This window comes from Anastrepha ludens, chromosome 2 (assembly GCF_028408465.1).
Source record: "Anastrepha ludens isolate Willacy chromosome 2, idAnaLude1.1, whole genome shotgun sequence".
NCBI classification, from domain to species: Eukaryota; Metazoa; Arthropoda; class Insecta; order Diptera; family Tephritidae; genus Anastrepha; species Anastrepha ludens.
In genome coordinates, this window is record NC_071498.1 from 135,386,698 (window position 1) to 135,501,372 (window position 114,675).

The 114,675-nt window shown below is 36.3% G+C and overlaps 2 protein-coding genes and 1 long non-coding RNA gene across 4 annotated transcripts; 1 reads left to right on the forward strand and 2 right to left on the reverse strand.

Moving 5' to 3' along the window:
* Positions 1–4,103: 4,103 nt before the first annotated feature.
* Positions 4,104–29,069, reverse strand: LOC128855391 (sideroflexin-1-3). 2 transcript variants are annotated; one of them, XM_054090252.1, is made up of 8 exons: positions 28,851–29,069; positions 20,648–21,042; positions 11,163–11,280; positions 10,758–10,833; positions 8,274–8,359; positions 5,099–5,226; positions 4,836–4,993; positions 4,104–4,758 (listed from the first exon to the last, which is right to left on the reverse strand). In XM_054090252.1, the coding sequence occupies exons 2-8, from the start codon at positions 20,988–20,990 to the stop codon at positions 4,672–4,674; spliced, it is 996 nt and encodes a 331-aa protein (XP_053946227.1). In that variant the 5' UTR covers positions 20,991–21,042; positions 28,851–29,069; the 3' UTR covers positions 4,104–4,671. The 2 variants fall into 2 exon arrangements, with proteins under 2 accessions (XP_053946227.1, XP_053946228.1); XM_054090253.1 differs by lacking the exon at positions 28,851–29,069 and adding an exon at positions 28,227–28,448.
* Positions 27,950–29,053, forward strand: LOC128855392 (uncharacterized). Its single transcript, XR_008453715.1, has 2 exons — positions 27,950–28,030; positions 28,117–29,053. It is a non-coding gene; the product is annotated as an uncharacterized LOC128855392 (long non-coding RNA).
* A 22,295-nt stretch (positions 29,070–51,364) lies between the features above and the next one.
* On the reverse strand, positions 51,365–87,894 carry LOC128855393 (probable sodium/potassium/calcium exchanger CG1090). Its single transcript, XM_054090254.1, has 7 exons — positions 86,793–87,894; positions 62,838–63,083; positions 62,521–62,761; positions 62,165–62,454; positions 58,580–59,588; positions 52,952–53,140; positions 51,365–52,862 (listed from the first exon to the last, which is right to left on the reverse strand). The coding sequence occupies exons 1-7, from the start codon at positions 86,793–86,795 to the stop codon at positions 52,852–52,854; spliced, it is 1,989 nt and encodes a 662-aa protein (XP_053946229.1). The 5' UTR covers positions 86,796–87,894; the 3' UTR covers positions 51,365–52,851.
* Between the last annotated feature and the right edge of the window lie 26,781 nt (positions 87,895–114,675).

Consider the following 114,675-nt stretch of genomic DNA (forward strand, 5'->3'; position numbering starts at 1 on the left):
AGCTATAATAATAGTTTTTATTGAGAAAGCTCTGAATTTCAACGTTAATTTTTAGACTTTTTGGGAAATTTTGCTGGATATGCATCCCCACCATGACGAAAAATTTGTCATATTTACTGTCGTTATAGTATTCCGTCTTTCTAGAGCTCTTAATGCTTGCCTCCACACTCAATTGGGCCCTTCGTTGTGATATATGTAGCTTGATTTTAGTCCCATCGCAGAATATGACATCATACCAGTAGCTATCTGGTTGAGCTAGGCATGCTCTAGCGAAATATGACCACTTTTCAATACGTTGTGCAGAAAGCGAAGGCTTTTTTCGAGCAACTCGTTAATATAATTGTGCCTTTGCTAAACTTGACGGACTTTTGCATGAGAAACTTCGACCCCCACACTCATTTCTAAGTTCTCTAGCAAGATTTCTTGTCGAAATCTGCAGGTTTTCGGCTACTTTTCTCAACAAAATACGTTCGTCGCGGTCAGATATTTTCCGTGGTCTTCCACTTGCTGATTTTGGCTCCAGCCTATTTTAATTTTTTGCACGATTATTATGTATGTTGTAGTTTGTCGTGGTAAATAAAACGTTTCTGATACCAATTGCACACTTTTTCTACTTTATTTTTTTAATGGACCGACTGAATCACCTCAAACGATGCCCATTTTCCTCGTTCTCCCGACAGTCGGTTCTGCATTACCGTAATGACCCGTATTTACTATACATCCGGCCAAGGACTGTCACTCCAGCAGCACTCCCAGGACATGTATGGGGAATGCTTTTGCTGCAACAGCAACAACAACATACCCGTTTTCCAGGCATTTCAGCATTCTTTATAATCAACGTAAAAACACTTTTTGGACAGTTGAGAGAAGAATTTGTTTTGTTTCTGTATTTTTGTTCTGGCTTGCTTTGATGAATTCAAAAAGTTTACCATTACGATGTAAAGGTAACTGTGAGTGTAAGTTAATGAAATAATTTGGAAAGGTTCTCCAATTTCAAAGAGAAGCATGGTTTTACCGCCTTTTTCCGAAAATAAGACATCCTCCGAAAATAAGCCCCAATTAAAATAATGTGACAAAAAGAATTCGTTAAAAAAGAGGTTGTCTGTAAAGTCGGTTTACTGATGATAGTTTAACGTGATAACGTCATAAGAAAATACTGATTGAATGGTTGCATTTTTCAAAAGAAAATTTTAATTTTATTTGTTTGATAGATATTTTGTATGGATATAGAGAATTAGGTAACATTAACATAACATAATATACTTTAACATAACATAACACAACATAATGTAACATAACATAACATAACATAACATAACATAATATATCATAACATAACATAACATGCTGTTCAAGCAAGGTAACGACGCATTTTTTGGTGCGTGCAGCCGGCTACATAGAATTATTAGACGTTATCACGTCAAAAAATAATAATAACATTAAAACAACAGGTATTATTAACAAACTTGGTTTTATTTTAAATTCTTCAAGTAAATCAAATTAATAATAACACAGGCCAACAACCGAAAAACTTTTTCGTTAATTTTAACTAATTACTTTGTAATTTGGTGTCCTGATTACGAAAAAAATTATTAAAAAGTTATATCACCCATCAATTTTTCACATTTTACAATTAAGTAAAAATAAAGTTTATGTACCAAAATGTATCGGATGTATTTCACAGTCCTGCGAGGTACAGTTTCTAAAACGGCTATGGGTGTTTCTTGAAGGTTTTTTTATGCTGAAAACGATATGACCTTGAAAATGCTCCAGCATGTCAGGATTTTTGGCAATTTGAGGTTAAATAGTAAAAAAATGCAGATTTTGGCAATTTTTTTAATTTTTTTTTTGAGCAAGGTAAAGTTTTTTTTTAATTTTCCACAACGGCATCGCAAAGCACTAGTCTTCAGCTTTAAAATAACTTTTTTTATATTAATCGTAAAAATATTTTTAAAAAAGGACCTTAAAGCTAAAGAGTAGTACTTTGCGATGCCGTTGTGGAAAATTAAAAAAAAACTTTGCCTTGCTCAAAAAAAAATGTAAAAACTGGCCAAAATCTGCATCTTTTGACTATTTAACCTCAAATTGCCAAAAATCCTGACGTGCTGGAGCATTTTTGAAGGTCATATTCGTTTTCAGCATAAAAAAACCTTCAAGAAACACCTATAGCCGTTTTAGAAACTGTAAAAAAGTGAGATTTTGCAGGCCTGTGTAATCAATAAGAAGGCATATGCAAATCCAAATACGTGAATTTATATATGTACATATGCGCATATACATACATATATACGCTCACTTAAGTAGGAGAGAGCAAGGTGTCGAACGTTGCCGTTCGTTTGCTTTGTTTGCTTTGTCGTTCGTTCCGCGCTTTCGCTTGCAGTTCATTCAAGGTAACGGCAATGAGCAAGGTAACGACAAATGAGCAAGGTAACACTAATTAGCAAGGTAACGACACATTTTTTCGTGCGTGCAGCCGGCTAAATCGAATTATAAGACGTTATCACGTCAAAATGAGTACACAACAAAGGATAGCTTCCGTCGAGTACAAAACGGGAATCATGGAAGACTCCAGGGATGTAAATCATGCAGTATTCCGTAAAGAGAAGATGCTGGATCTACTGGTGGACCAAGGAAATGAGAAAAAACGCAGAGTTACATCTGGGAACGGATTGCAGGCAGCAGAGCAATGGCTTTGTGCGCAGAGCTGATATTCAAAAATTTGCCCTTGAAATAGCAATTGAATTTGATATATCCACAAAAGAATGTAAAGCATCGTCATACTGGTTGGACAACTTCCTTAAACGATATAAATTGTCTCTAACATAGATTAACAACATTGCTTAAGCTGGAAGGCAATGCAATTGTTAAGCGTGCACTTGCGTTTAAACTTTTTGTTGATGGCATCGCCTTTTTGAAATACCAACTCATCAACATGATTGCTATGGATGAGAACGCGGTATTCCTAGGCCAAGGAGCTCAATAGTTCACCACAAGGCTTCTTCTTCAATTAACGTTCCTTCTACCGGTTACGATAGTGCGCGTGCTACTTCTATTTTGGCGATTCGTCTAGATGCCAAGAAAGTATCGCCATTTTTAATCACTAAAGGTTAAAAAGACCAGATTCAACGCGTTTCAGGAGTTTACGTTATTGAAAGTGAAACAGCCTGATGCACACAAGCAGTTATAAGAAAGTGGGTTGATTTTATGCTGCCACCACTGTTTAGGGGCCAGAATAGGCTAGTTTGAGGTTCAGCCAGTACTCACACCGCTAAAGACATGAACAACTTTCTTGCTGAGAGGAAGATTGATCAAATAATGATTTCGGCAAGACTGACTGGTTACCTCCAGACACTAGACATTGCAATAAACAAGCCATTCAAGGATCATTTGCGGATGGAAATCAAAGAATATATTGAAAACAGAATGGTGAGAAATCATCGAGGTAATTTTGTAAAATCAGGTTTGCAAGAAGTTGTGAATTGGATAAAAAATGCATGGGACAAAATAACTGATAGTTATGTTTCCAATGCACTACGAACAGGTTACTTAGACAAGAAGTATTCATTTAACGATAGCTATATCGCAAGACATGAGAGATTCGGACCAATGATTCAACAGGAAATGGATTTGGAAGAAAATCAGAATATAATTCAGAATTTTATTTATGGCGATGTTCCAGAAGAAGATGACATGGCTGTAATTGAATAAATTTAAATTTCTATATTCTGTGTGAAATAAATATAATTTTTTTTTTCTCCCGAAAATAAGCCCTAGCGCGTATTTTGGACCAAAAAAGAAAGTAAGACAGTGTCTTATTTTCGGAAAAAGACGGTTGCTAAAGAATTGTAAGTGACTTGAATATTTAAGTAGGTTAAAACATTTTCTTGACCAACTGTAAACTCATGACTAAATTAATTTATCTCATCTTTTCTGAAGATTGTGATATACACACGTCCGTGTATACATACATACATATGTCTATATCTGTCCCGATTACATCAGGCTGCCACAAAAATCAAATCGGTCATGCGAACAAGGAAATACTTAGAAATTCGTAGTGATAATCATAATCGAAATAAAAAATACTAAATATTACTCAATGGTTGAAGTTACATTAATTCAAAAATAGTCTTTATTTTGTTTGTAATAATTAACATATCTACGCTACACTTTTCTGCTCCTTTTAATAAGTAATTTTCATACAAACATTTGTAAAAATGAAGTAAACACTTTAAAGTAATATTAAGTAAATTATCATTAAGCAAGAGCAATACAGCGAATGTAATTTCTAAAATGAGGTATTTCTTTACAATTTTCAGAAGCCCTGCTTTGGGAAAGATATGCAATGTCAATGATGCGCTATCAAAATTATGGAGAGTATCCAATTTGACTGCTAATAGAAATACATATTTGTGTATTACTAAATTAATATAAGTATTTGAAAACGTATAGACATCCATAACTGTTTATATGCAGATTTACATATAGTACATTTGCTTGTATGTACGAGTATTCCTTGGAGGAAACTAAATTCCATACTTTTTTTTAAATATTATATTCTAACAAAATTCCCCCACTATCAGAGCTTACAACAAACTAATTGGAATATATTATTGTCCTTTCGAAATGCAAAATCAGTTAAAAAAGTTTCGAAAAAGCTAAGCTCTTTGCTTACAAGCCCTTGTTAAACCATACTTCGGTAAGCTCGGGATTATGTTTTTTGATCTTTTCTTGTACGTCCTCTTCCAATCTGTCCACCTGTAAGCACATAAGTAGATTGCGAAATTTAGTGTAAGCGAATATAATTTCATATTTAGAGTGGTATTTAAACATACCCCAATCGAAGCGCGCTGGCTAAAGAATGCGCATCCCAACGGAGTTGCAAAAATTAAAACAAAACCACAGAAGAGGGTTTGAATGGGTGCACTAGCCTTTGGAAAGCGCTTGAGGAAGCCACGTTTTTCCAATGTTTGAATCAATAGAGGGGTTAGAACTGTTGAAAGTATAAGTAAGAAAAATATACAAAAGAGAATTAATAAAAATATTGGAGATATGTGCATATAAGTATGTATGTATGTATGTATCGGATTACACCTACACATTCCAGGTGTGGCCATGGCAATGCGACTAGCCACAACAGCCGTGATGCCAACAGCAGCCGCTTTCTTCGAAACGCCCAATTCGTCGTTCTTTTCATTCAGCAAGGTAACACCATTCTTCAATTCTCTAAAAAATCCAACAATACATAATTTTAATCAATCAAATTTTTTATTAATTTTTGTTTTTAAAGAAATTGTGTGTCTTTTGCTCGAAATCCTCCCAAGACGAATCTATTAGAGGTGGTGTTGGTAAATCAGCTGAGTTGTCCATGTGGCTGTCAGCTCGGAATGTAACAAGGCGAATTCATTATTTGTTTTCTAGTTTCTCAATACTTTGCTTTGACAATCAAACGTACAGAATTGTGTTGTTGGTTTAGTGCCACCACCTTTAATGAATGCGCCTTGAATCCTCCGCTAAAGAGCGTAAATCTGAAAATATTTCTAAATTCCACTGTTTTTGAAAAAAAAAATCATTTACCTACTTTTAAATAAAAAAAAAGTTATTAAAAAAATATATAAGAAATATACAAGTATTTGACAATAAAAAAAACTAGGTGTAAAAATTTCATAAAGTATTTTATTCACTAAACCCTGTGATCAGAAAGTACTCGGAATGTTTAAATAAAACCAAACAGAATTAAATTACAGGGAAATTTATTTTATCTCCTTCAAAATATGACCCGTCTGAAGCAACACACATGTGGCAACGTTTAATCCAGTCCTCCATGCACCACTGGTAGGCCGACGAAGGGATGGCTTTCAGCTCCTTCGTCGCATTATCTTTGATCTCCTCTATCGACTGGAATCTCCTTCCACGAAGTGGTAACTTCAACTTGGGAAACAAAAAGAAGTCGCACGGGGCCATATCAGGTGAATACGGTGCTTGCACGTTGGTATTTATTGGTGTTTGGTCAAATAATCCAGCACAATTTGGGATCGGTGCGATGGCGCGTTATCATCATTCAAAATCCAATAATTGTTTGCCCACATTTCCGGCCGTTTGTGACGTACAACATCTCTCCAACGCTTCAAAACGGATAAATAATATTCTTTATGGACTGTCTGGCTCGATGGAAAGTACTCATGGTATGGACCGATTCCCACATGTGCGGTTCAATTAAATGAAACATTCCCGGTACTTTTTGATCACAGGGTAATTCACTTTATTTTTCAATATAATATTACACTATGTAACAAAAAATTTTCTTAGACTTTTTGTTTTTTCTGTTGTAGGGAGAACTTGCAAGTACAGCTTTCAGACAACATCAAGTCCATTATACTGCACAGGGGGGTTGCATTTTTAATTTTCTTTAAATCTACCCAACCTCCGAAGAAATCTGAGTAGATCTTGTGGTGATGACTGGTAACATCAGTTTTGCCCATCTGCAGCGTCTCTCAGCCTGCTTAGCTCGTTTGTGGGTTGAAGTAACCCATTTGCTAACCGTGGCTTTGATGGCAGAACAGGCTCCGGGTCAAAGAAGTTGGCTTAGGCAAAAATAAAAAAAAAAGCTCTAACAGTGCAATAGTAAACATTTCATAAAGAAATTTACTCACTATAATTAACTATATTACATAGTGTGATAAAAAAAATACTCGGAATATACATTTTATCAACCTTAGTCAAGTAGAAAAAACGTCATACTCCGAATTTCGAATCGATCCTCTAAATCTGGACTCATGGTCGAAAAACCAAAGTTTCATATGCTGAAACATTTATATATAATTGGCTCTTACACCCTTTATTGTGTATTTGACCGAGTTCCTCGTCCTACTTGTGGTGTGCGTCTTGATGTTATTCAACAAATGGAGGGACCTACAGTTTTGAGCCGATCCCAAATGGCAGAGATTGTTTATGAGGAGAAATACATGGCAGAAATACACTCGCAAATTTGCCATTGCCTGCCGAGGGGCCATCGCTATTACACAAAAATTTTCTTTTATTCGGTAATGCACTTCTGCATGGTAATTACACACCAACCCATTCGGCTACGGCAACCACCGATTGAAGCATGTAAATACTTTCTCCTAAATTTATATTTATTTATTCGATGAAAAAGTTTAGTACTCCATTCAAAAGAAGATATTTAGCTGCTTTCAATGATATATTAGCCGTATTCGATTCGCCATGCGTTACATTGTGTGCACTGAAGCTGCCAAAACTGGAATTTGTTTAAAAGCACTTAATGAGTATTAGTAATGAAACTTGCTTAATTGTGAATGGATTGCGCTATCAAGAGATGATTAACAATTTTTTATGGCCGGAATTGTATGGTATTGATCTGGACAACGTTTATTTTCAACCAGACGGCGCTACGTGCCACACAAGCAACGAAACCATTGATCTTTTACGGGAAAAGTTTCCGGGCCGTGTTTTATCTCGAAGAGGTGATCACAATTGGCCACCAAGATCTTGTGATTTAACACCTTGTGAATTTTTTTCATTGGGGCCACGTTAAAGAGAAGGTCTACGCCAACAGCCCAGGGTCGATTAAAGACCTCAAAGATGGAATTCGTGAGGCTACTATTTTGATTGGCAGCGTAATTCACAAGATTATACATATGTGAATAGACTGCTTTATATTCTGTTGACAGTTAGTTATAACTTTTCACTATAAGTGTGACATAACGGACTAAAATGTACCGCAAACATGTTCGCCATAAAATTCTGTTTCTTAATACCCCAAAGATCAAAATTCAACTTAAACGCCAGATATAAGTCAAAACGGAAAATGTTTTGCAGGATTAATTTCGATAGAGACAAAAAACAAAAAAAAGTAAAAAAAAATATATATATATAAAAAAAATATTAAAAAAATGAAAATAAAATAAAAAAAGACCTTCAATAAGCGGCTCTGCTGAATTTTTGCCACATCATAAGAAATGTCCTTCAGTAAATTAGTAAAACATATCTATTGCTATAATATTTACTTCTTTACCTATAAGTTCTATTTTAATTTAGAGTACGATAGTATAAGAACTTTTTAAAACAGTGTAAACATTTGACTTGAAGCAGAGCTGTCGCCAAGTTATGTAAGCGCTTCCCAAAGAATAGGAAATCCATTTTACAGCTATGATTTTATGGACAAAATACTTCAAATTAACCCTCCCTAGTGTACATACATATAATATGTTTATTAAAAATAATAATAATAAAATTTAGAAATCAAAACTTACTGTAGTCTCATCATTGGAACATTGATGCAATTTGCTGCGGATACCGCCGCCAATGGCACTAGGCGTCCAATAAGTGGGTTCAAGTTCTTGAATATAAGAGAACGGATGCAGCATAAATTTTGCGTACGGAGAGAGGAAAAGAGTAAAAATAATAATTTTTGTATAAAAATTACTTTGGCATAATTCACACATGTAAAGTAAAAATTCATATTAGATATATAGGTTGATCAGTTTAGAGGTATATTTTCCAATAGGGTTGGTATGACAGATCACGCGTGACTACTGTCAAATTAAATATATAATTTTTTTCAGTATTCATTGAAATTTCATAATGAAGAGACTTACGTTTCAACAACGTTTACAAATCGGCCAATTGTATTACGAAAATCGACGTTCTATGAAAAGTGTTCATCGCGCGCTTAAGCCAACTTATGGTGTTCAGTGATGAGGCTCATTTTTGGCTTAATTGATACATCAATAAGCAAAATTTCCGTATTTGGGCTGATGAGCAACCCAAAGTTATTCAAGAACAGCCATTCGATTTATTGAAAACAACCGTTTGGTGAGGCTTATCAAAGACGAGGCTGGCGCCAATGTAACAGTGAAGGGAGAACGCTATCGTGCCATGATAAACGACTTTTTTATGCCGGATACCGGAAATTGAAGCCCGTGATCTCCACAACATTTCCAGTTAGTTCCCGAGGGACGGCCCTACTTGCTACACAGCCCGTGAAACAACGAATTTACTGCGTAATCGTTTCAGTGAGTAATTTATCTCTCGTCTCGAACCAGTGGATTGGAAACCAAGATCGTGTGATATCACACCTTTGGACATTTATTTGTGGGGGTATGTAAAGGCGGCCGCGGTTGGTGCGTGACTACCATTCGGAATTCACTGAGAGAACGTAGGTTCGAATCTCGGTGAAAGACGAAAATGAAGAAAAAGTTTTTTCTAATAGCGGTCACTCCTCGGCAGGCAATGGCAAACCTCCGAGTATATTTCTGCCATGTAAAAGCTCCTCATAAAAAATATCTGCCGTTCGGAGTAGGCTTGAAACTGCAGGTCCCTCCATTTGTGGAAGACACTCACCAGAAATAGGCGGACGAGTTCGGCCAAACACCCAAAAAGGGTGTACGCGCCAAGTATTTATATAAAGTCTGAATGAATTGAGGATAAAGTAGCTTCGATTGCGGTATTGGAAGCCTAAAAAGTTTACTAAAGTTATTGACGAGTTACCAACCGAGTCCTCCAGCGAGTCATTCAAAATTGGTTTTTACGGATGGCCGAATTATGGAGCAGCTGCGGCCAGCGTTTGAAAGGGATTATCTTAAAAAACAAAAAATGTCATGAATGATTCTACACCCAAAATAATAAAGATTGCCCAATCAATTTGAATTATCGTTGTTTTATTTCAATTTAAAATCCGATACCTCTAAATTGATCACCCTTTACAGAAGTGGTCAATTTGGTATTGTTATTTATAAATACCAGTACATTAGCTAACGGTACTTCCTGTGTAGTATTTTGTGGTAGAAGATCTAACCAGATTTCAAGAGTGTGGTTAAAAAATAAATAATTGGCGCGTACACTTCTGTTAGGTGTTTAGCCGAGCTCCTCCTCCTATTTGTGGTGTGCGTCTTGATGTTGTTCCACCAATGGAGGGACCTACAGTTTCAAGCCGACTCCGAACGGCAGATATTTTTATGAGGAGCTTTTTCATGGCAGAAATACACTCGGAGGTTTGCCATTGCCTGCCGAGGAGCGAACGCTATTAGAAAAATGTTTTTTTTATTAATTTTGCTTTCACCGAGATTCGAACCAACGACCTCTCTGTGAATTCCGAATGGTAATCACGCACCAACCCATTCGGCTACGGCGGCCGAGTGTGGTTACGATACCAAAATCTATGCTGAGAAGCTGAGAGTAATCGCAGAGAAAGTGGGTATTATCATATTTGATATTCCTTTAACATCCCTGGGATGTCAATTTCCTTATTAATTTAAGTGACGGTTCCTTCGTGCGATGATTCTTTGAGAGATTCTTTTTAATTCAAAAATATACTCTGCCTTTTTCTACAGAGATGTTTCATACCCACTTGGCTAGGCCGGTTACTCTTGTACCACTCACTAAAAGTCATAAACCAATCAGGAATATGCTGGGCATTCCGTTCAGACTGAGTTGGAACTTCCATCTCAACAAAACTCTGAGTACCCATGCGTGTAATGCGGGTCTGTGGAAGATTTTATTGTCGGATATGGGTTTGGGACTGATAGTTACTTGACAATATGCCTCCATATGATGCCGGATTCTAAAATAAAGTTTATCTATGAAAGACCTTTGATCTAAAATTTACTACTGGTTTTTGTATGGCAAAGAGAGGGGCTATAATGGTTCTGAAAAAGAGAGGAAATCACTAGTTCGGTAGCAGGGACCATCCTGTAGGGTTGCTTTCGACCATCGTCACTGTTTGCTTCTCTACTCACCTTCACTAGCCTGTTGAGGGAGAGCGCTGTGGTCAAAGCGCCACCAGTGGCCAACACATATGAAGTAATTAATTGCCTGCAAGAAAAACGCTACAATTCGTAAGTTCTCATCGTACATGTGTGAATATGTGCGTATGTATGTAGATATTTATGTATAATTCACTATGCTTACAAACAAATTCTCAAATATGCATAAGACTTCGGTATGATATATTATAAATAAATACATATTCATACTCGTCCATACATATTGTACATACATACATACATACATACGTATGAATGTGCGTAAAAAATGTGCCATAGAGTCGCGAGGTAAACAGATAAAAAGCGAAAATGAAATTAAGCTTTAAGAAATGGAATGATTTTTTTTTTTTTTTTTTAATCAAGTTCGTTGGTACTTACTCTTTGGATATGGGTGTTTTCCCAGAGCGATTTGTATAGTTCACAATAGCGTTGAATGTTTGATTGACCCATTGCCAGAAGACGACGGCTGGCGTGGTTTTGTAGAACGATAACATGCCTAAGAGAAAAGAATGAAACAAGCAAAATGGAAAATTAAACAAATAAGAAAACGAAAATTAAAATAACAACAATCGAATAGATATTAAAATACCACTCGAAAATTAAACAGGTAGTATAATTTTATCATGCACTATTTGCTTTTAGCATTAACTTATAGTGGCTTTAAATTTGCTGAAATTTCCCATGTACTGTGAAAAAATGTAATATGAATGAAATTTTCATAACAACAATTTTATTTTTCAACAGGAATGTGTAAAAAAGCCAGGGGCGATTTTGGACTGCGTTTTTATACCGTTAAATTCTTGACTATACTTGTGATTTAGCTTCCATGAATAACGAAAGTGAACGTCAGCTGGCGCATCCGTGGTGGGTGTGATTGTGGGAGGGTACGAAACGTGTCGAAAAAAATTTCTACCAACTCATTTTATACCGGCTGAAATTTTTTTCATGTAATGTTGACATTTAGTAGAATAAAAAAAAGTCAGCTGCGCGGTAGAGGGGGGAAAACACGTCAGCTGAACAGGTGAACTTGTAAAAAAAATTGGAAAGTAAAACTGCTTTATGCCGATTGAAATTTTTTTACATAATTTTGGACACACATGAAAATATAATAATGATGGTCAGCTGTGTTTATAGCGGTGGGAAGACCGTCAACCGAAGCAAGAATGTATTATTGCGTTCAGCTGTCGTATTTTCCCCTTTTCGGGGCAGCTGACTATTTTTTTTATTCTACTAAATGTCAACAATACAAAAAAAAATATTTCAGCCGGTATTAAATGAGTTGTTAAAAATCTTTTTTCGACACGTTTCGCAACATCCCATCCCACGCACGTACCCACAGCTACTGGACCAGTTGACGGTTGGTTTCGTCATCCATTGCATAGCGCCTGCCTTCAGTATTAAAATCAATCGGCATGAAATGATGAGGTCAAAATTATCCCTGGCTCTCGGACTATAAATCAGCTTCAAACATTATTAGTGAAGAAAATTATAAATCATATAACACATGGGCTAAAAAGTCCCAGGCCTAACACATCGATGGCACCAGTTTTATTTTTTTTTTTTATTTCAGTACTAACTGAAAGTACTAACCTTAAAAAGACAGCGGTTAAAATGTCATGATATTCTACTCATTAATTCGTGAGTTATTGTGCTAAAAGTGACGCTACTTTCAGTATTCTCAAAACAATGGATGAAAAAGAATTTCGTGTTTTAATTTTGCACTGCTTCTTGATGGGGAAAATGCCAAAATACCATTCAAGCGAAGCAATGGCTTGAAAAGTGTTATAGGGACTCCGCTCCATGACAAACATCAATAAAACGATGGTTTGCTGACTTCAAACGTGAGAGACGCCGACGATGCACACCGCTGTGGAGACGCCGTCCAAATGCGGCGGTAACACCAGAAAACATAAAAAAATCCACAAAATCGTTTTTAATAAACGAATGAAGAGGTCATCGCTGAAACTGAGGTCTACTATATTTTGAGGCAATAGATAAATGGTTCTACAAGGTGAAGTCAAAAATAAACAGGACTGGTGTCATAAAAATGCTTTTGATGGCACCATCTTTTTAATGGGTTAGTGCGTTGGAAGTTACATCCCTGGGTGACTTCCAGTGAAAGCTTGGTGACATTCGGTTCAGTGGAAGCGAAGTTACTGCGTTTAAAGTGTCAGTATGTTTGTGTCATCGGTACAAAAATGAGTTTCAAACAAAGAGCTAATATCAAATTTTGTTTTAAAATCGGTAAAACCTTTACCGAAACATTTGAATTGATGAAAAAAGTTTATGGATGATTGTCTATCTCGTGCCAGAGTTCATGAGTGGTTTATACGTTTCAGAGATGGTTGTGAGGACATAAATGACAATGAGCATACGGGCCGCCCAAAATCAGTAATAACCGAAAACTCCATCGAAATTCTTTGTAAATTTATCAAAAATGAACCGAAATTATCGTTGAAAATCATGGAATCGGAGTTGAATATCTCCAAAACATCGATTTATCGCATTTTAACTGATCATTTGGGCTTACGAAAGGTCTGTGCACGAGGACCAAAAATTGCTCAGAACTCAACATTTGAAAGACTTCATTAAAGAGGCGAGAAAAGACGAGAACTTCCTTTACAACATTGTAACTGGTGATGCAACGTGGTATTTCCAACATGAACCTGAAACTAAACGTCGAAGTGCCGAATGGAAGACCGCAGACGAGCCACCAAAAAATCGCGTTTGGAGAAATCAAAAATCAAGTCGATGCTCATTTCCTTTAACGATTCCTAGGGAATTGTACACAAGGAATTGTCTTGGCGTTTTGAAGCGTGAAGGAGGAAGTTAGCGCTTATTGCATGATAATGCACCATCTCATCGACTCATTCTTGTGATTGATTTTTTGACTAGAAATCGCATTTTAACCATCAATCAATTACCGTATTCACCTGATATGGCTACTTGTGACTTCTGCATATTCGGCAAATTGCATTTGGCCATGAAAGGAAAACGTTTTGCGTTCGTAGAGGCCATACAAAAGGCTTGTACCGACATCCTGAAGAACATACCGAATTCCGGTCAATGACCTGAAACACTCTTTCGAAAAGCTTTAAGATCGCGAAAAACAGTGTATCGAGGCCAGAGGGACTATTTTGAATAAATAAACTCGAAGTTATCAGAAAAAAGCTCCTGTCGTTTCTTTTTTAGCTCAGTCTTGTTTGTTTTTTACTTCACCTTGTACAAAAATGGTATAGAAATGTTGGAGCGGCGCTGGAATGACTGATTTGTTCTTCATGGAAATTACGTTGATGAATAAAGCTAATTGCGAACAAAAAAAAAGGTATCATATTTTCTTTGTTAGGCCCGGGTCTTTTCAGCCCATGCGTTAATAATGTTATGAAGCAACTGTTATCTGTTATGTTGTTATACAATTTTAGTAGTGAGGAAGAGCGTTTTTATTATTGTGCCGATTTTAATTTATCTGCCGTCCAAATATATTAATATTGTATGAAAGCTTTAATCGTTAAAAAATGGAGTATTCAATATTAGTTAAATTAAATTATATTAAATATCTAATTTGTGGAAGAGTTGAATTTGTGTTTTTTTTTGCATGTGAAATAAGCGGTTTTTTCGCAGGTCTACATTTTTGTAATGCTCCGAATAAGGGTGTGATATTTTTTTCGAGAAAAGAAGAAAAATAAAACAAATATGGGTTAATTTTCACTATAGCTGAGTGGATTTCCGCGTGCCTATTATTGAGTTGATCCTGTGTCTGATGACTGTTATGGACTTGAAACATCGCATGTTTGAAAGAAAGCAGCTGCCCCTCGGCAAGCAATGGCAAACCTTCGAGTGTATTTCTGCAATGAAAAAGCTGCTCATAAAATCAACTATGCACATACAGTTGTGCTTATATGTTTATCATATAGAAGTGAACCATGAAGTGTCCCGAGGAATACGTTCGTATATTTGCAACCTATTATATACTCTTACATATTTAAATTGACTTAATTGTAGCAAATTAAGGCAGCGGTTCAGTGGTTTCAAGAGAATGAATCGAACGAAAATTTTCTCGTACTTTTTTGAAGCTTGAAATGTATCTAAATTAAATTGAATGCATATAATATAATATGTAAGTGTGTACATATCCCTTAATTGTTAGTTTTTTTATGCTTCCATTGAGTTAATGTATTTTTTGTGCCATATATTTATCAGTATACAACTGAATTAAATGCGCACCTTAATCATATGGAAGAATCAAAATTCGATTTACGTCGCGACGTTTCTCAGAACCAACCTAGGCGTAAATCGAGATATTATTGTATATTGCATGGGAATTCATTATCTCTTTATTGTATATGAACTATGCATATCGGTAATGTACTGGTAGAGGATTTTCAATATATGATTGACCGATTCTTTTATGCGAATTTCACTCATAGATGGCTTCCGTTGATTTTTTAGATTTGCAGACGTAATTCAAATGTAAAACACATTTTATTATTCGATATTTGGCAATTCAGCTGTCAATCAGTAAAAAAAAGTTTTTTGATCCGTTGCCTAGTTTTCGTTTGGCGTTCGTTGGAAAATGGAAAATCGAAAGGAACATTTTCGTCATATTTTTGCTTTTTTATTTCCGCAAAGGGAAAACCGCATCGCAAGCTCATACAAAGTTATGTGCTGTTTATGGTGACGAAGCCTTAAAAGAACGGCAGTGTCTAAATTGGTTTGCCAAATTTCGTTTCACTCACAGATGAAAAACGCTCTGATCGTCCAATTGAAGTTGATGACGCCCTAATCAAAGTCATAATTGATTTGGATCGTCACAGTACAACACGCGAGATTGCAGAGAAGCTTCATGTATCACATACAAGCATTGAAAATCACTTAAAACAACTTGGCTATGTTCAAAAACTCGATACATGGGTTCCTCACGAACTGAAAGAAACGCATTTAAGGCAACGCATTAACAGCTGTGAACTGCTAAAGAAACGTAATGAAAATAATCCATTTTTAAAACGACTGATAACTGGCGCTGAAAAATGGGTTGTTTACAACAATATCAAGCGGAAAAGATCGTGGTGCAGGTCAGGTGAAAACTCAAAAGCTGATATTCATCAAAAGAAGTTGTTGTTATAAGTTTGGTGGGATTGCAAAGAAATTGTCTACTTTGAACTCTTACCACCCAACCGAACGATCAATTCTGATGTCTACATTGAACAACTAATGAAATTAAACAGTGCAGTTGAGGAAAAGCGGCCCGAATTGGCAAATCGAAAAAGTATTGTATTCCACCATGACAATGCAAGGCCACACACATCTTTGGCCACTCGGCAAAATTTATTGGAGCTTGGTGGGGATGTTTTGCCCCATCCCCCATATAGTCCTGACCTGGCATCTTCTGGTTATTTTTTGTTTCGACCTTTACAAAACTCCTTGAATGGTAAAAATTGCAATAATGATGATGATGTCAAATCGTACCTGATTCAGTTTTTTCCTAATAAAAACCAGAAGTTTTACGAACGTGGGATTATGATGCTGCCTGAAAGTTGGCAAATGTTCATTGATCAAAATGGGCAATTCATTACAGAATAAAGTTATTTAGTTCCATGAAAAAATTGTCTTTGATTTAAAAAAAAAAATCCGCTATTACTTAGTTGCCAACACTTACTTTCGTGTGCCAAATAGTGATTGAGGATATGCTTATTTGTTATATTCGCCATACAACTGATAAAATTAATATCTTATTTGAGTTATGGTGGAATTGAAATCAAGTCGATTCTGAAAATTTTTAGGTAAATACAATTTAGTGTGGTATTATTTAAAAGTGGTTCAGGTAAAAATTGCCCTATTTTAACCAAGCTCAAGTTCGAACTAACGACAGCACAACTGGTGCTTCCTAGGATATCGCTGCTTAAAAAATCTTCAGATCCCAAATGCATAAAAAGTAAATAATTAATTTCCCGGCAGAATATGGGTATTAACATCGTTGGAGAAATAAAGTGTAGAGGCATTAAATGACAGCATCTGGATGACCAACTATCTTGTAGTCTTGCAAGCAACTTTTCCATTAAAATGGTATTGAATCTAAATATAAAAAGGTGGCCGACGCGATTGCAACAATTATAGCGTATAAAATCGTCACGAACGTTCTACACCATCTTGAATGAATAATTATGCCGAACAAATATCAGGTGAGTACCAATGTGGTTTTAGGAGTGGTCCGCCTAAAGTTTTGTGGTTTGCTAAATATTTCAAAAGGCTCATGAGTAAAAATCTGAATGCGTTCGATAGTACTTTGCCCACGTTAATCAAAAATGAACATCAAAATATATACAATAAAACACTGATTCGACCGGTGGCAATGTATGGATGCGAAACGTGGACATTGAAAGCGGATACATTTAAACAATTAAGTATATTGGAAAGAAGTTAACTGGGTCCGGTACGAGCAGAACATGGGCTCTATCGCATCAGGTACAAAAACGAGCTGAAGGAATTAGTACAAAAGGAAAACGTTGTGCGGTTAGGCAAATTGCAGCGCATCCGATGGCTAGGATACGTTTGCAGAATGATAGATGAAAGAATACCTCGCAAAGTTCTAGATGCGCGCATGCTTGGTGGACGGACGCGCCAGCGATGGTTACAGGACGTTGAGGTCGATCTAAGAAGCATGGAAGTGATCAACTATCGTAGTCTGGCTATGGATCAAGATGCTTGAAGAAGAATTGTGGAGGAAGCTAAATGATGATTGTATTGAATTATTTTTGTCAGGTACGTCACATATGGGGAGTAGGTTGTCGGATCGACATCCACGGCGGGCATAAAAAATTAAAATGAAAGAAAAGGCAGATTAATACGACATTCGCCCTTGGTCTGAAAAAAGAAATATCTGTGAAAACAGATTAGGAAACTTGGCCCTCTTGTATATGCATTGAAAAAAACTTCTAATTAGAGTACTGGTTGTGCGGGTTGTTGAATATTTGTTCATAAATCTGTGCGCCAGGATTTCCCCATACGAGTATAGGCCATTCTGTGTAGGTAGGTAGGTGAAATGGTTGAAGTGCCGGTCTGGCACTCCTCAAGTAGCACTAGAGCGTCATTTTGATACTATTATGATATCTCAAATTGGCAGATATCTACAGCCAGCCAGAGCTGTTGATGTAATGGAGGAGATTGATTGGATTTAGGTTGGCGCACTGGCCACCATTCTGTGTGATAAGTGGCAAATATTTTTAAATCTACACTACACGTTAGGTTTAAAGGGCGGCGACGTTCAAGTCCGAGTTACCTAAGAGGTGAAATACTCTCCAGATCACTTTATTAAAACCAACCAGCGCAGTTGATTTAAGTTAATCATGTTGTCGAGGCTGTTGTTGGACAAATCCTGTAGAGAATTGTACTTGAAGGCTTTCAAATTAATTATCCGTTTCCTCTATGAAGCTTTTATTGGATCCATTGTAAGTTACAGCTAGTCTTTAGGTATGAGTGTCAATGTGTTGCTATTAAAAACGCCTTCAATTGGCTGTTCCCCCTTTACAGTGATTAGCATTTCTTGATATGCTGGTACAGCCCCATCCGAAAACTTTGCTTATATGGGTACCAGGTACATTCGTCATTGCAGGAAACTGCTTGACTGATAAGTTGGCTACACCCATGCTATAATATTTTCATGTAGAGGGAGGTTAGAGGTTCCCTTCGATAAGTGGGCTTTGAGTCAGCTCAGCAAGAATTGGGCGAGAAGACTAACATAAAAGATCGCAAGCTGATACAACAACATCGCAAGGTCTTGCTGGCTACGTGTGGATCCGAGGCAGTTGAGGGAGCTTCTAAGGCTAAAAAAGACGCAACTTTCGATAATGGTGGGTGTCTGAACCGAATACTGTCCGATAGGTAACCAAATGGGGGGGGGTGGAGACTCGAACTGTCGAAACAACACGTTTTTGTGTCTAGCGTAAGATGAGTTAGACGACCGGTGAGTACACCACAACAACAACAACAACCATAGAAAGAACAATTATAATGACAATAACAACAACAATCATAACGACGACAAGCATAACAGCAACAACAACAACAAACATAACAACAACTTCATCTCTTCAAATGCCTTTTGCGGTAGTTGACTGGAGAATGATGAGTTAGACTAATTTCAGTATCTACTCTTCAACTTTCGTGCTCTCTCACTTTTGTATTACGCCTGAGAAGCTATAGAGCTTGAATATTGCCATTCGTAATTTCAACTGCCAATATTTCAAATATTTTCTTTACCACCATTCTCTTGTCCCTTCTCCTTTTAATCATTTAATGATACTCTAATGAATGGTTTAGAACCACTGTTCGTGAGAACCGTCTATTCTATTTTATTTGACGTTAACATACCCCTCTACAACATATTTTTTATATAATTTTTGTAAGTTTAAAATATCCAGAAGCTTTGTTGAAAACTATTTATTGATACTTATTGATACCTATTAACCATGTTTCAATTATTAAAGGTTTGCTCACTTGTGACATTAGAATTTTGACACTCCCTTATAAAAGGTCGCATTTAAGAAGGCCGAAGAAAGTGGAAAAATTAAATTCCTTATTGGTAAAAATGGTAGCAAAAATGTTTTTCTTTTTACTTAAATTATAAATGGTACAAACGGAAACTTCAAGGAATGATATTAAAAAGAAGTGTATTAAGTCAAACCTAGATAGATATATTTTGAGAATTAATTTTTAAATTGCTATATTACCAAAGCATTATGGCCCTAGTGAAAGCCTTCCAGAGGAGAAGCGAACTCATCATAAATTTAGTTGACTAACAACAAGCTGTGAACATACTCACGTCTTGCTTTAGTATGCTATGCCCACGTAAGTTTGGAGTTTTGACCCCCAAGTCGCGATTATTCTTACATTCCCAACTACTTGACATACTACCCCGGGTATGAAACATAAAATGATAGAAAATGTTGTTTGTAATAGCGAAGGCTTCTCGACAGGCAATGGCACACCTCCGAGTGTATTTCTGCCATGAAAAAACTCCTCACAAAAAACCATGTGCCACCAGGAGGCTGTGATTAATTACATATTGCTAAATGAGCTCTTGTTGGTAACTTATGTATCTTTAAAAGAACCTAGTAAGTACTTCCCCTTCGAACGCAAATTGTCAAAACGTCCATCTTTCATGTTCATTGCCCCAAAAAGATGCGTTTGGTTATGGACATACCAGCAAGTACACTCTTTTGAAAACAAAATGTGTTTCCTACAAATTTTACTTTTCTTCCACTTTTGCTAAAAATTTCTAGAGTTAGCAACCCAGTGCCTTGCTAAGGGAGCCGATTTGCCACGAAGAAATCAGAAAACTGCTTACTGAGCAAACCTTTTATTATTGAATCATGCCTATTAACATAGGAATTCAAACAGCAGTCGAAACTTGCGATAAAATCTATGAGCACTTATCGTGACTACAGAATATACTCGTACGTTGGTACTCGTATTAATCTCCCTAAAGTATGATACTTATTTATGAGCGAACAAGAATTTCGATGATAACTTTTTAAGTAAGTGCAAATATTGTTACAGCTTGCACGTTGTTATGACATTCCAGTAAACACAAGTGAATTAAATATCAGATAATCAGATATTTAGATAAATAACAAATTGACGTTGGTGCATCCCTATTGAGAGCCCCGCCATTAATTTACTGTTCTTATCTCATTCAAATTGACGTCCAGCCCAAACACTTGATTATTTGTAGACATATTGGCCACTATCAGCTAATTTGCATGTCAATACCTGAAATCATGGCTGATAGCTCGTGTGCAAGTACTAAATTACATAAATTTATCAATGATGATTTAACATAAAAAAGAATACGTAAGTATACTTACATCCTGTAATCAAGGTGTTCATTGGCACTTGTGCCGACATACGACCAATAAGCAGAGACTTCTCTCCAGTATCCGGATGAAAAGCTGAATCGTACAAGTACTTGGCGCGCCATAACTCCTCAACACTCTTGCACTCGGGTACCGGCTTACCGGCGCGATAATTTTGAATAATACGTTTGGCACGCTCCAACTCCCCATTGCTGGCCAAAAGGTTGAGCGGATTGGTGAGAAGGAAGAAGTGCTTGGCCCGATTGAGGTATGTGCTTTGATCATATTTGGGTTGATCGATATCGATGACTGGCAGTTTGGCGACGGCCGCAGTTGCTGTTGCAGTTGATGACATATTTGACGTATTTATTAGTGGCAGTGGCGCTTTCCCAACGATTAGGCTTTAGCTGGAATAAATAACAATTACTTAACACTTTTAATGCACAAAATAAAGCTGAACTAAAAGTTTTCACAAGTCTCAAAATGTTTCACATTATGTTCGCATATGTGTGTGTGTGCGATAGAAAGAGAGAGAGGGAAAGAGAGCTTATATTAAACTTGTACTAACTGTTTAAAGAGTGTTAAAAAGGTATAAAAACGCTCTCCCTGCGTTCAGCTGAAACTACATATGGACACATAAAGGGTGCTCTAAATTCATGTTTTTCTTTCAACATGAAAAAAATAAACAAAAATATTATATTATATAAAAATATATAAATAAATAATATTTTCGATATATTTGTAAGTATCAATTAGCAAGTAATTATATACAATTGTGGGCATAACTCGAATTGATCATACCAAATGAGCACAAAAACGCGCTCTAAAACAATTTGTTGGCCGTGTATGTGACAGTGGTGTGCGACATGTTTCGAGCCGCATTATTTATAAATTTATTATTATCTTAATTGCATTATCTCCGTTATTAATTTTGATAGTTTATACCTCTAAATAATTCTTCTTATAAATGAAACAATGAATTATTCTAAATAAAATAATATAATAAAATAAATAAATATAATAAAACAAATAAATATAATAAAAAAATATATATATAATATAATACATTTCAGACTTTTTAATTAGGTTTATGTTTTAAATATATTCTTAACAATAATACATAATAAGGCAGGATGGGTGGAGGTGTATATTCCGAGCATCTGGAGATCTCTTTCAGTTTTCGGCTTCCCGACTACTGTAGTGTCTTTCAGGCTGAACTGATGCCAATAATGAAAGCCGCGACACTGGTACAGTGTGATGTGATATCTGGAAATGACATCTACATTTTCACTGATAGCCAGGCGGCGATAAAATCCCTCACAAAACAATCGACAACCTCCAAGGTAGCCATGAAATACCGCGCATCTCTTAACGATATGTCTGAGTCATTTCACCTAATGATAAAGGGGGTTTCTGGCCATTGCGACATTGAGGGAAGCTGCAGAGCCGATGAACTAGTGAAAATCGGTGCCAAATTGACTGATAAGTACATATACAATGATATAGGTATACCCATGCAAACATGTAAACTACGTATCCGCGAGGAAATTGTAAGAGTAGCGAACAGCTGTGACCGACTCTAAATACTAAACGCACGGAACTTCTACTAAGAAGAGATAAGCAAAGTCTTAACACACTGATTTTAACGGCCAATTATTTAATGAATTAGAAGATCTAAAAATTAAGGATCTTACGAAAAGTACACATTGGTTTTAGGAGGGATAAGTGGTAGTTTCCCACGCGGACAACCGCTTCAACCTAACGTAACCTAACCTAAACATATTCTTAATAACCTTTTTTTTTTAATATTGATGGTACACTTTTGTCCTAATATATACTAATTATAAGACGGTTTATATTATTGGGTCAACTCTCTAACCAGGGGCCCATCCAACGCTTATAAAACAAAAACAAAAAAAGGAAAACATTCTCATTTTAAAACTTTTGTACCAATTATCAAGAGATCGGATACAAAAATGAGTCCCCAGCCACGGCCCAACAATTTGTATCCACATTTATACATTAGTGAATGTATTTTTTTTTTTTTCATTAAGTTAAGTTTTTTTCATTAGTTCAACACAGATAATTTAGTAAGGCATTTAATAATTTATAAAATTTGATTAAGCTTTTGACTTGAATGCCGCCTCAAAAGTTTTTGAGAAAAAACTATACGCTGATAAATTAATTGATAAGGCCAGACTTCGCCAGTAGGAGACGAAACGTAATAGTTTATAAGCACTGAAATGTGCTATTGTTTATTTAATTTGAGAAAATCCATTATTTTATTTCGTGATAAAAAAAAATTTAAGTAAAAATAGACAGAATGCTGGTATAAAAACATGTAAGGAAGTACTAAATTCCGACCGGACCGAACGTTATGTACTCGCGCACATTTCAGTACAATTTAATTTGAGCTGGCTGATAATTTTTAGAATCAAACAAACTCTCATAGCTTAGACATATGGTGGCGGTAATCGGGATAAACGACTTAATTCGGAATTATCTCAGGAATTGAGTGCAACTAGTGCGTATTGACACCTAGATTTAATACTCATAATTTAAATGGATTGGAGGAATTTTCGATGGCAATATTGCCGAAACCTGACAGTTAATATCCATTGTGAATGAAAAATGAAGAAGCTTTAAGGATAGTTGCACTAACACATTCGATGTTTGATATTTCGGAGCAGTTAGAGGAATCGCAATTTATGATTTTGTTTTTAATAAATGATTATTTCTTAGTCTCAGGGAGCTAATATTCATATTTGGTTGCCTGCGATCCATCTTTTACTGACAAAACTATCCACTAAGTAAATCAGCTGTTCACTAATCCGCGTAACAACCGTCTGTTACACTACAATTTTAATCATAATTCGGCAATGAGAGTTATAGATTGCATCATCAGATCGTCAGTCGGATGCACAGAAGTTTAGTCTTAGCACATAAAAAGTGGGTATAGTCTTGGGTGTGGCAACGCTCATTTTTTTCATCATCTTTATTTTTTTGCGCTTATCATTATTACCCAATTTCTCATTCATGGCAGAGATATCACGATTTTTTTTTCTCTTTTGAAAATTGCCGTTATATGGACGGTGAGAGTTGATATTGGCCTACTTCGCCCAATTTGAACATAAACTTAACTTTTATTAAAGTGTCCAATCAAAGTCCCCCCTTAGTTTCGCAAAAATATACAAAACTTTCTTCAAGTCGGTGTGAATTTTATTCAATCTAAATAATATTTATGTTGGGTTTGAACGAGGTGGGAGTGATAATGTGTACCAAGTTGTTTAAGTTGTGGCAAGTTTACAAGTTTAGGGCGTAGCAAATTTACAAATTGAAAGCTACTGTTATATAGGAGGTGGGCGGGGTTGTCAACCGATTTCGCCAATTTTCAATATAATCCTGCCTAGGATAAAGAGTAAAACCACCTCGATCAAACATTTCCCAGAACAACCGCCAGATGACGCTCTAAGTCCACTGATTTGAGTTGTGATATACACCATAAATTTTTGCCAGAAGGTCAGACAGTTAGTAAAGACTATTTTTTGGCCAATTCGCCAAAAAAAGAAAAGATTTGTGGGAAAACTACTAGTGGATTTTGCACCGCCGCACAGTGCCATCATTATCCGTGAATTTTTGATCAAGAACGAGACCAATGCCAGCAAACAGCCATCAAAAGCTATGAAAAAATGTTTGTGTCCAAGTACCTTCGATGAATTGGCCGTGCATATAGCCATTCGAACAACATTTTGTATTCAATCAATTTCATTAATAGTTTGTGAATAGAGAAATCAAAACAAAACAAAATTAATATACTTTTTGCGAAGTTGAAGAAAACCAGCGGCGTCGAATATGCATATTCATTAAGGTGGAGCGATGGTATATGAAATTTTTTTTATTTGTTGTTTTTTTTTGTGTAATGGCATAGGAACGAAATGCTTTTATACGAGTTAATAAATATCGCAAAATATTACCTTCTTAGGGTAACGTTTTGAGGTGTGCCTAGCCTAAACGAAATTTTGCACAACTATTAATAAACTTATATATCGCAGATTTAAAATTTTATGTTTGTAGCTGGTTTTTAACTGCAGTACTAAAATAAATAAATAAAAATAATGTAAACAATAAATATTAAAAACTGTCAAAGCGAGGAGCTTGCTGAAAGTCATTTGATGTCACTAAGTTACTTTAGAAGGCTATGAAAATGATTCTCCATAAAAATCCATACCAAGAAAGAAGATTGCGCCCATCAGAGAGTGCGTGACGTCACGTTTTTCCGAATTGTGCAGCATTGCCAGCCATTTGCTCTTCGCAATAAATTTAGTGCTTTTTTATACCAAAAAAGCGAAAATTTTGAAGTTACGGGTTTTTTTTTAATTTAAAGCGACCGAAACTTTAAGTTAAAAAAACACTGTATTATTATATTGTACAAAAGAATGTTAAAAAAGGCCACTCTGAGAAGATTTTAGTGCTAATGAAAATTAGTTGGTTCTTATAAAATTTGATATTTTGAAAGTGTGAATTAAATTTTTTGCTTCTTTTAAGGTTGTGCAAGAATATTAAATGCCCCTCTCTCAACTCTTCCTAAGATTAAAAACCTTTTTACACATTTTAAAAGGCGTTTGAATTTACTGAACGCGGATTAAAACCATAGAGGTGTAATTGTTTCTTCCGGCCATTAATCCCAAGTGGGACATAGCGCATCAAGAGGTGTATTCATAGTAAAAATAAGCAACAAAATACCAGAAAATACTGAGGAAACCATAATGACATTTTTACAAAAAGAGTACCTTATCTTGCTACATAACCTCAAATATAGCAAAAAAAAACGTTGTCTTAACAAAAGAGTTTCTTTTAACAAAAACTCACAAGTCAAATTGTACATAACCATAACACATTTATTTAAAAAAAAATTGCACACCTTAAATACAATTTGTCACGCATACAAAGTCTTTTAAGTGATTCAATAAAAATTTGGCCTTTTATTTTCTTTAAATGGCCATTTTAGTGCGTTTTTATAGCCAAAGCTAGGCAACACTGCAGTAGCGAGAGAGTGATTTCACTGCTGAAAGCAGAAGAACACCAACAACACCTGCAATCGCGGGCAATGCCACCAGATGTTAAAAAAAGTAAAGCTTAATAAAACTGAGTGAATTACTTAACTAATTATTAAAAATGTATATTTTACAAAATTATAAACATTACATCTTAATTAGAACAGGCTGGAAAAATGTCATGAAGAAAGAACTAAAACTTCGAGACTAAATAACAGAAAAAAAAATGCTAAATCAAGTCACGAAAATGGTAATCTGGCCATACTGGAGCTAAAATCACGTAACTAGTTGTCAAATGCGCTGAGAGCAAAGTAACGGGACCACGATAGGCGCCATCTCTTTATTCTTTCTGTCATGAATCCTCTGATGAATCCATACACTATTTCAATTGTTCAAGGCTTGTTCACTTGTGACATTAGATTTTTGACACTCCCCTACAAAAGGTTGCATTTAAGAAGATGAAGGAAGTGGAAAAACTTAAATCCTTTTTGGTAAAAAATAATTTTTTGCATAAATGCGAAATTTTGCCAATATGAAGCTATTATTTTACCTAAGCAAAATAGGGTCATAATAAATTCTTTTATGGAAGATATGGATTCACCACACATTTAATTGACTAAAAACAAACTTTGAACATATTTACTCCTTATTTTACTAAACTTTGCCACGTAAGTTAGGAGTTTTGACCTCCAAATCATGCATATTCTTGCATTACTAACTACATTCCTGTTTTGAAAAAACATGCGACCTCTTGTCGTCGGCGCTGGCATTCACATGCTCTGGACATGAAATAAGCTTCTCCAGGGAGCTTCGCATGACGAATAGTTGTACTGTTAAAACTTTTGAATACTACCTCCAATTATTTAGTATCACTCAGGAAGATGGTGCTGTGCTTTGCTAAGCCTCCTTTGGACACTTCATCCATCCATGTGAAGGTGGGCTCATGGGAAATAAGTTCCGTCAATCCCAACTTTCGTATAATGAAGCCTATAATGTTATCGATCGCGTCGGGACTATCCAATTATTCTTCCTGTTGTAACCATTTGCGAAATGCCAGCTCTTTGCAAAACATAAACTCTTTTAAAATCACCACATCATAAGAAATAAAGCTTATATAATTCTTCATTAAAAAATCTCCTCAACTACTCTATCATGCCCTAACTTAAGTGGTATAGTATGACTCCTGGACTTACCGTTACAAACTCTTGAGAGAGTTGTGCTCCTAAGCATGCCATTTTGAAAATTATATGTTTTCTCTACAGATTTTACTTTTCCTCCACTTTTATTCAAAATTTCTAGGGCTAGCAACCCGTGTCGTGCTAAGGGAGCTGATTTCTCAAGAGGGAACGAGGAACCTGCTTACTGAGCAAACCTTTTATTATTGAATCCATACACTAACAACAATCAAAAGCGAGAGCAAGTTTATGTGATCAGCTTAGAGTTAGTTTTTCAAACTAAATACATTTTTTTTTTTTCAGTATTCATTGATATTTTTTATTAATGGCTACGTCAGTAAGCAAAATTGCTGTATTTGGGCTGAAGAGCAACCTGAAGCCCTTCAAGAACAGCCATTAAATCCATTGAAAATAACCATTTGATGCCGCCTATGGGCTGGACGAGTTATCAGCCCATAATTATTTAAAGACGAGGTTGGCGTCAATGTAACAGTGAATGGCGAACGTTATCGCTATCGATTACTACAATATTTGGTTCCAACAAGATGACGGTACTTGCCATACAGCCAGTGAAACAATGGGTTCACTGCGTCATCGTTTCGATGAGTAATATATCTCGTTTACGGATGGTCGAATTACAGCGAATAAATGTTTTAATGTTGAATGTTTCTACACAAAAATAATAAATATTGCTCAATTCATTTGAATTTTTGTTGTTTTATTTCAATTTGAACTCAGATACCTCTAAATCGATCACCCATTATTAAGTATGCACGCATGTATGGACGTACATAATTTTGGGAAGTGAAAATGAAAGGGTTGAATTTAACGTTTTTTTTTTCTAAATTAATGTTGTCGGGCGCACCTCTCAACATATCATGAGGCAAATATTATTTTGCACCCTTATTTCTGGGAGAGAAAGCTTATTCGGCAAGTCTGCCAAAAGCAATTAAAAAAAATTCACTTCACCCTAGTGTATTATACATACATACTAGCTGTACTTTCCATAATGACAATGACCGACCGGCATCATGTTGCTACACCGGTTAAAAATCATTTATAAAACTGTTTTATCGCATCCGTCGTATTCACCACGCGGGTCTTGTTATGACTTTCACTTGCACCGGCCAGTGAGGAATATTCGTTATTATTATTAAATAACAAACGTAAATGAAATAAAGCTATGCATATATTATTAAAATATAATACTCCTAAAACATCCTCTTTCAAATTACATTTCTGATTTTTACAGATTTTAAATTTCTATCGGATAATTCATTTATTGGTTTTACAAGACGGGTGGCGTACTTTTGTATCAGTTATGAAGACGCGTGGTACGGCAAAGGCCCTCACAATACGTACATTTTTCTCTCACAAACGGGTATTTTAATATGGCAAATATTTGGTTAGCTTCACAACTGAGGATTTATATACATATGTATGTATGGTCGTATGTATATACAAATGTATGCAGTTTATGTATTCAGCTGTTTTTGGTATTAGTTAATTTAAGTGGATACACTTTATATCATTTCTTGTTTACATTCCTGTAAATATTCAATTAAGTAACAATTTTTATTGATTTGCAATGACAGCGCAGTTGACCGCAATTTAACTGCCTCTTATCACATTCAACTCCAAACACATGTGCACATACACACTCACTTCAACACGTCAGCTGTATATCGACAAACGCCGAGTGGGCGCGGAGTCCAAATGGTATTACCAAACTCATCCAGTGCAATCAATGGAAAAGCTCGTACAGCAAAAAAAAGCGCATGGAATGTGCCCGTTTGTAAATATGTATGTATATGCATGCATACATACGCGCATATGTATCACTTCTTCCCATCGACCTTTATGCGTTTTTTTTTATTGCTTATCGCTAATGTTCTTACATAATTGCGATTTATTAAAAAATATACACTTTTTATATGTAGATTGACATACTGACAAATAACTCCAAATTGATATGAAGACAATCACCTTCTTAAATAAAAAAACGCTTATGCTGAAAATTTTTTGAGGTACTATTGTTATGCGATTTGTGTCGAATTTTTTATTTGATTTTAATTAATTTTAGCTTCCCACTCCGCGTCTAACTTGCACTGAGTTTTGGTTTTCGGTATGTATTCACTTTATTATAGAAACTAATATTTCAACCGTTTCCGTCGGCAGTGTACGGAAAACTGACAGCTGAGCGATAACCAGTCTAAACGCAACCGCGCCAATTCCATAATTTATTGTTGTTATAAAACAATCCAACAAACACAGCAGATATTCTATGCTGAAAACAACCCGGCGGCTGCGCTAACTTACATTCCTATCTGAGACAGCAGCACAACATTCCAAGTTAAAAGCTATCAGTGGGCGAGAGTGCGCAAACATTGAGTAAGTTGGTGTAGCAAAGAAAGCTTTTGGATGCTCACAAAAACAAAAACGAAAAAATCAAGAAGAGAGGCAATGCTCACAAAATGTATGCCTATACGATTTTGTGCAACCCAGCAGTATAAAGGGGAGATATTGAATGCCTGCCTTAGGTGAGTATGTACCAAGTAGTATGTCTTTTAAAGGATTTTTAATGAAGTTGCAGAATTTTTAACAGTAAACAAAATAAAGACGACTGGAATATATTGAAGTGTTTGCAAATTTTCTAACGGTAGAGGTAATGTGCGTGAAATTTCAATAAGCTCTAGCTAATCCCCAAAGACTGTGATTTTGTATTCTCTGTCAGCTACTGCGGATTATATTGTGTATATGTATGTCTAAAATTCTATCCGTTATATGCAGAGAAGGGCAATTTTTTGTTAAATTATAAGGCAAGACTTTCCTACAAGAGTTTGTTTGGTCATAAAGACGTGCCCTGGAAATATTTTTAAAATCGGATAACGGAAAACACGTGCCTCAAAGGCCTTAAAGTTGTTAAGATGTTTCCCATGTAAAATCTCAGTTCTCTGTATTTTGAGAATTTCTATTATTAATTTAGTTTTTCAAATCTTCCTTTTTATATTGCTTGTTATTTATGTTATGTTATGATAGTCTGAAATAATGCGATGGAAATAACATAAAAGTCGATGGGAAGTAAGTGCAAAAGGACATTCAGGGCAGCACTGGGGCAAGTTTTACATACTCAAGTGATTCCAATGCATGCAGTCCTTTGCACTCTCCCTAATTTAGTCATATTATAGCCCTTCCGAAGAGCTTCCCATCAAACTAGGCATCCATACGTTAAAATTGGCAAAACCACTGCGTTGTACATCCACAGCACGATCTGTGGCTTGAGTCCCCATTTTTTACCGAATATAGATTTGCAGGAGTAGACGACTATACTGGCATTCTTTACCCGATTTTCAATGTGTAGCTTCCAATGGAGCTTGGAGTCAAGTATCACACCAAGACACCTAACTTCCTATGAGGAAGGTGGAGGAAATTCGGATTCGATGTGCTCTCGGGTATTATAATCAATCAATCCTTCAAACACCTTTAGGATAAATGAGGTAAACTTATAGGCCTAAAGTCCTTGAGCGAGCCGTGACCCCTCCTCCCTGCTTTGGGTATGAAAACAACCCTCGTTTTCTTCCAGTTGGCGGGAACGTGATTAAGAGCGAGATTTCTTGCAGGACAGGAACCACCGAGGTACTTGTTTGCTGAAGCATCACAGACAAGATATCGTCAGAACCAGGATATTTAAAAGGAGAAAAACTATTTATTGCCCACGTGATTCTGTCAACTGACAGAATAGATTCCATGGAAACATCGAGTAGCCCTATCTGCCGACTCGTGTCGACAATGTCACGTGGGATAATAGAATTTTCCGGAAAGTGATTATGCACCAGGATAGTCAAGGATTCTTCTGCAGATTCAGTCCATTCCCCGTCCTCTCTTTTTACAAGAGTTCTGCAGGAGTGGTCTCTCGAAAGGATCTTGATTAGCCTGGCAGAATCCCTCACGGATTCAATGAACTCGTAGTACTCCTTCCAGGAGTTGCGTTTCGCATATTTAATGGCTTTTTTGTATTCATTCAAAATTACACGGTAATTTTTTAAGTTTTTAGTATGGTAGCATTCGTTAAAACCTCTCCTAACCTTCTTTTTCAAGAAGCGTCTTGCTCCACCAGGGAGAAAAGTCTTTCTTGTTAAAATATACTGGGTAAGCCACTTCGAAGGCCGTCTGATAAGATCGCTGCAAGTGTTTCATCTGCTTGTCCAGTGGAACTTTTCTGTAAATATGCAAACTTTTTGATACTGGCAAATCTTGGCTCGGAACTGAAGCTTTTTAATCAAACTGATAAATATTTTTAAAAATAAATACACAAATATCCTGTATCGCGCTCTCCTTCAGTTTTAGTCAGTTCACGCTGGTCGCTGTCACTGCAGCATGCGCAAAATCAAATAAATCACCACATTTTTCCAAAGTCTATCCCATGCTTTTTTTATGGGAATGAACGCCTTTTGCAATTTTTTTGTCAATTTCGCCATTCATGATACAGGGACATACATTTAGCAGGAATTCTGGTTTTACTCCATATATTAGATTAGAGTTTTAGGGGTTAGACAAATCCAAGTACTCAGTCATTGTACTACACCCGAATAGATTACAATAGAAAGAGTAGAGAGACGGAATAGATACAATATGGATGGTGAGACGGAAAAATTGGTTTGAGTTCACTCTAACAGTCTCAGTCTGATTCTAAAAACCTTCGGCCAGCTACAGAGAAAGTGCTCTGCAGTGTCCTCATTCTCACGGCAGGATATTGGGTCGCCAAAGATTTCCATGATAGGCACATGCTGGCCACAGGCGTTGTGCCTTGTGATTACACCCACCAGTATCCTCAGGTCCGTCCTATTAAGTTTTAGGAGAAAGCTCGCTAATTTTCTGTTTGGTTCTTTGGAACTTGGCTACTCTGCAGGAGTCCAACTCAGACCAACGTCTTCCATGGGTACACCTCATAAAGTCATCAATCCATAGTTGAATCGATGCAGAATTGACACCTAGAAAGGGTTCAGAGCCTTCATTGGCCAGTTTTGCAGTCAACTCGTTCATTGTAATACCTCAATGCGCAAGCACCCAAATAAAACGAACTTTGTTGTGTTTTCCAACTCTGTTCAGTTTTGTCTTGCATTCACCTACTAATTTCGAAGAACAGGTTGGGTAAAAAGGGCTTTTAGTGCAGCTTGGTTGTCACTACAAATTCCAATACTACTACCCCGTAGCTATCTGTCTTCTAGCGAAGGAGTAATTAGTGTCTTAGTCCTTGATCTCTAAGGTAAGGCACCCGATTGTCCGCTGGCATCGATAACAGTATGCACCGCTCAGGCAACTAGTGGCAAATCTGACAGTGGCTAGTGCTTCCTTCGTTTCCCCAGGCTCCGCTTATCTTGAGCTTGTGCGCCGCCTTCATCGCTTCCTTTCGAATTTTAAGAGCTAGAGGCTGCAAGTTCAAGATGTCATTAGGGTCAACGCCAAATGTACTCATAACACCTGTGATACCCAAGCACACACTTCTCTGTAGTCTGGTTAGGGGTTTAACTATAGTAGCCTTCCACCAGACTACGGAGGCGTATGTAATAATGGATCTAATGAGGGTGATGTACAACCAGTGTACTATCGCCGGTCTTAGACTCCATGTCTTGCCAAAGGTTCTCTTGCACTGCCAGAAGTCTTCTAGTCTTCGAGAGACCTTCTGCTCGACGTGCATCTTCCAGGTCTGGTTACTATCTAGGATTAGATATACTATAGCCTTCTTTTACAACCAGACGGGTACTTGATCGAAGGCTTTGCTTTCCTTTGCGCATATTGTGAAACAGTACGCCCTTAATTTGGGCATTTGACAGTAACTTATCACCCTTAATTGAGCTTTTGCCGTAATTGAGCAAAAATAAAGCCTCTCCATTCTTGCATGCATTTTTTCTTTTTATTATTTCTTTAACTAAATAAAGTATTAAATGGCGACACTTGACTTGATGCTTGCCAATTTCACCTTTTAGTGAATTCGGGATCGAAACTGTTTAAAATTACTCAGTTTTTAGTGTCACCTTTTCAGGCAGATTTTGATCTATTTTAGTATCGTTCTTTAGGTGCATCATAATCTGCATCGGTACACATATTTCTCTTCTTGATTGACGCGATAACCGCTTACGCGTTTTTGGCCGAGACTAACAAAACCAGCCAGTCATTTCTTTTTTGTGGTAACCGGCGCCAGTTAGACACACCACTTGAAGCCAAGTCCTTCTCCACTTAATCTTTCCAATGCAGAGGAGGCCTTCTACTTCCTATGCTACCACCAGCTGGTACCGCATCGAATACTTTCAGAGCCGGAGCGTTTGTATCCATTCAGACGGCATTATTCAGTCAACGAAGCCGCTGGATCTTTATTCGCTGCGCTATGTCTATGTAATCAGGAATCATCCACAACAACTATCAGAATCACGTATTTTCACGGGTAGTCAAGCAGCCATCTTAGCTATAAAGTCACCAACAACCAACTCAAAAATGGTCAGACAATGCAAAGAAGAATTAAATGCATTAGCACGCAGACACATCACTCTCATCTGGGTACCTGGCCATAGGAACATATATGGAAATGAGAAAGCCGATGAGCCGGCAAGACAGGGGTTACCTCTGGTGTATCCGAAGTGATATAAGTGGGCTGCCCCCGAGATCTTTTTGCAACACCAGGAGCAGGGTGTTGACAGACGGACCAACACTGAAATCTGCGAAATAGCGAAGGAAACGTGGCCAGAGTACAACAAGTTGAGAACTGACGAGCTGTTACGAAAACAAAGAACAGACATAGACAGAATAATGTCAATAATAACCGGCCATTGGCCTATCGGAGACCATGCCAGGAAGATGTGATGGCCGTATAACGATAGATATAGAAGTTACAATCAAGAGGATTCCAAGTGCCCAAGTCTAGATGCTTTACGACATAGAATGATGGGGTAATTATCAATGGATAACTTGGTTGAAATTGCAGGAAAGAAAATAGATTATTTGACTAAATACGTACTACTCGACACAGTGCAACAAAGCGAAGTCGCACAGGTAGAGACACAAGAATACGAGCCTATAGCATGAAAACTGGCTACAAATATGGTGGACCCAGACGTGGATGCACAGAATTGGTGCTTTATGGATGCCGTTCTGGGCCCTCCCGAAGTAATATGGAAAGGAGTTCCGGGAAGGGTGTCTCCCAAGAAGGTAAGGAGGGATCGTTTTAGTGGCCACACCACACGACGCAGTAGACGACGGTCGCTGTAAGTGCAAAGGCATTTTGAACCCTACAAAAAGCACTCTTCTTAAAGATCGACTATTTTCATATTAAGTTGCAATAATTTCAATGGTTTTTCTATCAAGTAAAATTATACATCTATCTACTTGACAAATGTCAAAGCTGACATAAAAAAGGTACCGCAAAAATATTACGCAGAAATAATGGATTTCTTTTTTCCCAAACTAAATTATAAGTCCATACAATGCCGTTTGTTCGAATAAAATTGGTCAAATAGTTTCGAAGTTATGGCTGGCATGCTTCTATTAGACAGACTGCATATACTCGTAACCTTTTCATTGCATATCGAGTCTGTTTGAGAATCAAGAAATAAATGTGAAATGCAGCATTTCATGAAGTGTTGCATATTTTAAGGCTCACGGTGAAGTCATTTGAATTTTTCGATTTCTTAAAGGATCAAACAACAAAAGGTAATTTGTATATATTTTTATTTATTATTCATCTTTTAAGCATCAATAATTGATAACTTTATTATTATTATTATTTAAATAAATATTTTTTTTATTTGATTTTTAATTAATTTTATTTATTTTTCGCTTTCATTAAATTAACATAACATCAACAATAAACATTGTACAGTATCGGGTTCATGTCTATATATAATATATTTTTATTACTTGCTTCATCCCACTTACATGTCTTTTTTCATAATTCTTATTTATTATAGGTAAATCAAATGTGTATGTGTGTATGTGTGTATGTAACCATGTTTGTTGCTGTGTATGCATGTAGGCAAGTATTATGTGTATGTACATGCTAGTGCCCTAACACTAATTGTACATATATTGTATATGTATTATGTATGTATTTGTAAGTCGTTTGTATATATAAGTTAACGATTTTATTTGTCTGCATTTATTGAAAAAGCATAGGATTATTTAAAAAGTTGAAATTAGTATATTTTGATTCCATAAAACTGACTAAAAAGATCACATAAATCGATATAATCGCTCAAATTCAAATAATGTATTTTAGCATTTTCCAAATAGCACTCGGGTAAGCCAATTGCGCTCTTGGCCACCATACGTGAATAATTTAATTAAAAATCGGGTTGCCTTAAAAACATGCCAGTGTGACGTCAGGCTCCTTTACAATACAAAACACACAAAAGGAGGAGATTCACATATTTGTGAAAATTCTTTTATTAAGTGGTTTCTTTATTCGCTAAAACTTTGCGATAAAATTTAGTACTACTTATTTTTCTCTTAAAAAAGCTTATATCGAGAGTTGTTTATAAAATATCGAGAGTTGTTTATAAAATATTATTTCTTGTAATGTACTAAAAAATTAATACTAAAAATGAGTACTAAAGTTTAGTATTAAAATTTTGTATTGAAATTTAGTACTAAAATTTAGTATTAAAATTTAGTACTAAACTTTTGTATTCAAATTTAGTACTACAATTTAGTATTAAATATTAGTACTAAAATTTCGTATTGAAATTTAGAACTAAAATTTAGTATTAAAATTTAGTACTAAAATTGTGTTCTTCTTAAAAGTTTAGCAAATTTTGCTGGAAAAAAATTGCCCATCCATCTCATTGAAAAGGTGGGGCGTGAAGTTCAAGATTTTTCGTTGAATAAAATCCCCATTATTTTGACAATACAGCTTCCCTTTTTCATGCGTAGGATCTTCTATTTTGTCGACGAATAAATAACAGCATAAAAAAAAATCAAATAATAACAAAGTTCTGCCAAGGACTTCCGGGAAAGGAGGCCTAGCAATAATATTATTGTATAAATTTCCGACGGAACTTTTTAAGGGATTCTAAAATGAACTCCTTGTATAAAAATATTCTTTCAGCTCATTAGCATAATTAGAATATAGTACAAAAATGTGTCATCAAATTCTGGCATAGCATGACATATCAAGAAAGAGTTTTCCTACCATAATACAAAGTGAAGGTAGTCTCATTACTGCTCTGTTTTGAATATAGATCATATTTTTGACGTTTCTCCAGATGTAAATATTAAGCATAGTTTTACCAGATGGAAATGTTTGAGAAGGGAGATTTTTCATGAATTATAATATTTGGTATTTAATAAAAAATATAAATAAATAATTGGCGCTAAGGTCTTTGGTCGCACTCCTCCTCATATTTTTGGTGTGCGTCTTGACGTTGTTCCACAAATGGCGGGAGCTACAGTTTTAAGCCGACTCTGAACAGCAGATACTTTTCATGCAGAGCTGTTCCAATGCGCTTACTGCCTCAAAAAATTACATATATGGGAACTCTTTTACACAGCTTGCGTAAGTTTACGTGCTGATTTTGCCTCGTAAGTGATCTCGTAAACTTAAAAGGCATGGAATGCAATCTTGGCAAGTATAAATTATTAAAAAACTGATAAACACCAATATATCGCTAGTGCCAACGCGTATTGAATAGGCAGCAGTAGTAGAACAGCTGATCTGATTTTTTTTCTATTTATTTGGTCTCTAAATTGTCAAATTTTGTTTAAATCACTCTTTCTCAATTAAATTACCCAATCTTTATATATGTACAGGGTGCGCCATCTCGAGCTTCGGTATGGAAATACTGAATAACTTCGCTATCCATTGTCAGAAGGACTTGAGAAAAAATAATTTGGAAACGTCAATTCAGTACAATTTTAACGATGAATAACTTTACACCTAAGGAACGCGCGGAAATTGTGACCATGTATTTGGAAAATGGTCGTTGAATTGTGCTTGCTCAACGTGCATACCGTCGAAAATACCGCGGTCGTAAAGTGCCTTCTGATAACACCATACGCAATCTGACTAAAAATTTTGAAGAATCGGGGTCTGTAGCAAATCATCAACGTGTTTCAGTTCGTAAAAGATGCTCCAATGAAATTGTTGAAACTGTCAAGCAGAGTGTTTTGAAAAGCTTTTTGAAGCTAAAGTTCCCTGGCCGGTTGATGTCGAAAGGTGGCGATGTTGAGTGGCCTCCAAGATCGCCGGATTTGACGCCGCCGGATTATTTTTTGTGGGGTTATTTAAAAAGTAGAGTATACGCCAACAAGCCCACTACATTGGAAGCGCTCAGGACCAACATTAGATCTGAAATAGAGGCAATATCACCCGAAATGCTAGCAAAAGTAATGGAAAATTCGAAAAAAGGAGCACAATATTGTGTGGCTCGTAAAGGTGGGCATTTGTTAGATGTTGTGTTTTAAGTGCAGTTGAAACAGATTGTAAAGGACAAAATCAAATAAAAAAACACCAACAATCATTCAATTTTGCTAGTTGCTAAAGTCGAGATGGCGCACACTGTATGTAGTACAAAAGATGGTAAAAGGATAAAAAGATGATGCACGCTTAAATGTCTAGAGTTGAAGTCATAAAAAATTAACTGAAACCCGACACGAAGGTGTTGGGCTCAGAATTAAGTCAATTTGTGTTCCATAAGCTTCGTGTTAAATTTGCATGTATTTGAGTTTTTGCCTTACTTACTGATAACACAAGTTTACAGTCAAAAAAGCACAAGTGCTGGACAAATTAACTCCTATGTAAAATCGGTCGCTAAGTCCGAAAGTCGACTTAATATTTTCTTTCTCTCATGTAGCCGAGCCGTAGCTCATGCCGAGATATCGGCAAATAACCTGCCCTCACCTGACATGGCTCCCTGCTATTTTTTTCTGTTTAATAAAGCCAAAAAAACACTACGAGGAGCACGAAAGAAAATAATGGAAACATCGAAGACGCCACTGATGGATTTATATCGAAAATACATAGAGTTCCATAAAAGTTTTCGGGCCAAAAATCAAAAATTTGTTAAGTTAAATTTGTTAGATTTTTGAGTTGCAGTTTTTCCTAAATTAAGCACATACATATTTGAAATTTATCTGAATACCGACAGCTGGTGCAAACGCTAGCATAAGCGGTGCAGTTAGTGGGGAGTACTTCGAAGGCAATAACATTATTTTTGCGGATTAAATTTGTATTTTGAATTTTCTGAATATATTCCGGGAACTTTTTGATCAAGGTGGTATAGCAATTAGTGGTCTTTGTAGTGGTTTTTGCAATCATTTACACACATAAATATGCATATATGTAAATACGGTGGTAGTCTACTGTTAATAGACAGAATCGTCGATGAATATAAAGTAAGTACAAACACCTTTTCTGAAATACGATTCCTCGACTGCATGGCGCCCAGAATATATCAGACTAACAAGAGTGCATTCAAAAAGTTCATAAACCTATGCCGTCACATATTTATACCTACATATGTAAACAATTAATGCATATACTGCATGTACGTACATATGTCGTATGACAACATTGCAATATGTTTGACTGTTCACTTACTTGAATACTTTTGGTGAGCCCAGTCTAGCAGGTAAAGTGCATATTTTAAATTTTTAAATCAGCTGCAACTATCTTCAATTTTATATAAAATATTTTTATTTAAAGGCAAATGTATGTACGCTTACTTTTTTTATGATATGGCAATGCCTTAACATCATTCAAGGTTTACATCTGTATCAAGGCCAAGTTCGCAGTTATTGGAAGAGTGATGGAAGACTGCTTCCAAAGAATTTACGGCTGCGAACCTGCTCGCGTGGGATATCGAATTCGTAATCGAAAAAATGTGCAGATAAATGTGTTTGAGTGCAATTAGGAAAACAATTTCAACCCAACTACAACTTAACGAATGTGTTATTGTTTGGCTTCTGGTCCGGATATAATTTTGCAACAAGAATGATTGAATACAATAGGCGCCCATTACAAGGTCCCGACGCCACACTTATGCAGTTGCGCGAGAGAAATGTGAAAATGCGAATAAGAATGCAAGAAGAAGAAAAAAATTACACAAACAACGCACAAATGTGACATCATTCTGTCAAATTCGCTGAGAGCAAAGTAGCGGTACCACGATCGGCGCCATCTTATTATTCCCTCCATCGTGAGTTAATAATATCTATTGTGAATGAAAAATAATGAAACTTTAAAGAGAAGAACAAGTATGACTGGTTGCAGTTTGACTAGTTTGCACTCATACATTCGATGCTTGAAATTTCGCAGCAGTTTCAGAAATTGCAATTTAAGATTTTTTTTAAATAAAGAATTAATAATTTTTTAGTATCAGGCCCGTATTTCTAACCTGGAGACCATCTTTTACTGATAAAATTATGCAATAAACAAATCAGCTGTTCACTAATCCGCTTAGCAATCGCCTGTCATACTACAATTTTTATCAGAATCAACTGCGCCGGTAATCCCGATTAACGCCGCCGTCTGTCTAGGCTATTACTCTGTTAGGAGTTATGTTAATATTTCTACAGGCATGTTTTCTAAGCGGAATACGATTAGGTAGTTAGGGGAAATGGTTGAAGTGCTAGTCTGGCACTCAAGTAGCACTGAAGCGCCGTTTTGATTACTTTTTAAAAATTTCACATTCGAGTTTTTGCAAAAAAACAAACCATTTTAGGAGGCTGTATAAAAATGAATGAATGCTGTATAAATTTCTGAAGTTGACGTGCACTTAATATAATTTTTGAAAATTTTAATATTTCTGTAATGTTTCAAAATTAAAAAAAAAAAACACACTAAAAAACTATTTTCTCTTTCTTGTATTATCGCTGTTAGAACTATATAGAAATTACTAATTCAAATTTAAAAATAAATGTACTCGTATATCTAAATTTTAATATCAAGAATTTTTAATTAGGCATTTTTTATGTTTCACTTTGTTTTAATATTTCCACATTTTTATGTGAAGGAGATTCTTTCGTAAGTAGCAGACATTTTTATAAGTGCCTAGGTATGTACATATGTATGTAAATATTTAGATTTAGGATAAAAATAGCAAGTTGACATTTTTGAATTGACAATGGAACAAATTCTTAACACAATAATTAATTTGTTATTTTTGTTTTTTTTTTTAATTTTTTAAATTTTTAATAATTTTTAAATATAAATTGACTAAATTACTATACAATACATACATATGTAGGTGTCGCATCGGTTGCGTACATATGCACATACACTTGTTTGTAAGCAAAACAGATAAATATTAGAATTGACTATTTGTTGAAAATTTATTGTAATTTTGTGTTTACACCTTGTATGTGTGTATGTATGTATGTTTGTGTGTATAGTATATAGTATAACAGTTCATGCGCATTTATGTATGCATGTATATAATATACACATATCAATCTTATATGTATGTAATATTATTTGGATAACAAAAACAACTATTTGTATATATGTATGTATGTATGTATATTTCACATGTACATATGTACATACACACGTATGTACATGTATATGTGCTATGCTAATTACTTTATATAGCTTTGATTACTATTACTTAATACACAAGTTTGTTTGTAGGCATATATGTATGTATATGTGTGTATGTATATCTATGTATGCATGTATGTACGTACGTATGGGTATAGGTATGTATGGATGTAGCTTGTCAAGTTTAAATTTTAATAATTGATTTGATTGTTGAATTGGATTTCGTATATAAGTACACAGTTTGTAGGTTTTGTAGAATACACACACACACACACACACATACGCATACACAATGCATGCATGCAAGTGCATATGCAGCGTGTACATGGTACGTATGCATGTATATGTGTGCATAGGGGAAATTGTAGCAAAAAATTCTTTGCTCTCTTAATATTAACTTTCAACAATAATGCGTTACAATTTCTTCTTTGTTTCTTTAATTTTCTTCATTTTGAATATTAATTTTTTTGTTTTTATAATTTTTTAATGCATTCTTTTTAATACTTATTTTATTTACTTATAAATCGTACAAAAAATAATAAACATAAAATTCGTTGCCTATATAATTAACGAGGATGTCTTCTCATGTATGCATGTACATACATATGTTTGTATGTATGTATGAATTTAATATCCATAAGTAATCGTACATGTACGTATGTATGTATGCTATTTATTTATTTATTTTAATTGATCTATGCATTTACTATGCACTGTGTGCTTTTTCATTACTTCAAAACATATGCAAGCATACATATGTATATTTACTTTAATATATGTGTATGTATGTATATACATATGTATGCACACATACATATGTATAGTATGAATATAAAATCTTGCGTGCCTGTAAATCTATAAACGAAACCATGGGGATTTACGTATGTAATTGTTTTTAGTGGGAAATGCTGTGCTACATCTCCCATTTGCACTATACGCAGTAAAGGAAAAACAATTCGCAGGTAAAATTTATTTATTTAGTAAATATAATATAACAAAAGGAAAATTGTATTGAAAATTGGTGCACAATTGACTTTATTATTATTCATCTGTAGATTTTTTCATCTTCAATTTGCATTTTATACAATTCCATCAAATAAATGAACTACGTCATAATATGACAAACAAGCAAACAAAACGAAACAAATAAAATAAAAACCATTCAAAAAATTTATAATATAAAAATCATATACATAAACATTTTTTTTATTTTTTTTTAAGTTTGGTTGACACATTCTTTTGCATGGATCTATGCATATACATTGATTCACAGTTTATTTACTGCAGGTAATACTTTTTTAGAAAAAAGAAAATGACTCGATGTTTATTAAATTTAATAAACAAAAAAAGTATACGACTTGTAATGCGATATGTATGTATGTATGTACTGATTACCACTGCAGAAAGAACAATAACAAAAACAAAGCTTGCTGAAAAAATATAGAAACAAATAGTTTTCTCAACAAAATTTATTTTATATTTTCTCTGAGAATGCAATAACGGCGAAATGTATCTTTTTCTGATCCTCAGCTAATCTTAAGTCATTCTCAAAAAATTTTTGTAAAGAATAGTTGAAAAAATTTAATTTTTTTAAATTGGGAGAACAGACCTCACTTGAAAAAAGGGAAGACGTTATTTGTCATTATAAAGAGGGAAAAAGCCAACGAAAAACTGCATAAATTATTGCTATTAGTTCCCCAACTGTCCAGCACATTAACAGGATCGAAGATAAGTACAGATCTGCGCCAAATAAAATATTTAGTGATGCAGATAAGAGGTGGATTGTTCCCAAAGTTAAAGAAACCCCCGATTTAAGCACTCCAAAATTAACGAACGAAGTCGAAAAATACTTCGGCAAGATTTGCAACCTTGAAGCTGTTCGCAGAGTTCTGCGCGAAGAAAATTTTCAAGGAAGGACTGCCCGAAATATATATATATAATTGACGCGTACACCCTTTTTGGGTGTTGGGCCGAGCTCCTCCTCCTATTTGTGGTGCGTGGGCGTCTTGATGTTGTTCCACAAATGGAGGGACCTACAGTTTCAAGCCGACTCCGAACGGCAGATATTTTTATGAGGAGCTTTTTCATAGCAGGAATACACTCCGAGGCTTGCCATTGCCTGCCGAGGGCGACCGCTATTAGAAAAATGTTTTTATTAATTTTGGTGTTTCACAGAGATTCAAGCCTATGTTCTCTCTGTGAATTCCGAATGGTAGTCACGCACCAACCCATTCGGCTACGGCGGCCGAAATAAGCCGTTGATTAATGCTCGTATTGTAATAGAAAACAAAGAATAGAGTTTTGCAGACAACATTTGAACAAAGACTTTTCGTTCTGGAAGTCCGTTGTTTTTACGGATGAAGCAAATTTAACCTTTGTGGGAAGTCCTGCGTTTGGAGAAAACCAAACACCGCGCTTCAACCATGCAATTTGCGCTCTACAGTTAAACACGGCGGGGGCAGTGTGATGGTATGGGTTTGCATGCCCTATTCAGGCGTCGTGAATTTAACTATTATCGAAGGAAACATGAATAAAGAGATGTATTATCCAGATAAGTTAGTACAAAGTGCGGATAAAATGGGCATTGGGGATACGTTTAGGCTCTACCAAGACAACGATCCCAAGCAAACGTCTGGTATTGTAAAAACTTGGCTTGTTTGGAACTGCCCACATGTAGTACAGACACCTGCACAGAGTTCAGATCTCAACGTTATTCAGAATTTATTCTTGGAAAATAAAACAAGAAACCACAATATTTCTAATGCTTCTGATCTGAAACGGGCACTACAGGAAGAATGGGATAAAATTAGTTCCGATTATATAGCAAAACTTGTAGATTCTATGAATTCCCGATTAAAAGCTGTTCTGAATCAAAAGGGTTACCCCACTAAGTATTAGCCGTAATCTTGAAATCGAAATATTAATGTGTTTATGTTTTTTGCATCTTTTAAGCTGTGCCCTCAAAACTGTAACTGAATTATTTTAATTTGCCATATCTTTCTTATGAAGAAACATTTTTTGTTATTTTTTTTTTATTAAATAAAATTATTTATAATTATTTAACAAAAAAAAAAAAATATAAAAGTATACGATTTGTTTTCTGCAAAGGAAATACCATAAAATATATTCGATATTTTAATCACTTTTTTTTTTGCTGCATCAAATAAGCTGTGAGTCACTGTATATACAGGGTGCAAGGGTATTTGAGGACATGCATGTATGTAGCTTCCCGAAATCATTACTCTTCGTTTTGCGCTTTTTCAGATGAGACATGGAGGACTACAAATTAACTGGAGAAATGAAGAGACTTGCAGTTATCTTCGCTGTCTGTGCAAATCACAACGATTTAGAAACCCCGAATTTTCGTAAGTGCGCCCGCTCATTCATTCATAAGCTTCGCCGTGTATTGGAAGCATCAGGTGGCGATGTAAAACACAAAAAACACGAGGAACGTTCTGACACTGTCCTATCTGCAGAATTTATGTAACAAGTGCAAACGATCATTGACGAGGTCACCTTGAGCCCCCAATGAGGCCCTTTGCGGGAGGGAGCTTAATGTTTATGAGGGACTTATCCGTCGAGTTGTCCATGAAGATCTGCGGTATAAATTTCCGAACTATTCAATTAAAACTCCTTCTAAACATAATTAAACACCCTCAAGCGCCTGAGAACACCGAGCTTGGCAGTGGTTGTACGGGTTAGGCTAAGGCCTTTATCCACTGCAACTTGATTGATCTATTGTGCGCCCCTAAGTGGTTAATTTTAATCATTTAGTATTGCGCGAGGGATCGAAGCAGCTCCTTAGGAGGGAGCATTTGTAAGTAATCATCCTCTCGTCTAGGTACGAGTCCAGGATTCTGTGCCTCCTGTGACCCCTAATGCTTCACAGTAGGTGATTAAGTGTTCATTGTATTCCTCTTCATCACAGCAGAACCTGCATAAACTGGTGCTAGATAATCCTGTTGTATTGAAATGTTTATTGCAGGCAAAGTGGCCAGTAAGTGCTCTACAGAGCAACCTGAGACCCTTTTTGTCTAGGGTTATTGCATATTTCGCTCTGTTGGTATTAAAGTTCGGGAGTAAAGTTTTTGGAGTAATTAAGACCGTTTGTGCCGCCCCCTTATTCCTTGGTTTTTATACGGGTCCATTTTTGCTTGCTTTTGTTGCCCTTTTTTGGGATAAAAGTTTGCCATCCCGTTTCCTTCGTGTGCCTCATTTTCTGGTACCCAAATCAAGGAATTGAGAGTCACCAGTTTGTTGAGTGCTTTGTTACACTCTAGAAGCACTTTTGAAGTGAAGGTAAAGCTATTTATGGCGTTGAGGACTGATTAACTCTCCGAAAGTATTTTAATTTTTACTTTTTCGAACCCTCTTTTGGATACGATTTGTACTATTTCCATTACGGCGAAAAGCTCCGCATGGAAAATTGTAGTATCTGTGCTTAGAGCTAAAGATTTGTGTACTTTAGGTGCCACTATTCCTGCTCCTATCTCCTGGATCGTTTTGTTCCCTTTGTATATCATTTGTGCGAGCCATCATGTAGCCATGTTGGGCTAGTGTTCCACTCTTCCCCAGATGGGCAGATAACCTTGCATCTCTTAGTCAAAGTACGGGTTCCGTGTGGTCGTTCGTCTGGCTCATGCCTGCTGCATGTGCAACCCTGTTTAGTATATTGAGGTGTTCAGTAAGATCTACGGGCTTACATTTTTCCTCCATATGAAAGGATAGTGCTTGCATAGCAGCTTCCTCTTGCATTGCTAAGTGTAGCGGTGGTAGATTTAAAATCGCGTCCATCCCAGCAGTTGGGAGCTTATGGACGCCTAACTCGCCAAACCTTAGACACTGGATTACTACGTATGGGGCACTGTTGAGCGTGAAACCAGTAAACATCCTCATAGCACTATTTCTTCTTTGAAGGCTGCAATTAATACCGTTGTGGTCAATTTGAATAAGGAGCATTTGATTCGGGCATGTAATCGTTTCCAGATCCGTATCGAGGAGGTTATTGGGGCTAATAGATGCATAAGAGCTTAATGTTGTGTAAATAAATCGTGAATTTCCATTAAATTTTGCTCAAAATAAAAGCTTCTTAGTTTCACACTCAAGTTGTTCTCAAATGCCGTACGCACCCTGTATGAATATGTATCTATGCATATATTTGTCGTCTGCGCTGTCTAAAGACTGTTTTCTTGCTGCGACTGTCTACACGCAAATGCGCATTTGTTAAATTTATTATTTAATTAGCCAAATGCTCTGTTTCTTCATCAACAGCTTATAGAAAAAATGGCAGAATAAAAAGAAAAAAAAATAATAATAATATTAATAATATAATAAATAAATCAACACGCAAGCTGTTTACTGTAAACATTCCACCGATGCTTTTCTGTGTATAACACATACATACATACACATGAACATATGCACCTACGTACGAGAGTTTTGCATTTTTTTCTGCTAAATTTCTTTCAAGTTCGAGCATTTAAAGCAGGCCACTGAAGGCATGATTTTTTGAGCTTCAAAGGAAGATAAAACAGTTGAAGAGATAACCCTTGGAATGCCACTTCCAAAACAACAAAAGCCCAAAAATTAAATGTGCGCTGACAAGGTTCTTTAATGACGTTAACGTGCTGTACTTCTCTCTCCCTTTATCACCGGATCAACTAATATTTTTGAAAGGAGAATTCACTGATTATTAGGTACCACGATAATCATTTTTGACTAGTCTAACCCCCCTATTTCTGCTACGCCTTAACTATAATTAAATATCTCATTTAAATGTTTGAACTCCTATGCAATTGTAATTGAATCTGAGCTGGATTTGAATTTCTGATTGGAGGACTTTCTCACAAAAAAGAAGAAAATGAATGAAGCAACCGTTAAAAATTGTTTTGTGGCCAAGTTCAAGTTTGACAATACGAATAAAAAGCACAGAGCGTGTCGCCAGTATGGGAGACAAAATCGCCTCTCTCTGCGACGTCCGTTCTTCTCCCACGAAAAAAATGTTTCCCTTCCAAATATTTCCCTGTGTAAATCGACACATACATATGTATATGCACTACTGTATCAAATTTTGTTGGTGGTGTGACTTTCGGCTTAAACTTCTTTCTGATTACATATCTCACTAAAAATGCCAAAGTGGAAATCTCAGCAAGCACCTAAACGCACTTAGAGTACATGCGGAAAAGATTTTTAGAGGTGTACTACCTAGCAGACCATAATTCGGCTCTGAGCGAATTTGGCAGATATGCCGACGTCATTCGTTTTGTGTTTCACAAAGACAGTGAAACAGAATCCAAAGTTCCCCTCAACATTTTTTTTGTTCACCGTACCTAATGAGCAAACCTGGTATCTATCAACCTTGCTTAGTGTAGTCAAGACGTACACTAATAATAGAAGTGACTCTCCTAATAATGACTTTGCTCTTAAGTTATAGAATATGTATGAATGTATGTGTGCCAAAATTAGAGCGCTCGTTCAATGATATACATACATATAGCAGGCCTATCTGTATTGGAGAAAGAAGAGAGCGCAAGCCTATAAAAACACAGATTGAACATTAATTTTGAACTATTGACTTTGCAAACGGTTCTTTCTCTTTATCTAGAATTAAATGGCTGTAATGGGATTTGATTTTATTTAGTAATTTTTAAAATCTTTATTTCTTTTATTTGCGCAACCTTTGACTATGGATTTTGCATCTGCATATGCATATGTATATGTATGTATATGTATAGTAGGTAAGGAGAGTGTGTGGAAAAAGTAAATTTCTCTCTCTTTCTGAACGTAAAGAAATGAACGCAAATTATACATTAAAAAAAAATAATAAATAAACAAATAATAAATAAACATTAGTTAAAAAAAAAACAAAAAAAAAAAAATACGATAACCAATAAATTTTGAGAAATATTTGATTGCTGTCAGTTATTGTCCAACACAAAGCTTTTTAAAAGCAATACTCAAAATATGTAGGTATGTTTGTATCTGCAGTTAAAAAATACAGTTTTTCTAAAAAGTCTAAGCTTAGCTGAAAATACTGTAAACGCACAAATACGAGTATTAGTAAAATATCTACATACATAAAATTTTCATTAGTACTTCAGCGCATAAATTTAAACTAGCATTTTCTTTTATAATTACACATACATAGGTATTTATAGCTACTTTACTCGTAATACTTTTACTTTAACTTTTATTTGCTTTTGATCCGCAATATACTTAATGTACAGCCACATACACATACGTAATGGGTGTTAGTAGATAAATGCATTTGAGCATTTTTGAGCTTCCAGCAGTGAAAATCTAAGCCAGCGAAATAATAACTATGCATCTCGTTTCATGCTTCAAGGAAACTAGTTATATAATCACTAGTCTACAACTAGTTGAAAATAAACAAAAGTCAATTATTTAACAGTTTACAGGATCCAATTGCTTACATGAACTTCCAAACTCACTAGAGGCGCTAAAGTTATGTATGCACATATAAATTTCTTGCAGGGCTTCTATTGCCCATCTGTACATATACATATATGTATGCGCATGTTTCTTTACGCTTGCCGGTTTGTCAGATTCGTTCTATTGTATTCTCTATTTTTAGTGTATTTATTTTTAAATAATCTTAATCTTTAGTATATTCTTAATATTTGTTTACTTTTTTCGTCCTATCTACATTTCTTAGTGAGTGCAAGTGTAGCTGCGTTTACCTAATTATTTTGTTGTTGTTTTTCATATCCTTCTTTCTATTATTATTATAGGTTTAATTGCATTTAACGGGTTACCACTGTTCTTGATGTACTCCTGTAGAAGTCAATGAGTCGAAGTGAAAAGCAAAAATTGAATTTTATATTTTTTTCGGATTTTGAGTGTCGTTAAGTCATTAAGAACGGCTACAGAATAGAGTTTTACTTATTAGTTTTGTAAATAATTAGAATAGGTATTTAAATATTCATAAATAATTAAAAAATAAAATGTTTCAAATATGAAAAAAATTGATAGCGTAGCAACTGTGCTGAAAATGCACTGGAAGAAAAAATCAGAGCAAAAAAATGTATGTTTAAAGCGGCAAGTAGTGGTCGTAGCCATAATACCGTAGCCGAAACTACAACCATAGCCGCAACATTACAGCATTTGTCGATTAGTTATGACGTAACCATAAGCAGCTGATATTGAAGTCGAATTAATGACAACATTTGCATTTTGGCATAAACACACGGATCATTTTCCACAAAATCAATTAATTTTTCGTCGTTCATTTCTAATATTCAAATTTTGAACGCAAATATTAAAACAAATGTAAAGTATTTCACAGCTGCTTACGGTTACGGCGAAAAACCAAAATTGAATAGATACACACGGTACCGTTATGGCTATGCCGCTATGCTGCGGCACCTATAGTTGTTTACAGTGATGCCCAAATATTTGATCAGAACAACTGATTACTATGGTTACGGTTATGGCCAAGATAAGGCACCACTAATTGCAGCTTTAGCCTAAGCGCGATAAGTTACAGCGCCTACCGTAAGTTATTAGAATAAAAAAGAATTCAATCGAAAATTCTTGGAAATTCGCAAACGCGTACTTCATCTATTTGTACGTCACTGATTAATAATAGTTAATAAATAATTGTTGCAGGAAAGCACAATTTCGGGTGGCAAGAATTTTTGTATAAAAATAACAAAACTCAAAGCAAAAACAAACTTAAATTATGCAGTGTTAGGCTAGAAAAATAATAAATTAATTAGAATAATAAATTTATTTTCAACGGGAGAATGTCTCGCTCTATAAAAAGAATTTACAAAACGAAAATTTCCACCGTGATACGAGGGCCGTTTAAAAAGTCCGCGAAAAGTCTAAGAGCCGGCGCTACTGGCGCATATCGAAGTTATATTCAGTTAGTTGCATTTCTTGGAAGAACACACACAAAATTTCAGCCAGATCGGTTTATTTCTTTGTGTTTGGCATTTATTTCAATCGAGGAAGTCGAGTGATTTTTCCCCCTTTAGCAGTTGTGATCGCAAAATCAATGCAAATAGGGTTTCAACTCGTTTTACATCCTCTTATTCTCCAGATTTGGCTCCCTCGAGCCAAGAATATTTCATGTTTTCTGAAAAACTTTTAAGTACAGCTACGTAATATTAGAAAATGTGTTCGATTTAGTGAAGTGCTGGTATAAAATAAAAAAAACCATATTAGCTTACAAAGTGATAGGATACAGCGAGCGCGCGCAGAAGGTGTTTCTAAAATTTGCATTTAGTTCATTGTGTTTCAGGCATTCTGTGCCTTCGTAACACTTGGGCTGAAAAACCCCATGCCTAACACTGGCACTAGCTTTATTGCATTCACCTCTTGTTTCAGTTAGTGCTAACCTTAAAAAGGCAGCTGTTAAAATTTCATGAATTTTTATTCATTAATTCGAGAGTTATTGTGCTAAGAGTGACGCTACTTTTGTTATTTTCAAAAAGTGGATGAAAGAGAGTTTCGTGTTTTGATTTTACACTGCTTTTTGAAGGGATAAAATACCGTTCAAGCGAAGCAATGGCTCCATCAGAAACATCAATAAAACGATGGTTTGCTGACTTCAAAAGGGTCCCATGATGCACAACGCAATTTACATCGCAATGAGGCGGTATCACCAGAAAACATAAAAAAAATGCACAAAATCGTTTTGAATAACCAAAAAGTGAAGTTGCATGAGTTACATCGTTGACATGACATCGTTCATACATCAAAAGAACGCTTTGGCTTTATATTGCATGAGCACTTGACTATGAGAAAGCTCTGTTCATTGTGGGTGCTGCGTTTGCTCACTTTCAAGACAACGCACCTTGTCACAAGTCAGTCAAAACTACCGTATTCGCCAGATTTTGCTCCCAGCAACTACTGGCTGTTCGCAGACCTAAAAAAATGCTCGCCGGTAAGTAATTTCGCTGAGGCCTATTTTGAGGCATAAGACAAATCGTTCTACAAAAGTGGTATTGAAATGTTAGAACGGCGCTGAAAAGATTGCGTTGCCATTCGTGGAAATTACATTGATGAATAAAGCTAATTTTGACAAAAAAAAACAAGGTGTTTTCTTTGTTAGGTCCGGAACTTTTCAGCTCATGTGTTATATTAGCGCTGCTCAATTTAAAATCGCTCTACAAAAGAGGGTAAATATTATATTTTATTTGTTTGCAATTACACAAGGAATTTATGACTGTCAGTCACTTCTAGAAGAAATAAATTTTAATGTTGCGCGGAGGTATCTTCGTGCTTCGTTGCCTATCTATGCAGATAATGCCAGAACGACTTATGCACGTAATGCACCTATTGGAAGGGCCACTTGCGAATTTAACCAAATCTCAACATCTATCGATCTTGATTTTTCTTTGCCTAAAACAATTTTAACTGATATTCTGATGATGACGATGCCCTAATTTAAGTCTGATTTTTAATTAAACGTTAAGAAATTATTGTTTCATAGACTAAATATGCAAATAGTAAATAAATGAATAAAGTGTGCTCTAGCACGGATTTGTTCTTCAAAATTACGCAAAGAACAATTATTGCATTTGTTTTAGCAAAGAAACTTCTTGGAGTTCTAACTAAATACGTAAAACAATCATTCTTTTGAACAAAATTCATTTTGGATTTGATATCTTCAAAACTATGCGACTTCGAGCTTTTATTTTATTTTTATTTTATTTTATGGATTATTTTATTTTATTTTAATTTATCTAATTTTATTTTATTTAATTTTATTGTATTGTATTGTATTGTATTTTATTTTATTGTATTTTACTTTATTTTATTTTTTTAATTTAATTTAATTTAATTTTATTGTATTTTATTTTATTTTATTTTATTTTATTTTATTTTATTTTATTTTATTTTATTTTATTTTATTTTATTTTATTTTATTTTATTTTATTTTATTTTATTTTATTTTATTTTATTTTATTTTATTTTATTTTATTTTATTTTATTTTATGTTATGCTATGTTATTTCATTTTATTTTGTTTTATTTTATTTTATCTACTTTTATTGTATATTTTTTTTTTAATTATATAATTTTTATTTATTATATTTTATTTTATTTTATTTTATTTAATTTTTATTTTATTTGGTTTTATTTTTTTAATTGTGTATCTCAAAAAACAAGTGAGTTAAGTGTATTTCACTTTTCAGTTCATCTCGTCGAGTTCTGCAGGAATTCATCATCGTCTCGGGTGGCCTCGGTAGCATTAATATTTTCCGATTTACGTATCATGTTTTAAGCCTTGAAGTTAGCCATTTTCTTTAGGAGTATTATATTTTGTATATATGTATGTATATACATATACATATGCATATATATATGTATATATTATATATATTTTATAACTTGTTGCTTCGTGCGATGTAAAAACGTATGTACTAACACTTTACTTTTTCGAATTGAGTTGTATATTAAAATTTTGTTGTTGTAAATATGGTGCCGTGCTAATGGTATATGCTATTTTAATACATTTTTGTTTCTTGCTTTTCATATTTGCAACACCTGGAAGTTTTAATTGTGTAACACACTCACACATGTATACTGAGAGGCGCAATAAGATGACGGGTGGGTGGGGGAGTGGGGAGGTTCATCGGAGAATGCGTAGTGGTGTAAAACAAGTGAATAACAAAAACCACACAACTAGTTTTCAAATCATGAAATTGACTTGGATGCCTATTTTTGATTTGATTTCTTTACTCGATTCACAAACAATCGCTCGCTACCCAACCCAAACCTCCCCTCGCTATTTGGTTTCTATCCGCTGCTGATTAATGCAGTATGTCTTGCAGCCGTCTATGTATGTACGTATATACATACGATTGTATGTCACTTGTATATTGTATGTATGTATGTATCTATGTAAGTCCAGTGAACACTGGTATGTAATGAGACACTATGAATCTTGGTGCTGACTCTGACGCACTCGGATGTACAGCTCTATTCTGTTGCTCTACGCCATTGCGGATGAGAATGTTGCTGGTGATTGAAGAAGACGAGATATCAAAGCGTGGAATAAACTTAACAAATGCATTTGTCCAGCTTCGCTGCACAGCCAACCGCTTGGCAACATAATAAAATCCAATTCAAGCTTACCCGCCGACACATGCGGCTTGCTGAGTCAAAGTGTTGTTGATCTGAGTAAAACCTTTACATATCAATCATATACAGGAAGGTTTGTATGTGCACATATGTATGTATGTATCTGTAGCGGGAACATGCTCGTTGCACTTTGTTTTCATGCCTCATACATAATCTGCGAAACCGTCTTGACGTCGACCCATTTATTTTCAACTTATTGAAAGAGACACACATACTTGCATATATGTATGTGTGTATGCATGCACAGTAGTCCTGTGTATTTTTGATTTGGAATTATAATAGCTTGTTGTGTGCTTAGCTTCATCTGAGTTATTATTATATTTTTATTACAGCCACATTTATTTATTTAGTAATCACCTGCAAAGGAAGAAAAATATGTTTAAAAGGTAGTTTGTGGATATGTACATAAATGAAATATATGTATGTATGTATGCATGTATATTTACTGGCGCATTCCGGTGGGTTCATGTATCCAAATACATTCAGTTCGTACAACGAAGCCAGTGTTATGAAGCACAAATACCAAATCATCAGTATAATGCCAAGTCGTTTGTCCAATTTCCAGCCATTCAAATGTGTGGATAAGATAAGGAAGATGACCGTCGAGAAAAGCGACAAAGTGGAATATGCCAAACCTGGTAAAGAGCAAATTGAAACTGCTTATTTCTAAATGCTTAAAAAAAATATACGTTTACAACAGAGGTATATACAACAAAATTTACATAAAACTACGGTTATGTGAATATATAAACTTGACAAAAAAAAAAATAATAATATAAAGTTGAAACTCTATAGCGAAAACAACTACTGTGAAACGGAACAATCGGTGTCGAGTAAAATCTATAGCAGCATATCTTCTTTACTCCGCAGCGAATATTAATTAAATAATTACATGGATTGGTTGTAACGAATTCTTTGATTTTTCCCAATGCACCAAAAATAAGACTTTACGATCTTAACAGTTTTATGTCGAGCTTCTCCTCTCTAAAGTTCTATGTCACTTCTGAAGAGTTGATACTAGCCTAGACAGACGGCGCTGTTAATTCCGATAAAAATTGTAGTGTGACAGACGGATTTGCTTATTGCATAGCTTTGCCAGTAAAATATGGACCACAGGCAACAAATATGGGCATTAACTGCCCTGATACCAATAAATAATTATTTATTTTAAAAATATCTTAAATTGCGATCCGAAAAGAAGTAAGAAAAGTAACAACTTTGCTGTTGCCTCTCTGATAAGTTGGGGTAAGGCATATTAGGTGACTATGTACAGCATGCAGAGATGGGGGCAATATTAGATCGTTAACCGGCTCTCAGCGATTTTGAAGGAATCAGCTGATTGGCTGATGTAACTGGGGGTCGTAACAGCGGTCTTTTTCACATGTTACTTCGTTGCCATCTGAACAACGACCAACTGGGCAAGTGTCTGAATGCGTGTGAAATGAGCGATCAGAATTCGGCTGCAGAGTACCAGGTGACGTGGCAGCCGAAGTTACTCTCACATTTTCGCTTCGAATGACTAAATCGGATCACCTATCATCCTTGATTATTAAGAGCTACAAATACTTGTAGACAAAGCAACAGTTAAACCAATGGAAACAAGTTTTTATTCTCAGTGACTTTGCTTGGAAAAACCAATTGGAAAATTATAATGTAAAATAATGTTTTTTTAAAAACCTGGTCGTATTTAGCGAGAAGTTTAGTTAGACAAGTTTGGTCATATGTTACAAAGAAGAGAGGGTTACAATCGATAAAAAAAGAGCTGTGTAGGTATTTTGGTTTTAAATTGTAAGTCAAATCATTGACGTGCTAAGAGAAAACCAAGTGAATACAATTTCTGCATCGCAGCGTCACTGACGATGACAAATTGATCTATTATGATAACCCTAAGCGTCGCAAAAGTTGGAGCCTGCCAGGTGAACCAGGTCCATCGACAGCGAAAAAAAAAATTCTAGCTTCAAAGGTTATGTTGCTCATCTGGTGGGATTAGAAGTGTGCCATCTATTATGAACTCTTTGAACCATCTGAAACCATCACTGGCGATCGTTACCGACTACAGCTAATGCGTTTGAATCGAGCTCTCAACGAAAAGCGGCGGGATTGGGGCGAGCGCGTCGCAAACTTGCTCAATGAATGGATCAAGTCAACTCGAATTTTTCGTTAGAGGAGTCCGTATCCTGTCTGAAAGATGGAGTAAAGTTGTAGCTTCCAATGCAGATACTTCACATAATATAATGTATTAGTTAATTGTTTAAATAATTCGTAACTTTGGCTAAGAAAGGACGGAAACTTATTCCCATACCCAATACCTAGTTTTTTATGTAGAGAACATTTTTTTTATTTGCATGGAATTGATCTTGAATGTACTCTTCTATGCCGTGAAAACGATCAACGTAAATTTGAAACGCACATCTTGGTTTCTTCTAACTAATGCAAGATATCGTCACTATCGATGGTTTTTAACTATCGTAAAGCGATCGATCTTTGTTTGAATACAATCGAGAACAATCGATAGTGCCTTTAATATTTATAAGCTTCTCGCATCGTACCTCGCATTATTTACTCTTATGGTGGTTTAAGTCTCCCTCTCTACCAACAATCACCGAAAGCAACTTTTGTAAATGTCAGATTTTGATATTTTAGTTGAACTTATCACTTAAGCAGGATTTTATGTAAGAATATTTTTTCTATGTTGGGCGGGCAATCTGGGATGGCTTTGCACCCCATCATGTATGTATGTGGAATAAGATAGGATGTTCACAAGACTTTTTTTTTCATATGGAACTACATGTATTTGGCGGCTTGCGTAAAATTGAACAATTCCGTAAATAGTTTCTCTTATTTTCAATTTATCTTCAAAAGGTAAACTATTTAGATATACAGAAACTATCGGCCAACTTCGATGCTTCCCCGTACACGCGACAGTCGGTTCTACATTACCGAAACGACTCGGATTTATATTCGACCAAGGACTCCAATCCAGCAGCATTCCTCGTATGGGGAATGATTATGCAGGTACAACCGCAACAACGTCGCTGCTTCCCATTATCGATAGTCCCAGACTTTCAATTAAAGCTCCACTACTTGGATTAGAATTTATAATTTTTGTGTTCTTGTGGAATCGGTTCGGAGTAAAGAGATTAAACGGCAGTGTGTACTACTTATATGAATGTATTAAAATGGAAGAAAATTTTTTTTGATTACAATATTTAATTACTTCATTTATTTTTAAATACTCAACGTTTAAAGTAAAATACTGTGCATAGTTTAAGTGCAAGAGTGGAAGATGTAAAAATATTTAAAGAAATTTAACTTCTCGAGAAAAAAGTCTCCAATACTTATAGTATTTCAATATATGCTTAAATATATTAACTGTTAATTAAAAAAGGAATTTTTAAAAGTTGGTAAGTATTCTTTGATACTATATTTTTACACACTTAACATCCTGTAGGAAGAGACCTTCTACATTTAAACCTGCTACTGGGTATTGATTTTGTGACAAAAAATCCCTTACTAAACCTAGTGGACGCCTTCCGTCAGAATTGGGAAGTTATAAGTATATATATATACATACAAATAAGTTGCTTCTTGAGCAGATATTAAGAGGATTTTATTACTTAATTATTTATCTAAGACAAATTTATTTAAAAAACAAAAATTGGTTTGTGTAAAAAAATCAGTCAAGTCTCATTAAAATTAAGGTTTTCATATGAGGTTGTTATGAAATTGAAGGGCGAAATACGTAGGTTGGTAAGTGAAATGGTTGAAGTGGCAGTCTGGCACTCCTCAAGTAGCACTGAAGTGCCGTTTTGATACCATTATGAGACCTACAACAGGCAGATATCTACAGCCAGCCAGAGCTGTTGATATAATGGAGAACATTGATGGGATTTTGGTTGCCGCACTGCCACAGGGTGTCGAAGAAAGGATCACCCAGTGACCTTAATCGTCTAGCTGCCAAACCCGGACATTTACCGAGGAAGTGCTCAACAGTCTCCTTTTCTGAAGGGTCCCCACAGATTCTGCAATGTGGTTAAATGGTAACCCTAGTGGTTGTTATGCAATTGAAGGGCGAAATAGGTATTAGATTCGGTATTATATCAGAATTTGAGCATTTTGAGTTCGAACAGGGTTGTTAAAAGAAGTATCATGAAAGCTCACTTAATGGACAGTTAGCAGGTTAAAATTGTATGCAGAAATTTTAAACATTTACATAGGCAGTTCAATTTTAAAGCGAAGCTGAAAAACTCTAAAAATTGCAAAAAGAAGCCTACGGTTTTATGCCGCCTCCGAACAGCAGAAGGTTTGTTGTGAGAAGCTTTTCATGGCAGAAATGCATTCGGAGGTTTGCCATTGCCTGCTGAGGGGCGATCGCTATTAGAAGATAAAACTTTTTTATCATTTGATATTTCATGCCCTTGGGGCAGTTTGGACGGGGGCCCTACTAAATGGTTATTATACATGAGTTAAAAATGCCCATTCATGTAAAAATGGAGCGTTAAAATGTTTTACAAAAGTATTTCGCGGTAAATTCTACATAAAATTTTAAGTTAATTAATTGGGTTTTAACTTTCTGCAACAATTGAAGTGGAGCAAGGTTGTTTCGATGTAAAAAAGATTTGATTGTGGACCTGAAATGGCTATGCCACTGCTCACTAATATTTATCAAAATCATTTAACATAAATTGGGCTTAAGTGATGACAAACTGTGCAGGGAGTGAAATTACTAGACGGAGCTGCGGAACACATCATTTGGGTATATCCAACGCTTGGCAAGTTATCGCCTAAGAAGATATTTTAACTACTCCTCGAGGTAAAACATCGCAAATATTTGGTCTATATAAGCGGCCCCGGTAGTCTAGCGTAAATGCACTAGCCTGCCATCCCAGAGGTTGTGGGTTCGAATTCGACGGAAAGCACAGTCCTCGAATTTCTCCAAATTTATTTACTTTCCCTGTTTCTAGAAAAAACAAAAAACAAAAAAACTTATTCCTAAAGTCCAAAATCCTTATCCATCCAATCCTTACTCCCGCATAAAAGTCAGCGCATTAGTTGCATTGTGGCTGCTAAAACAAGCAAAGGAAAAGTCGCAGTTACACATTTCATTAGTGGCGCCAGCAAGAGGAAGCGGGCACCGCGGTAATAGCACAGACTCACCAAATCTAGCGAGTCCTCAACCATCTGTGCGATCCTTCTGGCAGACAAATGTGAAGCACAGATGGCGCTCCAAACAATAAGAAGGCGTTGTTCCTAAGCCTAAGGTGGGCATTCGCACTATTTAGAAATCAAAATAGATGAACGAAACCAACGCAAGATGAGTCTCGACGAGGCCCTTTGCTTCCGAGAGGAGTGAACAAGGAAAAAACAAATGAAAACAAAAAAAAAACCATAAAGGCCTGTTAGCTAATTTTTACTATCTTAATCCTATAGGACATTAAGTGATAATATAAAATTTCCTTACAGTCAACCAATTCGTATATTTGAATCTATTATTTTTATAAATTGCAATTGAAAAAAGTACAATAAAACAACTAATATACATAGTTATATTGAGTAAAAGTGTATACGTTCGTATGTATGCATGTATGTATGTATGTGTGAAATAAGGTTTATTCGCAACTTTTGAAATATAACGAGCTGTGCACCAACCAATATGGCAATAAAATTACAATATTAACGATTTGTAGTTTGAATCAATTTTAAATTAGTTTAACAAGAGAAAACAGCAATCAACTTTAAATTGAAAATATCAGAAATACTAATTTAATAGGATGAAAACAATTGCAAAATACGTACGTAAGTGTAATTTCTTTTTATGAAAAAATCTACTTTTGTGCACATAAAGTCATTTGTAATTGCTTCTTACTCATACATAAATAGTCATTCAATCAATTATTACATACATACGTATGCACACAGTCCTGACCTTAATCATTCTCCAGTGTCGAGTTGTATTGACTTAATTGGTAGGTCACTTATGTATATGTGTACATACTTACACCAACATGTATGTACATATATGCATAGATGTAATTCGCACTCATAGGTACATGGAAATAATTACGTATACATACCTTTCGAGATGACATTGACGTGCGAGCCTGGCTTTATTATGGCCGTTTGTATAAACCACGGAAGACCTAAGCACACTAGGATATCAAAGACATTCGAGCCAATCGCATTCGATACGGCCATGTCGCCGAAACCTTCTTTGATTACCGCTATTGAGCTTAGGGCATCGGGCACAGATACACCAGCAGCAACAAATGTCAATCCCATAACCGTGTCCGGTATGGCTAAAGTTGAACCGATCACCGTTATCATCCAAACCATAAAATATGAATAGAACGAGATCCAAATCATCGATACGAAAAATGTGAATGGATACCAATTGCGGTATTGCTCGGTTCGGCAATCGGGCATTGTTTTCTTGCACAAATAATGTATGGGATAGACGACATACCAGGCGATCAGTGTTGGAAGTCCGCCTTCCGTGGGACGTTCCAATGGATTGGGGCGTGCCTCTTTCGATCTATCAGCCGATTTGTAATATTCTACGCCAGCTGTTTGAGGTTTGCCGACAACAGGCTTGCTGCCGTCACCGTTTGTAGTGGATTGTGTGACGACTGCATCCGGTTGATCGGGATTGTAAGCCATATTTTCTTGACCAAGCCCCGGACCTGAGGTATGGAATGTATTCGTGCCCCAGTCGTCTTCCCCTGGCGGTTGGCCGTATCTAACACTGACTCCCACTGGATTTGTCGACGGTTCCTCGGCCCATGCGGCGTTTGGGTCCCAACTGGAATTTGGATCTCCATAGCTTTGATAATCACTCGTTGTCTGTTGTTGTTGTTGAGATCCAGATGCCCCATCCTGTGTTAAACTCGTTTGCTGTTGTTGTTGTGTGCCTTGAGTATACGAACTATCAGGCATATTTTTATATGTCACCAGCGATGATTGTTCCTCCTTCGTGGGCAACTTGAATGGCAAATTTAGCGACAAAGCCCACCGCTCCAGTTCCGTGTTAAAATGTAGAGCAACGCAATATCCCACATAGCACAGCAACATGAACACCGATTCGTACTGTGGATGAGAGTGAGAAATGAAGATTAACTACAATATTCTGAAGAAGCAGATGAAAGTGGACTTTGCGGCTTAAATCGAAATTATTTTAACCCGATTTTTATTTTTTTTATTTTATAAGGTGTCCCAAGGAGACTTACTGAAATAAATACGAACACAATGCAATGATGGTAGATAAAACTATTCCTATTCAGCGGAAAAATAAACTATGAAATATCAACTTTCCTCGAATATAAATTCGCTTCAATTCGGTGGTGATAGTCAAGATTATCGTGAAACGGTCTAGGTGAAATGGTTGAAGTACCACTCAGGCACTCCCCAAAAAGCACTAAAATGCCGGTTTGATACCATTAGGAGAGCTCCAGCAGGCAGATATGTACAGCCAGCCGAAGCTGTTGATGTAATGGAGAAGATTGATGGGATTTAGGTTGCCGCACTGCCCCATTCTATTAAAGAAAGGAGCACTCGTCTAGCAGCCAAACCCGGACATTTACAGAGGAAGTGTTCAACAGTCTCCTTCTCTGAAAGGTTCCCACACCTTCTGCAATGGGGGCTAAATGGTAACCTAAGTTTTCCGCGTGTGAACCGATTATCCAATTACTGATTAGCACAGTTACGAGATTGGAAATTGGACGACGTGGTGTCCCCAGGACTTTCTGAGCCCCCCGTATATTCACTGGAGTCATAGGGTTTCTGCGCTTACCTGAAAAATAAGGTGTGCAATTCCTCTTTAACAACAATCAAGAGGATGCCGATGACCGAGTAGGAGGTCTTAATCGACCACTTCCTGGCAAGCTCATCAGAAATTTCATTTCAATCAATGTTTCCTATGTCCTGGAACCCAGCTCAAAGAAATTTTACCTGCGCATCCAAGAAATTGGGATTTTGATCTCCTCCTTACAGGAGTTGACTAGTTTAGATCTGTACCATGGCGTAAGAGCCTTGATCGCTGCTTGGCTGTAGGAACAAATGTTAATATCTGCCTAGCTCTCACGATCCCTAATCATTTTGCATGCCTGTAGGATCACAAAGTCTTCTGCCTGAAAAACACTAGCAGTATTCGGCAATTTTAAGGAAATAGGTAAATGGACTAATTTGGAGAAAACTTCTGCTCCGACTCCCGATTCCATCTTGGAACCGTCAGTCAAGACGGACATTCCAAACCTGCCTACTTTTAAAGTTTGTCCTGGCATGACCAGGATAGAGAGTTCTGTCCGAAGTTCAGATAAATACGGTGTTAACTGCCCTCCTTTAACCAGATTGCGCTTTGAGCAGTGATGAAAGCGATGAAGTAGATAGGAACTAAGTGCAAAATGACATTCAGGGCAGCCCTGACACATGAGATAAGTGGGATGAAATAATTTGTAAGTAATCATAATTGGAAATAAATTGATGGACATAGACGCAGAAATATGTGTACTTACAGGAAGAAAAAGCGTTTAGGCTTCCTGAATATTGAGGTGAATATTTAAGCAAGATTTTCGCTCTTTGCTCAGCTTTATCTATAACCAATCATGAACGCACCGCGAGGAAATTCAAATCTTCCCACTAGCCCGACAGATTCTATAGCGCCGAGGTCCCTTATGATTAAATCAAAGTTGGTTTAAAACTCTAAGCAGCAATGAGCAGTGCTATGCCACCAAAATATCGCCTCAATACCAGTGTTGAATGTAAACGTCGCGAGGGCCAAGTAGTGGAGTCATATAAAATTTCTTATAAATTAGCCGCCTACTTATAATACTCGTAGATCTTCTCTTCTGCCTTATCATGAATTTCCATGTGAGCCAATATTTCTATAAATTACAATACATTAAAGAAAAATTGCTTTTCGTTTCTGCAGTCACTAGCATGTTTGAATAAAATCTTTTTCCCCGCCAGCCAATTGGAACCCTATTTCCATTAATTTTGATATCAAAACTGCTAAGGCGTGAGATGGTGCGTTGTCGTGATAGAAAAGGGAAATCACTCGACTTCCTCGATTCAAACGAATGCCAAACACAAAGAAATATACCGATCTGGCTGAAACCTTATGCGTGTTTTTCCAAGAGATGCTACTAAATAAACATAACCCCGATACGGGAAAGTAGTGCCATCTCTTTCCCTTTGCACGGACTTTTCGAAGGACCTAGAATTGGTGCTTCCACCGTTTTTAGCTCCTTGGCCGAACTTCTACTCCAATTTGTGGTGTACGTCTTGATGTTGTTCCGCAAATGAAGAGACATACAGTTTCACGCCGCCTGCGAAAGCCAGATGGGTTCTTATGAGGAGCTTTTTCATTGCAGAAATGCACTCGGAGGTTTGCCTTCGCTTACCGAGAGACGACCGCTATTTGAAAAAACTTTTTCTATTCTTTGGTGTTTCTTGCCGGGAGGCTCGACCCGGGGCATTACCGAATGATAGTAGAAGCCAACTCATTTGGTTACAACGGTTTTACAATATTGGGAAATTTGGAATATTTGCTCATGTGGAAATTCACGATAAGGCCAATTTTCTTTAAAATATTAATTTAAAAAATGTCAAACCAAAAGAATTTCACTTGAAAAGAAAAAGAAAAAAACATTTGTCATTAAACTCACGCAAGATATAACGTCATTGAAAATTATGATCAGCATCACTAGTATAGAAAGGCTGTAGAAGAAGCAGTCACGCACTAAGGGCCACCAATTCAATTGGCACACAGTACCGGAACAGAGTGCACAAACCGATATCACAAACATGATATTGAATACCGCCGAACCAATAACGCCACTAATGCCGATATCATCCTGGGCGAAGAACACACCAATCACCACAGTGGCCAGCTCGGGTGCTGAACTGCCTGCCGCCATGAAAGTGGCGCCCGCCACATCGGGTGCCAGTTTCAATTCTATAAGAAAGAAAATACGATTATAAGTTAAGAGCTTTGAATAGAGATCGCAAACATTGCACATACCTTCACACAAACGATCTAAGCTGGCGACAAAGTATTCATCACAAACGATAGCCAGGCCGAAGAACGTATAAATGGCAACGATGACATGAATAACGAGTCCACCATGTTGACGTCCCCATTTGCCCATCAATGGCTGAGGAAATTGTTCAATAGCTGGTGGAGTGCAATTTCGTTTTGGTCGCCAAGTGGGAACGGCGTGTTTGGCAGCAGTGTGTGTAGGTGTTGTAGACATAACGTTGGCCTAGAGAGTGATTTTATTTTTATTTTTGTTGTTTCAAATAAATTTCATCCAATTGAATTTGAAAATGGTTATTTACTTCGGTTGTGATACTTGGTGCCAGAGTAGTATCCATTACATCTGCGTCCGGGACATCGACATCCGAAAGCCCCTTTTCAGCGGCTTCATCTACTGCGCTATCTCCATCCCCTTGCAAATTCTCGGGATTAAACATATTATCTGGCTTTTCGTCATTCTTGGCCGAATACACAGTAACGCAGTAGTAGATAAGGAACAACAATCCCATATTCCACATGCGTGCACGTCGGCTCCTTCTTCGCACAATCTGAAAATATTACATCGTAGTTTGGAGTGAGCACAGGTATTTCAATACAATACGTAAAATTAACATTTTTTAATGAAAAATTATGTGCAATGACATTAAATATTAACCATCAGTTAAGATGCTTTCATATAAGTACCTTTGCCCTGTTACCTCATATCGTTAAAATATTTTTAAAATTTTAAAATATTTCATAATCCCATTCCCAAAAATGGCTAAAAATATTTATACAGGTATTCAGACAACAGTCAATAGTTGCGGTGATGTTTGTTACACCTAGCCACTAATGGTGACTATCCACTTGCCTCTCAATTTCACCAGACGCGAGCCCGATGCATTATTCTCTTTGGGCCATTTTGGAGAGCAAAGTCCGAACTAAAAGATTTACTAGTCTTGAAGCGCTGAAAAAAGCCATTGTCCGCGAGTGGGCCAAAATACCTGCAAGTCACATTCGCGTAGCTTGCGATTCTTTTCTGGATCGCGTCAAGGTCATAATCAAAGCAAAAGGTGGTACTATCGAGAAAAAGCAAATTGATTCTTATTTTTTTTATTATTTTCACACATTTTTTGCTTTGAATTGAATAAAAGTAAAAAACTAAATTTATAGCCTTTTTAATTGGTTACACTTCGAGTGCCGGACCCTGTATTAACATTCTGGTTTCCTTCACGTTTGTGGGGAGTAACGTTGAATATTATTCATTCTTTTTATCTATATACTACTAAATCTTAGTCTGAAAGTCTCGTTTCAGATTTATAATTAAGTGCGAAAAAAATTAATTTTTATTCTGATACGAATTTTTCACTCGCTTAAACAATGGAATAATATTGTGAAACTGTCAAATGTTTCATTAATAAAAGCTGATCAGGACACAGTGCCATCTATGGACAACATGTCACACTTATGATCTAAACTTTCCTGGCATGATGCCGAACTTATCAAGTAAATTTAAGCTACTTTGCTTCAGGGCATAGTTGATATTATAAGCTTCACTCAAACAAACATTCATTTTTTTCAGTATGTATATGGTATGTATGTACTTATATATAGATAGTCTAAGAACAATAAATTCACGCAAACTACTAACAAAATTCAATAAGATCCGATTTTAAAGGATTAATAAAGACATCTTTAGACAAACTCGATAAAAGATCTGATTTGATTTTTCCCATTCGGCTGTGGTGGCCGACGTTTATAATAAATGAAATATAAAATGTAATATAAATTTGAATTCAACAGGGCCATTAGGGCTTTTGGGCCAATAAATTCTCATCTGCAGTATAACAAAAAAATCTATCATCTTTGTTCAAATTTTATTCAGATAAATGCTGAAGTTACGACCTTAAATTATTATCTCATTAGAACCAACCAATTTGGTGCTTGACCCAGGAAGAACGTGCCGGACGCCCGAGCACTTCAACAACAGACGAAAAAATTGATGAAGTGAAAAAAATGATTTTGGCCAATCGTCGAATCATCGTTAAAGAAGTTGCTGAGGACCTAGACATATTAATTGCCTCGTGCTATTCGATTTTTTTCAACGATTTGGGCATGAGACGGGTCGCCGCAAAATTCGTACCGCAACAACCCAAATTTGCTTCAGAGGGTCATAACTGAAACCAAAGCTCAATCATCCCAATGGAAGCTATTGCACGAACCAAGAACGAAAAAAGCGCGCCAAGTTCGGTCGAATGTAAAAGTTTTGCTTACCGTTTTCTTCGATTGCAGGGGCGTTTTGCATCATGAGTTCTTGCCAAAGGGGAAAACGGTCAATAAGGAATATCACCTGCAAGTTATGCGCAATTTGCGCTAAGCAATCCGCCAGAAACACCCGGATTTGTGAAAGAACAAAAATTGGCTCTTGCATCACGATAACGCCCCTGCTCACACATCGTTTCTTGTGCGAGTTACATACTCTCTTACTTCTAAGAGTAAGATCATTAGAGAGATCACAGAACTTCCGTTATTAAGTTTAAATATTACTCTAGCTGTAAGTAAGTTTGTAAGTTTGTAACATAAAAATTGTAATATTAGCTCTTAAGTTTTAGTTTTAGTAGACACTTCTGTTTAAGCAGTTGATTTTAGTGACTAATAAAAAGTATTAATAAAAACAGGAATATTTAAAACATATTCCGTTTGTTGGTTTTAGTGACTAATAAAGACTATTAAAACTTAAAAAGGAATATTTAAAACATATTCCGTTAGTGGCGCAGTCGAAAAACAGAAATTTTCAGACATTGAAAATAATACCGTTCGCTCCGTTATAAGGAAAAAAAATAGATTATATAAAGCATCGAAAGCGAAGAAAAGCTAAGCCGGCTGAGAATTATCATAAATTAAAGAGGAATTAAAAACATCAACAGGGATTCCCAGGAGAAGAAAAGCAAACAGGTTTTGTGCGAAAAAAAAAAAACAAAGCGAAAGCTGCAAGAAATACTATTTTTGAAAAACTTTTGTCTTATTACTTTTTTGTGCTAATTTAAAAAAAAAAAAAAAAAAAAAAAAAAAAACTCACACAACAAGCAAATTAGCATAAACTGCTGAAAGTGTTATTAACACATCTTCCCATATTTGAATTTGAGAAAAAAAAAAAAAAAAAAAAGAAAGAAAGAAAATTTTGTATTTGCAAAAAACAAACTCAAGTTTAATTTCATGACTAAAGTTCTGAAATTTGGAGAAAAAGTATTAACGGCAATAGGGGAAGAACAGTTTCTAAAATAACTGATACAGCAGCAAGTAGAAAAGAGTAAGGAAAACATACACAAAAACAACAAACACCTCAGCGATTTAAAACCGCAGAATATTCTCTTGAGTTCTTAAAACAAAAACAAAAAAAGAAAAAAAACAAAAACATTTGATACATATGTGTTTATGAACAAAGAGCGACAAAGTTGTATGACGAAAATGGACGAATTAAATCAAAAGCTAGCAGCAATGGAATTAGCTGTGAAACAACAACAAACAGTAATTATGGAACAACAACAACAAAAAAATATATACAGACAACAAGAAGTACTGCAAAATCAATTTCTTCAACTCAGTTCTAAAGACGTTTTACAACAATTTCGTCACATTAGACCGTTAGATGGCACACAACCAGTATGTTCTTTTTTCAAGTCCGTTGAAAATGTACTACAGCTCTGTGGAAGTAATGTGGATTTGACACGTTTTGGAATTGAAATTATAAGAAACGAAAAAATTATGGGTGATGCTGGCAGGAGTATACAAGAGTTAGAGGATGATGCTGATTGGAACCTTATCAAATCGCACTTGAAGCAGCATTTCAGACCACGACGAACATATGGAGAAATTTTCAACAGTTGCAGAATGGTAAAAGTAAGCACATTAAGAGAATTATTTAGTTATTTTGAAAAGGCCAAATTTGACCTAAATGAACTATACGAGTTTGATGGTAAAAAGTCAACACTTTATTTTCCTCAAAGTATTAATAGGGATTTAGTTGATATTTTACTCGAAAAAATTGATGCCCCTATTAGAGCACATATAGAGAACAATAATTTGAATGAGGTTATTGTAAGGTACACAAATTTAAAACTGTTGGACGATACCAAGTGCATAGATTTTAGGCATAGAAGGCAACAAACAAAAATTAAAAGAAATTCGAATTTAAATCAGCAATATGAGGGAGAAAATGTTAACCAATCGTTTAAAAATATTAATAATATGTATACATTTCCTGTAAATAAAAGTGAATTACAAAAATGCGATGCTCAAGTTAGAAACTATCAATATAAGCAACAAGATAGTCCAGCACAACAACACCATAAAAACACGAGTAAATTATATGATAATAGCAATTCTTCGCGGTTCAGGAATAGGGACTATTCAACTATTAATAGCAATAATCGTAATAATGGGGTTGAACCCATGGATATAGCTAATATAGACGACTGTAAATTTTTGCGATGGCCTTGATATCCAAAATTACCCATAATAACAATAACAATACAAAGTGAAAAAATTAATTGCTTGATTGACACTGGTTCCACGACTAGTCTTATAGGGCCGAACACCTTAAGCCAGTTTTCTATTGAGAATCTTGAGGAAGCACTATATTTTAGAACTATTAACGGTGTCAATCAGATAAAAAATAAAATAACCACTCCTTTTCCTAAAGAATTTAACCTGTATGGCACTATTTCTTGGAAAGTAGCTAACTTAAATAATAATAATTATAACGCCATTATTGGGCAAAACGTCCTAAGGCCACTAAGAGCCAAAATTGATTTCGCAAACGATTTTATAGAAATAAACGGCAATAAATTGTTTTTTCATGGATATCCTTTCGATATCCACAGTATTTGTACGCTGAAGCCAGTACAACCTGACATACTTACCAAATTAAATTTGGATCACCTTAGCAGTGAAGAGCACGAAAAGCTCGAAAAATTATTATTGATGTACGAAGACTTATTTTATAAAGAAGGAGAGAGTCTGACGGCTACTCATTGTATCCAGCACGAGATAGTTGCGCAAACTAACAATCCCATTTACTCGAAAATTTATCGATATCCCAAAGTTCACGAAGAAGAGATAAGTCGCCAAATAAATGATATGCTTAAGCAAAATATCATAGCGCCATCTTCGTCACCGTATAACAGTCCTTTGTGGATTGTGCCCAAGAAGGAGAATAAAACAGGTTCGAGAGAATGGCGAATTGTTATCGATTATCGGAAGCTGAACGAAAAATACAGTGGGCGATAAGTTTCCAATTCCTAATATAGAGGGTATATTAGAAAAATTGGGAAGAGCAATGTACTTCACTACATTGGACCTTGCGAAAGGCTTCCATCAAATTTTAGTGAAGCCTGAAGACAGGAAAAAGACTGCGTTTTCAACCCCTCATGGACATTTTGAGTTCATCAGAATGCCATTTGGGCTTAAAAACGCCCCATCAACCTTCCAAAGGTTAATGAATGTAGTTCTCCAAAAGTGCATAAATAAAATATGTGTGGTCTACCTAGACGATATTTTGATTTTTAGTACCTCTTTGGAAGAACATTTAACAAACTTGAAACTAATATTTGAATCATTAAGAAAAGCCGGTCTTAAGATACAGGTGAATAAATGTAATTTTTTATCGAAAGAAACAGAGTATTTAGGCTATATCCTAACTCATGAAGGAGTGAAACCTAATGGCAACAAAATTGATGTAATTCGAAACCTTAAATTACCAACTACTGAGAAACAGATTAGGTCATTCTTAGGTATTACCGGCTATTACCGTAAATTTGTAAAAGATTACGCGAAAGTAGCGTATCCGATGATTTATTATCTGAAGGAAGGAAGATAAATTAATCCTAATGATCCAAATTATGTCTCAGCGTTTGAGAAATTGAAAATTTTAATAACATACCATCCTATTTTACGTTACCCCAATTTTAACAAAAGGTTTAAAGTAACTACCGATGCAAGTAACTTTGCTCTTGGGGCTGTTTTATCCCAGGAGGGCCACCCTGTGTGCTTTGCCTCGAGGACACTCAATGATCATGAGAAAAATTATTCGACGGTCGAGAAAGAGTTACTTAGTATAGTTTGGGCGGTTCAGTATTTTAGGCCATATGTTTTCGGTAAAGAATTCGATCTGCAAACGGATCATCAACCGCTTAAGTGGTTACAAGTGAAGTATAGGGGTAAGGATATTAATCCACGTCTTCAAAGGTGGCTAGTCCAATTAGGAGAATACGACGCGAAAATCGAATATATTCAGGGAAAAGATAATAAAATTGCCGATTTTCTCAGCCGAATAAATTCCATCACCAACGAAATTAATATGCTTAGTGAAGAAAATGACAATTTTTCAACCATGGCAACCATACATTCCCCAGAGCAAGATCATAATGACCACTTCCCCATATTAGACACGGTTGTGAACCGCTTTAAAACACAAATTATTTTATTAAAAGAAAAATCAATCGAAAAAGAGTACATACTCGGAAATAAGCGAATATATATTCAAGAAAGTGATATCCCTGATTTTATATCCGACATAGTCAGGCGAAGCATGCTATCGGGTAAAGTAGGAATATATTGTGAGCTCAGTGATTCAGTTTACAATGCCGTCCAGTTAAAGTTAATCGAATTATTTGAAAATAGTAAAAGTGCAAAATTTGTCAAATGTTCATACATGGTTAAAGATGTAAAAACTGAAGAAGGTGCTATAAAGCAAATATCCATTTTTCATACTAAAGAATCTGGCCATTCAGGCATAATCCCTAATTACGAAAGTTTAAAGCGAAAAATGTATCACCCAAATTTAAAGAATATTATCAGTAAAGTAATAAATAATTGCGATATTTGCACAGCATCAAAGTATGACCGAAATCCCATAAAGAAAAAATTTCATATCACGGAAACGCCTTCCGATAAAAGAGAAATAGTACACATAGATACCTACTTTAATTCCAAACATTCGTTTATTATTTTCCTTCATAAATTTTCAAAACATGCTGTAGCTTTTTTCCTTGAAGACAGAAATAGTCTTACTCTTGTAGAAAAAATAAGATTGTACATTTCGGCCTTTGGTAAAATGAAAAAAATAGTTTGCGATAACGAATTTAACTCTATCAACGTAAAACAATTTTGTAAAGAGGAAAATATAGAATTACATTTATCGAAGCCAAACAGCCATACAGACAATTCTGATGTGGAAAGGCTTAACAACACTTTAACTGAAAGAATTAGAGTTTTAAATTTAGAAAAAAAGATGCCAATAAAAGACCAAGTAAGTAAAGCAGTAGAGCTTTACAACAACACTTTCCATTCAACGATTGAAAATACGCCCAACAATGTTCACAACAACAAAGCGGACACGAATAAAGTAAAGGAGAAAATTGAACAAAAAAAATTAAAGAAAATATCCAAAGCAAATGAAAAAAGAGAGGAGTATGTAGAGAATAGAAGTGAGGGTTTTGTCAAAAATTATTTAAATGTTCGACACAAAGAACAACCAAAATTTAGAAATGTGAAATTAGCGAATGTTCACGAATCAAATATCAAACGGCCGTTTAAGCGAAATGCAAGCCGATAAACGAAAAGTCTTTGAATCAATTTTTTTTATTACATATTTAAATGTTTTTTTTATCAGTACAATTTTTTTTTTCTGCCCTTAAATATACTGCTGGTATAATTGTTGAATTCCTATTTTTATTTAAAGTAACCCATATTTAACTATTTTGCACACAAATCGTTATATACTACGTGAATATTTATGTACATTGTACATATTCATATATTGCGTAGTAATACATGACTATTTGCCTTAAATATATGTATATGGTATACTAAAAATTCATAGAACTATGTGAAATCATACATATATAAATACAAAAAAATTATAATAAAAAAAAGTAAAAAGACTAAACGTAATACAACGCCAAGGCACAAATAAAATCCCGGAGTATTTTTAAGTCAAGGGGGGGAGGAGTTACATACTCTCTTACTTCTAAGAATAAGATCATTAGAGAGATCAGAGAACTTCCGTTATTAAGTTTAAATATTACTCTAGCTGTAAGTAAGTTTGTAAGTTTGTAACATAAAAATTGTAATATTAGCGCTTAAGTTTTAGTTTTAGTAGACACTTCTGTTTAAGCAGTTGATTTTAGTGACTAATAAAAAGTATTCATAAAAACAGGAATATTTAAAACATATTCCGTTTGTTGGTTTTAGTGACTAATAAAGACTATTAAAACTTAAAAAGGAATATTTAAAACATATTCCGTTAGTTGCGCGACTTTTTGGCCAAAACCAACACACTAATGATGCCACAGCCACCGTTTTTCTACGATTAACGAGATAAAGAGGACATCGAAGGAGGAGCTAAACAAGATAAAAAAATTATTTTTTGAAGTACTTCAAAGATTGGAAAAAACATTGGCACAAGTGCATAATATCTCATGGAGATTACTTTGAAGGGGACAAAATGGATATTAATGAATGAATGAATAATTTAAAAAAAAAACACAAAATTCGCGATACTTTTTGAACACACCTCGTATGTAGGTATTAAATAGAACAATTTGATTCCAAAATTATTGCATCGATGAAATCGAACCGAAAGTATCGGTATAGTTGATACTCATTTGAAGTATCGAGTGCACAATAACATCTACCAAAAACTCCATCCTAATTTCAAAAGAAATAAGAAGCCATGATGCCGCCAGCGTGTAAACCGCAAGTAAAACGTCAGTTTGAAAAATTGAAGTGAAGCCGACAAATACTTTTCGAGTTATTCAACAATTAACAAAGGGTGCTCGGGTGCTCCGGAGCGTTCTACGAGTGGTATAAGGCTTTTGGAGAGGGCCGAGAAGTCGTGGAAGGTTTACCCCGATCTGGTCGCCCATCAGTGTCTTAAACGGATGAAAGCGTCGACAAAGTCAAGGAAATGATGCTGGAAAACTATTATTTAAGTTTGAGGGAGGTAGCTCGTGACCTTAGAGTGTCTCTCGAGTCATTTTCGCTACATTTTACACCATTAATTGGGCATGAGACGCGTGGCTGCTCGCCTCGTTTCAAGAGAGTTGAATTTCTTTTTAAAAAAAAAGAGTTGAGTGTATAGCAAAATAGGAAGAGTTCGCTCACATGCGTTCAGCATAGCGGGAGAAAACAATAACAATATGAGGAAAGACAAAAGTATAAATTAGATATAATCGGATATAGCAAATGTAATTCAGTTAACGTTCCGTCGTCATCCCCGCTTCGTCCTCCACCTAAAGCCACCTCCCTTCGTTTTTAACCTCTTTCTCTTCGTTTTTGTTCTGTATCAAAAAGGACGAACTTGATTCTTCGTTCCAGAGGGCCCTTGCATGGGAAACTATTTAACACAATCTATAGTTCCGTTAATGGTTTGGGTTTGCGTCGTGTTACCGTAAAGCTCGTCCCAAAAGACCTGAATTTGAAGCAAAAAAGGGACCGCGTTTATATCGCCAAATACTTGATTTACCATACAAGCCTGAATCCGACCCTAGATTCATCAAACACGAATATCATCCAACAGCCATGGAATTCACTCTTTATGGCTGCTTGTGATTTTTCTCTGTTTGTTTGAGTCAAAAAACCAGTACGTTTTAATAGCCGAAAAGAAGTGATGGAAAAATCGAAGCATCGGAAAAATTGAAAACTCTAATGGCTATACTGAAAATATAGTTCTAGAAATATTTCGAAAGCTGAATCAAATGTACTTTAAAGTTTAAAGTACTTTAAAGGCGATAATATCGCTTAGAGGAGTAAACTTGTATTTTGAATTTTCTAAATATATTTGGTGAATTTTTTGATCGAGGTGGTAAGTCGCCTGCTATTATTGTGAATAAACTTTGAACATTTTTTAACAAACCCTGACCAGCAATACTGAATTGGTGTCATTCTAGTGAGTTTTGCATCAGAAGCATTCCTTATCTTTTTTAAGAGCATTTTAAATGGCATCCATCAGCGTTCTCCTACATACATATGTATGTAATTACCTTGCATAATTTCTCTGAGAAATTGAACTTTCGCTTATGTTCACTTGTATGAAATTTATTAAAAGAAAAATTAAAAAATATAAAATTATTTTTAACAGTTAATAAGTGGGATATCTCCACCGCAGCGTAAAAAATTCAATCTAATACGCACATACTTACATATGTACTTACAGTACGTAGACGCATGGAAAAGCCGACTGATGCAGAAAAGTTTACAGAGCAGAGAACGAAGACATAACATAAACTAATAGAAGTGGGAAAGCCCACAATCCGCTTTGTGTGGTGAGTAAACACAGTATCAGATTTCTGTACAACATTGGGTAGTCTGAAAAGTTCGGCAGTGCATTATCGATGTCCAATGGCAGGCTCCAATATTTATTATGATAAAAATCAATATTACCGCTTGGCGAAATTATTGTACCCCTTCTCATTTCTCATATTAGTTGAAGCAAGACAAAATTTCGCCGTTTTGCTGAATTGGACGAGCTCCCAATTGTAGCGCCTCTTATTGTAAATAATAAAGAAACAGTTATCCTGTGCGTGTTGTTCAGTTTTTGAATATATCTTTACCCATACATACATATATTGGGTAGTCGAAAAAGTCTTTTCGTATTTCTAATCAAACTTCAACTCCTTTTTTTTATATTTGTAATGAACTTTATTAAACTAAATATGTACCATTTTGGTCGACCACCTTTTGCCATTTTTCTTCTAGAGACATTATTCCATCAGTGTAAAACTTTTGTGGTTTCTCGGCGAAAAGACGAGGAAGACGACGCCCTTTCTGCTGATCAGTTCTGGCCGTTTTTTTTCGATTGCTTGCTTCAATCTCATCAGTTGTTGACAGTAAAGTGTAGAATCAATCGTTCGAGCAGGCTGGAGCAGCTCATAGTAGATGACTCCTTTCCAATCCCACCAAACACACAGCATAACCTTTCGAGGCGTCAATCCTGGCTTTGCGACCATTTGTTGAACTTCACCACCCTTGCACCATGATCTTTTTCGCACATTATTGTCGTATTTGATCCACTTTTCGTCTCCTGTTACCATTCGCTTCTCAAATGGTTCAATTTCATTTCGTTTCAGCAAAGAATCGCAGATGTTAATCCGGTCCATTAAATTTTTCACAGACAATTCATGTGGTACCCAAACATCGAGCTTCTTTTTGTAACCAGCCTTTTTTAAATGGTTCAAAACCGTTTGATGATGAATGTTAAGTGCCTTGGCGATGTCATGGCAGCTTATGTGATGGTCTTGGTCAATCTTTTCCATAATTTCATCGACTTTCTCAACGATAGGTCGACCGGAGCGAGGTGCATCTTTCACATGGAAATTTCCAGAACGGAAGCGAGCGAACCATTGTTGTGCTACACGAACTGATACAGCATCGTCTCCGTAAACTTCACAAATTTCATTGGTGGCTTGCGTGGCATTCTTCCCTTTTTTATACAAAAATTTCAGAATATAGCGAATTTCTTCGTTATTTTCACTCATTTTTGAACAGCTATAACTTTTTTTCAACTTCTCCAAATTTAATTTTTTTTTTGGTTAAATAAAGCCTAAAATGTCACCTTTCTAACACCATATGATATGACACAATGTGATTGGTAGCACTGGAGATAGATGACTCCAACGACATCTATTGAGAAAATACGAAAAGACTTTTTCGACTACCCAATATATGTATGTAGATATGTTGCAAAGGTTCTAAAATTCTTATATAATTTGAATGGGCCCTTACGATGCTTGAGAAAATATTAAATATTAATAATGCAAGTTTTAAAACCTTCTTCTACTGCCTTCTCGTAGTTTGTTTTTTTCTAGCTCTATTTTAGTTTAAAAAATGCATTATTGCGTTTGGATTTCGTATAGTATGATATTCGTAAATTTTTTGTATTATTCTATATAATATATTGTACAGTCTGTGTCAGAAGAAATGAACCGGTTTTTTTCTTGTAACTTCAAGATATATTTCGTTCTGCTTTTTGCTGCGTAATAGGCCCATTCAAGGGCTACGAAGCCTGTGCTAACTCAGGTTAGTGTCGTTCGAAACTTTTCCGTAAACGCAACCAAACAAAAATGAGTGAGAAGTACGCAAAATTATCTCATGCCACGGCTACAAAAGTGATTAACAAATCAAAAAAGTTTGTTGTGATGTGGAATCAGCAGTATAAGGTGTACAAAAATGTTGATGACTTTTCCGAGCGCAGCTTGAAGCGAGTGACGACAAAAAAGCAGGTTAAAGTGAACGTCCAACTTTTTAGGCAGGACCCTTCTTTGTGACTACGCCAAGCACGATCAGTTCTTGCTAAAAAGTGAATAGATGTGAGAATCAACACCATCGAACGTCGAAGGAAGGAGGCGAACATATCCTAGCGTCCCACATCATCAAAACCACTGCTCTCAGAAAAACACATTGAGAAACAACAAAACAAGAAAATGGCGTCACAGTATTGGACTAGCCTTCCCAGTCCCCAGACATCACCCCCCATTGAAAATGTGTGGGGAACTATGAAAACGCATCTTGCCGGAAGGTCAGTCCATCATATGTCAAGTTCGCAAAATCTCGTCTTGTTTGTCACGAGCTACGCAGAAAAGCTGGTTCAAAGCATGAAGAAAATATCTATACTCGACAAAAGACAACACGGCTTATTGATTAATTGCGACTCGTAGTTTTGTACATGCATTCATGTAAAAATTGTTTAAATATATATCTTTTATACTTCATGAATAATCGCGGTTCATTTTTTATGACACAGACTGTATTATTATATTATATTACTTCTTTACCCATTTCCACATGTATTTGGTTTGACAGAATTCAATGAAACCACATAAGAAATTTCAATCAAGTTTGTTAGCGAACTTTTTAGAGCATCCAATATAAGGTTTATTGACTCCACTGCCACTTGATAGTGCTCCAACTCTCTCTCTCTTTTAGAAGCCATACACAAATTTTAATTTTTATTGAAAAAAACGGCGGCCGAATGGGTTGGTGCGTGACTACCATTCGGAAGTGCATAGGTTTGAACCTCCGTACATGAAACTCCAAACGATAGAAAAAGTTTTTTCTAATAGCGGTCGTCCCTCGGCAGGTAATGGCGAGCCTCCGAGTGTAAGTATTTCTGCCATGAAAAAGCTCCTGATAAAAAACTATCTGCCGTTCGGAGTCAGCGTAACATTGTAGGTCCCTCCATTTGTGGAACAATCACAACACGCACGCCGAAAAAGGGTGTAAACGCCAATTATATGGAAATATATTTGAAACAATTTTGTCAAAACACAACTTTTAATTAAGTTTTAAAAAACGAATTGCATAAAAATATGTTGGTATGCAGCTAATTTGTAAATATAAATTAATAACTGTAAAGGAAATATCCGTAATAACATCTTTTATGCTTTGTTTTCAAATAATTCAGTAGCATTATTCTTTAAGAATGAGGTTAAAGCGCATATTGAAATAATTCTTAGGGGCTTTAAGAGTGATGGAAATATATAAAAACAAGTCACTTTCCTCAGTCAAGTGAAGGGCAATAGGCGTACACTTAAAATTTCTATTACTTGTATGCTAATTGCGTGACAAATCGCATTATAGCGCACAAACAATTTACAGAAAACAAATTTTTTAAAGATACACTTCTAATAAAAAAAATAAAAAAAATAAAAACTGTCACTTTTTTTAAATATACCAAGTTTTTTCACCAATCGCATAGAAATCTTACATAATCTGTAGTGTAAATATCCAAAAATAATATTAAGGTATATGATAAGAAAATGCACCAATGTATGTACCTACATACACAACTATCTTTCTACTTATACTTATACTATGCATACTTAACACGTGCTCTCCAATGTTTCTTTAAATATATTATACGATATAACAGTGCATAAGGATGAGAGTGAGTGTGACAATGTCACCAATAGGCTCCAACAAAAAAACTATTAACAGAGGGGCATATGAAACTGCACACACATACATGCAAACATACTCGTACATATGTTCGTAAGTCTAAACCGCACATCGGGCACATCGTCTTTGTAAATTGTGCTCTCAAGTAGGGGAGGTGATGAAGGTGGTGGTGACGACAACGTTGGCGTTAGTGCTACCATCAGCATTACTGTTGCCTTGTTGGCACCGACGACAGTTCAACATTGGCATTTACACACTTTATCGATTAACAGTTTTCTTGCTTGGTTGGGAAAAAGGCGCTGCGGTGCCTCCAACGACAAAAGTAACAAGCAATAAAGAATGGAAAAAGATTACGAATGGTTTTTGTTTTTGTTGTGTTCCGACAGCGCCACGTTAGAGTGCTGACCTCTGCCGATGAGGTTTGCTGCAGTAGTAGGAGGAGGCTGTGTGAAGCCGTCCCCAGTAATGAGCACAAAGTAAAGGCAAATTAAGATAGAAAAAGCGTTCATTTTCCGTTATGTACGAGTATTTATATGCTGCAAACTTTTTCACTTTGGATTTGTGTCACTCGGTAGATGACTTAATAAATGTAATAACTTAGATGTCGCCAACTTAAGTCAACAAACAAAATGATTATTTTTTTTATTGCACGCGCCTGCTTCGGCAATGTTCCCAATGCGCAACGATGCAAAGATGACGTAGACAGAAGTACCTTGAATACATAATTCGTACATACATGGGAATACATACATAAATACATACTTATATGAGTACATACATTATATGCATGCATATCTATTTCTTTAGACAAGCATTTATGTATATGTGTTATATATATGTATACATGTGTAAATGCATGTCTGTGCTATTGACTTATCGTTCAGAATTGTGGCGACCACGCTTACATCACACCAAATTCCGAAATTCGCAACTTGGCCGATTCAACTAAGCAAATACAATAAAATGGCATAAAAAACTATGTCATCCAGTTTGATTATATCTGTATGCATATACGTACGCATATACATACATTAGCATACATATGTACATATTTATAAGTATATTTAAAGTCTGATGGCGCCAGACACATTCGCTCGTCCCTAACACCCAAGTTTCCTAAAACCATGATTATCATTTCGCAATGAACGCATGCTCCATTATATGTAGTCTTATGCAGTCACGTGCAGCTTTTCGAACAGTGATTAACAAATATGTTCGTTCGAAAGATCTTAAGAAATAAATAAGTACTATTTGCTCAGTTCATATTTTTGAAACGGATTTTTGCGTATCACTTCATAATACTTTTACTACTACTTTTTTTAAAGAACGTTGGTCCAGTCTAGAACACTGCAGAACTGCAAAGTGTTTTGCAAAACTGACCACTTTATTCTAAAACTTGTTAGAAAAGACGTTCGTTTGATGGTCGGTATTATTACAGGACACACCTTATGGGGTCAGCATATGACCACCATGGGAATCATTGAGGACGGGATTAGCCTGTCTTGCTTAGAGGAGGCGAATAGCACTGAGCATTCTCTCTGTGAAAGTCCTGCAGTTGCTAGAGCAAGTCTACGAATTTTGGATTCCGTTGTCATGGGAATGAATAAAATTCGTTTTCTAAAACTGGAGGATATTTACAGATTTGCCAACGAATCTAGAAAATTCTCACAGGACTAACTAACGCTGTCTATGTCTCTATACTATCCTATCTCTTTCTCCCTATCACTTCTCTCCTTTCCTCCTTTCCTCTTTGGCTATCAACCCATTTACTTTCCAGAGCTACGAGTACAAAGGGCTTAGGTAGGAGGTAGGAGTTACAATTCTCTCGGTGCTTCTTCTTCTTCTTAATAGGTGCGATAACCACTTACGCGATTTTGGCTGAGTTTAACAAAGCGCACCAGCCGTTTCTTTCTCATGCTAACCGGCGCCAGTTGGACACACCAAATGAAGCCAAGTCTTTCTTCACCTGATCTTTCCAACGCAGAGGAGGTCTTCCTCTTCCTCTGCTACCACCAGTTGGTATCGCATCGAATATTTTCAGAGCCGGAGTGTTGTATCCATTCGGGCGATATGACCCTGCCAACGTAGCCGCTGATCTTTATTCGCTACCCTATGTCTATGTCGTCGTAAAGCTCATACAGCTCATCGTTCCATCGTCTGCGATATTTGCCGTTGCCAACGTGTAAAGGTCCAAAAATCTTACGCATAATCTTTCTCTCAAACACTCCAAGCGTCGCTTCATCGGATGCTGTCATCGTCCACGCTTCTGCGCTCTACGTTAGGACGGGCATGATGAGAGCCTTGTAGAGTGTTAGTTTTTTTCGTCGAGAGAGAACTTTACTACTCATTTGTCTACTTAGTACAAAGTAGCATTTGTTGGCAAGAGAGATTCTACGTCGGTGTTTCTTGGCTCGCCTTTTTTCATATTTCAATCATGGCATGGAGCAAACGTGCTGGACATGGAAAACTATTTACTAAAATTGCACCTAAAAAGATTTCCTTTGTGAATAATTTTCAATTCAATTTTTGAGTAAATCATACATTAGGCTTTGTGCTTTATACGCCCACAAATAGGCAACAAAAAAATGAGGAAGAAAAATTACCAAAAAACTTACTTCCCAATGAACGCATCCTAGTTCGGTATTTGCCCTACTTACAATACTTTTTAGACTGGTTGCACGTAAGAGCTAGTTTTTTATTCCTTGATGATATATACTTTTTGATCACATTTAAAAAAAAAAAAATTACTATAAAAAAACCAGCTATTCATACCGTAAGAGTTGAATATTGTATAAAAAACAAACGTCATAGTGACCAAAACCGATAGAAGCAGTAAACAACTTTTTCTTTAAAAATAAATTGTATATAAAGGGCACGACACAGCTATTAAGCTCACGCTTTTACCTACTCCAGTATTTCTTCGCAACTCGACTTGCTCCTCAAACATATTTGCGCTATAAAATCATAAAATCAGACTCATTCGGATATTAAAGTTTGGTTCCTCCCAATCATTTTTATGTAAAAATGTTTGCGCAGGTCAGTTATTCATTTCTCAAAAACTTGACAGTTGCGTACCGTCACACGGTTACTGTAAATAAACCACATTCAAAGCAAAGTAGTTTGAACTCGATCCGACACTAAAATTTTCAGCCATATGACGTCATGCACAGTTGGACGAGACAGTTCAAAATAGCTTATGACTCAGTCAACTGTTTATACATTTAAATATATATTCAATGTTGGATGTTTGGCTGAGCTCCTTCTCCTATTTGTGGTGTCCGTCTTGATGGTCCTACAAAGGGAGGGAATTACAATTGGTTTTTTGTGAGGAGCTTTTTCTTAGTCAATTCTATCCATCCAACTTTAGTCAAATCAGAAATATACTATACACCCACTATGTGCTACGTATTGGTGGGCTTTCTCAATACCAAATTTCACAGTACTGAAGTATTCTTGCTGTGTGACTTTCTAGACACATAAAAACGTAATAAATAGGCAAATTAGGGAAATTAGACGACATATATTTTTATAGTACATATAGCTGCATATTTAATTTTGTCCTGCCTGGGCATACCTTTTTTTAAAAAAATCGGTTAAAATATTTAAATACTTATAATCGGTGCACATGCATACCCTGTGGTCAGAAAGTACCGGGAATGTGTAAATAAAACAAAACAAAGTTAATTTTCAGGCAAATTTATTTTATCTCCTTCAAAATATCACCCGTCTGAAGCAACACACATGTGGTAACCTTTAGCCCAGTCCTCCTTGCACCTTTGGTAGGCCGACGAACGGATGGCTTTCAGCTCCTTCGTCGCATTCTCTTTGATCTCCTTTAGTGACTGAAATCTCCTTCCACGAAGTGGTAACTTCAACTTGGGAGACAAAAAGAAGTCGCACGGGGCCATATCAGGTGAATACGGTGCTTGCACGATGGTATTTACTTGGTGTTTGGTCAAATAATCCAGCACAATTTAGGCTCAGTGCGATGGCGCGTTATCATCATGCAAAACTCAAGAATTGTTTGCCCACTTTTCCGGCCGTTTGCGACGTACAGTACCTCTCAAACGCTTCAAAACGCTAAAGTGTGACAGATGTGTGTTTTACAGTCGTAAGAACAAAAGAAAAAAATATGGACCGGTTCCCATGTGTGCGGTTCGTTTAAATTAAACATTCCCGGTACTTTTTGATCATAGGGTATATCTATTATACCGAATTTTTCGAGCTTAACTCCCAATCTGCAATTAAAAAGCAAGATTACCCATACCAAATTTTCTCTACTGAAATCGGACATTATTAAATAATCTTAGATTATAATGATACTTTTTTCCGCATTTTCTAGTGAGTCTTTTGCGTTCATTATCCATATTAACTGTATTATTCCGGAGGCATATGCCAACTTAGCCTTTTTACGACGCTATGGCCCATACACTAGAAAAATCTTATATAATGCTTTAGTTCGTTCGAAATTGGAGCATGACTCCGTCTTCTGGAATTCGATGTATTCTTATTAAAAATACTTTAAGAGCACTTTTTATTTATGTAGGTTTATAAGAAAAAGACTGCCAACTGCAGCAAATGCAGATGCAAAACGGATAAGGTAAAATGTTTAAGATTTTATTAGAATTAAAAGTAGTTTAAGGAATTTTGTATGTACTTATATAAACTACCGAGTCCTGAAAATGATACTGAGGAGGGTTCTGGCCCTGAATGCTTAACAAAGCAAATAAAGTAAAACTTTTGATATTTTGTTTAATATAAAAAAATGCTTATAGGAAGTACGAGCAAAAACCGCGATCTATGTAGAATTGGAAAGGTTTGCAATGTACATAAGTACTGCCACTGCAGCTTGAAATCCAAATTACACGGCCTTATTCGTCACGCTGCCCCAAGCAAGTACATAAATGTAGCTTCGCCTTTGCTTGTTTTTGATTTTGCAAATAAATGAAAATGTATGAACTTTTTCATACTGATGAATTGTTTCAAAATAACTTAAAGTAATTTTGATTTTTGTATACGTATTGTATAATAAATATGTGAATATACCAATGCGAAATATAATAAAAGTTACGGAAAAAATTTTAGCTTGTTTTATTAAAAAATTTTTTGGCTCTTTTTAGCTCTTTTTTTTTGATAAATTTAGCTCCAACAGCACATTTTTTCTGGCAACACTGCTAGCCAGTAAGATTGTTACCATTGACTTAAATAAATAAATAAAGAAAGATTTCATTACGTGTAAACTATGAAAGAAAAAGCGCGAGCGCGTTCTGCTAGGTCGACAGAAGAAGACTTCCACCACTACTTCAAAAAATAAAAGATTTGCATGGTGTGTTGTAGGGATTGAAAGTGATAATAAGTAAATATCAATGTATGAAACGATAATCAAATCAAATATAGTGTAGGTTTCGTCATCCAATAGCAACCAGTTAGAACTTGGAAGCTTACATCACTGCGTCGTTCAAGTGTTTATAAAGAGAGGTCCCTCCTTTAGTTCCAGTCGAAGCTTGAAAGAAAAAGCCACTTGCGTTTGTGTTTTATGCGAGGCTTTCGTATTCGCCATCAAAATGTGTGACTCACATTACAATAAACTTTTTGTGGCCCATGTGGCCCAAGTTTTAGTGGCGAAAACTCCTCGGCAGTCATGCGAAAATTTAACTTTAAAGTCGATTTTTTTTTCGATATGTATAAATCGTGCAGAAAATGGCACTCTAGTGACCTATTGAGATACACCGCATACGAACAAATGATAAGACTAAGATGATTATGAAGATATCTACTAGGTTGTTCAATAAGTTTTGCGGCTCGATTTTTCTTTGTTTTGTTGGTACACTCTTCATATGAACGTAAGTGAAGTTTCATTTCAATCTCTCAATGCATTCTTTGTTTACAAGTCATTTAGTATCGACTTGTCACAGTATTTTCTACAATCATCAGGAAAAATCAAGTATCGTGCAGTGATTGAATTTTTATTTTTGGAAGTTTTAAAAGCAAAAGAAATTTATAAACGAAAGTTGAAAGTATATAAGGACTTCAATTAGTAGAGTAGAAAAATGGGTTACTGAATTTAAACGTGGTCGTCAAAGACGTCCAAAACCAGAAATCGTAGAAAAACATAGGATATCGTATTGTAATAATAGTCGAGTGATTAAAAGCGATTGTGTAAGCAATATTTTGACTGAAGTATTGGGTTTCTGAAAGCTATGTGACAATGGCTGCTGCATTCACTAACAATGGCACAAAAATACATCCAAATGCGACTTTCTCAGCAACATTTAGGAGTTTTCGAAAGGATTAAGCGGGCTTTGTGGGTCGTTTCATCACTATGGATGGGGCTTGGATCTATCACCATGAACATCAAATCAAAACAAGAGGCTAAAAAGGGTTCTTCGGCTCCGAAACGAGTTCATGTCCAGAAATCGGCTAAGAAAGTGTCAGCATCAGTTTTCTGGGATATGAAAGGAGTTTTGTTTGTGGATTACATGCAAACTGGTAAAACAATCATCATCATCATCCTCGGTTCCTGTTTCTCCCACTGGAGCATAGGGCCTCGGTAAAACACCTCCATCTGTTTCTATTTTTTACCAGGAGCTTGGTTTCTTTCTAAGTTTTTCCCGACGTTTCAACATCCTTTTGGAAAGTTCTCCTCCAAGATAGTTTTGGACGACCAACCTTCCGAGCACATGTGGATTCCAATCCAGTGCTTACCGACAGATTTCGTTTGCATTCTTGGGAATCGTATGCCCAATCTACCTACACTTTCGCAGTTTTATCGGCTGGATTTTGCACCTCGATCGTCGTTACTTATGGTGTTGGGCCACCAGATCTTCAGTATCCTGCGTAAATATTTGTTCACACAGCTTTGAATTTTGTTTGTCGATCCAATTATGTGTGAGTCAGGTAAAACAATAAACTCTGAATATTATTGTAACCTTTTAGACCTGCTGAAGAAAACTAATCGTGAAAAAATACTCAGCTTGTAAAAGAAAACAAATTTTTTCATCAGGGCAATGAATTGTGTCCGTATACACCGGATTTGGCCTGTAGCGATTTCCATCTGTTTCCTGATCCAAAAGATTTCATGCGTGGAAAGCTTTTTTCATCAAATGATGAGGTCATAACAGCTGTGGAAGCATATTTTGCAGCACTTCCTGATTCTCATTTCAGTGATAGAATTCTTAAATTAGAATCTCACTGGAACCAGTGTATTCATGTTTAGGCAGGCTATACTGGCGGAGCTTCGAACTTAGGCACTTTCGAATGGTAGTCAACTTTCTCTTGATCATCGTCTGACTTTCTGCAGACGAATACAATTTTGGTGTTAATTCTTAACTGATTTGGGTTCACTTTGCATGAGTGCTTACAAAAATTAAATAATAATAAATTTTTAAAATTTTTTGCGATAATAGCAATAGAAAGTCCGCTATGAAACTGTTATATCCAGGCTATAACATTTCATCATGGATTTTTTAGAGCTTCTTTCCCAAGACTTTATTTTCATTTTTATTGTAGGATGACGCTTCGGAAAACTCATTATTCGAGGCATTTTCGTCTGCTTCAAATTAATTAATAATATCACTTAAAATAACTTAAATAAGTTTATTTATTACGTGTAAAGCGTTTCTTGTATGCAGTTTAAAATATTTGCCTCTACAAGAATCGTCCGAAGAGTCCGGCACTCGAAGTGTAACCAATTAAAAAGGGCAAAAACTTGCGGACAATGGCTTTTTCAGCACCTCGAGACTGGTGAATCTTTTAGTTCAAATTCTCGTATGAACGATCGGTCAAATAAACCCCATCGTTTTGAAAGTTTACGAATTGCTTAATTTGAAAAATTTTCGCGTCAGAAAATGCAATGTTCGGAAATTTATCGCTTCCGGCCAAGGGAAGCAACTCCTGCGCTCTCTCAAGTCTGACTTGTTGCTGCTTTGGTGTGAGGTCATGCGCCTTTTGTATCTTGTAAGGCTTGTCTTTGAAATGATTTTTCAGTATGCGGCGGATGCTACAGTCAGATATTTTCAGTTCTTTCGCCATTTGATTGGCACTTCGTCGGGGACTTCGCTCAAGTCGCTTCTTCACTTTTTGAACCATTTCACGTAACGTTGCAGTCTTTTTATGACCTCTCGGCAAAATGCTTCCGCGAGCTTGTAAACAATACTCTGAGCTGTCATTTAGGCAACTAATAGGGCCGGGCATCAGCTGCGCAAGCGGTCTGAAGTTGGTTACACTTCGAGTGCCAGTCCTTGTAGATTTGTTTTAATGAGAAACATTTTACGATAGTTTTACAATAAAAAATAATATAAGACTCGACCCCTTGAAGGCCTCGAATGAGAAGTTCAATCATTCCACGATTCGACACGTTAAACTCTAAATTGGAATCTCTACTATCCACCGTTTTTGGTACTGATTTCGTGTTCTCTTTAATTGACTTGAAACCAGCAGTATTCAGTACTTTTTCCTAGTTAATTTATTATCTGCTATAGAATATAATTGTTTTTGGTCCCACTAGCAAAGTTGTAGCCACTTGAGACTTCTGAATTTTCATTTAATACAAAAATTAATGAATTTAAAATTATTAATGTATGTATGTAGTGGAGTGAAATTAAACAATTTTTTTGAATAACTTTTTACTAAATAAAAAAAATTATTTTGAGTGATGAAAAGCTTTATGTTGACCTTTATGTCGCGCTCCATTGCTTGTCTGTTTGTAGATTGCAGTTCTCAAATGTTAAATATGATTGACATTGGACGCTATTTGAAAAAATTATAAATCTTCGGATGGGTGATTAATTTTGCGCCATCATGTACCAAGCGCACATTTTTAATTTAGGAGCAGGAGAAGGATTGTAATTTAAATTGTTTTTCAATTTATTTGGCCGCTAAATTGTCAAATATTGTTCAAGTTACTCCAAACTGGCAATCTTTGTTTACATTCTAGAAAAATAAAGTGCAGTGCTCTTGTTTATCTTTACTGCCGCTACCTGTTTAATGTAGAAAAAATTTATAGAAACACTTGTGAAATAATTTGTTTGTTTTGTGTGCTGTTCTATATTTTTTGCGTAGACTCGAAGCGATAATACTTCATTTGCATATTTTACAATTCATTTCAACTCGAAGTCACTGTGTACACCTGCATTAATTTGTATACACACATACATACATGCATATGCCACATACATACATATGTACTTATATAACTTAATGATGCATTTAACCTTTATTGAGAGTTTGGCACAGGAAAATATATATATGTATGTAAGTATTGTATATATATATAGGAGTTATATACATATAGGAGTTATATATGTACATATAGGAGTTTGGCCTAGCTTGTGCTCCAATTTTTCATATGCGTCTTGATGTGGCTCCACAAATGGAAGATCCTATAATTTTATGTTATGCCGCCTCCAGCTATTGCTACTTTTTATAAGAAGCTTTTGCATAGCAAAAACGCACTCAACTTGTATTGCATGTCCACAGTGGGCAAGATAAGTAAAAATTTGGTCATATCATACATATATATTCACATCAATATGTATATACACATATATGTAAGTATGCAGATGTACCAAATGCAAGTTCATATATCAGTGAGTGCCACTCATTTACCACTTTGTTGTCAATAACGAATTAGAAAAACAAAAACACGGTGCAATTGTTTTGATTTGATCTCAATTTTAAGTTGGTCCAATTACACCCATCCGTACATTTATACGTTAGTCCAGGTATATGTATTACAAACATATTTCTTTTTGGCAGAACTTTCGTAAGGATTTTTTACTGTGGTTACAAATTATTCAAGTATTTGTGTGTATGCATGCATTTATGTAGCGCTTACCGTAACTTTCAACACAAACAAATGAAAATACCTACCAATGCTATTTACAATAATAGATACAGCCATACATACATGCATCCATACACGTCAGGAAGGTGCAGAAGTGTAGCATACTTTGCAGGGCAGACGGACAAGCAGGAAATGGAAATGAATAAATATGAGAATGCTAACTGTATAGTAGGTATGCGTGGGTTTATGTGGGCGCCTTTTAACGCCTCTCCTCACACACACACACAACTTTGTACGTATGCACGTATATGTATACGAGTGGCTATGCAATCGTGTACGTGCTCGATTCAGAGTGGTGAAAAGAAAGGCAAAGTGGTGATACATTTGTGAGCTTACATATATGCATGCGAGGGTATGAGGGGAGACGAAGCCGTCATACTGCTAACTATAGAATGTTTATATATGTATGCATATGTATGTGTTTGTAGTATTTTTTGTAGTAAATTCTGCTTTGTACGATTTTCTATTTTTTACCAACCATTTTATTGTTTTATGGCTGCTTGTAGTTGTCGCGATTATTTTAGCTTTGCCTCTGCTGCGCTATTGTTCCTTTGATTGTTTCCTCAAAGGATATTCTCAGCTTACGCCTACTTAACTTCGTTCGTTCGTCGCAATGTTATTTTCGTTTATCTTATTTTCACTGTCACTTGCTTTTGCATTTGCACTTTTAAGTCTTATTCAAGTCGTATTACACAGTTGTGTGGATAATAGCTTACGTTGTTTTGGCGTCAAAATTGCACATTTCAATAAAAATATATGCTTATAAAAGGTGAAACACTTTTGTTGTGTCGTCTTCTTTTCGTTGTTGATTTTTATTCGGTCATACGAGCTGCGCTTTTTCAATTCGATTATTTAGACTCCACTTGCACCACGACTAGCACCATTTGCGATGTCACCGAAAAGGTTTTCACATCGAGTCCCTTTCCTATCTATGTATGTATGTATGTATATATACTCATGTATATACCATTTTTTCGCTCTCTTTATATGACACACTAATGCGGTTGTGATGGCAGCGTAAAAGTGGGTGTTCAGTTGGGTGGCTGGGCGGTGTGTTGATGGTGTAACAATTTTCAGATACACAGAATATTATAACATTGCGTATATGCAGAAGAAGAAGGAAGAAGGAAAAAAAATTTCTGGTTGCGCGTTGAAAATTCTTAGAATACGCAAGACCTTAGTATTTTTTAGGCAATGGAAAACATTTTTTTTCACTTATAATCGCAAAACATCATACGACGTCTTCGTTGTTCATCATTGATTTTATTATTTTTAATTTCACTAACTATAGATTATATTGACTGCACGGATTAGCTTTTTATTTACAAGAATTCTATTTAGATATTTTAACAATGAACATAACGACCAGGAGTGCGACCGTCCTTCCAACAAGGGAAGACCGTAGAATTGAACTGAAATTTCACCACCGCATCGATTGTCACGGTGAGACCACTACTGCGCTACTGCTAACTGACTGTTCGTGCATTGTGGTGCCATCGTTGGCGCTATTGGGGCTACCGTTGTTGCTGCTGCTGATGCTGCCGCTTGTATAGTGGTTGCGGCGCTGTTGGTTCATATGTCTCTTGAGTTGGACTGATTACGTTTGTCGCAGAGCTCAATAGCACGACAAGCTGTCGGCTGGCCGTGGTATGGTATCAAATGGTATCTATTATATTTCCGTTATTCACCACACTTACGTTGCGCTCCACAAGGCAAAGTTAAAGCGTCAACAAAATAATAAACAGCTACACCACTCACGCCCACTTATTCGTATACTCATATTAGCACACATATACACATATATAGAAGGCACCTCTAGGTTCGTCGTATTTGTTTACCGTTACGCATCACAAGTTGCAGAGCGCAAGTACTAAAAGTACATTGAATGCAGCTGGGAGTGAGAGCACTTGAGAGCGTGAGCCCCACGTAGGTATGTATAAGCACATGTGAAGGTATAGAGCTCTTTGAGTGTTTTTAATTCAATTTACGTATTCTATTGTTTGAGTATGACAGTAGCGCTGTAGTGAAGTTGGCGCTTCAAAACAATTTTAAGTTCTAATAAATGAAAAAAAAAAAAAAAATAATAATTTGAATATTTTTCAAATTGGCAAAAATAGACTCTAAACCACATAGAGGATGTGCTTCGAATATGTAAATGTTTGATAGCTTTAGAAATATTTGTAAGGAATATATCGAAAAACATTTGTAATCGATAATTCACATAAGTCAGTAACAATCTTATTGCGCATGCTACAGGTACAGGAATATTGTATATATGTATATGAATATTAGTAGTGTAAAATATTAATAGTAATATATATTAATTAGCAAGGAAATAAAAAATTATGTGTATGATTTTTCTAACTAATGCAAATACTTTCTAGGCTCTTCATAAAATGAGGGATGATACTGAGTGCTCGCCGCGCTTCAATCAATAATTTTTGCTTTATAAATTTTAGTGCGTTTTAAATTAGAAATGTTCTGTAATAAATTATTTTTGCCTTAAACAAATTTAAACAAAATCGCACACATACAGCACTACAACGAAGCTATTGAACCTTTTCTAGCAGAATGGGATTTGATATTCACCGACTGATCTATAACGGCCACCACCACAAAATTTGATGTGGCAAATAGGGCCGGTGCCACAGTCTCAGTCGATGCCTTGCCTACTGCTCAGCTTTCATAGCAGAAGCAGCTGCTCTGCAAGGAGCGGTAATGGTTGTCTCCCAAATAAAAAAAAGAAAACAACACAGACGCGGTAAAAATTATGTGGGTTCCTGCTCATGCTGGAATCAAAGGCAACGAAGTCGCTGATGAGCGTGCAAATAGTAAAAATAGCACGGATACAGCTATTTAACCAACTTATTCCAAAATATATATGGATGTACGCGTCAAATTACTTAGCCGGTAAACTGCCGCACGAATTAAATAAGCCCCTTGAAATTTGAAAAGGTCGAGCCAAGAAACACTCAGGCTAAGAAAAGTATTAGAGAAAGAGATAGGAAAGAACATAGACAGAGATAGACATAATTAGTCCTGTGAGAATTTTCCAGATTCTTTGACATATCTATAAATATCCTCCAGTTTTAGAGAACGAATATTAATCATTCTCATGACATCTGAACCCAAATCTTGTAGCCGTGCTCTAGCAAAGCACAGAGAAAATGCTCAGTGCTATCCGCCTCCTCCAAGCACTACAGGCACACTGGGACCTCAATGATTCCAATAGTGGTCATATGCTGACACCATAAGGTGTGTCCTGTAATAATACCGACCATCAAACGAATGTCTTTCCTTCTAAGTTTTAGTAGAAACTTTGACAGTTTTCTTTTCGGATTTGTCACAAAACACTTTGCAGTTCTGCAGCGTTCCAGGCCGGACCATCACTGTTTATGTAGATTGCCTACATAATCGCTGATCCAATTCATGATTCCTGCGGAACTGATTCCGATTATTGGCTCTGGCCCTTGTGGGGAGAACCGCTGATCCACGGTGATCCTTGAACACCGGACTGTCCTGGAACCCATATAAGTACAAGCCTGTTTTGTCTTGCGACAGAATTAAGCTTCTTCTTACATTCTTGAACAATCTTTGAGGTTAGTTCGCGTTTTCCAAGGCCATCAGTGCAGTTTCGTTTCCGGAAGAGTGCAATGTTACAGAGAAATCCTCTGTTCTACCACGCTTACCCGTTTCCATTACAGGTGTCGAAGTTGACGGAGCTCGAGTACTTACCTTAGATGCTTTCCACTTCAATTCAACCGGGCTATTCGGGCTTGGTCAAAAATGAACCGATTTCACTGATTCTGGGTTCAAAATGATCGTCATGACTTGCACGAGCGACTTCATGTAGAAACAATCGCAAAAAAGTAGTTGAACATTTTTTATTTTGCAAAAAACAAAAAGTGCGAAACAGGTTTTTTACTCAAAAATTCATTACTCAAACACAACTCATTTTAGCTACTGGGCATTCAGCTCAATTGAAGTTTGAGGTGTCCTCTTGATTTGGAAAAGTTAAAAAAAAATACACTTTTTGAAATATTGAATTTCGAAAAAATTTCGATTTTTTTTTTTGTCTTTTGCAAAATAAAAAAAATTTACAACTACTTTTACAGGTATCTGTCTCCGTAAAGCATTTAGAAAATGTAACTACGCAAATACTTGTAAAAGCCTACAGCGATATGTGCACTGGAGAATAGTAATTTGAAATTGGCTTGAATGTGGCCTAAAGTTATTCAGTCCCCCAGGAATGGCGTAAAAATTATCGACCATACGTTTTTTTATTTTTTATGAAATTAAACAAGCTTATTTTGTTTCAACAAAACCCTTAGAAGATGCAATTCTAAAAAGACGAAAAAATATCAATGGTGAAGAAGTAAATTGGTTGAAGATATGTTGGATAAGGTTTTTAAAAAGCGATATATTTCATAAAACTTCATTTAGTGAGAATGAGGTATTTAAATCACTAAATTTATTGCCCTCGCGGGGAAGCCCACAGAACTTTGGAAATACGTATAGGTACTAACACATTTATATCATCATTCCAGACCAATCGCATACGAAAAATTTACAGATATGGTTGATTTATTACCATATATCCCTCCAATACATCGTGACTACTTTCAAAAACTTGCTCATAATAAAAAAAGTTAAAGTATATTAATAGTAAGAGTATAAATAATGTTGGTTAATGGTAAATGCTGAAATAAAGCCTTTTTATTTTGTAATTTTTTTTTATTGTTAAAGTATTTAATAAAAGGTTTATAAAAGGAAATTGGTTTGTTTCAATTGAGATCCCGTAGTTAATATTTTGTAAATGTAAGACTTTTACTTTTTGCTGACTTTGAAAGTGGTGTAAGTTCTTCTGAAGTTATTAAAAGTATGAATTTTTGTTAATCACACTTAAAAAATTATTGCATTATAAATTTAAACCAATTTAATATTTTAAAAACATAAAATCAGTGCTTTAACATATTCCAATATTTTTCAAACCATTCAAATGCAAACCCTTAAATATCTTCATATAATATAAAATGTATATTACTTACACCACTTTCAAAGAAAACGGCTTATTTATTAAATGGAGCCGCCATACTCATATTGCAATAGGCCAAATTTATCAGTGCAACATCTCCCGAACGAATCCCCTGTACTTAGCCAGATTCGAACAACCTTTGACAATCTGAAATCAGCAAACTCCTGTAGTATTAGAGCCTTTATTGAATTTCAAATCTTAGCTAAACCAAATATATAAATTTATTGTTGCCTTCCATCCGACATTTCACCAAGTTTCACATATTTAATGTAGATTATCTTTAAACCCGCACTATAAGTATAAATCTGGAGCCGAAGGCCTTAGTAGCTATTGCTCCTATTTATAATTATTTATTTATTTATTTATAATTGGCGCGTACAGCCTTTTTGGGTATTTGGCCGAGCTCCTCTTCCTATTTGTGGTGTGCGCCTTGATGTTGTTCCACAAATGGAGGGACCTACAGTTTCAAGCCGACTCCGAACGGCAAATATTTTTATGAGGAGCTTTTTTATGGCAGAAATACAATCGGAGCTTTGCCATTGCCTGCCGGGAGGCGACCGCTATTAGAAAAATGCTTTTCTTAATTTTGGTGTTTAACCGAGATTCGAACCAACGTTCTCTCTGTGAATTCCGAATGGTAATCACGCACCAACCCATTCGGCTACGGCGGCCAATTATTACTGTTATGAATAAATAAAAATGAAAAATAAATAATTAACGAAAGATTTGGTATTTAAATATTATAATTATAATTAAATACTTTATTACACAAATTTAGAATTATAATAGGAAAAGAAAAATTATCACATAATCCTGAAATCCGGTATGAATTATTTTTGTAGAACATCTAGCAAGTCTGAGCATTCTTGCCTTCGAGAGTAAATTGTGGTCATAGAATATACAGTCAATTCTCGTTAATTCGAAATTCGAGGGACTCTTAAATATTACGAATTATGGAGTGTTTGAAATATTAAATGGTTCGAAATTTTGGAAAGCAAATAAATAAAACTTCGAATTATCAAGTGTTTTTATTTAACTGCTAATATTTTACATATTCATAATGTGAATTAATTAATCTTTGAAAATAGCTCATTTATTTGGGTTTGCTTCGAAGCCCATTGCCGCTGCTCAGACTTTACAATAATTTTTTTAAGGAAATAGTGCCTGATATGCTGTTTTCATCAATGAGGCTCTTGCTACGTTAACTGACACCTCTGCTAAAGGTTCTGATGTATCGTCTTATCCTCATCGTTGCTCTTTTCATTCGTATCTGTCGCAGATAAAATTTCATCAGTGTCGAAAATATCTCGAGCATCATAGTTTTCAATCAGTGTCTTCAATTTACCATGCCAATCTAAGCAAAGAGCATCATTAACAGTTCCAATTTCTCCACAAACTTTTTTAAACACGACTCCATTCCTCTTTTTGAAATTTGTAAGCCACCCTTCACTTGCCGCAAAGTTTTGTATGTTTAGAGTAGACGCGAACTCTTTTGCTTTTTCCTTTAACAAAATCCTGCTAATAGATACTTTTTGTCCTCTGCACTATCTAAGCCAAATGATCAAGCTTTCTTCCAGACGAGAAAATTCACCTTTAGTTGTTCTTTTCCGTGCTCCAGCAGTTTGAGCAGCAGTAACTTTTTCCTTGTTATTATGGTTGAGAGAGTACGGAGAAGAATCTTAAATTTTTTTGCAACATCACTTTTCTTCTCACCTCCTTTTACTCTTTCAATTAATTTCTTCTTTTCAGCAATCGTCAAACATTTATACTTTTTAGGACTCATGTTTAATAAAATTTTCTAATCTGTATAACAACGAAACGATTCGTGCGGAAGCGTGCGTCAAAATGTGCCTATGTTTTATGCGTAACACGTAACCAAGCACAAATTCAACAAATTCAAAGTTCTTACTAACACACCAAGAAATTTTGCAAATTTGAATTGTCGTAGCAATGATTTTCTCGTTCGAATTACCGAGTGCTTAAAAATGTAAGAACATAAGTCGAAATATAAAGACATTTTTTAGGGGACTCGTTAACTTCTAATTAATGAGAGGTTCAAAATATCACAGGTTTGAATTCACGAGAATCGACTATTACGTATAAATTATTTTTGATAGAAAAATTATTGCCATTCCGATAGAGGGTAAATTTGTATCGCTAAATTTCACCTGTTATTTAAGAAAAGTCCCTTTTAATTCTGGCATTTAAGGCAAATAAAGTAAAAAAAATTGATTGGGGGAATACTCGCCTACTCATATATAGATATTTATGACTTTATATTTTCAATGCTGTATTTTACAAACGAGCCAGATGAACAAATAATTCGGACTTGAAATACTCTTGTAATATTCTTGAAATATTTACTCAATTTAACATTCTTTATGGCGTTATGCTGAGACGAGTATTTCTCTTAATTTTGAGTATGCTGACGGGTTTTGTGTCGTTAACAATCACCACTGAAATAATATGGCAAATATTTTAGTCTTCCAATGTTCTATTTAAACGTTCTTTTATTAATTCCTAAATTACCCCCCTTTACCCATAAAAGAAGATAACTAGGATTGAAAACTGATTTTAAACGATGCCACTATAGGTAACGGTCGAAGTATAAGTTTGTCACTCTGCAAATAGCACTAAAGCGTCGTTTTGATACCATTATGAGACCTCCAAAAAGCAGATATCTACAGCCAGAGAGAGCTGTTGATGCAAAGGAGAAAAATAATGAAATGAGCACCCAGTGAGTCGAATCGTCTTGCTGTCAAACTTGACATTTACAGAGAAAGTGCTCAACATTACGCGGAATCAGGCGTGGAGTTCCCAGGGCTGCTAGAGTCCTGTCTCTGCGGCCAAAGGGTTTCGAAATATCGCACGAAGCAACTAATCTCCATCTCTTCTGCACTCTTCTGAGAAATAAGTTGTGCAATTCCCCTTCAACAACATGCAGAGGGACGTCGCTGACCAGGTAGGAGGTTTCTGAGACCAATTCAGTCCTCTTCCTGGCAAACTCACCAGCAATTTCATTTGCCTCTAAGTTCCTATGTCCTCGAACAGAGATTAGAGAAATGTTACCTGCACATCAAAGAGATTTGATCCCCTCCTTATAGAAGTTAACTAGTTTAGATCTACACTATGGCGTCATCCGAGCTTTGATAACGACTTGACTATGGGAAAAAATGTTAACATCTTTAACTTTCATTCCCATTTCGCAGTTCACTACCACCGATCTCGTTGCGATCTGGACCAAGGTGCCAACAGACAAAGGCGAGCACGAGGTAATCATTGCCTCTGCCTACCTTCCAGGAGATGAGGAAACTGCTCCAACAAGGGAACTTGTAGCCCTAGTCAACTACTGCAAGGAGAACCACCTACGCTGGATAATAGGATGCGATGCGAATGCCCATCATACGATATGGGGCAGCACAAACATCAATGCGAGAGGTGAGTGCCTTCTTGAATTCTTACTTAGATATAATGTATCAATAGTAAACCGAGGCAATGAACCAACATTTAGGAATGCAATAAGGGAGGAAGTACTTGATCTTACCCTATGCAGTCCAAATGTACTATCAGAAGTCTCAAATTGGCATGTGTCCGGGGAAGCATCAATGTCGGACCACAGTCTTATCAGGTTTGACTTAGGTGCTACCTTACCGCACATAACAATTTACAGAAATCCAAGGAATATAAATTGGAATGTCTTTCACTTTAACTTGGAACAAAGTGCTAACTACTCTAAGCATCACCTGGTGCTTAAATCTGAGCTTGAGATGGAGGCAAATGAACTCCACTCAAACATTACGTCTGCATTTCATGAGAGCTGTCAGGAAAAAGTGAAAAAACCACGAAGGGATGTCCCCTGGTGGAATAGTACGCTTTCAAGACTACGCCATGAAACCAGAGTATTATGGAATAGAGCTAAACAAACAGGGGACTGGGTCTCCTACTCAAGAGCTCTAACCAACTTCAACAAAGAATTGAGGAAATCTAAGAGAGCTTCCTGGAGGGATCACTGTGATAAGATTTCAAATCTTCCTAATGCTATCCGCCTCCAGAAAGCCTTATCAAAGGATCACTCAAACGGCATATGTACCCTGAAAAAGCCAGATGGTAGCTACACTAAAAACCCAGAAGAAACTAGCCAACTTCTACTGGACACCCATTTCCCGGGATGCCATGCTTTACATGAGTCCACAATGTTGGTAGAACCTACCACTTATGCTGGCAGGGAGGACCTAAAGCTGGCAAATAAGCTATTCCATGAAAATCGGGTACAATGGGCTATATCTACATTTAGCCCATACAAATCTCCTGGACCTGATGGGATATTCCCTTGCCTTCTGCAAAAGGGAAGCCAATACATTGTCCCTACTTTGTCCAGACTATATAAAGCAAGCCTATTGCTAGGTTATATTCCTACGAAATGGGCTGAGGTAAAGGTCGTATTCATTCCAAAGGTAGGGAAAAAACCCGAACAATTGCCTAAGTCATACAGACCGATTAGCCTTAGCTCATTTTTCCTAAAAACAATGGAAAAAATATTGGATCAGCACATACGGGAGAATAACTTGGTTAATTTCCCACTGCACCAACTTCAATTTGCCTACCAACAAGGTAAATCTACTGAGACTGCAATACACAGTCTGGTAACCATTATTGAAAAAGCTATTGAGTCAAAACAAATCGCACTTTGCGCTTTTATTGACATAACAGGAGCTTTCGATAATACGTCCTATGAGGCAATCAACAATGCCCTATCTCAAAAGGACGTACCTAAACCCATCAGACGATGGACTATATCGATGCTGAAATCCAGAACGATCAGTACAGAATTAGGAGGAAGAATAAAGTCTATCAAGGCCACAAGAGGTTGCCCGCAAGGGGGAGTACTCTCTCCTCTTCTGTGGACACTAGTAATAGATGAACTTCTCCACAAACTGAACAACCTAGGATTCCACACCCAGGGCTATGCTGATGACCTGGTAGTATATATAATGGGCTGGCATGAAGAGACCATCTCTAACCGCATGCAACAAGCCCTCAACATAATAAACAAATGGTGCACTGACAAAGGGCTCTCTATCAACCCATCTAAAACTGCGCTAGTGCCGTTCACAAGGAAAAGGAATATCAACATCAAATGTCCTGTCCTGAATGGATCGACTCTACAACTCTCCACAGAGGCGAACTACCTTGGTATCAACCTTGACAAAGCGCTTACCTGGAACTCGCATCTTGAGAAAGTTACTGTAAAAGCCACAAGGGCATTCTATGCCTGCACAAGGCTTTTTGGTAAAACATGGGGGCTCAGCCCCAGAATGACCTACTGGACATTCACTACAGTTGTTAAGCCTATAGTCACTTATGCTTCCATAGCATGGTGGCCCAAAGTTAAGCAACGAAAGGCGGCAAGCGATCTTAACAAATTGTACCGCCTCATCTGCATCGGTATAACAGGAGCAATGAAAACATGCCCAACTGAAGCTTTGGGCGTGCTCCTAGGTATACCACCGCTTCCCATCTTAATTGAAAAAGAAGCAAGATTGAGTGCCTTAAGACTAAAAGGCAACGCCGATCTTAAAAGTGGAGATATGAGAGGACATCTAAAGATCTTAGAAGACTTTCGACACACTCCTATACTACACAGGGTGGATACAATATCTCCCAAACCCATTCTCTACAGAAACTTCCGAATTATTATTAATGAACGAACAACTTGGAGAACTAATTCTATCAATTTCAAGCCTGGATCTCAATTATGGTTCACTGATGGGTCCAAGCTGGAAGATGGTAGAGCAGGGGCAGGAATCAATGGGCCTAAATTTAAAAAATCGATTCCGATGGGACTCTACCCAACAATTTTCCAGGCAGAAATACATGCCATTGAAATATGTGTGAGAGAATGCCTTCGCAGGAAAATGAGAGGTACTCACATCTACATACTCTCAGATAGTCAAGCGGCTCTAAAAGCCCTTCTATCAACAACTATCACCTCTAAATTGGTAAATGATTGCCTAAACCTTCTCAACATGTTAGGACACCTCAACACAGTAACTGTAGTCTGGATTCCGGGACATGAAGGGCATGAGGGGAATGAAATGGCTGACGACCTCGCAAAACAAGGAGCAAATATGCAACTTACTGGTCCTGAGCCTTTCTGTGGACTCACGAAAAGCCACATTAATGAATTCCTCAGGAAATGGGAAGAAAGGAAATTTGCTGCACACTGGCTAAATTGTGCCGGTCAGCGTCAAGCCAAACAATTTCTTAGTCCCAACAAAGGAATATCAGACAAGCTACTCTCACTAAACAGAGTAGATCTGCGTCTTTTAACAGGATACCTCACAGGTCACTGCAGCCTGAGGTATCATTTAAATGGTCTATCAGAGACCAATGTCTGCCGCTTTTGCGAAATGGATATAGAAAGCTCAGAACATGTGCTTTGTGAATGTCCTGCGCTGGGCAGACAAAGACTTCACCACCTTGGTGGTATCGTAGTATCTCCATGTAATCTTTGGAACAACAAACCCACAATAGTGCTAAAATTTATAAAAAGCCTTAAACTCTAGGGTTACAAAAATAGGTCTTGCACAATAGATCAACTCTGGTCGCAGTGCGTAATGGCCTTCTAATAATAATAATACCCGCTTCTACGTTCTCTAAGCATTTTGAATGCCTGCAGGATCGCAAAGACCTCTGCCTAGAAAACACTAGCAGTATTCGGCTTGTTTTAAGGAAACAGAAAAATTGGCTAATTTAAAGAAAACCCCTGCATTCCCGATTCCATCTTGCAGCCGTCAAAGAAGGCAGAGGTATCAGCATCGGTGCAGATCTACCCATCTTTTCAATTCTGCCTACTTGGAAAGATTATTCTGCACGACCCTCAAACTCCAGTTTGCGGCTAAAGAGATCTGCACGGAGTTCAAAGAAATACGATATTAGCTGCCAAAAACTTCGACCATGTCTTTTGAGAGATTTCCTCCAGAGGCCAACCTCGTTTAACCTGTTTGCGCTTTGAGCAGCGACGAAAATAAGTCGATAGGAAGTAAACTCAAAATGACATTCAAGGATAGTTCTACATGCCCCTGTGATGCTAATACCTGGAGTACTTTACACTCGGCCCAGTTTAGTGATATTGTAGTCCTTCCGAAGAGCTTCCCACCAAACCAGGCATGCAAAGCACGATTTGTGGTTTAAGTCCCCATTATTTGCCGATGAAATGGGGAGAATTGATTTGGTAAGTCTAAATTTTGGAGGTTTATATTTTCTGGTAAATAGCACCATCTCTGAAGTCGCAACTGGTACCCCAGTGACAGACTACAGCCTATCCAAAACTACTCTACTAACAATACTCTGCTGCGGCCCGAATCTAATCACTTCCTATCGCATTAACTTCCTACAACCAGGCAGGGATGAGATCGAGAGCCCGATAGATGTTTACACCTCTGGAATATGCCACTGTTTTATTGCAAATAATATTTCTACCAGAAATCTACTTATTATTCTATATATGTATGTGTGTATCCAACTGCTTGCGAAGTCATTCATTCCTTCCCATCGAAGTTAGTTATATGTTTATATTCTGAAATTAGCCAAATCGTGACATAAATACGGTTTTCCATATTTTTTAGTCGCCAGCAAATTGCTTCAACAGATAAGTCCACATGCTGAGAAGTTTGCATATTGCGGCAATTAGCGTTTGCAGATTTGCACGCAAGGCAATACCAGCTATTGCATTAGGTTGCCTCCAAACGCTATTTAAACGCCTTTAATCGGAAAACCAGCCGCTCAGTCAACCAACTTCAAACAATGAAAATCATAGAGACAAAACCACAATGCAAAATTGACATCATAAATTAAAATTACTGCCACCCTTCTTCACCTCTGCATTTGTGGAGTACCAGAAAACCAAAAGTGATGTGGTAACCAACTTACCAACAGACCTATATATACGAGGTATGGTTACAAGGTAACAATACTGACTTTATTTTTATTCCCTGCATACATATATATTTTTGTAACGATCGTCGCTTTCATATTATGGAAATATTCAAATCTTATTCATTTTAATACAAATTCTCGTTTAGCATATAAATAGAAGTCACACGGTGCGAGATCCGGCGGATAAAGCCGACAGTCCGATGCTTGAATGATGTACTGTACTAAAAATCTCTTGACAAGATGTAATGGAGCAGCCAGTTATCTTTTCATAACTCGGATCATGTTTTCCTTATTAGTTTACGAAATTTATCAAGAACTTGACGTCGAGGGACCAAGTAAAGGGTCAATATCTCAAATATCAGAAAAAGAAACAAAATCATCGCTTGCAAGGTCGTTTAGCTCTTCGTAAATTTGGGCTTTATTAGTACATAAAAATTGATGCGCTAATAATTTTGGAAGCCTAATTCCTAATACCTTCAATATATCAATAAACAAATTTGTTTCGAGCTTTTCGTTGTTCTAGTGTGAAAATTTGAGGCACAATTTTTTGCACATATCCACAGATGCATACAGATACGATTTTTTTGAAAAGCGTTCTTCAAAAAAGGAGTGTCGCATCATAAAATAGCTGAAATTGTATATTTAAGTTCGTCACCAATGCAACACATTATTGAACGCCTTATGCTCGAAAATTATATGATAAATAAAGAACGACAGGCCTTAAATGAAACTTTCACAGGCAAAGAGTGCCAGTGGTTAGTGCGCCAAGTGAAGCAAAATCCAGCAACGAACGCTGCAAAGTTAACTGAAATGGCCAAAAAGGATTTAGATAAGACTTGTCATCCAGAAACTGCTCGAAAATACTGAGGGTAGCAAATTTAAATGGTAATAAACCTTTCGTAATTGCAAGGAATAGAAGTAAGAGAAAAATGGCAGCTGGCGCGAAACCAGCTAAATAGAACCCCGGCATTTTGAAGGATTGTAAGTTCGCAAATCTCCAGGCGCACTAAACTACGAATATTCGGCTCATGCGTAAAGTCAGTATTGTTGTACAGAAGCGAAACATGGATGGTCTCTAACACCATCACAAAGAGACTACAATCTTTCATCAAGAAATGCCTCCGAATCATCTGCAGAATATTCTGGCCAAATACGATCAGTAACGACGCACTCACTGTGGACATTAACGAATGCGGAACCCATCCTTAGGCAAATCAAATGCAAAAAGTGGCGATGGATAGGTCACACATTGAGAAAACCACCAAATAGCATCACTCGAATAGCACTGGACTGGAACCCGCAGGGGAGCAGAGGCGGGGGTCGACCAAAAAACACTTGGAGAAGGTCGATGCTGCGCGAACTAGCAAATGCCGACATCTCGTGGGACGATGCAAAAACAACAGAACAGAACCGTATACGATGGAAGAGTCTTGTCGAGGCACTATGCTCCCGAGAGGAGTGCACAAGGAAAAAAAACTTATTATGGCAGAACTTTTATATGGTGCGAGGCCCATGCGAAGCTCAAACCCCAAAATTTGCGAGCTACTATAAAAGTCGGCGGTGGCAACGTTATTTATTGGGCATGCTTGCCACCAAATGGAGTTAGAAATTTGACCTTTATCGAAGAAACAATGAACAAATATGTTTATTTAAAACTTCTGCAAGAAAACCTTGTTCAAAGTGCTAGAAAATTGAAGGTGACTTTCGCTTTTATCAAGAAAATGACCCTAAGCACAAGACACAAATAATACAAATCTAAATGTTCCCATATTGTTGAAACTCCTGCACAATCACCAGATTTGAACGTCAACGAAAATTTATGGTGGGTTTTGAAGAGAAATATAAGAAAATATGACATCCATAACAATTCTGATCTTAAAGCGGCGATACTCGAAGAGTGGAACCAAATTAGTTCAGAATACACAAAAATCGACTCCATGCATGTAAACTTCTAGCTGTAATTCATAATAAAGTATACCCAACAAATCACTAAATACCTTAAAATTTTAAAAGTTAGAAATAATTAGTTGCTCTTTGCTCTATTTAAGCTACAGCGTGAATTCTCTGCATGATTTTGTTTTTTTTTTTAGTTTCAAATGAAGTGAGTGAATGCGGTTTTGAATTTTATATTGAAAAATGAAATGAAAAAAAGTAAATAAAATGTCTGCCTGAAATATAGAACATTTTACAAAAAAATCGTATCTGTATCAAATGAGGTGTGAATACAATATTCAAAAGAGAAGACTTAAGGTAGAGTAGTCTGATTCAAAATTGAAAAAAAAAAACAAATATATATTTATTTTTTTACATATTTTAAAAGTAAAATATGTTGAAAATATAACGTGAAAATTTTAAACTAAAATTCAAAATATCAGTAAAGTTATAGCGCATATTGAAGAGCAAGTCGTAGCTGCGTTTTGTTAGTCGCACGGCAAACTACGTTTCCTGGTCTCTCAACGACCTACAGCAAATTCTTTTTAACCGATTGATCTGAAAATTTCATCAGTTATTCCAGACAACAGTAGTTCTAGCAAGTGCTACTTTCGTTTCTTTTCAGCTCTAACTTTCCATACTACAGCCTGAGTTCCACCGAAAAACATACCTTTTTTTTAAAGTCCGCCCATTGTTGCACCTGCCAGAATGACAAGCCTACAGAATAATTATCAGTTTAACTTTTTCCTTTCAGGTGTCCTGAAGAGCCAAAATCCTGTTGACAAGCCGCCTATCGTTTTTCAAGACGCTTACTACTATAAAAAAATATGTAAAAAAAAATGTTTTTGTATACTATTTGATGTCAATAATAACTATAAAATCAAAACAATCGCATTATATTTTCTTAAAAAACGAAATTCCTAAAAAATATCTATAAAAAATGAGTATTAGACCAGACTACCACCTTAACGCTAAACAGCTGGCGATCGCTTGCGTTTATTGCATGTGTACATCGTCTATAGCCGCACCAGTCTTGTTATTTAATAGTCACACCTAGTATATACGCACATGGAAATATTTTCGCTGTACTACCAAATCCGATATTTCGCAATGCACCGCGGGGATGAAAACGCTTCGATCACAAGTACCTTGACATTGGTTGACGATTTGTAACAATCTCGATCGCGACTATTTAGCAGAATGAGATTGCACGAAAAATCAACCACAATATCTAATAACGAAAACCATATACACACACAAAGGATGATAAAATAGAATACTAGAGAAAAAGGGGTGAGTACGTAACCATCAACACGACTATTCCGCATAAAATAAATTAATTCCTGTTAAAAGTCAAAAAGAGACTCTCGCCAAGGGGAGCTGCCCACAGATACACGCACTTCTGTACACAAACACACACGCTTACCTAAACAATACACGCACACATTTCGAATTTTAAAGGATGTCTCAAAAAATTTGTCCACAATAAGTTTCATTATTGAGATCTCAAAAGGATTGTCGTTCTTTTTTCCCTACGCAACCTCCCTCTTACCACTCACAATGCACGTATGCTTCGTTGTTTTGCTAGAGCGCACTCTTGAATATTATTCTTCAAAGTGATATATTTAATTGTAGACAATAAGCATGGCCGTTGATAAAAATACCTACAAAGAAATGTTCTTCAAAGTGCATTGAGCATCTGTGCTCTGAAATTTCGATTATACAATACGATCCACAATGACGAAATTTACCTGAAGCCATGAATGCATATGCCCTTATACAGTGTGTGTGTGTGTGTGTGTGCGAGTGTGTATGCACAGTTAGAAGTACGTATTGACACCTCTTTGTTTGAGATACGCATTTCGACACATAAATAACTGCAGAAACATACTGGACGCTTTGTTGTTTCACTGAACTTGCAACGTACCATATTAGAGTCTCCCTAAAAATATTTGTTCAAAATTGTTTGTATCCTCATCGTTCCATAGCAGACTTATTGGCGTTGTCAACAAGATTGCCACGGTTACTTTGATATCGATTTTAGGTGATTTATGGTAAGTGATCGATGATAAATGAATGCAACATTTTTTACTAATGGTTTTTCTTTTCTCGCAATAATGTTGCATTTATTCCGCCCTGCGCTAGAGCTACCAAATTTCCGTGCTCTCTTCTCAGCACATTTATAGGATTGCATTTTCTTTTCTCAAACTGAGTTCCTTGACCAGGCGAATGTGTGTCATTTTTTACGCTCTCCAAAAAGTGAGAGTGAGCACCGAGTTGTCATTCACATCTTATTTAATACACATTGGTTTTACCTTGCCCTGCCTTGGTTTCCCACTCTCATTTCCATTGTTTGTTTTGGTTTTTTTTTTTTTCATACAAATAAATTAGAAATCAAAAATATTTTTGAAAAATTTTAATTCTTTTATACAGTAAAACCGTGTAAAATTCAGATGAAAATATGACAATAATTAGATTTTAGTTCTTAAGTTATATTTTCCCCCCCCCCTTGTTCACTCCTCTCGGGAGCATAGGACCTCGACAAGACTCTTCCATCGAACACAGTTCTGTGCTATTGTTTTTACACCGTTCCATTTGATGTCGGCATCTGCTGGTTCGCGCAACTTCGAGCTTCTCCAAGTGTTTTTTGTCGACTGCGACCTCTGCTCCCTTGCGAGTTCCAGTCCAGTGCCATTCGAGTGATGCTGTTTGGCGGTTTTCTCAATGTGTGACTTATCCATCGCCACTTTCTGCATTTGATTTGCCTAAGGATAGGTTCCTCATCCGATAATCTCCACAGTGAGTGCATCGTTACTGATGCTGTTTGGCCAGAATATTCTGCAGATGATGCGGAGACATTTGCTGATAAAAGATTGTAGCCTCTGTGTGATGATGTTAGAGACCAGCTATGTTTCGCTTCTGTACAAGAATACTGACTTCACGCATGAGCCGAATATTTTTAGTTTAGTGCGCCTGGAGATTTGCAAACTCCCCCATACCGAATGCATTCGCCCGAATGCTGCCCTTGTTTTGTTTAGCTTGCAGTTGACATCTTCATCTGCTCCACTATCTGACGTGATGATGTAGCCGAGGTAGCGAAAGCTTTCGACAAGTTCCCCCGGTCATCCGTCAACCAATATCTGTCTTGCGTTATTGTGGTTAACTCTCATAGCCTTGGCGATGTTGACCTCCCGGCTCGACAGTGCGCTTAGTCTGTCCGCCTTCGCTTGCATGTCAGAGAGTTTGTGAGAGAGGAGGCAGATGTCATCGGCGAAGTCCAGATCCTCAAGATGTCTGGTGAAACTCCATACGATGCCTTTTTTGTGCAGTGTCAGTTGGCTCATGATGTCATCAAGGATGGTGGCGAAGAAAAGGGGTGACAGGGGACTACCTTGCTTTACGCATGCGTTTGTAGTGAATGGATCACTGATATCGCCTTTGTGAAGCACTGCCAGTTAGGAGTTCTCGTAGAGGGCTTTGATGAGGCGGATTATCTTGGCGGGAACTCCCTTTCTACTCTGTGTCAGCCATATTGTGTCTCGTTTGATAGTGTCGAACGCCTTCTTGAAGTCTACGAACAGCATGTAGAGCGGGGAGCGCCACTCAACTGATTGCTCTACTATAATCCGAAGTGTGTTGGCTTCGTCAACACAGCCTCGGTGGGGCGAAAACCAGCTTGCTCGTCTCTTAAGGAGCGGTTCTTAAGTTATAATGAACTGCAAACGGGTATGCATCGGTGTTCAAATACCCACTTGTTCTTTTATACACACTTCCTACCACATTGGTGGTTCCAGTTTATCCAATCGAAGTGGAATTATTGATCTCGGTGTGGTATTTGGCTCTAGATTCTCTTTTCAAAGACATTTAAATTGCACCATTGCAAAATCATATTCTGTTCTATGGGCACAAGTGCTCCCGAAGCCTTTTGCCACATCTTTACTCCAAACATGAATGTTCCAATGTTTATCACTACAAAGAGCCTTACCAGTTCTAACCAGACCAGTGAATTAGAGTCTTCCTGTGGGCTTATACTCAAGTACCGCCAAATTCTCTTGCCACATCTTCACTCCTGTGCACTTATTTTAAAATTTATTTACATTCGTGCTCACATACTTAAGAGGCTTTATCTTTTTACAATATACCCAGCATTTTCTAAGCTTTATATGGCAAAAATTATAGAAAAAGGGTTTTTTAAAATCCATCTCTTCAGGAGTAGGAGCACGGCCGAACCCAAAAGAACGAGTGCAAGCGCCAATTATATACACATACATATAATATAATACAGAATGCATATGAAATAAATTCTCAAAACCGTCGGTCAAAAAAAAAAGTCAAAAAATTATGACATATTTATTTTCGATACGTTAATTTGACGAAGATTTAATCATTGCATTAACACATTTGACAGTAGCAACTTTTAATTTATTCAATCGAAACCACAACTCTACGCTGCTTCTAAATTTGTATCGGATTAACTTTTTATACAAATTAACCTCTCAACAGGATGTGCAGGCTTTGCACAGAGCATCATTTTTTGGCATGATATGGTTCTTAAGGGGACCCGGTGGTCTAGAAATTTCACAAAATCGATTTTTTGTTTTTTCAATTTTTCGAAAGTACAGTAGCTTAAGAAATATTGTGAAATTTTTATGCGAAAATTCGGAATATTATAGCTTCTACAGTCCATTAACTAGGTGGAAAGCGGTTCGCGCGCTCCTCTACCTCAAACTTTAAACTCAATTATCTCAAAACTACTTTTTTCGGCCTGGTGTTGTCAAAAACACAAAATAAAAACTATTCAACCGAATCGTCTGAAATTTTAATATGTTGTTCATAACATCAACCCTTTATCGCCCGTACTAGAATCATATTATTATTTCAATTATTTCGTATTTTTTGATTAAAAAACTGAAAAAATCCGAGTTTTAGAGTGCCAAATTCAAAACCGCACCATTTGGTAATTGTTTTTTATTCTAGTACGGGACATAGTTATAGTCATACTGATTAATAGTTTTTTTGATTTTTTTATTTCAGATAAGTAGAAGAGCCAACATGGACAACACCAGAGGGTCAACTTTAGCGCCATTTTTAGAACTATTGAAATTAAAAAAAAAACATGTTTTTGTCATTTTTGTATGTAAAAGAAGTTAAATAAAAGACCTAAAAAACTTAAATATCGTTTTCAATTTTTTCGAGCTCTAGACCACCGGGACCCCATAAGTCGTTATAAGCTATTTAAATGGATTAACATTTTAAGGTTATATTTGCGTATGCATGTTTTTAAGCGCTTATTATTACTATTATTATTTTTGTTAATATCTCCTCAAAAACATTATTGGAGAAATGAGGATTTCACGTAAATATAAAGTTTTGTTAATAGGACTATGAATAAGTTCGTGCGGTTTTTTTTCGAAATTTGAAACTTTATTGACGTAAAATGGTTACAAATTTAATATTCAAAATATTGTCCATCGCTTACTACTACTTTTTCCCATCTTTCTGGCAATTCACGGATTCCCTTTGTGAAAAATTCGGTCGGTTTTGCCGCAATCCACGAATCGATCCATTTTTTGACTTCATCGTAATTACGGAAGTGCTGGTCAGCCAGGCCATGTTGCATCGATCGGAAGAGATAGTAATCGGATGGCGCAAGGTCTGGACTATACAGCGGGTGGGGTAGGACATCCCATTTGAGCGTTTCTAAGTATGTTTTGACCACTTGTGCAACATGTGGCCGAGCATTGTCATGTTGCAAAATAACTTTGTCGTGTCTATCGGCGTATTGCGGCCGTTTTTCTCGCAGTGCTCGGCTCAAACGCATCAATTGTCGTCGGTAGACATCCCCCGTAATCGTTTCATTCGGTTTCAGTAGCTCATAATACACAACACCCAGCTGGTCCCACCAGATACACAGCATAACCTTCAGGCCATGAATATTCTGCGCCGACGTCGATGTTGAAGCATGGCCAGGGTATCCATACGTTGCCCGACGTTTTGGATTGTCGTAATGGACCCACTTTTCATCGCCAGTCACAATTCGATGCAAAAAACCCTTTCTTTTGTGCCGTTGAAGCAGTTGTTCGCATGCCATAAAACGGCGTTCAACGTCTCTTGGCTTCAATTCATACGGCACCCAATGGCCTACCTTTCGGATCATTCCCATGGCTTTTAAACGTTTGGAAATGGTTGATTGATCAACTCCCAAAGTTTTTGCAACCTCTTCTTGCGTTTGAGCCGGATCTTGATCGAGCAATTCCTCCAATTCGGTATCCATGAACTTTGGCGGCGCACCCTCGCGTTCTTCGTCTTCCAAGCCAAAATCACCACTTTTAAAGCGTGCAAACCACTTCTGGCACGTTCGCTCAGATAGAGCATGCTCACCATAAACTTCCACCAAGATACGATGACTTTCGGCTGCTTTTTTCTTCATATTAAAATAATGAAGAAGAATTCCCCGCAAAAACACATTATTTGGCACGAAATTCGACATTTTCAAGTGTGGTAAAAATATTGTTGTTTACGCTTCAAATAAAAAACTTATACTGACGTTTGTGCCTTACGACAGTAGCTCTCCAATGAATGTTTGGAAATGTGGATCGATGGAATAATAATCAAGTTACGCCATCTGTTGTAAAACCGCACGAACTTATAAATAGACCTATTAGTAGAATATGATAGCGTACATAACTCAAATCTTTCTTAAGTCGACTTAGGCGGTTATCGATTATGACCACAGATATGGTTTTCAGCCGCTTTGAGCCGTTAGTATTCAACTTTTCTTTTTCTTGAGGACCACTATAACCGTCCAAGCGATTCTATTAACTAGCTAAACGGGCGATTTGACCTAATAAGAGAAACCGTTATGTTTTAATTTGCAAACCATAACGCCCTCATACACATTTAGTTCACCGTACCATAAATGAACAAAAGCCGAAATATACTTTATGTAAACAAATATATGAATTGTTCACGTTTTAATAAGTCAGATATTGATTTGACTTTGTTCAACCCACTTTGCTAAAACCATTTTCACTTTGCAATCAACTTCATCATATTTATGTGGAAATCGAATCCAGCATTAAACTGCAAAGCAATGAAAACTGATATGATAACTCTTCCTATAGAAAATTTCGCCGAATATTCCTTACATATGCGGACGTGTGTATTCCAGGATCTTTTACACATATCTTATTAATTAGTAGATCACTTCTGTTATTCAGAAGGTGTCAACAGGTATGAAGAGATCATTGCAGGCGTTCAATTGCCTTGGTGTCAATTGTCACACCGCAGTTGGTAGCGTCTTACAAATAATCGCTTGATGCAGCTGAGTGCGGCAATTGTGTGACAGACTTGTCAAAAAGGGAAACTTCAAACGAGCGCCGCCACATTCAATGTGTTTATTGAAACGTACACCGTAGTGTGTTTAGGAGCGAAATAGACAATAGCCGATTTTCCGCAATATTTTTCTAATGCTTCTTCTATGTGCCACGCAATGAGTCCTTACCGCAATTGAAATATTTTGCTAAGAATAATGACAACCAGAAATAATTTATTGCACACTTCAAGTCTCAATTCTAAGGACGGCAGAGTGGAGTAAAACTAGTTCTCAATATTGCTAGTTATCCCTTTGGAAGAGGAAGAAAATAGTTCTCACAGCCCTAATTTTTCTTTTTATGATGTTTTCTGTTTTAGAAAAGAATGTTGTCTCCTTATACAGCAAAATTACGAAAATATTGCCATATATTTCCTTAAATTATGTATTAAGGGGTTACAAACGTCCAGCACCGCCAAAAATGCGTTAAAAGAAAAACTGTTTTACAAGGGATAACAATAGAAATAAATATAAAAAAATGTTATACCTTTTTTATTAATACTGAAACTTAATAAAACAATTTATTTTAATTTTTCTTTACAAAAATTAGTATATAAAAATCACGTGACCCAAAGTACATTGAAAAAAAAGTTGCTCCACGGTCTGCATCATTTCTCCTTGAAATGTTGATGGATCTGTAAAAAGTAAAAAAAAATCTTGTAAAATAAAGTTTTAGTTATAGTTCCTCGAGCCGGATTTTTGAATTTACGGCATTTAAAAAAAAAGTATGCGTTTTATGTCATAAATCCCAATTAAAGTGTGACAATTGTGTTTATAAAATCGTTTAATCAAAAATATTAAAAATCCGGCTCCACAACTATAGAGAAAATACTTTTGAACATTAAAAAAAACCGCATAAAAAATATTAAAAACTGTATGAGTTATCATGCAGACCGTACCGGGAAAAGTAGTTTAGAGACGCGTTTACTTTCAAGTGCAAACGAAGGACAGCTACCTGTGCGCATCAAACTCTCGTCGGGCAGTTACATTTTCTACCATAACTTGTATCTATGGAGAATTTTTACAATCGACTTCCACAGAAATACCCCTAAGCCTATAACGAATAATAATCTATAAAAAAATCAATTTTTGAAAATTCTGGACGTCTGTAACCCCTTAAGTGTGATAAAATTGAACGACTTACGACTATTTTTGTAACAATTAATATTTTCACACAGCTATTTTGAAAAACTTGTATCCACAGATAAATGGAAATTAACTGGGCAGCTCTCACTTTTAGAGAGAGTACAAAATGTGGCATTTCTGTCAGGTCAGAGTGCAACAGTTTGAGAAAGGAACGAAAAACGAAAATTTTACAGCCCTGGCGCAGGGCAGAGAACATTGATACGTGAAAAGTTATCCATATCTTGAAAATAATTTAAATAATCTCAAAATTTTCTCTTTACATGTTTAGATATGACAAAAACTTAACATGAACATTAACACTTTATTCCACACAACCGCAAAAGACGTCACAAAAAAAATATATAACATCAACAAGATTTTTTAACCGCTTGCTAGCCAAGAATGACGAGTTCAAAATTTGGATGAAAGTTTGTTGAGTTTTTTATTCTTTGGACATGCATCATATCTGTTATGACAAGTGTGATTTTAGGAAGGGCCAAAAATGTTGCGTTCAGCATGTTTATATCAACGCAAACTGAATGTTTCTTGCTACTGTTACCTAATAATACAAATCATGCAGTGCTTCCAAGTCATTTGAAATCATATGGATTCAAGGGAAATTTGTAATTTTAATTTTATTCAGTACTCGCTAGATTGTAAGAGTAGCGAATGAAAGATGGCGTAATGAAGCCACTTGCAAAATCGCCCGACAGCTGTGGCCGACTGTAAATACTAAACGCACGTAACTTCTATTAAGAAGAGATAAGCACAGTCTTTACACACTGATTTCAATTATTACGGGGCACGGCTTAATCGGTAGGCACGCACAGAGAATGGGTGTGTAAACACATGACTTCTGCAAAAGCTCTCTATACGAAGAAGAGGAAGAGACGATTCCGCACCTTCTGTCCCGCCACTGTCCTGCTCTATCCAGACGTAGACTCGCCGTTTTGGGTGGACAATCCTTTAATGATTTGGAAGATCTCGGCTCTTTCGAAATTAAGGTCTTACAAAACTTTTGAAAAGTACACATTGGTTTTAGGAGGAATAAGGGCTAGTTCCCCACGCGGCATCACAATGGGCCATGAGCCTGGGTGTGTCCCACAGTAGGCAACCAATTCAACCTAACCTAACCTACGAGGTGTGTCAACGTGATGCAAGAGCCAATTTCTGTTCTTCCACAAATCCGGGCGTTTCTGGTGGATTGCTTAGCGCAGATTGCGCATAACTTGCAGGTAAACTAATTACATTCGACTGAACTTGACGCGCTTTTTTCGGTCTTGGTTCGTGCGGCAGCTTCCTTTGCGATGATTGCGGTGACCCATCTCATCCCGAAATCATTGAAAAAAATCGAATGGCACGAGCCAATCGATATGTGTAGGTCCTCAGCAACTTCTCTAACGGTGATTCGACGATTGGCCAATACCATTTTCTTCACTTCATCAATTTTTTCGTCTGTTGTTGAAGTGCTCGGTCGTCCGGCACGCTTTTCGTCATTCACATCTTCTCGGCCTTCTGAGAAGTCAGTGCTATTAAGGAAGGACTCACAGTGATAAAAACAAGAGTATTATCCACAAATGAAGTCCTTATTTACTCACTGTCAAGCAGCCATTAAAGCGCTAGAAACGCACTCGTCAAAAAACAATAATTTAAACTTCTAAATGACGTTTCTAAGTGCTACAAAGTGCACCTTATCTGGGTGCCAGGCCACAGGAATATAGCAGGAAACTGCAAGGCGGATGAAATTGCTCGAACCGGTACAACGCTCGATCTCAAACCGGATAAGGCGCTGATACCCATCCCTATAGCCACTTGTAATTATTTATAGACAGGGAAACCATCAAAAAGGTAAATACAAGCTGGCAAAACCTCACAACATGCGAACTAAGCAGACAGACATGGTCGAACTGGAACAGCGGCCGATCAAAAAGCTTGTTAAGATTTAACAGAGAAGCTATAAGAAAAATGATAGGTGTATTAACTGGTCATTATTTAATAGGCAGCCACGCTAGAAGGTTAGGACTCCCGTACTTCGATTTCTGTAGAAGCTGTCTTAATACAGAAGAAGAGGAAACAGCCAGACACCTTGTATGTAAGTGTGAAAGCTTAGCTATGAGAAGGCTGCGCACTCTTGATACAGCATTTTTAACCGATGTAGCGGATATAGCGCATCTTAAACTAACGAAGTTAGGCTCTTTTATAAAAGCCACAGTATAATTTGAAAGGGATCCCATAGTGTATGGAAAAAGTTCCCGTGGTATCACAATGGACCTACGACAGGTCTAAGTGTGTAATTTTGGCAGCGACCTACCTACCCACCTACCTACCTAGTCCAAAGTAGCACTTGTTGGCAAGGGAGATGCTCCGTTGGGTTTCAAGACCGTGACATTATTATCGGTATTAATGCTGGTTCCTAGATAAGCGAAGACTCTTACAGAGGTGACCGCAGTTAGAAAACACTTCTTTCACTTGGTGTTTCATGCCTGCAGATTCGAACCCAACTTAGGTTAGGTTTGGCAGCCGCATCGCATATAGAGGCAGTGATGCCACTTAGACCACGAAATGGGTCCGTTGTGAACCGCAGTGACTGGGCTACATTTCTCTTTCCATATTTAACCATCCTGAGCTTTTAACAAAGCGTAAAAGGTGTATAGATTATCATTAAGAAATAGGATCTTAAATATCGATTCCTACTTCTGGCTAGAGCCGGGCATGTCCAAAAAAGGTGTTGAATTGTTTCCAACTCCTCCTGATTTCTGCAGCTACGACAGAAATCATGCATGTAAACGCCTAATCTCCTTGCATGATTTCCAATGAGACAATGTCCTGTAAAGGCCCCTACTAAGATCCTAATTTGAAGTCTACTTAATTTTATATTGTAATACTCTTGGAGAGATGTAGATTTAGCCTTGGCCATGTTTGCCTAGCAATTTCACAGGTATTGACACTAATAAATCTTTGATTTACAGAACTGATTAGTGCGTCCTTAATAAGAAGCTTACAAGTTGCGAGAGGTACCCGCCATAAAATTAGTCAAGTTTGTCAGCCCTACAGTTCCCTGGTATATCTCTGATTCGAACCCAACATTACCGAAAAAAATTGCACAATTCATTTACAAGAAAAGTAAACAAAAATATTCACATCAAATATGACGTTTATTTTTTTATTTTTCGTAGTCAAAATAAGAAGTAAAAGACCTAACGTTAGAAGGGGTGTGAGAAAGTGGAGGTGGGAATGACATTGAAGTCATTCATTGTCATTGATTTTAAAATGTTGGCATTTGGCAAGCGCCCAACGCCCAACGCGTCCCAATATTGACACGTCATACGAGGGCTTATTGTTTTCCTTATTTTTTAGCTCAAAGCATATCCAAATAAATTGATAAAATTACCGGTTTTCTCCTCAAAACCGCAATGAATAAAATCTCATCCATCATTTTTACACTATTTCCCATTTACTTTTTTCAGCGAAAATTGGCATAAAACCACAGAGTTGTTACATATACAAAATGGTTCGAATTGTGTTTTTTGACAGCAGCGGCACGAGCGCAAAAACTGCATCCAATTCACGAATGTACTTCAAATTAAATAGATGAGTAGATCAATCAAAGCGATGGTGACAATACAATCAAATGCACTTTGTTTTGTAGATATGCTTGAATTTTGGTGTTGTTGTCTTTTTTTTTTCTTCAATTATTATATAAGCAGATAGGCTTTTTTGTATAGAGTACATTTTCCAACCTTTTCAAAGGTAAGCAACTGAAATTCTACATATCGAAAACTCCCATTCAATCGGAAAACATTCGCATTTATGAAAATCATTTCACGATGATGAATATCGTCAGCATTTCCATTGTAATAGAGCCTAAGAATTTATCGCCTATTTTATGCATCTTTACCAAAACAACGGCACTGTGGGAGTCACCACATGGAATATGTGTAGGCGCACTAATATCACACATACAAAAATGAAAATGCGAACCTGAACGTACATTTTTATCGAGTCATTCATTCAAACGCTTGTCCGACCGTTCACTCATTCATGCACTGCGATTAGTGAGATGCAGAGCACAGATGTGCCCACTGCAATTCACTCTGTATTCCACAAGTAATACAACAGATACGTTTTAGTTTTTAGTTCACAATGACGACATAGCCCCTTTCGGTCTCGTATTGTCCAGGCATCAGTTATTGTTTTCGCTGAATAAGTGTGAAAAGGCTTTTGCACCAACTGAATCTTTCAACAATTCAACAGTTCCAAGCATTTGTATTTGTATACATATATTTATGTGTGTAAAAAATGCATGTACATACATACATACGTACTTGCATAAATGTCTACTACAGCACGACGCTTGACCATTCTTTCACTGGGAGTGCAGTTTTTTTTCTTTCAATTTGCATTTGACTTTTCGTCATTGTCAACGACCCAAAAATTCGGAATTGTCAGTGGTAAAAACCACTTATGCTTGCCCAACTTCATTCAGACCGCTTAAGGTATTACGGTAGCCGTAGCCAGAAATAGAACGCACCCAAAGGTGAGCCAAATATCTACAAACAACCACATTTATTTATTGACAGGCAGACGTGGTCAAATAGTTGCACTCATTGTGACATTCTGAAATAGAAAAAAAATTAGGTTAAAAGAGATTGTTGGAAAGTGGTTTTTGACGCACAGCTTGTAGATGACAATGGAATACGCGAGAGCTAACTAATCTGTCATAAGCCGTAAAGCGTATTGTCTGCCAAATTGAATAAAGTTTAAAATATTGAGAACAGGAATGCATCATTACAAGAGGATACTGTGGAGTAAGGAGCAGTGGAACTTTAGAAAATTAAAAACGTATTTCCTTTTGAAAATAGTTTTTTGTGTTCACGAATTTAAGCAAATGCATTTCCAAAACTGAAAAATAAAAATATTAAAAAAAAATAAAATATTTAATTAAGAAACTGTACAGTT

What these genes read in the sequence shown, in the direction of transcription:
- LOC128855393 (XM_054090254.1), bottom strand. An exon ending in TCAATGACGTTATATCTTGC is followed by an intron (nt 59,589 to 62,164) that starts GTGAGTTTAATG and finishes TCTCATCCACAG; the next exon opens with TACGAATCGGTGTTCATGTT. An exon ending in CGTCAATGTCATCTCGAAAG is followed by an intron (nt 53,141 to 58,579) that starts GTATGTATACGT and finishes GCTCTTTACCAG; the next exon opens with GTTTGGCATATTCCACTTTG.
- LOC128855391 (XM_054090252.1), bottom strand. Translation starts at nt 20,990, where the DNA reads ATGTCATCAACTGCAACAGCAACTGCGGCCGTCGCCAAACTGCCAGTC. An exon ending in GAACACCTTGATTACAGGAT is followed by an intron (nt 11,281 to 20,647) that starts GTAAGTATACTT and finishes CTTTTCTCTTAG; the next exon opens with GCATGTTATCGTTCTACAAA. An exon ending in CCCTCAACAGGCTAGTGAAG is followed by an intron (nt 8,360 to 10,757) that starts GTGAGTAGAGAA and finishes CTTATATTCAAG; the next exon opens with AACTTGAACCCACTTATTGG.